The sequence below is a fragment of the Lepisma saccharinum genome, chromosome 18, assembly GCF_977018435.1.
Source record: "Lepisma saccharinum chromosome 18, izLepSacc3.1, whole genome shotgun sequence".
NCBI classification, from domain to species: domain Eukaryota; kingdom Metazoa; phylum Arthropoda; class Insecta; order Zygentoma; family Lepismatidae; genus Lepisma; species Lepisma saccharinum.
Genome location: NC_139246.1, coordinates 55214963 through 55330484, shown reverse-complemented (window position 1 = coordinate 55330484; position 115522 = coordinate 55214963). Strand labels below are relative to the sequence as shown.

The 115522-nt window shown below is 37.4% G+C and overlaps 8 protein-coding genes and 1 long non-coding RNA gene across 9 annotated transcripts; 2 read left to right on the top strand and 7 right to left on the bottom strand.

Annotated features, from left to right (window-relative positions):
* Nucleotides 1-2525: 2525 nt before the first annotated feature.
* On the bottom strand, nt 2526-4019 carry LOC146002111 (chymotrypsin B-like). Its single transcript, XM_083139829.1, has one exon. It carries the CDS (start codon nt 3887-3889, stop codon nt 2879-2881), a length of 1011 nt encoding a protein of 336 aa, XP_082995955.1. The 5' UTR covers nt 3890-4019; the 3' UTR covers nt 2526-2878.
* Nucleotides 4020-15150: 11131 nt separating this feature from the next.
* On the bottom strand, nt 15151-16188 carry LOC146002581 (trypsin-1-like). The gene has a single exon (XM_083140520.1). It carries the CDS (start codon nt 16046-16048, stop codon nt 15170-15172), a length of 879 nt encoding a protein of 292 aa, XP_082996646.1. The 5' UTR covers nt 16049-16188; the 3' UTR covers nt 15151-15169.
* A 3768-nt stretch (nt 16189-19956) lies between these two features.
* LOC146002285 (uncharacterized) lies at nt 19957-20436 on the bottom strand. The gene has a single exon (XM_083139993.1). The coding sequence runs from the start codon at nt 20434-20436 to the stop codon at nt 19957-19959; it is 480 nt and encodes a 159-aa protein (XP_082996119.1).
* An 86-nt stretch (nt 20437-20522) lies between these two features.
* LOC146002283 (protein CFDP2-like) lies at nt 20523-21176 on the bottom strand. The gene has a single exon (XM_083139992.1). The coding sequence runs from the start codon at nt 21174-21176 to the stop codon at nt 20523-20525; it is 654 nt and encodes a 217-aa protein (XP_082996118.1).
* Nucleotides 21177-23099: 1923 nt separating this feature from the next.
* LOC146002110 (uncharacterized) lies at nt 23100-27836 on the top strand. The gene is made up of 2 exons (XM_083139828.1): nt 23100-23183; nt 27072-27836. Exons 1-2 carry the CDS (start codon nt 23172-23174, stop codon nt 27687-27689), a joined length of 630 nt encoding a protein of 209 aa, XP_082995954.1. The 5' UTR covers nt 23100-23171; the 3' UTR covers nt 27690-27836.
* Nucleotides 27837-50558: 22722 nt separating this feature from the next.
* Nucleotides 50559-55182, bottom strand: LOC146002109 (uncharacterized). Its single transcript, XR_014443674.1, has 2 exons — nt 55110-55182; nt 50559-50811 (listed from the first exon to the last, which is right to left on the bottom strand). It is a non-coding gene; the product is annotated as an uncharacterized LOC146002109 (long non-coding RNA).
* Nucleotides 55183-62990: 7808 nt separating this feature from the next.
* LOC146002107 (cuticle protein 19-like) lies at nt 62991-67247 on the bottom strand. The gene is made up of 3 exons (XM_083139826.1): nt 67151-67247; nt 66062-66133; nt 62991-63374 (listed from the first exon to the last, which is right to left on the bottom strand). Exons 1-3 carry the CDS (start codon nt 67163-67165, stop codon nt 63102-63104), a joined length of 360 nt encoding a protein of 119 aa, XP_082995952.1. The 5' UTR covers nt 67166-67247; the 3' UTR covers nt 62991-63101.
* Nucleotides 67248-75720: 8473 nt separating this feature from the next.
* Nucleotides 75721-78272, top strand: LOC146002106 (uncharacterized). The gene is made up of 2 exons (XM_083139825.1): nt 75721-75816; nt 77530-78272. The coding sequence occupies exons 1-2, from the start codon at nt 75805-75807 to the stop codon at nt 78061-78063; spliced, it is 546 nt and encodes a 181-aa protein (XP_082995951.1). The 5' UTR covers nt 75721-75804; the 3' UTR covers nt 78064-78272.
* Nucleotides 78273-101062: 22790 nt separating this feature from the next.
* LOC146002108 (cuticle protein 19-like) lies at nt 101063-102461 on the bottom strand. Its single transcript, XM_083139827.1, has 3 exons — nt 102426-102461; nt 101929-102000; nt 101063-101382 (listed from the first exon to the last, which is right to left on the bottom strand). Exons 1-3 carry the CDS (start codon nt 102438-102440, stop codon nt 101125-101127), a joined length of 345 nt encoding a protein of 114 aa, XP_082995953.1. The 5' UTR covers nt 102441-102461; the 3' UTR covers nt 101063-101124.
* Nucleotides 102462-115522: the final 13061 nt, after the last annotated feature.

Genomic DNA, 115522 nt, shown 5'->3' with positions numbered 1-115522 from the left:
AAGTATTCTTACCTTGGTTAAAAGCTGATGCTGTAAAGAGGCACTCAGCACATATAAAGACGAAACACAGAACAACACACACACAGTCCTACGAAGATTATACTGGACGAAGGTCGAGAACTCTCGTTAGTCTGCAAAATGTAGTTGAGGTTGTACTACGTGGAAGTGAGGTTGACAATTGGGTGTACTAGTTGGTACAATCACCCCTTACAACCCTGTTTTTGTATTAGTTTGTCAACTACTGAACTACAACTATAAGAAACAAAGATAAAATTTAATGGACAATAAATAAATATCAAACAGAAGTAAAAAATAATCTCTATTGATTACTCTGTCCACGATAGATCTAAATGTGCCTTCATGGCACGGTGCTACATGCAAGGGGAACTTTACCAACCTTTTCTTACATTACGATAGATCTGCCGTAACAAAGATGAATTTTGTTGAGCTTAAGACCTTCTAGGCTAATATAAATTATATTATATGATGCATTTGATCCGGTATGTTCTAACCATTTACGTAGCTCGACCTTACAATATCTCAAGAATTTAAATTTGCCTTAGAGATGAACAATATCACTTGTGTGACACACTAACCATCAAATTCTAGTTGAGGGAACCTGGAAACAATTCATACATTTTGCTGCCGATTCAAAATACGTTAATGAGAAACACTAAATATGCTGACCAAGGTAGTAATTTATTTTATTAAAAACGTAAACTAAAACGTAACGTTTCAACCTTCTAGTAAGGTCTTCATCAGACTCTGTATCAAGTACGAAAGTAACAAGATACACAAAAAGGGCATTATATATACACAAACATTACTCCCTCCAGACTATTAGAAAGTTGTTAGGAACTTTCTAGCAGGTGGCTTTCACTTTCCAACTGTACTTTTACCTAAAAGGCTAAACATAATTACTTTCATATAGAATGTGAAGAGATATTCATATAGAAAGTACAGTTGGAAAGTGAAAGCCACCTGCTAGAAAGTTCCTAACAACTTTCTAATAGTCTGGAGGGAGTAATGTTTGTGTGTATATATAATGCCCTTTTTGTGTATCTTGTTACTTTTGTACTTGATACAGAGTCTGATGAAGACCTTGCTAGAAGGTTGAAACGTTACGTTTTAGTTTCTGTTTTTAATAAAATAAATTACTGCCTTGGTCAGCATATTTAGTTTTTCATAATCATGGAAACAAGGCTTAATGGTGTTATAACGTTAATGAGAATTTAGAGAATATTATATTAATTATTATAACTTTTAAATATACTGCAATTTCTAATTTCAATTTTAGTCATGGTCAAAGAGTAGCCAAATGGTAATTTGAAGCACAATAAAAGACAAAATATTAAGTATTAAATTAAATGGATGGAACAGAAAAATAAAGGGATTTGATGATGTTGTAGTTGATAAAAATGTCTCATTATAATGCAGAATTCCTAAGTGTGATTTCCGTTGGGAACAGTTTAGTGTATAGAACTTATAATGTCTCAATCTTTACTAATATTAAGCAGAAAAAAAAAACATTCGTTGTACAGATTGTAAATATTAAAACTTGCCAACAAATTAAAAACAAATTATACACTGTAGCTATCACCGAGTTTAGTATAAAGGATTCCCACATTTTACGTTAAAATATCTCTACAATTTACTTACATAGGCAGTTCTATTAGACATATTGTTAATTTTAATGTATCGTTCATATTTAGAACTTCCAAAGCTAAGGTTGAAAAGCCTATTTGTGGGCACGTCAAAGATTTTTACTCTACGTTTCTGTTTCTCAAGTATAATCTATATTTTGTTACCATATATTATGTTAAAAACAAGTATCAGAAGTTAATAAATACAATTGTTCATAATATTTCAACGTTATTAACCTAACCAGACATAACAACATGACGAATGACCTTCAAATCCGTCTCTAATAAATAATAAGTAAGTAAAATAAAATGAACCCTGAATTTGCTGGAAATTTAGATAAATATACAATATAGCAACTAACAGGAATAACAAATACTACTTAATGAAACGTTATGTAAAATATACTTCCAATTATGTAATAATTATGACATATAAAAAAAAATTCTTGGACTCATTACACAATTATCTATTAAACCAATATCTGAGAACTTTGTAAATGTATTCCTTAGTATTTTCTAAGTATAAAATGAGAATTATTATCAGCAATTATTGACGACAAATATGCCATAATCAGTTTCATTAAATTTCTACTGGCATAGCATGGCTTTGGTTAAAGGCATTTGAAAATATACTTGGTACAAGGGGAGAATTGTTGGTAGCTCTTGAGACGAAAACACTGGTTGTTTTGTCAAACTTACTTCCGTGTCACCAACCTATGATGCTTGGCTATGAACTGTGTCTTTACTATATAGTTAATATAATAAATTATTTCTATTTCTTGTACAAGGGCTAAAAATTCCGAAGTTGTCCTTTACATAGATATAAGTATCAACAAGAAAATAATACTCTTATATTTGTATAACTTTTATTTTGTAATTTCGATCTTTTTTTGCTTTAAGGTATTTTTCATGATATTTGTATAAGTATCTTGAAAGATTAATAATTACTTTGATACAGTTTCTACTCACTTGAAGAAATTAATCTAAATTTCACTTTCATTATGAACAAGGTAATAAATTAATGCATTGTTAAAGAGGAATACGCATTAGAAAATAAACAACGCGTTTTTCATTCATATAATTTGTGATCAAATTTTTTACAACAGAAAACGAAAAAAACACACAGCCACATTTCCTATAAGAATTTTAATTCCCGAAATGAGTCCATGCATAAATATGCACATTTGCGAAAACAATAACAACAACATTTTTCCCTTTCGGTTTTGTAGCAAATGCTAATCACTGAATAATTTTCCAAGGTTTAGAGATATGATTGCTAGAATCAATCCAGTAGATGGAGATATTATAGCTGGTGACAAGGAATTTGCGCTAACAATCTGTATCATCCATGGTCTGTAATCTCCTATGAACGATCCTACGCCCATTGATACCTTCTCTAAGCAGTCACCATACCCAGCAAGAATTCCCACCACCACATGGGAGCACATTATAGGAGTTCCAATAATCCCTGAGCAGGATAGTGGATTCGTGTTCCCTGGATAAAGTACGCATACAACGTCTCCCTCCGATAAATCGCTGTTTATCGTTTTGCTACATTCAGACGTATTGATGATGGCGTAAGGAAATTCTTCAAGCGTTTCAGGATATCCAGTGAGTACTTTGAGATTCCATCCAAACATGTAGCATTTCTCATCGACATTAAAGATGTGAAAGAAATTCTTCGTTGACAGGAGGCCTACTTGAACATCTGGTGTACTGAATGGTTTGCTCAGTTTTAGAAGAGCAAGGTCATTCAGATTATATCGACATCTTCCTCGTGTATAATTTGGATGAACGAACGCTGCTTCTACAGTTCTTATTTGTTTCCTTCTGTCTGAAAGTTTTGGGTTCCTTCCTGCAAATACCCTGTAGAAGATGACATCTTGCTCTTTGCCAGTCTTTGACACGGTGCAATGAGCAGCAGTCAGCGCCCATCTATCGTCTACAAGTATTCCTGCACACATGACTTTCTCCCAAGTTATGAGAACAACAAATGTTGATCTCATATAATCTGCAGGAGTACCTCCTTGGTTATTTGGATCATGAGGGTCCAATGTAGTTGTATTTGTCATTGAGGGTTTCTTGGTAGTGGCACCAAGTTCATCCATACCGTTAGTGGCACCAAGTTCATCCATACCGATAGTGGAACCAAGTTCTTCCATACCGATAGTTTCATCACCATTTTCAGTAACTTGCCCATACACAATTATCAAGCAGGAAAATAGAGTAACTAGACGGATCAACATTTTGCACTTCCGTTAAAGTATCTGTACAGATAACTACAGACTAACAAAATACTTCAAATTTGAAGTATTCCCGAACACAAAATTATTACCTTATATTGCTGCAGGCAAATTGTTACCAAACGAGCACGAAATAACAACACAGAATAGTTCAGAGCCACAGAATATCATGTTGTCACAACTTTACAAAACTATGAAGTAACACGTAATAGTGAATCACTACACAAAGCAAAAATAATTCATGTTTTGTAACAGGCAATCATTAGAAAAGAATGAAAATTATAATGCCTGTAAATATTCATTCAAATATGTATCAAATATAGAATCAGAAGTTGAAAAATACTTGTAGATGTCTCTTCTGTTGTTATTGCTACATTCAATTGTTCTGAACAGTTAAAATAAGAAATAAAAATGAAACTTATGTTATTTCTGCCAAGAATCCAACTTAAGATTTGCGGACATTTCATGATTTTATGTACCTTTATGAAAAGGTAGGCTAGGCTACTTCCTTCGTGTTCGTGATTCTTCAACGGAATGATACCAATATCTTATTGAGAAAAACAGGGTAAGTCCTTTCTAATTACAACTACAACAGAACAAGTTGTAAATGATAACTGCAGCAAACTGAAATTAATGAATTTGAGAATGAAAATTAAACAAGATGATAATATGAAACCTGTTTTGAATGTCAAACTTTGTGTTTTTGAAGTCACTTGGCCAGGCGAATGTAGAGGATCCTCAATTAAAAGGCTAGCATATCTCATAGTCTGGAACATAGGCGTGCGCATACCCTCTAATTGAAACAAATAATGCAAGCGAAATACGAAATGTATTTTTATTTGAATAATACTTGACGTCGATAAGACAAATGCCCCTCTGTACCCCCCCCCCCTGCAGCTGCTTCTGGCCTTCTGAAAGAAATAATGCAAGATAGGTGTGAAAACAAATTCCATCTTGAGTATCTTTTTGTCCTGCTCCTCTTAGATTGTGATAGTCTTGCATTCTTTTACTTCAATGTTTGCCCCCCCTGGAATTGATTTGCATCCAAGGGTGGGAAATTTTGCAATGCCCTACTGCCCCATTGTGGTTGCGCCACTGCACCACCTTCCGCCGTAGTTGCTCTGAACTTTCATCGGCTTGAAAATAATCGATTTTCTTTAAGAGTATAATATCGTTTAATAGCAGCGATAACATTCCTCTGCACTAAATTTCTAGGTGAAAGTATAATAATATAGGGCATGGAACGTCTGGAAAGGGGGACAAGGATGGCCACACCTTCCCCTTCGAAAACGAATGTCAACCTAAATGTATATATTCCACACACAAATCTGATTTCAGTCATAGTAATTTACATTAATTATTACACTGGGGAACAAAAAAAAGATTTTATTTTGCGGCATAAAGTTTAATAACAGTTTCAGCACATAAAACAGCTGTGATTGCCAATTGTATGATTGGTTCAGTTGAATTGACTCCAGTTATAAAAAAAACACACCATGGAAAATATAGGAGGTAAAATTACTCCACGCTTTTCTCGGTAATATCAAAATTTGATAATGGGCTGAAATTCCCATAATAAACTTATTTATTTATTTGTAAATTGTTGCTAGGCAACTTATGAAGCATTGCTAGGCAATATATCGGACACTCAACAAACCTTAAGGAAGAATACCAAAACATAAAAATGGTTTTAGAAAAAAATTGAATATGCTGAACATAAGTGGCTAGTGTGTGTGGATTTGAAGATGGTGATTTTTTTACTAGGACAGCAAAGTGGGTACACAAAGTATCCCTGTTTCCTATGTTTGTGGGATAGTCGTGCTAGAGAAAAGCATTGGACGATAAAAGTTTGGCCCCCAAGGGAAAATATTAGTGGGAAAAGCTAATGTCATTCATGAACCGTTGATAGATAGGGACAAAATCATCCTTCCGCCACTGCATATTAAACTTGGGTTGATAAAACAGTTTGTCAAGGCCTTAGATACAAGTGGTGATTGTTTCAAATATATATGCCACACTTTTCCAGGACTAAGTATTGAAAAAATTGAAGGCAGGAATCTTTGACGGATCACCACAAATTCGTACACTCATAAATTATGCCAATTTTACAACTTACATGTCTTACATCGAATCTGAGGCCTGGCTAAGCTTTGTGTCCGTCGTCAAAAACTTTTTGGGGAATCACAGAGCAGAAAACTACCGCGATATAGTTGGAAATATGTTGAAAAATTTTGAGAAATTTGGAGCTAATATGAGTGTGAAGATACATTTTCTACATAGCCACATTGACAGATTCCCTGAGAACCTTGGTGATTTTAGTGAAGAACAGGGAGAAAGGTTCCATCAGGGTATAAGGATAATGGAAGAAAGGTACCAGGGACGGTGGGATCGCCACATGATGGCCGACTACTGTTGGAGTTTACAAAGGGATTGTCCTAAAAAGCAATACAGCAGGAAATCGTATAGAAAACGTTTCACATAGTTTGTTACTTCATTGTGTACATATTTTTTTAATTATTATAATCATAGGCCTATATAAATTTAATTTTATAATAATGATTGTAATCACAAAAAGAAATATTAAATTGTTGTTGGAAGTTCATTTATATATATGTCTTATGTTTCCGCCATTTTGGTTTAGTTGCATTTATTTCATAAATTAGAGCCAATTCAGGAAATATATTATTATATCATTATTCAGAAGCATGAAATTGACCTAAATTAGCTCTCAAACACTGTGCCGCAATTTCACTGTTCCCCAGTGTTATGTAATGGTGTTTTTTGAGGGTGCAGCACTATTATCGGGGTAATATGCTTGATGGAAAAATATCTAGCCTGTCCTTTCGCGATTATCATCCAATTATAATCATGTATAGAGGGGTGCCACAGGACTGGGAGACTATGGCGCAGAGTGCGCCATCGAATTTTTTGGGAGGATTTTTCCCCTTCTAATAATATAAATTTGAACATTATATATTTTTCTAAAATAAATATAGAAACGTTTACACCTTAGGTGTACCAAATTTAATACTTTAGATGAATGAAATGAAATATTTAGAGACAATGGTGCCGCCAGGTGGGTTTGAAGACGCATCCATCCATTTTTCTTTTCACGGGGGGGGGGGACTTTTTATGATGGAAATTTGACGTGGACAGTACAGCATTGGACAAAAGTTGAATTAGTTATCAACTAAACATTTTTGTTATGTAAATAGCAAATTTCCAGGCTTCCAAGGGAACTGTAATGGGTAATATGTATTGTCATGGTGAATGTCTGACTCTTACACATTTGGTCTTAAACCTACACGTGAATTCTGGTGAGGAATTGAGGATTAAACGTTTCGGGGGCGGAAATATCCAACTCTTGAATATCATTCTGAAGTCTTAGATTAGGCATGTCGGGGATTTTAGTTAAAGAAACAGATGGTTAATTTCGGGGAGGGGGTGGTATATTCAACTATTGTGTGTTACTATTACGTGTGAGACTTGTGAAAAATATGCTGTGGGAACTGAGAATTATTATTATTATTATTATTATTATTATTTAGGACGAGGTAATATCCATCTACTTTACTTTTCAGTATCAACTGTAAGTCTAAGGTTTTGGTGGGAGGATTTAATATTACATTTGAGGCGGGAGGGGGGGGGGTCCACCATAAATGTCTTGATAAAGTGTAAAATCTTAGATGGTAAAGGGATTTCTGTGGTGAGAGTTCGAACATAATATTTTAGGACTATATTTAGTGATATGGTATCCACACGTTTTCGGCACCGAACGTGCAAAAAGAGAAGCTGGAAATGAGTAAATATCATAGGATCCCATGAAAGTATCAAATTTATATTCTTGCAAGCCTGAAAAGAAATATAAGTAAAAATTTTCTTGCTCCGTTATAAAGATGCGTGTTCGGCGTTTTGATGAGATGATTACGAAGAATTTACTAGAGGTGAATTACATGACAAACAATATTCTCGATATTGGTTAATATCGAGTAGAGGTAGTACAGAATTCTTGAAATATAGCGTTTAGTGTTGATATACTCCTTAATGTAAAGCAGATGCATCATTTTGAAGATGCACTTTTAATAGCAATATTACTGTATTATTGATTCCCTGTATGCTGCGAAAGTTGTACTAAGTGTATTTCATGGCAATTCCTTGCATATTTGCGACCAAAGAAAAAAGTAAATAATGTAAAATTTCCATTTTTAACTTATTGTGGCAGGGTAAATTTACTTTGCAAGTGAAATTTGCATTTAAGATAAAATCAATGTAATTACACAGGGCCGCAAATTAAATTGAATTTAATGTTGTTTTTTGTTTAATAGGTGAACTTTATTATTTGTGCCATGCTGATCACGAATATGAAATTCGATTTTCTCTATCACGCAAAGTTTTCTTACAAATCAAATTTCAAAATTTGGGCTTTGTCCAATTTTGCATATTGTTTTATTATAATTTTTCTTTTCTTCAATCAGAATAAGTAGCTTATCACACTAAACGCATCAACATGTTTATTTTAAAATGAATATAAACAGACACAAAAGACCCATATAATATAGAAAACGTCATATAGCAGTATATAATATACAGACAAGAAAATTATTACACAATACTAATTTTTCAGTTCTGTTTAGCACGCTTTCTTCTGTAAGCTTTCCTAACTTTCTTGTGACTTTCTTCTGGCGTTTCTCTGTACAATGCCCAACAGTAGTCAGCCGCCATACTAACTAACACTCCAATGTCCTTGATACCTTCTCCATATCCCTCATGTCCTGATGGAACTGTTCGCCTTGTTCCTCACTTAATTCACTGAGATTTTGTGGAAAGTTATCAAGGTGTGAATTCAAAAAATATAATTTGAGATTCATGTTACAACCCAGCTCTTGAAATTTAAGTAACATATTCTCAACAACTTCTCTGTAATCAGGACTTTTGTGGTTCCCCAAGAAGTTCAACACTACACTTTTAAATTCTATCCAAGCATCTCTTTCAGCTACAGTCATTGTTTCCTCAAAGTCTTTATCATTCATTAATTTCCTAATGTCTGGTCCAACAAAAACACCTTCTTTCACTTTGCCGTACGACAGGGATGGAAATTTGTTGCATATGAACTGAAAACGTTGTCCTTCCTTGTTAAGTGCCTTCACAAATTGTTTAATCAGCCCTAATTTGATATGAAGAGGGGGAAGTACAACTTTCTCAGGACTGACTAAATGTTTTTGTACGATGTTCTTTGAACCTGGGTTCAACGTTTTCCGTATTGGCCATTATTTTCTTTCCCAGTCGTAATTTCGTGCCCTACTATCCCACTTACAGATGTAACATGGCATTTTCGTATATCCACATTGTAGTCCAAGTAAAATGCTCAAAACTTTAAGATCACCACACACCAACCAACCATGGTTCTCATATTTAACTTTATTAAGAGCAAGTTGCATATTGCTGTAGGTTTCTTTTAGTGACACAGAATGAGCAATAGGAACTGAGGGGAACTTATTTCCATTACGTAACAAAACAAATTTTAAACTTGTTTCCTTCGAGTCAATGAATAGCCTCCAATCAGTTGAAAGACAAGGAAAATTTCACTTAGTCAGCAAACCGGACACATCACAACAAAACACGAGAGAATCTTGGACTTTTGACAGTTACATATAAAATTAATTTCAAATGATATATCAATGTTTTACATAGTATTATTTTCAGCATTTAGGCAAGAAACATATTAATTAATTTCAATAAAACAAAACTTCTCTGTATTTAAAGCTTATTCGTCTTCATTACATGTTGAATAATTTTGAAACGTACCAGTGACATCTAGAGACAATCACTTCAATTGCACTGAAACGTGCATACCACAGCCCACATATATAAATCGTGAATTGTAAAAAATTCTTGCGTGATGTGAGAAAACTAATGCCAGTTTCAGCATCAGCAAGTTCAAATACATGTAAAACACCCAAAATTATAAAAACAACAGAACCTATGCGGCCCTGTGTTATTACTGTGAATTTCTAAAATAACTATACTTGCTCAACGCAAAGGGCTGAGTTCCTTGATGGAGGCACTTATTACATTCTCGTCCCAGCCTTAAGAATTTATAGCTAGGGTTCTGTGCCTCTCGTGAAACACAGGCACAAGCCAATTTTGGATAACAGACAACTGCAGCAGGTTATTTGGTTTGCACAGATTGAATTTTCTATCTTAAGTTGTGCAATAATTTGTGTTAAATACGAAAATTCTGAGTTTTTAAGATATTATTCTGAACACAAAAACACTGCTTAAATACATATTTGCATTTTTAATTCATTGCATTTGAGATTGCTAGCTTTCCGTTATTTCGAAAATCTGAACAATTAAAAAAATATGGACAGTATAGGCTATTGTATATGATTAAAAATCAATTATTACATATTCATCCAAACAATTTTGGGGGATAATGTATTCACGGTCTTGGTGGGGATAGAAACTCCTGTTTAAGGGAGAGGGACACTTCAAGTATAGTGTTCAGTCTAGATTAGAAAAACCTTACTTTCAGTAGACACATTGTCGTAATTAAATTATTTAATGAATTATGACGTGATTTTGGTGGGAGGCGCATGATGTGATTTGTTAGGGAAAGATCATTAGCCTAGGGGAGGGGATGTATAAAAAAGAGCAAAAAACCAGCTTGATTATACCTAATTCATGTAATGTCTCAAAGTTTTTTCACGAATCTAATCGTAAGTGATTCTCAGTTTTAGAAGAGTGAATCTCTTCTCTTTTCTTACGTGCTGCAAACAGCGGCAAACGAGCACAGAGCGACTTGTGTTCCGACCGAACATATCTCATCGGCTGGCGCTGGTAATGCAAACCCGATGGGGCGATTGGGCTTCGGAACGTTTGATGTTTTGAAGGAGATAGTGTCCAGTGAATAAGTATAAAAAAATTAATGGCATTTCATATTTATTTGGGTGTGCATGTGAGAATGTGCGAATAGGCAGAAGCCGCTACTGGATCAATCCAATCTTTCCCATCCTTACCGATTTCCTTTAGGTCCATCTCAACGTTATCCCTCCATCTTCGTCTTGGCCTTCCTACTGGTCTTTTACAATCAGGTTTCCCAACAAGAATCCTCTAAACCCTTCTTTCCTCCCCATTCGTGCCACATGGCCTGCCCACCTAAGTCTTTCAACTAAATTATGTTTTTACCCTTGACATAACTAGAGTTTAGTAATGCAAATATTCTCCTGATCAATGAGTATTGTTCTGTATGTGCTCGAGATGAGACACAAATATCAGCAGTCATTTATTTAACCCTTAGTCGACATACCTGGGTTCTGGGGACCCTGCGGAAATTTATTTTGTCTTTCATTACGAAGCGTTTGGCAACAATGACGTGACTGGCTCAGTAGTCTCCTAGCCCTTTGTTCTATTCGAGCCAGTGGAGTGGTTAACGTTGTGAGGGTACTAAATATGCCAAAAGCAACTAACATTGGGTCCCCAGGACCTTCAATGATCCCCTAACAGATATTGACGGATATCAGTGGCGCGGATAGTGAATATGAGGTTAGTGAACATGAATGAAATACAGGGGAAAGCGTAGAGGAAGATGGTAATATAGGTGAATATGCCAAGGTATAAGAAGATGTAGAACAAGCTGAATATGGCAGTAAGACTGACAAATTTTATTTATCTAGTGTATTTAAGGAAAAAAAGTGGTATACGTTGCCTAAATTGTTTTGAAAAGTGAAATAAAAATCATTTCGAGAAAGGTACCATACACGCGCTCTATCCGTGGATTTGGTAGAACTTTAGTTGCGAAATTTTTCTTATTTTTATGTTTTATAATTAATATAATTAGTATTTAATTACAATCACATTAGGGCATCTCACATATGAAGATTGGAGAGAATGAGGCAGATAATTCTTCATATGCAGTCATTTCTATATATGCATATTTTGTCATAATATACATATATTTATCAAAATATATCTATTTGTTACAGTGTTAATATATTTTGTATTATATGAACATACTGTTGTTTCAACTATAAATAAACACATTTTAAGACAGCATGTCTTGTACATGTACATATTGTGCATTCCAAATTTTATGTACATAAAATATAAAATAAAAAGCTGGGTCACAGGTCCCAGGTGTGTCTTTAAGTGTAATTATTTTTAGGTGTGTCGATTAAGGGTTAGGAACCTCTCAAATTTTGTACATTCTTAGGGTTGAATATTTCTCCCTATACAATAGAATACTTTTCCAGTGAAGTGTCCAGAAATGTATGTTTTAGGCCTAGGTGGTGGCTGTAGATAAGACGGCGAGAAGGGTTATTACATATTCCTTTTTAAGTGCCCAGTGCTCTCTCTGACCATGTCTTCTGTCTATTAGCGTCATAGACTCCAAGCTTAATTGATTGGTAGGAGATAATTATAATTTGTTGTTCTTAAAAATTTCTCCTTCATCTCAGTATGCTTGCAATATGGATTGCGTTAAAATATACACTATACCACACAAGAAATTACTTGAACTGACTCAGAAATCCACGAGAAAAAGTCAATCAGGATGTCCAGTGACGAACACGCACCTCTTACCGCGTGTTTGCCTCACTGTGGTCTATAACTGTACTATTATTGTGCCATTTTCTTCAAATCAACGGAGTTCTTTAATTTCAGCTGGATATTTCGTTTTCTTCACATTTCAGTGATATTTGATCTGATTTATTTTGCAGGTTATGGCTTTGGCCTTGTAGATTGGCGCTAAGATACTTGATTGAGAGGTGGACTTTCCCCGGTGTTCGAAAACAAGAGAAAACTGTAGGATCAATCCCGAAAAGTATGTGTGCATAATAGTGAACAAATGTGACTAAATATTTCAATATATTCGAATTTTTGATTGATTAATTGAATTGGTGTTTTAAGTCTACTTTATGTACAGTAAGGCTAATTTGGACTAGACCTACAGTTTAAAGTGGGATCCGAACCACTATGTGCCTCTACCAGGTACCGAACCCGGCACCCCACCATATTCGAAAGTTATAGGTTCAAACTCCGCAGTCAGATGTCTCGTGACTGAAACTTCTTCGTAAATTACTTTTGCTACTTCTTGTGATTACAGGGGTGGTAAATTGAGTGAAGAGTATTGTCTCTTATCTTTACATTTTTTTAACCCTCATCTTGCCCGTAGACGACAACAACAACAACATAAGTTTGTCGGCAGATAACATAATAAGTTCTTAAAGCTCACTTTGTGCATATTAGTATTGGAATCGTGATGTATAATGTACTTTGGCAGCTCTTAAATCTAAGGCTAAACTTAGGCTAAGTTGTACATGTTGACTTTCTTTTTCATTTAGAATCATCCTCATTGATTTGATCCAATCATGAATGCCCATGTATGTTTGAAAATACCCCATCTTAAATTTTTCCTCCCTTAGGTTGAAATTCTGTTTTGCTTTTCACACCAAATGTTTAAACACATACTTTCAAGACATCTAGGAAGAGGTGCATGTGAAAAACTGAATGAGACAGAGCTACTCAGAAAAACTCACAAGAATCCATTAAGCTACTTAGCAACAACATACATTGCACTTACGAAAGAGCAGTAGCTGGATCAGGTTATGTGCATTCCCAAACCATTAACACATTTACAATAAACTCCAAATCACACAGTGATTAACCTTGTGCTGTTCCTTAGTTGTAAGAGCTTCATTTTGGTTCTGTCAAGTAACTTGGCTTGTAAGTTAGGTTAAGTGACATTGTATTTGGCATTATTGGTTTAGATGTGTATGTTTACAGATTCAAAATAAGGTAGTATCCAAGATCAGTCGTGAATATTAAAAATGTGGATCTTGTTAATCCTTTTCTACCGATTGAATTTGCAATCTATGTTCGAAGTTGATTGCAGTTGGTTCTCCGGCGGAAGTTTGTAAGGTACCAGCGACCTTTCGTCCCTCTTCAAACTGAAAAAAAGAGGCCCTCACAGATGGTAGAGACTTTGACACAGTTGAGGGGCTTTAAAACTAACATCTACAGGTACGTACCACAATGAGATTAAACTTTATTTTCAGTAGAAATCTCTTCACGTTATTGAGCCATTCTGGAATATGAGTGTCCATTTGGATGTATCCTACTCTTTCTGCCATTGTGTGCTTCCTCCGTAGCCTTTGCTGCATTTTTCCTCTGTACCAAATGCTTGTGTGCTATACCTTCAAGACAATGCAGGTCATTACAAGTGTCATGACGTAATTTTATATGTATGCGTTGTATGTGTGCGTATGCAAAACTGGGGGAAAACCATAACATCATTATTGTGACTAAAGTACAGGCTGCAATTTCAGTAATGCGTAAGAAATGCCAGCTTCGTCTTTAATGCTCAAATTTCAGCATATTTTCAAAACTAAATTTTCAAACTTTTTTCAGGGACGGTGGGAGTAATAATGCTGTAATATAATTTTCGACCTACATGAATATATATAAAAGTTAGTGACTTGGTAACGGATCTGGAAAGTAAATGCGTTGGTCTGTACATGGTGCTTAGCTATCCATTTTCTTTTCTTTCGAGGCCCAACATATTTAATTGAGTGATTGATTTTGATATTATGCGCACTTCAGCACATAGGCTATATTTGTCTGTCACACAAATTGGGGATATGGCCCTTAACTACAAAAAATAGGACAGACAACTAATAACCAAATAAAATATCTGTGTTAAAGTATGCCTTTCTCAATTTTTAAAACTAAGTCATTCATTCATTTCATGAGTTAAAAATATACTATCTCTGAGGAATAAAATATTCTTCCTATTAAAAGCCAAGGTTCGCAGATGAACAAACATAGGATAACACAGCCACACGGAGGATTATATTGACGGTAAGCCCAGACGCCAGAGCCTCGTTTGCCTACCAGCTACCGGCATGTACTAAGTGAGGTGGACTATTGGGTGCCTTACCAGAAGCTTGCCACTTACTTCCACCTAGATATTTGTTGGGACACCTAATAAAATGATGCACTTTATCAAGTTGTTAGTATTGCATTATGTGTAATATGTGGTAAATGAGTTGTATACTGAAATAGGGAATGAGGGATAGTAGAAATTTGGGAAAATTTATTACCAGACATTTAAAGTTTGTTGGACATGGTTGAGGAACCATTTACTCTTTCTCTGGGAACAACCCTTACGTAGTTTGGACAAATCACAATATCTGGACACAGTTAGAATAAGGAAACGTATAAAAACCGAGGCTTCAAAAAATTACATTCATATTTGAGTGGTATATTTTAACTATTATTCTCCAGTCACACACATCTGAATAAGTTAAGAACAGCCGAACTGATCAACATTAGCGTGCACCTAGGGTACTCCGAAGATTTTGATTGCATCGAGGCGAACCTATCCATTATTGTTACATAATTAATCCAGTTCTGATAGTACGGTATATTTGTATACACGCCAGGTTTATAAGGCAAGGCACATCCATACCCCCACGATACAATTCCAGCCACATATCCTCCACAAACCAGAGGTCCTCCTGAATCGCCCTGACAAGCATCTATTCCGCCTTCCGTGTAGCCTGCACATAGATAGGCTTCATCCGGTCCCTCAAGCACCTTATGCACTCTTTGAAGAAACCGTCTGCATTCGCTAATTTCTACAAGCGGAACATCAGCTTGTAACAAAATGCTTGACAATGGCCCATCTTCCCACACTCTTCCCCAACCGACAACTTGACACTTCTTAACATAACCAAAATGAGTTATAAAACTCGTAGTGGCTAGGCTTGCGACAACAACATCAGGAACATAGAAACTCTGGTTAACTTTCAAAAGAGCTATATCGTGAGACATGGTGTCTTGGTTGAAGTCCTGGTGAACATACACAGCACTAACACTTCGCCGTTGATATTCAGTAGGATAATAGTCAGCTGATCCTGCTATTATTACATACGCAGATGGTGTCATAGTCTGACGACTATTCACATTCACGCCACAATGCCCGGCGGTAGCAACCCATTGCAGACCCACAATGAATCCACCACAATTATACTCCTGGAACCGAACCGATACAACGAATTTAAATTCTTTGAAATTAGCTTCTTTTCCTCCAACGATTCTAGTGTCGGAATATATCCTTACAAACATACTACCAAATAAGGCAGCCAACGCACAAAAAAGCATTTTTCATAATACACATTCGCAGTCCACATTACATCATAATGTTTATGAACATTACTTACTGAACTTACATTCTGCCCAAGAAAGAAATACATTGATAATGCACATTTATTATTTTTAAAAAATAGACACTTAAAATTGAATAAATGTCACAATTAGAATCATAGACTTCTAATTAGCAGATTGGAAACTCTATGCTTTTGTTTGAGGGCGCGCATTTATCGCTTACCCATAACCCGAGGTGATAAAAATATGGCGGAAATGCACAGTTTAAATGAACCATTGTGGATTTCATCATGTGAAACTTGTCTCGTTATTGCTTTAAATTTGTTGCTCTTGCATTAACTGGTTATTAAATTGCAATCAGAACTCCATAGCATATATATACGATATGCAAAAGATAAGATATGCTCGAATCTGTAGTACTGAAATCATACAAATAATTTATTGAAAAATCAGTTTCAACTGTGTGATAATTTTTACAAATTTCTCATGAGGTTATGAAAGGGCTTTTATAAAACAAGAAATGAATGTAGGAGTATGTCTGAGGTTTGGAGGAAGTAATATGCACCTTTTAAGATAGAAAAGAATAGCGATGTGTTTAAAGTTCAAATGAGAGAAATTGTCTCGCTGTATCCTATATATATGTATAGTTGGCACATGTGTTTCTTCACTAGTATCATTTCATGAATTTTATTTATTTATTTAATTTCTCATCGTAGTGATTAGCAGGATACAAGAAAATTCAAACAGAAATACAAGTGACTACCCTCGTATAAGTAGATATTGTTTGAATCTCGTCTCACATTGTATTCCCGCACAAGAGATGGAAGAAAAGTATAGAAATACTAAACATATGCCAGTGGTCCATCTATCCTATATCACTCTGGGCTAGATTGGCCATGCTATATGGGCGAGATGGACCTTAGGAAAATGAGAGCATGAATGGAACAATACATTAGTATTAAACACTATTTTATCAGTATAGTATATTTGAGGTAATTCTTTCGTATAAAATAGACCTTTGTGACAAAATAAAATATCTGATCACAATTTTCTTGAAATTTTAATTATTTTGGTTTGTAAGTTTTAGATTCCTTTTTTCCACACAAGTTGCATTTCTGATTTTATTATTTTGCGGTTTTCATGTAGCCAATAAGAACAAACTTCTTTTAGTTTAAAGTTTTATGTCTTCCTTCCAACACAAGTCACATTAATTTTCAAACTTAGTGCAGTTATCATGCAGCCAACTAAGACACATAGTACATCAAATCCTGTCTTCATCGCTAATATTGTATAAATACACACACACAAGCACACCCCGATATACACAAGCACAGACACATACAAACACACACATTATACACACAGACAGATAAATATCCACGCGTATGTTCCAGGCAATGTTACATATACATATTACTCAGGCACGTATCTAGAAATATGTTTCGGGGCGGGGGGTCTGAACCAAGTGTCTCAGGAATAATAATAATAATAATAATAATAATAATAATAATAATAATAATAATAATAATGTTCAAATTAAAATAATTATATTAAATCAAATTAATACTAATTACAATACATGAATTAATATTATATTATTATTACGCGAATAGGTAAAAATACTGTATTAAAATATAGCTAGATATAACAGCGCATATTCATTACGTAGCTTAGCCTACCTGTACTTAAGATCGGAATAAAAAACAAGTGCGCTGGCAATGAAATTAATGTCAAATAGATGAATAATTGAATATTTATGGGATAACAAAAATGGTGTTACATGTAGTTGGAGAAAAGTAAGTTTCTGATTAATATCTTATGCATATTATTTTGGTAGTAGTGTACATACTCGTAAATCTTCTTTGTAATGTCATTCAGAGCTGTATGATCCTAATATAATCCTTGCCTTCTAAAAAGTTCAGAGGAAATTAATAACCATCGATTATGCAACACATGCTAATATTTTAATTACTTAATGTTAGTACTTGGTAAGTCTTTCGGGGGGTCCGGACCCCTGAACCCTCTAAATACGTCCTTCCTTTACTTCAAAGCCGTATGATCCCAATATAATCCTTGTCTTCCATTAAGTTCAGAGGAAATTATACAACAAAAGCTAAACGAGTATATTTTCATTATTTAATTTTCATATTTAATAACTCTTTCGGGTGAGGTGGGTGTCCGAACCCCCTAAATACGTCCTTCCTTTACTTCAAAGCCGTATTATCACAATATAATCCTTGTCTTACAATAAGTTCAGAGGACATTATATACTTACTTACTTACTTAGTCGATCCTCTTCTACCTTGCGGTGTTTAGGTTTCCCAGAGGGTCTTCCATCGGATTCTGTCTCGGGCCAGCTCCTTTGCTCTCCTCCACTCTCCTCCTCTAGCCTCTACAGCTGCCTTCACATCTTCTTCCCATGTTCTTCTGGGTTTCCCGCGTGGTCTTGCTCCTTGCATCTTTGCATTCAAGGCTTGTTTAGCTATTCTGGAGTCTTCCATTCTTTGTATGTGCCCATACCATCGTAACTGATTCTGTTCGATTCTCTCAAGCACTGGTGATACGCCCAGGCTAGCTCTAATGGTCTGATTCCTAATTTCGTCTCTTCTTGTTTTCCCTTCTATTTTACGTAGAAATCTCATTTCTGAAGCCTGTATTTTACTCCTATGTTTATTTGTCAATGTCCAGGTTTCACTACCATAAAGTAATGTAGGTAAATATATCACTTTATACACACGGATTTTCGTAGTTTTGGTCACTAATGTATTATTTAGGAAATTTCTCTTTAGCGCATTAAAGAGTCTCCCTGAGGCTTGGGATCGAGCTGTAATTTCACCATCTATTCTGCCATCTTGTTGCACTATAACCCCGAGGTATTTAAAATTTGTAGTCTGTTCTAATGTCGCTCCATTATTCAAAGCAATCTGATGTATATTTGGCTGTCGTGCCATCATCATGGTCCGAGTCTTTTTATCATTTATCTTCATGCCCCTCTTTTTTAACTCTTTTTTCCAAATTCTCACGTTCTTTTGTAAATTTCTTTCGGAATCTCCCAATATTAGTATGTCATCGGCGAAGGCACAATGGTTTATATATATTGGTTTTAAAAACTTATACCCCAGCTTGAATTTCTGTACCTTCCCATTGCATGATATAATAACATCATCCATTAAGGTAATAAAGAGGAGTGGGCTAAGGATACATCCTTCTTTAAGTCCTACTATAGTCTCAAACTCTTGAGACTCTGCATTGCATATGCGGGCATAATTTCTACATTTCTTATACAGACTCTGCGTTGCTGTAATTAATTGATTGCTAACATTTCTTTGTTTTAGTATTTTCCATATTTCATTCCTCGGAATGTTGTCGAAGGCTTTCTCTAGATCTATGAAAGCCATATGTGCCTCTTTTCCATACCTCATCAGTTTTTCACTGATCTGTCTGATGGTAAATATGAGGTCTTTTGTGCTTCTTCCTGGTCGGAATCCGCACTGTGCCTCATCTAACTGTGGCTCTACCACTTGCCTTATTCTATATTCTAGTATCCTCGCATATACTTTCCCCGGCACACTCAATAACGATATTCCACGATGGTTTTTGCAGTCTCTATTGTCTCCTTTTTTGAATATTGGCACAATGACACTACACTCCCATTCAGCTGGTATCTTCTTTGCTTTCCAAATGAGATTAATAATCTTAAGTAGTATGTCTTGACTACTTTTGCCCATGAATTTAAGCATCTCGGGTGCTATCTGGTCATGTCCTGTAGCTTTGCCTAGTTTTATTTATTTTCTTTAGTTTCATTTTCATTCACTTTCTCTTTTTAGCTCCTCCATAGTTATTTCTTCTTCAGTTTCTCCCTCCTCTTGGTGTTGCTGTTTTTCTTCCTCAGTCTGATCTTTCTCCTATTCTCCAATTTCAATATTTCCTCCAAGCAATTCTTGGAAATATTCTTTCCACCTATCCATAATGTCATTTTCACTTCGGAGGAGGTTAACCCTTTTGTCTTTTATGAACTTAAGAGGACATTGCTTCTCTGTTCGCATCGATTTTAATACTTTGTAGAACAGCTTTTGGTTATTTTGTAGGTTTCCTTCCATTGCTTCTCCAAATTTTTCCCATGACTGTTGTTTTGCATCTTTCACTATATTCTTCACTACTAATCTTTGATGTTTATAAGCTTCATAGTGACTTAAATGTTTTGTGAGTAGGTATTTTTTCCACCGTTGTTTCTTTTCCTTTACCATTTCTTTTATTTCTTCCGTCCACCATGCTGTTCTTCTCTGTTGTTGCTTTCCGATGGACTTTCCGCAGATTTCGGCCGCCGCTCCTAAGATTGCCTCTTTATATAAATTCCATATTTCTTCCAGTTTATCTTCTCTCATAGTGGGCCATTCCAATGTTTCCACCATTTGTTTCACAGCCTCTTGATAATCTTTTTGTCTTGTTTCTTCTCTCAATTTATATACCTTTATTCTTTCTTTAGGTTTCCATTTGTTATCACCAAGGTCATTGGTCTTGATATTAACATGTACTGTAATTGCATAATTACTAAGTAGTGGTCACTTCCAATCTCGTAACCTCTATATGCTCTTGCATCCAAGATAAATCTCCACTGTTTCCTCTGTGTCAATATGTAGTCAATAATAGATTTTTCCTTTCGGCTGGGGACTTCTCTTGTATATCTATGTGTTTCTTTATGTGGGAACATTCTGTTCGTAATTACAAAATCATTTCCTGCACACATATCTAGTAATCTTCTCCCATTATTATTCTGGTGCGTATCGCCCCATTTCCCTAGCAGCCCTTCCATTCCTTCTATGTTATTTCCAACTCTACCATTAAAGTCACCTAATACAAAGACAGCTCCCATGGTGTAATCCACTGTCCTCTGCAGCTCTTCGTAAAATCTATCTTTCTCTTCTGCTATATCATCTTCATTTGGTGCATATATAGCAATAAAAGTAGTGTCTTCATTTATGCTACTGTTAAAGGTTAAAGTTACCAAGATTATTCTTTCATTGATGAATTTCCAGCATTTAACATAATGTCTGTAGGCCTCGGAGATTACTATAGCCACTCCCCCTTTTGCTCTCTGTTCTTTGCCTACTCCTGAATGAAACATTAGAAACCTTTCACCACTATTTGGTTCTATTATTTGTTCATATCCATTTCCTTTCTTCTTGTTCTCTGTCACTCCTTTCCAGCAAGTCCACGTACATTCCAGGTTGCCACTCTCATTATCCTTTTCCCTCTCTTGGTCGTCAACAGTTTAATCAGTCCGGTTTCTCCTCTGTAGTTTCTTTTAATAATTTCATCTCGGACACTCGGGTTATCAGCCCTAGTTCCAAAGCCTTGTGGGAGGGGCTGCCTCCTTATAGCCCTCGGCCTGCTAGATTTTCTTTTAGGGTTTCTTCCCTTAGCCTTTGAGGTTTCTCCCTCTCACTGCAAGGCAGCAGTTTGCCTCGGTCCGGGACTGCTTATTCGGGTTTCCCCTTATTCGCAGCTAACCCCCATATCTGAGGGCCATTCGCTATCCGCCACCTGCGACCCGCCCAGTAGCTGAGGCTCGCCCTGGGGAAATTATATAACAACGGCTAAACGAATAAATTTTTCATTATTTAATTTTAATACTTGATAAATCTTTCGGTGGGTCCGGACCCCCTGGACCCCCCTAAATACGTCCTTAATATTACTGTCTCTTATTAAAACAAAACACTTTAGATAGATTGGATTACCAAAGTACCATTCATAAAAATACCCAGTTATCAATAATTTACCAGAAACTGACTTCTTACACATATACCAAATGGTCAATCTCTCCCGTGGCGTCGTGGTCCAACTCTCCCAAATGTCCGGGAGAGATGGACCAGGCAGCCATGATGGCACCGTTGGTGGCAGCAACGCTACGACACAGAACAACGATTAACTGTTATCATTTTCACTTTGTATGATACGCTGGTTCACAAATATTATTAGATAACGTGCATAATACCATTCCATGTAAACAGTGAAAACACTTTGACCAACCTGATTTCAATTTAGGCAGTATATTGGTTAAAATAATTGCTCAATGAACACCAAGACAATACAGTGTGTCAAGAATTTTCTCCATTACGAGGCAACATCGCCACCGGTGTATCCTAGCAGTTAGTTTCAGAAATAACGAACTGGTCAATCACACCCTCTGGTCCATATCTCCCGGAATTACCCTATATATCAGAGCAGTAGTTCTTGTGCGGTGGTACAGCGAAATGCATAAATATTACTAAGTAAATTTGATTGCATGATTGATTGAATTCATGATTTAAGTCCACTTTATTGCACAGTAAGGCTAATAGGGATCCGAACCACTATGTGTCTCCACCGGGTATAGAACTCAGGACCCCTTGATTACAAGGCGTCCCACAACGCCGTCGGAGAAGCCCACGCCAATTGTCCACCACCATTTTTCATTAACTTTTCTCTTACATTCTAGTGCCTTTAAGGAATAGAATTGCACTGATGCTTGTGCAGGGGGGGGGGGGGGTGTCAATTGCTTTGTTAGTGATTTGTTCCAATTCTTGAACCTCGAATTACGAAAAATGTAGAGAATGAATACTATGTGATGGACCGTTTACCTGACAATATTTATTTGCCCCACTGTACACGTCACACACACCTAACGGCGTCCCTGAAAAAAATTTCACCTCACAAAATCCATTGTTCAATTGTGCACTCATAGAAGCTCTAGAACTATCAAGAGTACTGCACCAGTTCCTTGCACTTCAAGGCCTGCGGGGTGCGTGACTAAGCACCTTCGAGGACCCTGAGAATGGTTTTCCCAGCAGAAATGGTTCCTCACCATACGTGACACCCTATTCGCTTCAGCATATACAAAAATCATAAACCTGCTTACCCTGATTCATAAACATTAAAAGTGAATTTCGTGTGAAAATAGCAAGTCGTAGAGTCTCAATTAGTGCCGGATCGTGGGAATTTCTAACGACCTGTGTGCCGTATTGGAACTGGGAGGCTTTAGAAAGCTTCAGAGGGAATATATAGGTGTCTGCTATCGTCACTCACTGTGACATTCAATTTACTTCTGTTTCTAGCTTGTTATAACTTACCACTGGCAAACATGACTGCATTGGTAAGTATTATTAATTGAGTACACACTGTTAGTTAAAAGCTGAAATTCATTTTGTTTTCACTACTTCCATAGGAGTAACTTGGCGGGGAAAGGGGGGGAGTTTGCCCCCTCAAAAGTTTCGGGATTATTAAAATTTACAAGTTAGGGTACCTGAGGAGCAAAGTTTGGATTGATTTGGTGTTTTAAGTCCACTTTATGCACAGTAAGGCTAATCGGTACTGGACCTACAGTTTAAAGTGGGATCCGAACCACTATCTGCCTCGAACCCGGGACTCCTTGAGAAGCAAAGTAACAGAGAGTAATATTTGTAATTTCGCAAACATCACAGTTAATTAGCAAATAATACTCGACTCCGTTTTTATGGGATGGAAAACTTTTTGAGTCTTCCCCCAAAGTTAAGCCCCAGGTTTGATTCTGGTCTCTCAAAATTAGGCCCAGTTTGATTCTCCCCCTCTCAAAATTAGGCCCAGTTTCATTCTCCCCCTCTCAAAATTAGGCCCAGTTTGATTCTGTCCCCTCAAAATTAGGCCCAGATTGATTCTCCCCCTCTCAAAATTAGGCCCAGTTTGATTCTCCCCCTCTCAAAATTAGGCCCAGTTTCATTCTCCCCCTCTCAAAATTAGGCCCAGTTTGATTCTGTCCCCTCAAAATTAGGCCCAGATTGATTCTCCCCCTCTCAAAATTAGGCCAAGTTTCATTCTCCCCCTCTCAAAATTAGGCCCAGTTTGATTCTCCCCCTCTCAAAATTAGGCCCAGTTTGATTCTGGCCTCTCAAAATTAGGCCCAGTTTCATTCTCCCCCTCTCAACATTAGGCCCAGTTTGATTCTCCCCCTCTCAAAATTAGGCCCAGTTTGATTCTGGCCTCTCAAAATTAGGCCCAGACACCCGGGTTCGAGTCTTGGTCGAGCCTGCATTTTTCCCTGGAAGTTCTCCGTAATATGATAAATAAACAAACAAAAAAATCTAATAGTATTGTACCAATGAAGCACTTATACTCTTACATAATTAACATAATCAGTGCGAATGTGTCAATTCTATAGTGAAGTTGTCGGTTTTGTCTGTATTTATACGAGGTTAAATATTCATTATGTTAAAAATATTATTATTTACTAGTACTTCGAAGCCTCTAGCCCTACTATTATCTGCCACAATACTGAGAAAGTTTTAGCATTGTGACGTCAGGTAACATGATTTGTTGTCAGAATGTACTCGGTTTTTTAGTTTCTGCAAAGTCATATGGCACTTGCTTTCAGAGGAAACCATCTACTTCTTTATCTTTATTTTTCATGAAATTGAAAATATATAGTTAAAATATGGTCGCGTAATTGGAGGCATTGAAACACATGTCATGTAATCCAAACCCCGAGGGTTCAATTCCCAGTAAAAGTTAAGGTTGTGACGATATTATAAACTGAACGTTCAATTGGGCTATTATAGGTTGTAACGATAAAAATCTACACGTTTATGCCTCTTGTGGTCTTCCTATTGGTATCTGTATTCTAATATAAAATCTCCTGTGTGTAAAATTTATTTTACATGGCCTTTATTCTATGTTTACTTTCGTACATGCTATCCGCTATTAGTTCAATATATTTAATTACAAACTAATACTTTAACTATAAAAGTGGCAACAGTTAACCATATCAGACAACATAATTGTTTGTTTCAAAGTTGTCATTGGATTTTTACACTGTAGTGAATTTTCATGGTTTCACATAAAATAATATTTCACATTATGATTTACTTCTATAAGTAAACGAACAATACATATTAACTCTCTTACATAAATATTTGAACACAATTTTCATGTGATAGACAGATTTGTTTAGAATATGATGTACGTAACTTTGGATAATTTTATGTTAGTCAAGATGATCCACGAATACACCATATCAGATTAGTTACTTAATTGGTAGCACCAGCGTCCTGTAAACTCGTAAAAATCCTTACACAATTATTTGTATCTAGCGCGGCCCCCTTGAAGCGAGTGGCATCTGACCTAAAATTTACACAGGGGAAAGTTGCTTAAATCGCACCTGTTACTAATTTGCACCACTGCCTAAAAACCAATGTACTGAACATTGATCAAATCTATCGGTTGTATATGGAACCTCAGGCATCCCCAAGAACAACGCATGGCAGTCGTAGCTGTTGGTGAAGTGATAGGCTTTGAATGATCATTTGAAGGAAACACCTGTCCTTCATGCTATATTATGCACCTTTTCATAAGGATATAGGAGACGAGAGAGTTATATGTTTAAACTTTAGTTATTTGTCACATTTGTCAATTCTGTTTGATTAATTTTAACCGCATTCGCATTGTGATATGCTTAGGCAGTGTGGTAGGGACTTGAAATGGGTACACGATTCGTGTTTTGGCCTCTCAAACGAGGAACTGCATTTCTCCTTCGTGATGTTTGCAAATAAACTTCAGTCAAATGTTACTTATGTTTACTTTTTCCACCTCCAAAATTAATGTCGAGAATACGTTTACTTGTTTATCATTTGCCAATTTTAATTTCTTACACTGAAGATCTGATATATTACATATGTATGGAATAAGTGTGGCTCTAAATGAATACTCGTACTGTTAGTAGTAAACCTGTCACTATATTTTACAGTCTTTGAGCCTTTGAAACATGCTATTTCTAAACGTTTTAAGCAGCGGTGCAATTTGGGCTCCCTATTGTGCGATTTAGGAGACCAGTTGCCTAAATCGCACCGCTTTCAAGAGTTTGGAATTTCATAGTTTTCTGGTACTTTCAATTGGAATAAAATTTTCCTAAGACACGTGAAGAAAGGTTAAAGTTCCCTTAACGAGCTAGTATATCGAAAACGTCACTTGTTTTGCAGCTATGCTCATATATTTGAAAACTGGTGCAATTTGGGCAACTTTCGCCTATAAATTGTAGTATTACAGATTGCTCACGATGTTGTTAGTCTAAAGCCACCATGTATAAAAATCTGGACTTCCCCTCAGTGATACACCAAAATTGTATTTCTACTTATCTTAAAGATACGAATTCATTCCAAACATTAACTTCTTGTTTTACTCTATGCTAAGGTAGAGTATATGTAACGGTTAAATTTCATTTGGCGGGAAAAGTACAATGAAGTCCTTGGGTACAAGGTGATAATGTTAGGTACCACTGAGCGTGTCTAAGTGTTTCCACGTAAGGACGGTAACGCTACTAATGATGTCATTCTTGTAACACTGGTATAAACCCTGAAATGTTTTTTAAAAGTGGCAGAGGTCAACATTTTATTTCTTGTAAATGATTTGTCCGAGATTCATGTGATTGCTGAAACAGTTGAAGCGTTTCATAAATACATGTTAAACAACCATACCTATAATGATGTTGCCCTTTGAAAGGTAATTAGTTTTGAAGTGATTATGTTGTGACTCCATGTCTCTTCATTCACACTATAGATTTGAATTATTAGTTTTCCCTAATGGCCTATTATTAACTTCGTTTTACTATGTAGATCACTTCTTGGTATCTAGTAGTAGTAGTATTAATTTCATTTTGTAAGGCTGATATGTTATACTACACTAAAAAAATGTGCAACTCGGTTACCTCCAAAGTGGTGCAACACGCTAATTAATGTAACACAGTATTTAATGGAGTGTTAAAAGCCTCCATGGTTGGTGTAGTTTGACAGTATATGGTATAATTATACGCCAAAGGTGGTGCAAAGCCCATTCTTCATTAACTCCAAAATGAGTGTATTGCTGTAACTACGTTTGGTTGCAACTCAGCTACATACTTTTAATGATGTAGAGTTTCAAAAATTGAAAGTCTACACCATTTTATTAATAATATATTTTTAAAATTCTAACCTTTTCTATTTTCAATATTTTGATGCTATAATCTCTCAATCCACAGATACAAAGCTTGGCGGTAGTCCTTATAATTACAACAATCATAGGGAATACAATGGCCCAGATTGGAGGAGGTGGAATTGGATTAGGGAAAGGGATAGGTGGAATCGGTCTAGGAAAAGGAATCGGCGGAATTGGAGGAGGATACGGTGGACTTGGCGGAGGATATGGTGGAATTGGCGGAGGATATGGTGGAATTGGAGGAGGGCTTGGTGGCATTGGAGGCGGCCTAGGTGGCATTGGAGGCGGTTTAGGAGGACTTGGAGGAGGAGCAGGAGGCATCGGCAAAGGAGGTTTTGGAGGATTTGGAGGACCTGGACTATTTGGTGGTTTTGGAGGCATCGGTTCAGGACTTGGTGGACTTGGAGGAGGAGCAGGTGGTTTCGGAGGTGGACTGGGAGGCCTAGGAGGATTCGGCGGCATCGGTGGAGGCAGTCTGGGAGGTTTTGGTGGATCTGGAATAGGGAAGTTTGGTCTAGGAGGACTGGGTGGACTTGGAGGAGCAGGCCTTAACAGCATTGGAGGAGGATTTGGAGGACTTGGTGGAGGAGGCATTGGAGGTCTGGGAGGAGCTGGTGGCATCGGAGGAGGAGGAGGAGGAGCTGGTGGTTTCGGTCGTTAAGAGGTGCCATGGTGCATAATATTTATATAAATAAATATTTTCAAATACTAAAAGCATTATATTCGTTATATCAAATATGTTGATACATTTTGTTGTACAAATATTTAAGAAAGTTATGATTACATAAAAAAATATTAAAATAGTGAATGTTTTGTTTTAATTATGTTGCCTTTGTACGAACAATGACGTGCAGTTCCGTTTTTTAAAAATAGATGTGCAAAAAATATTAATCTGTCTTAGTTGAATATTTTAGTCATTAATTAAACCAGAATACAAATACATTCTAATACAAAAAACAAGAAAAATTAATAAAGTCTCTTAATCTATCTTGAAAACAATATTTAAATGGAGTTAATAATAATAATTGGCAATGAATCTCTACAACGGAATTTGGAGTTTCTTCTTCCAAGATAAGCAAATTAAATTATATTACTGTAAATTACATGATGGCGGAAGGACAGGAAATATTTATTTTCCCATTAATGAACACCTATCAAAAAGGAACATCAATATTTGATCAAATTAAAAATATACTTAATAATATAATTTTTCTGTATCTGGCTCTTTCAGAATTACTTTTTTCACCACCCTTCAATTAAAGACCATGCAGCCTCGGTGACAGAATGAGTTAAAATGTGTACTTATGGTCTCGAAACTAAAGGGTCCGGGTTCGACTCCTGGTCTAAACTTGGGTTTGCTTCCTTAGCGTCCCTTCATCAATTTCATTTATCATTATTTATGTTAATTGTTACAGTGAATCAAAAGTGTTAGAAACTGACAATCAACAATATGTCTCAAGAACAAAAGAACAAGAATCCTCTCTGACACTGATTGAATCTAGCATGAAACACTTTCTTCACGGATATCGTATTTTTCTTAGTTCTTGTGGCTTTTCCGCCTTACCAATTAAAAGTCACGACAAGATTGGTGAAAATATTAGATACATGAGGGAGCTAACCCAGTGGAAGTTCCTTCTTCTACCCAAGATTCCATCATAAAACTTTTAACTTCGAGCCATGCAACCACTCTTTCACTGATATACGCTTTAAAATTGAACTTGAAACTCCTCTAATATCGAAATACAAGAATAGAAGAAACAATTTATTAGGGTATTCACTCAAAAGTTGTAGTCGGAGCTCCCAAGTGGTGTAGTGGTAACGTCGTCTCCTTGTAATCGAGGATCGATACCAAGTGGAGGCACATTGCCCACTGGGTTAAATACCACTGAAAATGTAGGTCCAGTCCCGATTAGCCTATACAGCGTGTAACAAAAGTCCGGGAACACTTTGATATGCACCCACTTATTGTATCATTTTAGGTGTTTGATATGTTTAAAATGTTAATTGTCTGTGATGACGTAATTTGTTTTGTTCAATTGGGTAGTCTTTTATGGTTATGGACTAACCTTAAAACATTTGATTGTGGGTTGTGAGGTAAGATATATTATTATGAATGTTGGGGGGATAATGGAAGTGATTTAAAAAATGTGAATGTGGTAATTTATGTAGTGAAGAACAATTATGAACTTACTACAATTTTGTTTCTAATAAGGAGTGTAATTGCGAATGCAAGTTGGTAAGGTTTACGTAAGCATATCCTTATCTGATTTCACACAACCTGAGGGCTTCATAGTAGGCTGATAAGTCTCTGGCTCGCCATTGAGGAATAAACGTAAGTTGTTCCATTGAGAATAATCCGGGGAACGTAGCAACTTTAAAGAGATTATTGTAGCCAAACGAGTAGCATTACAAAGTAACATAGTACATCATTTCAAAGAGTAAAGTTGTAAGTTTTTTCAACAACACTCACTTTACAAACACTCTATGTGGGAACCATGTGTGACCCGACAAATGTCGACGCGATAATCAAACTATTCCCACACACGGCCCAACATGTCTTCCGAGACTGTGGCTGTTGCTTGTTCAATTCTTCTTTTGAGTTCCACAACATCACGTGCAAGAGGAGGGACATATACATGGTCTTTTACATAATCTCATAAAAAAAAATCATCCGTTGCACTCTTTGTTTTGTCAAATTCTAGCACGCAGAAAGCCTTCTTAGCTCCAGAAAGCGCCATCTTGATTATAACACCACCTAGCGACGGTATATGGAACTACACGTAACACCTGCAATGAGAAAAAAACGTCCAACTTTACTCTTTGAAATGATGTACTTTGTCACTTTGCAATGCTACTCGTTTGGCTACAATAATTTTTAAAGTGTTCCCGGACTTTTGTTACACGCTGTATATTTAAAAAGTGGACTTAATCAATCAAAAGTCGTAGTCAATGCCGATTATTTACTGAACGAAAGTATTACACATATTTTTAAATTATATGGAATGTTGTAGAGTTCTTCCCATTACAGAAAACGCGAAGCTATTTCCCCAATTAGAAAAAAAAAATCACCCGGGCAAATCTCCTTGATTTCTTGGTCAGAAAGCAGTGCCGTGCATCCGGCGCGCTTGGCACAGTTAGGGGTTTTTATGGCACGCCGTATCAAAATAATATGTTCCCCACGAATGGGTATGTTTTCACTTCTCCTTTCAATGAGGAGCAATTTATAGATTACCCAATACTTAACGCTCCGTTAGCACGCGGCAGCCATTTTCTGACAGGAAAAGAAACCACGTTAACGAAATTGCTTCGCATTATGTCTGATTCGTGGATGATAATCCTTCAACGTAACACGATATACTTTCAGCATTTTATGCAATAGTTGGTGTTAGGTAGAAATGAACAGCCCAGAAATGTAGCTCATAATTTCTTATGTGTTCTGTTACATCAGTGGTGTATTTTAGGACAGCTGCAGGAGAAAATATATTGTTCTTGTCAAACAAATATGTGCAAGCTTCTCTGAACGCTGGTGACAATGGTTCTACATTTGCATGCAATTAGTGTTGTCCACGGGACGAGACGGGACAGGCTTTTAAAAATTCGAGACGAGACGAGATTGACCATGTGTCATGAGACAAACGAATATTTTCGAGACGAGACAGCATTTCCACGAGACTTCCACGAGACGAGACAGGCCAAAGTCTCGTCTCGTGGGCAACACTACATGCAATGCCTAGTGTTTTAAACTATACTCATTGTAACACTAAGTTTCAGGAGAATACCTCTTCTCTCTTCTTCAGGTGACATTTATTTTGCCGGTGGTGAGAATCGAGCTTATGACAAACCTGTGATTTTACTACAAACCCGGGGTTTTAACAAACTACACCACGCCCATTTATGCTACTATTTTTAATTGTTGATATTCGGCACCCGTGGCGGAGTGGTAAGCACATCGCGCTACGACGTCAGGGGTCCCGGCTTCGAATCCCGGCCTGGGTGTTGGTGTTTGTGAGTGTCCAGTCATCAATTAAATCATATCATGACTCATCCCCATCTTCGCAATTAGCCAAAAGTGGCAGAAAAGCGAAATTACATAAACAAGAACAATAAACAATAATTGTTGAGTACTAGAATGGTAATGTCTAAACTTCACCAAGAAAATATTCCGCTAATGACTAACGGCTATCGATATCGCAATTATAACGAGCGGTTCCGCCTTCAGTTCCTGTGGGAGTCTCAAAGTATTGGTGCTGACCCAGTATCGTGAGGACAATTGGGGAGCCACTTGCAAAGAAGAAGTAGTCCCTCCGGTACAGAAAGCCAAGAAGAAAAAAGTCGGTGATACTACTCGATGTGTTGACTACCTGTCACCCAACAAAAATACGCTTGGCAAGCCTTGGCTCAGAGAGCTGTTGAGAGTATTTAAGAAACTCAATTATACAACACGACTGTTGCTTTTAGGTTATCTACGCATTGTTTTCTTAGGAATGTTTTACACAGTACATAGAAACAACTAAGTTATAAAAAGCTCAGGAGATCAAGGATGGTGATATTTTTTCTATACCCTTTAAATTTTATTTGAATTTAGATTTTTGTCTCAAATGCAAACGTACAGGGAGGTTATTTCAGTCGTTCACCGCCAGAGTGACGGCCGTTCCGCGGACTCTTCATGCAACAGGTCCCGACAAATTGCGTTCAGGAAGTCCGTAACAGAAACCGCTTGTTTTGTAATGTTTCCACTTTTCACAATTACAGTTACAATTACAATTGAAATAAGCACGTACCTTGTCGCACGGATGCAGGAAAAGGTGTCCTCCCAAATACAAATATTTCCGGCACCTTATTTCTGACATCTAATCTTAGATTAGACATCGCTACTTTATCCTCAGTTGACAGAAAGGGAAGACAGCATCCCGGCGCATAAAGCAAACCGAAAGCGTAAAATGATATTTAAAAGTAATAATAATGATGATCACTAACCTCCTGTGTTACAAGAGATGTTGAAAATGACTTCCTTCAACAGCAATACAACACGTTTCTTAGGTTCAAGAGATCCTGTCTATCGTAATCCCTGACCACTTTTCTGCAAGAATTCGTTTTCACGTAATTATCGTACATAAAAACTCTATGTTCAAGACTATATTTGTTTAACGACATAAGTAATGAATGAATAACAATTAACACACAATAAAGCACTGGCCACGAGTAAGCACATTACAATAACACAGTATAAGCAACACGCGTACTGATAAATGAACAGAAGTGAACATGAACGTACACTGACGTCTGGTAGCCGACAGTGTTGCTAACCATTTTTCGGCAATGTCCCTACAGACGTAGTCAAAATGTCCCTACAACTGACCAAATGTCCCTACGCCAAGTAAAGTGACTAAAAAAAAACACCTCATGAGCATGCAAACAGAAGATAAAATATACACATTTACTTACCAAATCTTTCTGCTCGGTGCTTCCACAATTAATGAAGGAGCGAATTTACAATACAGGACCTCTCCCCGATTTTTTGTAATATTTCGCATACTCACTAATTGAGGCCTCCTAATCACGAATTTGAAGTTAAAATTTGGGGGGTCACGTGTAGAAATTGCAAAATAAGTGACATTGAGTGGTCCGCGATCGGCACGATTGCTTATTATTTGCCGGAAGATTTTGTGTTTCCAATACTTAAAAAACGAAATATACATTCCTGATATTACTACGACCCCAAATTTTAACTATGTTTGCCTATCCTAACCTAACCTAACCGTACCTGAATGGTTCGTGGGGCTATCCGTCCATGGTTTGTTGGGCTACCCGTGCATGTTTTTTTCGAGCCCAAATTTTAACTATGTTTGCCTAACCTAACTTAACCTAAACTTACCGAGAATGGTCAGTGGGGCTATTCCTGAATGGTTTTGCGGTAATTGTGATTACGAACCGATAAAAAATATTATTTTCGTAGCACTTTAACGGCAAACGTTCATCATCGAAGACGCCATTTTCGTATCCTGCAATTTTATGATTGATGTACTGTTGCCAAATTTACCTGTAATCAAATCAGTTCTTCTACACCGTGATTGTCGCTGTCACATGTAAGCACGTTCTTTGGGCAATATACTGAAATCCATAAGTTTATTAATTAGCCCACAGCCATCCTCCTGCACACTCCACCTAACAATCTGTACAACATTAACAACTTTTTTACTGTTCTCTTCCGCCATTCTTACACGATCCATGCTCTCCAAGTATGAAATCAACAGTGTGGCAACGCTGTAGACAGCGTAACTAATTTTAATTTGTTCATATCAACAAATATGGCTACCATACTTGTATACGGAGAATCATTGCGAGAATTGAAATGCTTATTTTACAACTTCTACACGTTAATGAACATTTTTCCCCCTCACCCCAACATGTTAACTTGAGATAAATAATCACGAATAATTATTTCGTGAGTATAAGACGTAGCATAGAAATTACAGAAGGGTCCGGTATTGTAAATTCTTGCCTTAATGAATAATAGGGGTGTGCTGGACAGAATTTTTTGGGTCGGGACGGGATCGGGACGGTAATTTTTTTAAATCCCGACATTCGGGACTGAAAAATTTGCAATTTCCCGACCAAGTCGGAAAATTTTCTGGACGGGAAATGTTCGAAATTTCCCGAAGCACTGGAAATCTCGAATTTTACAAGTCATTTTCACTTTAAGTGATTGTTTTTGCATTTCTAGAATAAAAACTTACAACTTTCGATAAGTTCCAGAAACTTACAAGGCAGAAAACGTCGAGAATTAACGACTTTTTAAAGTAAAGAATCCAGCACACCCCTAATGAATAACGTTGAGTCGTTTACTGTTGATTATGTTATTTGAAGTCATACATGCTGCTGCTGTGAAGAGATAGATGTTGGTTGGTGATGCTGTATTTCCTGCATTCTTTAACAATTTTGGTCCCATTTTATTTCCCTTTTTTGTTTTTGTATCACTTAACATTGAAAATATTCTTTCCGTTTCCGCGTTAGAATGCGGCAATGTTAGCACTATTTTCGCGAGAGTGGAAATGTTTTCAAAAAGGAACTTGCCTTGAAAGTTTTTGGTAACCGATAACATGTTCCAAAATTCTGATGGAGATCTGTTAGTTAGTTCTTTTTTCTCCTCCTCGCTAAAGTATCCAGATAAACTAATTCATAAAATGTAATTTACCAAGATTGAAAAAAGTACCTACGTTTTCCCTCATTTGGCAAAATCTGTCCCTACGTTCCTACGCGGGCGAAATTTAGTGAAAAGTCCCTATGCGTAGGGACATGTCCCTACGGTTGGCATCACTGCCGACACGTGCAGTATGAAGCGCCCTCTCGCGGCTGACAACTCACCCAACCCCCGATAAGCTGCAGGCGCTGTCGCGACAACTGAGAATAAAGTAGCGATGACTAATCTAAGATTAGATGTCAGAAATAAGGTGCCAGAAATATTTGTATTTGGGAGGACACCTTTTCCTGCATCCGTGCGACAAGGTACGTGCTTATTTCAATTGTAATTGTAACTGTAATTGTGAAAAGTGGAAACATTACAAAACAAGCGGTTTCTGTTACGGACTTCCTGAACGCAATTTGCCGGGACCTGTTGCATGAAGAGTCCGCGGAACGGCCGTCACTCTGGCGGTGAACGACTGAAATAACCTCCCTGTATATATGTATATTTAGCAATTAGCATGCTTTTTTGTGATTTAAGCTTACATGAAAAACTTAGGACTTGGTCGCAACTTGCATCGCAATGGAGTACGTTGCATGCAGTGGGCCAATTCTGATACGTAGTAAGAAACACCTTGATTGAATTGTGTTTCAGTCCACCTTATGTGGCCACAACTAAAGTTCCCAACTCAGAGCCCTCTGTAACCTGTTTGAGGCATCGTAGACCTCTGAAATTTGCTGAATCCACTATGCAGACCATGGGGATGAGGATGGCGATAAAATAAAAAGTAGTTAAATTTTCCGCCACCAGGTTGAAATGTGGCGCTGTACTTCCATGATTGGTTGTACAAATAATCACGTTAAGTGATTTAGCTGGGTTATTAATTAGAAATACATTTGTTAGTGGTTGGAAGTTGTGAGAAAATAATCTCTCGTTTATTGCAAGATTGCAAGGTAAAGGTAAGTCCATAACCAATTGGAGCAGTTTACGTCATTATTACAACCCATCATGGAAGGAAGTACAGCGCCACATTTCAACCTCGTGGCGGAGAATTGAACTATTTTTATCGCCATCCTCTTCCCCACGGTCTGCATAGTGGATTCATCAAATTTCAGAGGTCTACGATGCCTCAAACAGGCTACAGAATGCTTTGAGTTGGGTAACTTTAATTCTGGCCACCCGGTACAGTTTAAAGTGGGATCCGAACCACTGTGCAATGTGAGCCTCGACCGGGATTGCTGCAGTCATTGTATAAATCAGGACTGTGCAGTGAAATTACATTTTCATGCTGAGTTACATCATTAGTTTCATCCTTTAGATGAAAGAGTTCCATTATTATATGAATTCCTATTATTAATCATTAACTCGAGCAACATGTAGGACGGCATACGAAGAAAATTTAATGTAGGTATTGGCTAACATAATGTCGTTAACAACACACATAGCCTTGAGAAGTAATTAATAAACTCATGCAAATACCGCGTGCCATCAATGACAGACATCAACTTCCTTTCCTTCTGTAGGGACCCCGGGTTCCATACCAGGTGGAAGCACTTGTTCGGATCTCGCTTTAAACTGTAGGTGCAGTTCCGATTAGATAAAGTGTACTTAAAACACCAACTCAATCAATCAAAGAACATTTCCTTCTGTACATGTACCATGTACACGAAGGAATCGTTTGTCACTGTTTATTTAAAATTCACAAAGTCATTTGCTAAATGTGCTAGCGAGGTTAATAGGGACTGTATCTACAGTTTAAAGTGTGATCCGAACTACTATGTGCCTCTACAGGGGATCGAACCCAATACTCTTGATTGTAAGTCGACACCGTTACCACTACGCCATCTGGAGGCCCAACCCATGCACAACAAAGAGGTTGAGCCAATATTGGCAAATGGTTGTTGATTCTTTTGTAGCAACGTTTGGTAAATTGAGCGGCTTGGGAGTAAAACTTAATAGCCCTTACTCAATTCAAACTTGAGTTAGCATTAGGTATACATACTTGCTTCACAGCCTCCTGTTGCTCACACATTAGTCAACAAAGTCCACTCGGTAGTGGCAATAGGGAAATACACACACGGACATCTTGGTAATACATAAGCCACAATGCACTTGTGTTTTTCTGGGTTTCATAATTTTGTGGATTATCAAGTTCTTCTCTCGAACCGATCAAGTGTTGCCGTTTTCCGTCTTATCCTCGCTCACCAACCGCGGGCCAATATAAGTGGAAAAACGTTCTCAAATATTTCCCAACCAAAATTATCAACTTTGGGCCAACAGTAGTGGGAAAGTTTTCCCAATCAAAAACTTCCAAGTGCAAATAACAAGCCAATCATTTACAATTGATCTTAATTCCAACAAATTAAACTTTAGAAGAATAACAGTGAAATAACATCTGAAATGAGAAGGAGTTGTTGGACGGTTGGTAATTGCCTTATAGTTATTGCTGTAAAAATAAAAAAAATATGTGTGATTTTTTTAAAACAAAGGATTTTCAGAAAAAAACATTCAAGAAATGGTATTTACATACTTAATCCAATATACATGTGGTTATTATTTTTGCAAGTAGATTAAGAAAGATTGTAGATCCGTACACACAAGGCAAATACAATCAATCATCAGGACCATCACCAAAATCGGAGTACAAGTATTTCCCCCTGTTTTTAATAAATATGTAATGAACTAAGTTTCTAGCATTCTTAAATCCGAAAGTGTATGGCTGCAGCAATACAAACGTTCAATCTGTCCTTATCCTGGGCAAGTTGAATCCAATCTTTTCCATCCTTTGCCGATTTCCATTAGGTCCATCTCAACGTTATTCCTCAATCTTCGTCTTGGCCTTCCTATAGGTCTCTTACCATCAGGTTTCCCAACAAGAATTATGTAGTCTTTTCTTTTCCCAAGGTGGCAAGCACCTTGTCTGCCTATCTATGTCTACCTGATTTAATTATTCTAATAATATCAGTACATGAATATCAGTACATCAATACAAATTATGCAGTTTTACATCATGCAACTTTCTCCACTTACCTGTCTCCCCATCACTTTTAGGTCCAAATATTTATCTAAGAATTTTATTTTCAAATACTCTTAATTTATGTTTCTCTTTTAATGTAATGGACCATAAAATACTACAGGCAAAATGTAGGAATTAATAAATGTATTGTAATTTATTTACACAGTTTTTGCAAGTTTTGGCTACTTCGAGCTTGTTCAATCAATTTCAACTAAATATTGGCGTTATTTCCTTGCCTAACTTATGCAAGTGTAAAAACTATCTGAAATTCATTAGAATGTTTTCAGAAATAGATAATATCCATTACCAAAGGCTAATTATGCCATATATGGTATGTCCTGTAGCACACAGATATGATACAGAAAATACTCGTAACTAGTTACAGGCTAACCTTATTCCTAAAAGCAGAATTATTTTGTTAATCACCTAAAAAATTTCTTAAAAATACGTTTCTCAAATACATTTTTAACAACACCACTATATTTGAGTATTCTCAACCACATATTGTTTTTTGTAAAAAGTGATATAACGACTCCAAAGCGAATATTACTTATTTACTTTCCGATCTTACGTAATTCGCTACATGTTTTATTATATTTTACATATATATAAGGCTGTTATAAATTCGATGAAGAGTGGACGAATCTGCTGTATTTTTTTCCCAATTGTAGAGGCACCGTTTAATTTTTATATGTTAATAAAATTACTATTACAAAATCATGATTGAAAAGATAACTGGTGTTAAAAATATATTTGTATAATTAAATAATAACCCGTGGCACAACAGCCCTTGAGGGCCAGGGCCAACATACTGATATCCGGCCTCAATCCCACATGTCTCAGAGGAGGTGAAAGACAATCCAACAAGTTACGGGGTTACGTGTGGTCAACACGACGGAGCGTCAGCTGTTGAAAATTTAAATGACTGGTCTAAGCTACTCATGAGTAGCTTTCAAATTTTCACACGATACCGGCTACCGGTGCCATACACAGGCCGAAATCTCAGAAGGAAAGTTGTTACCTTTCCCCCAGGAGACTTGATCCAGCGCGTGTCCAGTAGCCCGAGCCCAAAGCCTGACGCCTTAGTAAATAATTTATCGGTTAGTCTTCAATATTGAATTATGTAACATAATGAAGAGATTGTAGTTGTAGTAACTTGAACCTTTACACTTCCTTATGTGTTTTTCGAAGTACAAAAACATTGTTGAAAATTAGTATTTTGTAAATGATTTCGGACTAGAAATAGACTGCTTGAATTTGAAATGGAACATGACTGATATTTGGATTTTGTAATTTTATTAAAACTACATTTTTTTTTAAAATCTCAAAGACAGCCCATTTATTTATTTTTGAAAAAAATGTAGGAATATCAATTTACTATTTGCGTAAAATAGTGGCCGCGGTGGCTCAGTTGTCGACCTCCGTGGCGAAGTGGTTAGCAGAGCGCGCTACAACGCCAGGGGTTCCGGGTTCGAGTCCCGGGTAAGTCATGGGTATTTGTGTTTGTCCAGATGATAAGAAACTGAGAAACTGTAAAAATTGAAAAGTGTAAAAAGTTGTGAAAAGTGTGAATGACGGGGGATACCACCGCTTAGGGGTATTCCTTATAAAAGAAATGTAGGTAACTCGTCTGACTACCATGCTAAAGGTCCCGGGTTCGATCCCCGACCGGTTCAAATCCGGGAACTTTTCTAACGATGGAAGCGGCCCCGGCGCCCACCCAGCGTCGAATAACATGGGTACCTGGGGGAAACCCTGGGGGGTAAAGGCGGTCAGGGGCGTGATGCTGATCACATCACCCCCACTCACGACCGGATCAAGAAAGTGTGGGGCGTTACCCCCACACCCCCTATACGCCTTAATGGCGTGGTGCTATGCACAGGGGAACACTTTACCTTTACCTTTTATGTGTGCAAAATTTGCTAAATTTCTTGACTTCCATGTTAAAATCATAACAATATGTTGAGTGGTTGATGTTGAAGTCAAATTTGAAATATCAAATTTTCGGATTTTTGCTTTTTCGAAATTCAATAACTCAGAAACTAAGAGCCTAAAAAATCTGAAATTTGGCAGTTTTTGTCCTCCTGATAGGCACAATGAATGAACATAAAAATCTTAACAATTTGAATCCTAAAGGTTAAGAAATGTTTCTTTTATTGGTTGATTTAACACGGAACGATCCATGAGTAAATTCTCACATGTGAATTTGCTACGTGAATTACGGCAGGAAAATGAGGATTAGCATAATTATTTACATATGCAAATTACAGCAAATTGTTAAAGCTGGTAACCCCAGAAATTGAAAGACAAGACAGTACTCGTCCTCGTTAAACATCAACATGGTACAAAATTAAGCGAAGTTTGACCAATTAAACGGATGTGCGTGTACATGAAACGATTGGTCTTCCGTTTTGCTCCAGGTCATCCGTCTCGTCATCGTCAAACCTCAGTCAGTCCATGAAAGACGTCAAACTTGCCGTCCACACGTAATGTTTTATTGGATTCGTGGCATGATCATGCAAGACTTACGACAAAACATTACTTGTGGACATGGATTTACGGTGAAAGTTTTTTTTTTTTTTTTTTTTTGAGTTTGCAAAGCGTGATAATGAGTGTACGCTGATAAATGAGAGAGTAATACTAAATTAGTTGACCATGTACTGCCAGTGTACATTTAGAGACCAAACAGGAACGAATGGAAAATAATGACGTCTTGTTGTATCCAATCCACAAGCCGACCTTGAAGCATTTGACGTCCTTGACTTGTTCCCTCCGGCTACACATACAACAGTTATTCACTCCGGCAGATCCAGATCGTAGTAAGCTTGTTAAACAGAGCGTATCGCACTTGCGTCGAATGACTTTCATGGGAAGGCGTTTTCCGACCGCTTCTCCCGTTTAGCGAAAGTTTACGTAACGCGGAACGTGTTCCCGCCGAGCGATTGCACAGAAAAACATTACACAATGATACTACGAATGCAAATTTTCGGCGTGTTCTTCAAATTAGCTTCCTCATGTACGACTTGCTGACAAATTGTATCTTGCTCTCCCACACACATGTACAGTACGGACATTAAAAACCATTATTCATCTCGTTGGCCTACTTTCGATGAGAAATGCACGCAAATCATATTTCAACTTTGTGGATGAACTTATTTTCTACAAAATCACAAAGGGATGAGTGGACTCTGTCCCAGAAATATCTCGAGCAAGCGAACGAAAACAAGTATCTGCGCAAGTAGTGACGCGGGACGGCTCCACCAATGAACACGTGACAGGGAATGGGGTTGCGTGGGGAGGTGGGGGAGAAACGACTGCAGTCACCAGCCTATGCAGCAGCGTGTTCTGTTTCGCTCTTCCTACTCCATTTCTCCCTTCTCTTCGGCTATGCGTGACCTTACTCCGCAGATGCCCGCAACAGATTATAGGGTGGTAAATCATAGTAAAAATGAAAAAAAAAAGTTAGCAAGTGTTCAGACAAGTAGAGTAGAAAAATGCAGATAACGGCTAACTTTGAGTGCTTGTGGTGTATAATTATTCTGTGCTGGGGTGGAGATTTTCATTACTCGCTTTATCATGTTATTTCGGCGAGTGTCGTATTTGTTCCATATTCCCTTCGTAATAATGCTGTACCGCATTTACTACGAATAGAAATAGATCAATTGCTGTTGTTTTGCGAGTACATTTTAATTGGATATAACATCTGTTACCGGAGTGCTGATAATTTCTACATGGTTCATTTATATTATTTAATTTTTATTTACCGTTGCTGTTCTGCCACTTCTGGCAAGTTGTTACAATGAGGATGGATGATGATATGATGAAGAATACCCTTGCCTGGGCAGGGATTCGAACCCGGGACCTCTGACGTCGTAGCGCAATGCCAATTGCTTCTCCACGGATGTCGCCTTCATTTCTATTACACATATATATATATATATATATATATATGTGTGTGTGTGTGTGTGCGCACACACACATGTACATACACACAACCCCATGCACACTGTAATAAACTGAGTAAAGGAAATAAAAAATTGTAATGTATCAGACTAGCAATATTACCAAGAATAAAAATAATAAAAAAATATTTGCTGTCAAACGATGCCTTGATGCATGACAAAAGTAACTATAATGCCATAATGCCATTGGATGCAACAATGCTAAGAGAGACGCCCAAATGAGAAACCAAGCTAATGTTCATTTCAAACAATCCTTCAGCAATGTGCCATGAAAGACTTAAAAGACTGCTGTGCAGTGCCGCTGAAGGGCAAGCATTCAAAGAAGGTAATACGTATGACGCACATGTGCGTCTAAGACATACAGCTACAACCCCACATGACGCATATATGCGTCACCGGCAACGAACGTGTTAATACTGTTATCTTTATCTTTCACGAATGTGAGAACTACTGAAAGTAAAGTAACGTAGGGAATTCTGACTCTTTAGAGCGTATCCATTGTTCAGTATTACATACTTATGTAATTAAGAGACGTTCCACGCATAAGACTTCGGTACTGGTGCCGTTATGTAACAAGATGTCAAAGGAATTCGTCAGTGTGCCATATAACCTCATTATCTCTGAAGTGAAGCGACGCATAAAGGAATGTTGAGGCGGGAACCTACCGGGTGAGGATGTTCACTAATACCATAATAAGTTGAAGATACAAATTGTTACACAGCATATCCTTACGTTAACTACAGAATTAATGTCAATTCGCTTTATTTCACCTTTTGGAGATTTTTGTTTGCTTGCCATTACTTGTTAATTTCCTTGCTTAGAAATGACTTAATTTACGTTTCTTAATTTGAACTTAGATCTGGTGTGACTACTGCATAAATGAATAACACAATTTGCATTAAAACTTTCTGCAAGCAAACTGCAAATCGAGAATAAATGAGTAGCATTAAAACCAGTTGGAACATAGGTGGGCCTGTCCGAGATATTCGAACACTTTAGCCCCGTCTAGTTCGCTGCACCTTTTGAATCTCTCTGCGCGTCTAGTTGGTTACACGGTTCAACACCGACTCGTCTACTTCGTTCATTTGGTGTCAAGTAGTGCATTTGGTGTCTGCACCGTTCGCACTATGTTCCGGAGCGGTTTAGTATGTGGTGTACGGTCACGTGATGCGTGCTATCTAATGAAATGAACAATGAGCAGACAGGCTTTTGTTGAATCTTCTGAACTTAAACACCACAATTCATCTGCTTGGTTGAACGTCATTTCCATTCACCAGCCTGACACCGAGATCCACCTTCACTACACCTACTGTCAAAAAGTGCAGCGAACTAGACGGGGCTATTTATAGCGTCAGGTGAAGGTTTCTCATAAGTAAAATGAATAAATGTATTTTAACAATTTCATGCGCTACATAACACATGTATACAAAGACACTCTGCATAAAGCTTGTACATAAGAAGGCGTTGGAGAAAATTGAAGACTAGTGTTGAACTAGACGTTTCGTGTGGATAGAGAATCTACTAGTGTTTCTTGTGCTTTGTGATTTAAGTTAGGATTATATTCGTATAAACTGAGAGTAATATATAATATAATAATTGTGTGAACGAAGTAAATTGATAGATTAAATGAAGATAAAGTGATTAATATGATATAAGTGTTTAATATGGCTCGACGCCATTAAACAAAATGAATACCCAAGTAAGTGACACAGACACTTCGGAATGTATGGAAGTTTGGGTTCCTGCTAGCGTAGCTAGTCAAGACAAAGGTGATGTCTCTCAGGAAAACCTGTCACAGGATACAGTAAATACGCATCAAGTTAAAATATCTAAAGATCATGAAACAATTACATACAAAAATACCCAATTGGGGCCTTATGATGTATTTGTAAGAAGTGCAAATGAAATTAATGGAACAAATAGAAGAAATATTGGTCAGCTACATATACTAAAATTAGGGAAAAAACTTCATGAAACCAAAATCGAAGGTCTAAAGACAATTGAGACCATGGGGAAAAATCTGGCGAAATTGGAATTTAGATCTGCGAAAAATGCTAACAACTTTCTCTCTCATCCAGTTCTAATGAACAATAACTGGTTTGCTTATGTGCCAGCACATAAAGTGAGGAGAATGGGTGTAATTAGGGGAATAGATACCTCATTTACAGATGATGAATTATTAGAAAACATAAAACCTAATGTTTTCAACGTACTCAAAGTGAGACGAATAATGAAATACAAAATTGACGAAAATGGAAGTCGAATTGCTGAGCCAACGAGATCAATAATATTGACATTTGATGCCCAAACCTTACCAGCATATGTAACTTTATATTATTCAAAGATTGATGTAGAGTATTACATTCCCATGGTAAAGCAATGCACAAACTGCTACTATTATGGGCATTTCAAATCTAACTGTAAGAGTAAATTGAAGTGTAAACGTTGTGGGCAAAATCATGAATTCTCAAGCTGTAATAATAATGTCATATGCATTCACTGTTCACAAGAACACTGGGCAACAGACAAGGACTGTCCAGAAAAACAGCGACAAAAGGATATAGTGAAGACTATGGCGCTTGAGGGCCTATCTTATCATGAAGCTGTGAAAAAATACCCAAAAGCTACTTTAACTACTGCATCAGTAGTACCGAGTGAGAACAGAATATACAACATGTCCTACGCATCAACATGCAAGGAAACAACACAGACCCAATATAATAATAATGCAAATACTTATAAACAAGAAATCCAATACCAAACGCTTCATCACCAACTGCCTAACAAAAGAGCTTTTAATTACGCTCAACAAGTGGATCGTAACCAGGAAACAACAAAGTTATCTCAGGGAAAACGTCCAAAATCATCAGAAACATCTCAAAATCGAGAACAAAAAAAAAGACAGAAACCAGCGACAATTGACAAAACAAAACCACATTGGAAAGAAAAGCAGCAGAGTGGTTCAATGAACTCGGCTTTAGATCAAAAAGACAAATTACTTCCACTATCGCAGAAAATGCAAGCGAGTTCAGATTGTGGATCATCAATGAATGACCCTTTTTTAACAAATTTTTCTAAGTATCTAGCAGGAATATGCAACTTCGCCAATACCTCGTCATCACATAACATGAAACAGGATTGGTCTGTTGTAGCATCAAGTATAATAAATTATCTAATTCATCACTCAGAATGCCAGGCAGGATAAAGAGAATTATACAATGGAATATTAGAAGCATAATTCCAAATATACACAGTCTAGAAAACATTATTCACTTTTACCCAGCAGACATTATATTAATTCAAGAAACGTGGTTGAAACCCGAATCAAAAATTAAAGCCTATGGATACCACTGGATAAGACACCACAGAGATGACGGATATGGTGGAGTGGCCATAGGGATTAAAAATAATTATAGGTATGAAGTAATACATTTAAGGAATATGCCTGATAATATTCAAATAGTTGGAGTAACAATAGATAGTACTACATTTGTTACAATATATAATCCACCTTCGTCTAAATTACTGTATTCGTTCTGGTGTAATCTCTTCCAACAACTTCCGGCAAATACTTCTATTATAATCGGAGGGGATATTAACGCACATCATCCATTGTGGGGTTGTTATGGTTCAGATATGTCAGGGAAATCTCTGTGCAGATATATTCAAGAGTCAAATGTAACAATACTAAACGATGGCACTCCCACATATATCTCGAGACCAAATGAAAATCCTAGTGCCCCTGACATAACACTCGTGACAGAGAATATAGTTGCAGATATTAACTGGAGAGTTCTGCAAAATCCATATAATAGTAATCATCTTCCAATTTTGATATCATTTGATTCAAATATAGATACAACACTTATATCTAGTAATCTTCTGGAAAGACCAACACGTCCATACTATTCTAAAAATATTAACTGGAACGAATTTTCAAGGCAAATCAATCTCTCTACTGAAAATTACCAACAACAAAATTTAGGGAAAGATTACGAAAACTATACATCACTAATTAAAGAGAATTTGAACAGATCTACAATTCCCCGTCAACGTGACTCGAAAAGAAAGATTGCTCCGTGGTGGACGACAAACTGCCAGAAATTGATAAACGCTAGACAAAGTGCATTCATCAAATATAAAGAAAACCCAACAATGAACCACTTCTTGAAGTACAAAGAAACAGCAGCCAAAACTCAAAGGTACTTAAGACAAATTAAGGCAGAGTTTTGGAAAAAGTTTTGTTCCTCATTAACAAATGAATCATCCTTAACCACAACGTGGAAAGTTATTAACAGAATGTCTAATGCCAATAATATTAGTAGATATCATGGAGGCGACATAAGCAGTCAATGGATAACAGAATTTCATCAAACCCTAACACCAGACTCCAGCGACTGTGATTTTAATGCCATATTAAATTCAATGAATGAATTCACACCATCAACATTGGAATGTCCATATACCAGTGCAGAACTAATAAAAGTTATAAGTGAAAGGAAACCTTCGTCGTCACCAGGAATGGATGGCATATCATATGAATGTATACAAAACTTACCGCAACTGGGGATAGATAAATTACACTGTACAACACGAAATTTGTCCTTTGCTTAAAAATATGTTTTTCTAATGTATTTTTGCATGCAAAACACGAATCTGCAATTAATTTCTTCGTATCACGTACACTTTTCTGAAAAACGCCAGCTTTATACATTATGTGTATTAATTACGTTTAAACAATTATAAATTCCTTTAACTGTTTTTAACTGGGTTTTTTTCCAGTGCTTGATAAAAATCATATCGCATTGTCACATAAAGAAACGTTTTGCTATTCTAGTGATAAATTTGTTACATAAAAATAACCGTGCTGGCACCACTGACGAACAAGGGCTGCCATCTGTTTTGTCCTATCCAACGTGAAGGTTGTGCTTTGCAATTGCAGGTGTTTGTGTAAAGTTTTAACGTTTGTGGCGGGTTTCTGTTAGTGAGGTGTGTATGAAAAGGAGGCTTCGTTCAGTGGATCATAATGTCCCGTCAGTGTAAGAATAACCTTGATTCATTTTGTTATATATGTGGTGAACTGACGTTGAAAAGTCAAAGTAGCAGCCTAACCCCTGTTGTCAAAAAAGCATATTTTGGATGCCGAGTAGTCGATCAAAATAAGCGATGGGCACCACATAGCTGCTGCAATTCTTGTTCCAGAAACTTGCGAAACTGGATGCAAGGAAAGCGAAGTGGGCTAAAATTTGCCGTACCAACGGTTTGGAGAGAGCTCAAAGACCACGTAAATGACTGTTACTATTGTTTGACAGATGTAATGGTCTTCTCTTCAAAATCAAAACATCACATCCGATATCCTAATTTGGAATCAGCAAGGCGCCCAGTGGCTCATAGTGAAGAGCTACCTGTGCCGAAAGCTCCCGAAAATTTTACATTTGATACATCAATTGAAGAAGGAAGTTCAGGCAACGAGGACGTCGACTTCGCGCCACCAACCCTCTCAAGTGCACCACATCTCATTACACAAGAGTTAAACGATCTGGTACAGGACTTAAATCTATCGAAAATAAAAGCAGAAATCTTTATCTATTGGATAAAAATGTCAAAATCTTCACGTTCCGAACGCGACAGAGTAACTTTTCATCTTGCTTTTCGGAGACTGGATGAATTGTGTTTTGTAACAATAGTATAGTAATGCTTTATTTCAGGAGTTGGGCCATGAACACAATCCAGCAGAATGGCGATTGTTCATTGATTCGTGTAAGATAAGTCTGAAGGCAGTATTGCTCCATACTTGTAATGCTTATCTATTAGTGCCAGTGGCGTATACTGTTCACAAAAAGGAGACATATGAGGTAATGCGTGACATATCGCAGTACATTGAATATAATACATTCAAGTGGCGAATCTGTGGAGACCTGAAAGTAATTGGAATTCTTACTGGCATGCAACAAGGGTATACCAAATTTTGTTGCTTTCTGTGTGAATGGGACAGCCGGGACCGAGTTAACCATTACATGCGGAAAATATGGCCACCACGACAGGAATATGTACCAGGAATCAAGAACGTTTCACATCAACAACTCGTGAACCCTAAAGATGTTTTCTTCCCCCATTACACGTCAAACTAGGTGCACTGCTTCCAAATCATGGGATGCCACATGTCCCTGAAATTACATTTTTTGGATTCTCATTTTTACTTTTTTCCACAAAATTTAGGGGCTGTTAGTGATGAACATTGGGAACGGTTCCACCAAGACATTGCAACATTTGAAAAGCGGTTCAGTGGACGATGGAACAACAATATACTTGCTGAATATTGCTTGTCTATCATCAGAGAGACTCCTTCAGATAGATACAAGAGAAGAAGATCACAATTATCATTTCCGTAGAAGTTTGTACTGTCTTTAGTTTGTATACGTAAAATGCCTATCTAATGTCTGTGCAACAAAATGTCATGTGGCTGTACAATACAAATGGTGTGTCTTGGGAGAAAGCTGACTTCACATATCGATTTAGTACCTTTAACTTATTTAAACTCGCATGTTTTCAACCAAAGGACATTTTCGTAGAATTTTTTATAGTCTTTTGTTTGTATACGTTGATTTACCTGTCTAATGTCTGTGTAACAAAATGTCATGTGACTGTACAATAAAAATGGTACGTATTAGGAGAAAACGGATTTTACATATCGATTCAGCATCTTCAATTTAGTAAAAATCACCTGTTTTCAACTAAAGGACAGAACATGACCTAAAATTTGTTGTACAGTGTTATTAGAACTTTATAACGTGATATGGAAGAGTGGACAAGTTCCCCTTCAATGGAAGGAAATTGTTATAATTCCAATCCTTAAACCAGGAAAAACACCAGGATGTTCTAAAAATTATCGGCCAATAGCACTAGCATCATGCTTATCAAAAATTTATGAACATCTTATACTTAATAGAATTACTTGGTGGATTGAATATAACAATATATTACCAAAATATCAAATGGGATTCAGAAGAGGAATGGGGACAATAGATGTTTTGACTACACTTATTTTAGACATATGGTTGTCAATTATTCGTCGCGAATTTTGTATAGTTGTTTTTCTGGATCTTTCTAGTGCATATGATGCAGTGCTTATAGATTTGCTTGTTAAAAAACTAAAAAATCTCAATCTTCCTAAGCAATTTATTAAAAGTATAGTTGGATTATTACTACAGAGAAAAATTTATGTTCGTTACGGTCATCAACTTTCAAATGCTCGAACAACTAGTCAAGGACTTCCGCAAGGTGCTGTGTTAAGTCCAACATTATTTAATTTGTATAATTATGATCTTGGTAAACAAGTATTGAAGTATGCTAGATTATTGCAATATGCAGATGATATTGTTATATACAAAAGCAGCAAGAATCTATCTGATGGTATAGAGAAAACACAACTGGCTTTAAACGAATTATGCACATGGTGTGGTAACAATGGCATAAACATTAACGTAGAAAAATCATCTGTAATTGTGTTCCATAGAAGAAGATTACAAACTCCAGTTGTGTTAGACATTAATGGATCACACATAAAACACACTAGGACACACAAATTTCTTGGCATTATGTTGGATGATAAATTGAAATGGAAAGCCCAAGTAGAACACATGGAAGAAAAGGCGCTTAAGGTGTTTAACATTATAAAATGTCTCACAGTCAAGAAAAAGTGGGGAGCAGATCCTAGACTACTCCACATTGTTCACAAGCAAATGCTAAACTCAAGATTAGAATATGGCTCTTTCTTGATGAACAATAATCTAAATTGGGCATTTGGGAAAATATCTTCAATACAATATCATAGTTTATGTAGAATCTTTGGTCTATGGAAAGGAACACCGAAACAGGCTACGTTTGTTGAAATAGGAGAACCACCATTTCATCTACGGGCGCAATATCTTGCGAGAACATTCTTAATGAAAAAGATGTCTTCCATATCCAGTCCGATAATACCAAAGTTATCACTTTTACAAGCCTTAATGTCATCAAACCGTACAGCTAAATATAAATTAAATCTTCCAATCTTATTCACAGCATACAAGTCGATTAAGGATTTCATACCGAAAGTTATTAGATTTTCAACGTCTCCGTGCTTTACGACAGACTATTTTAAATTAGCAACAATACTTCCCGTTCACTTTCCTCCATATCCAGATAAAGATACACGAACGTCAATGCCAAGTATGGTGAATAACATATTCATGGAATATGTACACTCTGTAGTGCATGAAGATTTTTACATAGTATATACAGACGCATCAAAGTTCGCAACTGGTAACACTGGAGCTGCAATATATTGCAATAATCTAATGGAATACAAAATCTACCCATTACCAGCAGAATTTTCAATATTCACGGCGGAAGCATTTGCTATTCGTCAAGCATTGTTATATATACAGGAGAAAAACCTCAAGAGGGTAGTGATAGCCACTGATTCAGCGTCAGTCTTACACTCCCTGGGATCGATAACAGCTGATTACTATGTAGACTGGTACATTGTTAACATAAAAATTTTGTATCACAAACTAACCAACTCAGGATACAGTATTTCTTTTGTCTGGACTCCTGGGCATACATCCATAGAAGGGAACCACATAGCAGACACATTAGCCAAGTACGCAGCTGAAGAATCAAGTCACCGATCGCTTCGGATCAAATTTTCTGCAAAAGCGCTAGAGTCGCATGCTAAAACAGAATTGTTGAAAAGTTGGCAGAAACAATGGACAATTACAGGGAAGACTAATGGGAAAAATTATTATTCAATTCAACCACTTATACCTAAAGAACCTTGGTATCAAGATATTAACCTCTCAAGAAACTCTTTAACAAGCCTTCTTAGATGTCGGCTTAATTACACCCTAGCCCCTAAAGACCTGTATACTAGGAACATCGTTCAATCCCCAATCTGTCAGTGTGGTGCAACTGAAGGAACACCTGATCACATTATATTTGAATGTCGCCTTAATGTAACTACGCGTGATTATTTCTTAAGAGATCTAAAAGAAGCAGGATATAATGGCGCATACGCCTTGTCAACACTTTTGAGGAACCCAACGAAGAAAATAATATATGTACTTAAAAACTATATTGTGAGAGAAAATATTATATTATAAAATTATGAAATGTTAAAATTATGTAATTGTAAAATTATGAAATTGTAAAATTATGAAATTGTAAAATTATAAAATGTAAAACAAATGTAACTGGTGCATAGCAGCAAAGCTACAACCAAATATACATTTATATATCTAAAAAAAAAAAAGAAGGCGTTGGCCTATGTTGCACAAAAGTCTCGTACTCCACCTTGGTAATTATGATAATGAATTAAACACAGGTAAGTAATAATGCATACTATTTACTTCAAGGTAACACGAAACATTCAATTACATAACAGAATCTAGCCCCAGAATGGAGTGCGGATAACGCTTCCTCCGCCAATGGCGTAGCCACCAACGGGTCCAACGTGGGGGCCAAGTCCGGTGAATTCGGCGATACCGATGGGTCCTATGCGACCGTAGCCCAATCCATAGCCTCCGATGCCTTGAGCTTCGGTCATAGCGAAGGCACACGCAACGAGAAGAACAATGGCTGCCTGGAAGAAAACGGTGAAACAAACATCAATGCAAAAGTATGAGTCAAACGTCTGATAATCCACCAAATATTCCTCAGGCGTGTAAACGAAGTTTATATTCGTCATGCCTTAACTGTCTGATGTTCGTTGCAGTATTTTTATTATGCAAAGTATATGAAGTAAGTAAGAACGTACTGTAAGAAAATAAAGTGTCCAAGAATCATAATGTAAAATAATTTTTGAAGCTTTTCCAGTTACGATTTTCTCGAGATATCAGCCACGTCATTTCCGGATATGCATCCTAACTTGCGAGAGCTAACGTCACTCTACTCTTCAAGAACTGAAGTTTTTTGCTGTCTTTGAAGATGAGAGTGGCGTTTGCTCTCGAGATCTTAGGAAGGTCATCCGGAAATGACCTGGCTGATAATCCGAGAGAATCTCTACATTAAGATTAATATAATTTTGTATTTACGTGAAATGGACTTAGAACTTTGTAAATTTAAGTTTCGGAATTGGTATTTTCATATAATATTTTTTTAACAAAATTTCATAAGTAGAGGAAAAGTCTTGTTTGATATACAGTATGTAACATTGTTATTCGTACACATAGAATTTCCGAGAAAAAATGTCATATCTACTAGTAAATATAATCATTTTCATATGTACCTGGAAATTAATGTTAATGAAGGTTTTACCAACAAATGTCAATAAAAATGTATGTTCAAAGTGTATAAACAGAGCATATAATTTGTGTGAAAAGAGAAAAACACACTGTTTCAAGCAACATTGTTATTCGTACAGGCACGAGTTTCAATCTTCCTCGCATACAGCGCCACCGCTATTCGGGCGATTTCGTGCACTTTGCAACTTCGTAACAAGTTTGAACATGCAGGCGCGCTCCCCGTCAAGCGGAATGCTTGCGTAGGTGTTGTTGAAGGCCTATCGTATCTATCAGCGTGTTCGAAATGGGCAAGGGGAAGGAACTTAGTTCCGATCTGAAGGATGTTATTATAAATTTGGTCCTTAGAGGTTATTCGTTAAGAAAAATTGGACAAACAGTCAATAAATCAAACTCCACAGTTCAATACATAGTAAACAAATTTAGAGAGGAAGGTTCAACACGGAATGTGCCAATAAAACCAAAAGAGAGACGGTTGAATAAACGTGATGAACGCTTTATTTTAAAAAGAGTGCGAGAAAACCCCCGACTAAGTGTTCCTCAGTTACGACCGTTAGTAGAAAATGTTGCTGGCACGATGATGTCCGATCAAACTGTCCGACGTGCCTTGTGGAAGCATGGATATCATGGCAGAATACCACGAAAGAGACCGTATGCAAATAAGGTGAATCGCAGGAATAGACTTTCATTCGCGAAAGAGCACATCCACAAGGACCAGGAATTTTGGGATAGTGTCATATGGTCAGACGAGTCCAAGATTAATATATACGGGTCAGATGGGATAAATAGGATCTGGAGAAAATAAAATAAAGACAATGATCACATTAACATAGTTCCAACAGTTAAACACGGTGGTGGGTCATTAATGATTTGGGGCTGTATGTCGTCCAAAGGTGTTGGCACCATCCAGTTTATTGATGGTATCATGGATGCATATATCTATTTGGACATATTGAAGAACAATGTAAAGCAGAGTGCCCAAAAAATGGACATGCCGCCTATCTACAGATTCCAACAAGATAATGACAGTAAGCATAAGGCGCAAGTTAACATGAACTGGCTAATATCGAATGTGCCCAAACTACTACAAACACCAGCTCAAAGTCCAGACTTAAATCCCATTTAGCATTTACGGGCAATTTTGAAGAGATGAGTTCATAAAGCAGGTGTCAAGTCCAAACAAGAGTTGAAAACTGTTGTGCAAGCCGAGTGGAATAAAATAAGCTCTGAAGCATGTCGGAAACTGGTTAATTCTATGAAGAACAGGTGTCAACCAGTAATTAAAGCCAAAGGATACGCATCAAAGTATTAGAACTGTCAGTCAATTTGCTCTGAATATATTTTTTTCTTTTATATTATTAAGTGTACGAATAGAAAAGTTGTATAAAAATGGCATGTTTCTCTTTCAGTTTAATTTAATTTTTTATTGTCATTGGTTATACAGAATTTGGGTAAGATTTTATGTTCCTAATGATATTAGTTATTGAATTGTAAAGTTACAATTTCAAAAGAGTGTATTTCCTTTCAGATATTGAAGCATTTTCTTTGAAAATCCGTGTTTACGAATAAGAATGTTACATACTGTACATGTGTACAAAATCTATCTTCAATTCTCCTTACGATATTGTGTTAGGTAACTAATGTCTCTATCGGAATTCCCGTGTTGAAAGTTGGAAGTATTTGTTATTTCGTTGATGGTGAAACATTTATTTCACAAATGATTGATTGATTTATTATTTATTGTAGAATATGTTCTATATGTATCCCAATATACACGTACATATGTGTGTGTGTATGTATAATGTAAATATATGTACCTATGTGGATGAGCTTATGGATATGCATCATTAACATGTGTATGAATTTATTTCATTATTGTTTCTATCGTATTATGGATATGTTTATTCTGAACAAATCTAATCTACATAGTCGTATGCATTCATGAGAAATGTGTTTTTATACTATATAATCTAATGAAAATATTTAATATTGGTTAAAGATTTATGAATAATTAATATATGTATGAGCTGTATGAGTATGTGTGTGTGTATGTGTATATATATATATATATATATATATATATATATATATATATATATATATATATATATATTTGTGCGAGCGCATCATTACTCTACGTTATATAAGTTTACTTTTGTTATAGTTATATCTATGTAATATGTATGCATGCTATATAATCTCACTTATATTCATATTTACTTTATTTTTCTTTTATTAATCCCTCTGTAATTGGAGATATTCTTTCTCTGTAGATGGTAAATAAATAAATTACGTACATGCATCACACACATATTTTCATAATTCTACTACATTTATTTTTAGATACTATATGTTATCTTTATACCCGTTGGGCTAATCGCGACGGTGAGAATTAATGACGAAATAGTGATATAACGAACACAGTGACATGCCTGACCAGATTCAGACCCTGGGACATTTTCCCGTGTAGCGCTGATCACTCCGCAGTGGTTCAACTATGCAAACGAAATAAATAATAATATGTCTAATCACTTCCCTGTGTATATTTTGCTCCTGCCAGGGTTATTGCTAGCGAGCAGTATTTACATGTACTAGTAATTTATATTTAACCATTGATGATTTTTAACTCAAGACCAGATCACCCGAACAACCTTATCAAATGTGCTAAAGAACATATTGCAAACATATTTCAGACGTTAGTTATGTTTGAATGTTTTTGTTTGTTCTTCCATCTATTATTAATTAAATAGTAATATATATATATATCTGAACGTATTGCGAACATCTTGAGTGTAAGTGAATAATAACAGAATATTTAGATGACAGCATTTATTGGATTTTCAAAAATGTTCTTCTATTTTCATCACGAAACATGTCTGTGAATTTCTTCCATGTACAAAAATGATTTATATCCGGAAGACCAATTAATGAACCAATTATAAGCTATGCACTGGCAAAGGTAACTTAGTATATAATAGCTGAATTTTCATATCTGGGCATTTGAAAGTAGTTACAAAGATGTGTAAATAAATTAAATAATTAAATAAACGAAGCACATTTGTATACTGTGAAATGTCATGATTCTAGGAAGAACATAAAGTAACTTGTGGTAATAGGGAAAATAATCATGGCAATTGCCAGGATTTGAATCTCAAATTCACTTTGAAATAGTATTACATTCCTACATGGTAGGAAAATATACATTTTTATAGGGATACTCAGAGCCAACGTGTTTTCCCCCCATTCATAACTAATAGCAAATGAAATGCTATGTGCTAACATACACGGACACACACACATATGTGTGTGTATACATATATATATATATATATATATATATATATATATATATATATATATATATAGTGATATATATATATATATATATATATATATATATATATATATAGTGTGTATTAAATTATTAAATATGATGTTCGTTTATGTACTTCGTGATTAGTTGTGTCATAACAAGTAACATACATTTTTAAATGCTCAAAGACGAATGCTAATTTTATCATAAGGGAATTCATTCATTTGAATACCGGCTTTCTACTTGGCTGAATTTGAAAATACAACTCTCATAAATACATAAACGTAAGATACATAATTCATTTAGTAATTACTATTGAACACTTACCAAAACCTTCATTGTTGTAAATGTAGTATTTGCAAGAATCGACGAAAGGAATTCTATGTTGCATATATTTAGCAGCGCCTTTATATATGTGCGTAAATTGCAAGGAAGTACAGCTTTCTATAGGCCTATACAGAGCACGTATTTCACAAATTGGTTTCTAATTTCATGGTCATGTGGAGGTCACTGTTTCAAAAGGAAACCATAAGTAATTTCGAAAGGGGGAAACAAATTGCGAAGCAATTCAATCGGATTGTAAAATATACGTTCTCCTATCACTTGTTGACACTGTTATGGTCAATTGCTTGGAGTAGTACTAGCTCAAACTTTGTTTTACGACGTTAATGGGATAAAATTGACTCAAAGGCAATTTAACGGAAATGTTTTTCGTCTGTCTTTGTCCGTTATCATCAGTGACGTATTTGTGAGGCGATTATTTTGTAGTTTCATTTCAATGAAAATACACTGCATAAATTAAGGGGTTGGCAGTGTGAAAAATAAGGGGCTGACGCCAAGATTCACCCTCCCCTCCACAAAAACTTTCATCCAAGGACTTTTTTTAAAAATAATCTCTACCAGGGATGTTTATAACCCCCTCATTGATAATGGAACTGAAAGTATATATCATTTTTTAACTGTGGAGCAAACACTACTGAAATATCACTCTGGAAAATTGCAATGTTTTACTAATAAGGTTCAATCGAAAATATAACTTGATATGTCTTTGTATTGAGCACAACAATTATAACAATTATAAATCGTGTCTAAACTCCTCTTCCAAATAGCGAATTTGCAACACTTACCCTACTATAAGCCTTAATATGAAACTAATGTAAAAGACGATGTTGTCACCCTCATTGGCCTGATACTAACCCACCATTATGTAAAATATACAATCCATGTTATATATTCCCACCAATAAGGCTGCACGCTATGTATATGGTGCTTGTGTGTGTGAGGGGATATCATGCTTGTAATATCAATAATATTTACTATGAATTGACAGTAGACTACTGTAAGAACTAGAAGAATCCCACGTCATAGCACGTCCAGAAAGTAAGTTCCGTTTGGTAATAAAATTAAATTGTGTACAGATACAGAAAAGTTATTTATTGCACAAAATTCTACAACTCTTAAACTACTTTTCCACATAACTGCCGAAATTTTGCAGGCATTTGTCATAGCGTGACACAAGTTTTTGTATACCTTCTTCATAGAAATTTGCCGCCTGTGTCTTCAACCAGTTGGAAACAGTTTCTTTCAGCTCGTCGTCATTGTTGAAGTGTTGACCGCCAAGGAAAGACTTGAGATGTAAGAACAGATGAAAGTCGCTAGGAGCGAGGTCAGGGCTGTACGGAGGATGGTCAAACACGTCCCAGCCAAATCCCTGTAGGAGGTTTTTTGTCACATTTGCAGTGTGTGGTCGTGCGTTGTCGTGAAGAAAAACAACACCTTTTGACAGCAATCCTCGGCGCTTATTCTGTATTGCGCGGCGCAATTTCCGAAGTGTCTCGCAATAAGCATCTGCTGTGATTGTTTGACCACGCGGTAAGAAATCAATGAGTAAGATGCCTTTCCAGTCCCAGAACACTGTGTACATCATTTTTCGAGGTGTCAAGATTTGCTTCGGCTTAACCTTTGCTGGGGATGAAGTGTGCCTCCATTCCATTGATTGCCGCTTACTTTCAGGGGTGTCGTTAGAAACCCAAGTTTCATCTCCTGTGACTATCTGTGTCAGAAATTCTTCGCCGCTTTCAGCATAACTGGTCAAAAACTGAAGTGCACTACCCATCCGTTTTGTTTTGTGTTGCTCAGTAAGAATCTTTGGTACCCAACGTGAGCAAAGTTTACGAAATTTCAGTTTTTCGGTAACAATTTCATGCATTAGTGATCGTGAAATTTGGGGAAATTCCATAACGAGAGCACTAATTGTAAACCTTCGGTTTTCCTGGATCTTGTCATCAATCGCGTGAACCAGTTCTTCTGTAACCAAAGATGGACGCCCACTTCGTTCTTCATCGTGCACATCACTACGTCCGTCATTGAACTGTCGGACCCATCTTCTCACCATTGAATCACTCATCGCATTTGGTCCGTAAACATCGCAAATTTGCCGATAAATTTCACTTGGTTTCACTTTCCTCGCATTCAGAAAACGAATCACAGATCTGATTTCACAAGCGGCGGGATTTTCAATCAATGCATTGTAAAGAAGCACAACAAAGCGTACGTGACTGACAGCGATCTCCAAATGGCTCACGTTTCTTCTCCTTGATACAGAGCGTGTACCGCGCATGTGCGGAACTGCGATCGCAGCGCTGCAGCGGAGATAAATTGAAACGGATCTTACTTTCTGGACGTGCGTGTATTTCTGTAATACCATTTTTCTACACTCTGAAACTGCACCCATTGCACCAATTTAAGTCTTACTATCTTAAAAACATACGTACATTTGACCTGTAAAATTTAATATGAAGCATGTAGGGCTTGAAGAAACTCTATTTATTTAGATAACTCATTTTTCTAGTTCTAGGGATAAATTGACCTCTTTTTACGTTATGGAGATAAATTGAAGGGCATGGTAAGTGGAATTTTGGTCATTTTTGAGTTACAAAGTAAAATGTGCCATCCATAAATTTTCATGTGAAATTGCCATGCCATACAATTTGCATTGGATCCAGTGAAGGCTTGTGAAATTGGTAAATACAGCGCGATAAACAATTTATGTACAGTGTAGCATATAAGCTTTTATCTTAATGAACTCAGAAATTACCAAAAAACCATTTACCACTTACACCCGAGCCCTTCAATTTATATTTCCACTTATCCAATTTTCACTAATTTTTGTACAATCCAAGGCTGTTATCACACACCTCTAAATTGCAGACCCTCCCCTCTCTGTTATTTTCTTTGGACACTTCCATCTACTACTTTTCTCCAAAGATGGGAACAGAGCTTGGTTTTCATCGATTGATTGACTTGCTTTATTTTACTTCGTTTCTTGTGCCACTTTTGGCTAATTTGCGAAGATGGCGATCATTGATGATATGATGAAATTGATGAATGGACACTCACAAATATCCATGCCCAAGCCAGGATTCGAACCCGGTGCCCCTGGCGTTCGAACAGAGCTTGGTGTTCTCCATCTTGACAGAATGAAATATTTCTTGATGTTATCTAGTACTTTCTGGCGTTGTTCTGTATAGTATTTACATCTGTCCATTTTCCTATATAATAAAAATGAGTTGGCAAGCTTAGCAGTAGGGATTAGTTTGTCCTTCGAGAACGAGTTTATATTATATTTAGAGCAGTGCGCTGTTACAGTCCTCGGTGTGAGGCTTACAATCACAGGTTGTCAACAATACCTCTTGAGCACATAGCCCACTGAGACGTGGAATAACGCGGAGAAATGCGGCAACAAAACTTCTGTAGTGTTGTCCGCTTCTGCTGAAATAAAATGGTGTTGTCCGCTACAGGGAAACACGCGGAATCGAAGCACGGAATTTCCGTGCCAGAAGTCTGCTGGTTATCTTAAAGGTTATCGCCCACTGAGACGCCGGAAATGCGTCAGTTGCCACGTTACTACGTCTCAGTGGGCGTTAATCTTTACGCGAATCGCTATGTTGGAAGCATATTTTGAGTATGAAAGATGTGTGGAGAAATGGAGAAGTCTATTTCCCGATGATCCGGCACCAGCTAAAACCGCAATGGATGATTGTTTCAAATTTAGTTTCAATATTCTTTCTGTGTATTTCAACGCGCTGAAAGCCGGCCCCCATGGCCGAGTGGTTAGCACATCGCGCTACGAAGCTAGTTGTTCCGGGTTCCAATCCCGGCCTGGGCATGGATGTTTGTGAGTGTCCATTCGTCAATTTCATCATATCATCACTCATCACCATCTTCGCAAATTAGCCAAAAGTGGCAGAAAGAGTAAAATAAAGCAAATCAAATGAAATGAACGGCCGGAAAGTGGTTTGCCGTCTTGTCAGTGTGTTACCGACCTCAGAGATTGCAGCATTACTCACACTTAGTTTACGAATTATTTTTTTGTGTATTTCAAATATATGTATTTATTACTTTAACAAGTTCAATAAATTATGAGCAAGGAATTCTCAAACTTTGAATACTGGGATTTTTCGAACACACTGTATTTGGTACAGTGGTCATGAAGATACTGAAGGAAATTTTAGACAGTCGACAACGTCCTGTTATCGTGACTTTCATTAATAATACCGGAGAAAATATAATTTATTATATTTGAAGAAATATTCACTGAAACATTTGTGTTTCGGATATCTTCTGTCGCTTTCTTCCGTTAAAAAGTGATCGTGGCGATGATGATAACTGGTTATTGTATGAAATTTGATAAATCAAAACCCAGAAAACTGCTTTAGTGCCATCGTCAAGATTGCAAAGAAACTTTCATACCAATGCGACAAACGACACTGACATGGCTAGCGACACGGACACTTCCAGTCTAAAAAACATTCATTGAGTGGAATGAGGGACTAGCAGACTGAAACGTTCCTATGCACGCTATCGAGAAAATGAATCAGTCCGATTGGCACACGCGCCACAAGCGACCTGTTCAGCCTGTCGCGTCACTTCCATACGAGAGACTGCATTTATTTCTGAAGGTTTGTTTCCAAGCGGCATATTTTGTCTTCGAGAGCTTCTTGTCACTTCGGTTGGCAGACCGATGCAACCCGCGGCAGGGGGAGTTCACAACCAAGTGCATGCTACACGGTCCCTTCAGTCGATAATGAACTACCATAATGAAGCGTTGATGCTAATTTTGTGCGAACAACAGAACTAGGCGACACGACACGATTCACGCCGTTGAGGAGGCTTTCAAAATGAAGCGATATGAAATAGGTGACAAGCGACTAGCGTCTCGCAACACTTGTCTTGGAAAGTAACCTTTAGAAATGAATGCAACGACTTTTCGAACCAAAGCGACACGATAAGTTGCACCTGTCGCTTGCGTGTCGCTCAAACTGGGCTATTTCCTTAAAAACCGTGTAACATGTTGCCTCGGTTTGTTCGCACATGCGCGATGATGTTTTGCTTTAGGGAGATTTCACACCGAAGCAACAAGCCACACACTTGTCGCTTGAGGATATCATCAACCGAACACAGGCCTGTTCGGCCAGTCATGTCGCTACGGTGTGAAACGTTGCTCTTGATTGGCTCGTTCCAAAGCGACATGTGTCGCGTGTCTCTTCGGTCTGAAAGCTTCCTTGGACTGAAGGGGCTCTTGTGACTTGGGTTTGATATCCCCGTGTCGTTTGTTGTGTGCCAGTTTGGTGTCCAAAATCTTCCTGAGGAAGCTGCCCAGTCCGTGCTTGTACCGCTTTGATTAGAAAGGCTGCATTGATTACCGAGTGCTCTCTTCCAAACGACACGTATGCTTTATCGCTTCGGTATGAAATCTCTCTGAGGGAACAATTTATTTTCTATTAACATAGAGAAATAAACTTTAGTACACAACCAAACACATGATGTCCAGCACTGCATTGCGATTTTACTGCTTGTGTTACTTACGCATGATATTTACGTATTTATTTTACTTTTCTTTCGTCTTTCCAAATTAATACCATTTTGTGACTGCAAGTCACTCCACAAATATAACTGTATCCATAAAGTCCCTTACCGTCTTTAAAGACAAACAAATCTACACAATGTATTCTAAAAAACTATGCTGTATTACTTTCATAATAACATCACTAATGAAACAGATCGCACTGCCATCTATGTTGTCATCCACCTCGGGAACCAGTTTTTTTGGGTCGTTTCCAACACTACCTATTCAAGGCGATGTACCCAAACCTTACTGCGACATAAGCAATCTTGATCGGCACTTCGTTCTGTCTAAGGGCCAGTTTTTCAATGTCCTGTTAATCTTTCTGTTAACTAACTGCCAGTTGGAGGTAACATCCAGTCTTAACCAGCACCGGGTTTTTCAATGTGAAAGTAACTGCCAGTTAACTAAACCATGGTTCGTTCTCCGAAACAGTGTGTTGGCAATTCTGAAGCACGGAAATTACAGGAAATCGATCTGCGCGCCATCTGTTAGTATAGTTTCAAACCGCGTCGATTGTCATACAGCCTGGCGTTTAAATAGAGAACTACAAGCACGCCGCGCTCGAAAGCACGTTATTGCATTGTGAAACGATAGGAACAATGGCTGCGCATCCATCTTGTATGCTTACGAAATAAATTAACGAAAGACAGCACAGCAAATTTGGTTTTCTTCTAATAAAGGCCAATTCTACGTGGGGGAAATGATGTTATGAGGCGCAAGCGCAGATACTTTCTTGTAGAAGAAGCGTGAAGAACTCGAAGGTCGATACTTTAATAATAACGGTTTGTTGATATAAACACTATTATTATTATTAATATGTAAATATTGTACATTTGACTGCATGCGTTGTACCTCTCTATGCATGTTGTTGAGCGAAAAAACATGATGTTAATAGTAAGCATGCTTTCTAAACTTCTAAAAATATGAAGGTTCGAGTAAAAATAATTTAAAAATTTACTCTAATATTTATCCGAGAAGATCATTCAACAATAAAGCGTGAATTAAATGCAACACACGTAATAAATAATTGACAAGAAAAAAAAATACCCTTGACCAGGACTCGAACTCGTATTACAAAACACAACACGCTCTGAAAGGTGGTGCCTCTAACCACTACACCAAATTACCGATTGGAGATTGTCCCACCTAGTAAACTCGATATCTTGGCCACAAATTATCTAACACAACCTTGCCAAGCGAATTCTAGCAACTACGCTGCTTAATTTCCATATTTGCATGGACGTTGGTAAGCTCTGCCAAACAAAATAAGTATTTTTCTGTACCAATTTAAAAGTTTTATGAATCATATCTTGTTTAATCTGACAGTGAAGTTGCGAGTGTGGAACTCCGATAGCTGCATGAAGGAGCCATGTTGCTTCGCAACTTCCAGTTAGGCTGGTAACTGCAAGAAGAAGTACCAGTAAAGATAATCGCCACCAGAGTTCCAGTTACGAGCTAACTGTACATTGAAAAACCGAAATTTTCACTAACTTCCAGTTACGTGCTAACATGAACCTTAACTGGACATTGAAAAATCGGCCCTAAGTGAATAAATAATCTAAAATCGTCAATCTTGAACTCATCCTATTCATTTCGATAGTATGCTGACTAAGGTCGGTTGATCGAATATCGTAAATAAGATGAAGCAAGATTTAAACGGAATTGGTTAACTTTCAGTTAGGGTTAAGATGTGAGGTTAAACTTGGGTTCACGAAGTTACCAAGTAAATCTTTTTGCAGCAATAACCTAATTCTTATACATATTGATGACGCAATCTTGACTTTTAGTTTATAAAAGTTTCAGTTATCTCTGTCAGTGAATACTAAACATCTGGAAATCTTAACAGTACTCACATATCGGTAAGATGAACGTGTAAAAAGTTGATTTATGCTGTTTTGAATTCTGTGAAATTTATTGACAAACAAAGAATTCCTGAATACTTTCTTCAAAACGTGTGAATCAAGTGGTGTGCCCAAGAGGGAAATTGAATCAGAATTTCTAAAGAAAAGAATGTCAATTGTAGGAAAACATATCAAAATACAGGACTGACAATTTAAAACAAACAAACAAAAAAAAATCCTCAATTACGTTTATACCTCTCCCTTTAAGGTCACTCATTCAATGCACAGTGCGATAATACTTAAAGTCCAATTATGTTGACCATGAGTTTGTAACTGTTGAAATTCTAGGAACGTCTCCTCTTTGTTGTTAAATTTAATTTCTACCACAATTACATTGCCAAGAGGGTTGTTTCAACACTTTCCCATTGATTCCTTCCATACACAATAAACGAAGATAACGTTTTCGTAAATATTTATTGTACATTATGGCTTTGGCCACAAAGTCTTCAGAAGAGAATAATTTATTAATAAATACACATGAAGGAAGAAGAAAGGCGACACACATTTGACTCATCCATAGAAACCCCCTGCGCCTGCTCCGTATCCGCCAAAGCCGATCCCGTAGTGAGGCTTCACGTGGAGGTTGGGCCCAATCCTGTTGACGATGGCGTTGAACCCGTTGTGGTCGTCTGCCACGTAATTGACGATCCTCAGGCTGCCATCTGGCTCCACCAGGCTGTAGGAGCCCTTCACGATGTTCCCATCACGGACCTCAGACTGACTTTTGTGGTCACCCGTCAGGTGGTCGCTCACTGCATACTTGAACTGGTACTTCGGATAAGCCTGAAACAAAAACATGGTGTTAGCGTTTATTTTTTATTTTGAATTGTTCACCTTAAATATAGACATGGGGCATTCCATATGAAAGTGGCCCTGAATCAAATTTTATTTAATTAAACGAAATGCTGTAACATTATCCTATCTTGTTAGAGAGCAGTCGAAAATTGTAATTTGCATAAAAATTAAAGTATTATACATAACGCACCCGTTACATCAAAAAACAATTAATTTCTCCTTTAACTGTTACACTTGCTCTTCAACTCCACTAGAATATTAAAACTTCAATTACCTCTTTGTGTTAAATAATTTATTTTTCATCATTTGACAATTCACACAAATTAAAATAAATTTATTGTTAAGTGAAGAGTCAGTGTTTCGTCTGTTCCACCTGTGACACAAAATTGTTCACTTACAGCTACAAATCTTTGAAAGTATTTTAAGGGTAGTTATGTTTAATCAAAAGTGTTCAGTTTCATATTTCAGTGCACGGACAATGTAACAAAAATGTTGCTTAACTATTAGTAGAATAGTTACTTTAATATAACAAATGTAGCCCGCGTGTCCCACCTGTGACAATGGAATGCTCCATATATTAAATTAAGAAAACACTACATATGCTAACCAAAGCAGTATAGAAACATACTTATCAATGTGACATTTTAACCCTCTATCAGGGTATTCCTCAGACTTGAAACCAACCAATTCAAACATTTTACCGGAAATGAAGAAAAATTATCATTTTACACACGCAAAGTATTGTTTCAAAAGTCACCATATTTTTATTCCTAGTCCAGTGGTTTTGTGGAGAAGTGGCTTTCATGTGTCAACTAAATTGCACTCAAGGATGTTAGGTATTATATCGATAAATATTCATTGCTGTTCACAGTGTTTAAAGAGTCATCAAACATTATAACTTAATAAGCACTACTTCTTATCTATATCTTAGCTTCTCAATTATAATTGCAAAGTAAGACAAATGAAAATCGAGGAAGCTTTTTTCATTGTTAAGCGTGCATATGTAATTAAAGAGGATTGGAAACGAAACGTGAAAGTACTGCTCTCGTGTTGTACTTGAAAATTGTTTGTTTAAGTAAAGAGGTTGAGTAATTACCAAAAATTGTTTGACTTTCTAATTCTCGAATCGCTCACTAGATGGTTCTTGCATAGCCATTAAAGAAACACAGTCTGTTATAACTTCGCTGAATTATGCTATGCTTTTTCATATACACAGTCTCAACATAATTGCTGTAAATAGAACAATAAAACTATCTGTTCTTTATTAATTCCATTAGTTCCAAAGCACAAATAGAAGTAAATTTAGTAAGCTTTTTTAAGTGATGTAAATGTAAACACATTAAGTCGAAGAAAAAAACATATGACTATCAGTATTGTTCAGCACTGGATGAACAGAATAAAATGTTTGTTCGTATGTGATTACATTTAACGGTCCAAATATTTTTACGGGTGTTTACATGAAATGGAGATAATCAACTATTGCTTCCAAGTATTGACGCACCCTAGAATGTCCAAAGGATGTGGTAATATGGCCACATGGAACCTACAACAGAGCTGTGATATTGCTACAAACCTGACTGGAAGGAACAGAGACAAGGGACATATGTGGAATCATTAAAAAAGTATTAGGTGTATGTTTCGGTCTAATAAATTTAATTTTCAACAGCTTGGGTAGCTAGCCAGCGAGCACTCTGAGGACTGGGACTGCAAAGTGAATCTCAAGGCCAGAAGCAGAGCAGGAGAGGGTTATATTTTGTCTTTGGAATCTGCGGAGCAAGGTCAAAGAGAGGGGAAGCAAAGCAGTGCGCGCTGTTGCAACTTCAACTGCACTCAACTTCCTCTCTAACGCGTTCATTGGTCGAGCCCTTTCGAGTCACAGTTACTCACGATTACGATAGCGAGAACATTACTGTAGAAGCGCGGTGGCCTTTGCCTCCCTTCACTCCTTTCGCACCTCTGACAACCCTCCAACGCCGCTGGTCACTCTGCAGTCCACATGTGCCTACAAGAGCGCTCTTCCACAATTTTAGAGGGCTGACCAGAGGTCTGTGTCCAGGCACGTCCATCTGCGAACAGTCACGAGAATTCATTGCTAAGAGCTCTCGACTTGGCCCTCCTAACCTACCCACATATGAATTCATTGCAATTGCAGTTTTGTCTAGTGGTGCATATGTAATTTGGTTAGGAGGATCAGGTTTAGAGCTCGTGACTGTTGGCAGATGGATGTGCCTGAAGACAGATCCGTTTAACAAGCCTGGCGTAAGATGTAGTCAATTGCTGAAAATTGAATCATTGATTTGCATAAAGGGATGGAACAATCGGCATAATTTCTGTCAAACTGAACTAGTATTTACAAGGAATTCAGCTCAAGTAAATACGCTCGTGTTAGATGAGCTGGTTACTTAATGAGTTATCAAGAGACGAAATCACACCAATTGTGTCCTGCGATGGGAATGCTAGATTATAGTGCATTGGGCACTATTCGACAAAACCGATCAGCGCACGGAATTTCATATCTGTAAGTTTCATATCCTAGATGTCGATAGTTGACACAATTGGACTTGCTGATTAGTGACGTAAACTAAACATGGCCAATAACTATTGGTAAAGTACGGAATTTTAATATTATAATATTTTATAATTTAGCTTAAGGTATAATTCAATGCAGTACTTACGTAGTAATCTATGTGTCCATAAGGCACAACAGCCCTGGCAAGTGTCAGAACGGCGCATGCGCCGAAGAGAGCCTGAAATATATTACGTCATTTACAATGAGATTGGAAAGAAAGTTGCAAAACGAGAATAATACAAGATATTCTGTTTCAAAGAAATATCTGCCCACTTTGTTATTAGAATTATACATGTACAATATTATGTATGAAATAAGATAAATATGTTATTTTTCCTTCGAAATCAAGTTTTTCATTCATAAATAAATTGCATTTTTATGAATATGTGGCAATAATAATTGTAAAATGTAAATACCTCTTTGAAGAATGGAAATTTTACAGAATAAAAGTAAACTAAATATAGTTTACTGTGTCTGTTGTAATTATTTCACGAAAACCATTTTCTTCAAAAAAATAGTCTATAATTTTTCACTAACATTCCTCTCCCATAAACTAAAATTGAAATGCGGAAAGAATTTTGTGATAAAGCCTAAATTTCAAATTAAATTAATATTGAAGACTTAAAGTTTAAATTAACCTTCATAATACTAATTTATGTGTGCTGCTTTATGATTTCGTGGAGTGAATATTTAATTTTCGCCATTATGTATGTGTTAAAACGTTATTTGAAATAAACAATTTGTTGTTGTTATTCTGACATTTAATACGTCACACCATGATAACTTGTAAATCATTATCCACAATCAGAAAGAGTAAATCTTACATTAATGAACGAAATTTAATAATTATGAAAATATAATTCTGAGCTAAGTTTTATTTATTGAAATATTTTGCAAAACTAATGTTAACATTTGGAATGATTTTATTGCACATTTTAATGGCTTTGGTGCATAATAGTACTATCTTTAATTTAGGAATAATACTAAAGAGTTAAGCATTTTCTTAGGAAGGATTTTATGATTAATAGTGAAATAAGCGAATTAACATAAGTATGAGCACAAATTCCTTTGCTAGAAGAGGCTATAGGCAATAAAACAAATGAAGCCTGTAAACAGTGCGATATAAAACATTTCGATCTAGGCTCACACAATGATCTATCCCTGTGTAATTGTAATGGAAAAAGAACATACTCACCAAATAAACTCGCATGGTTATCCTATGTGTGTCGAAAATGAGTGCTTTGGAAAGAATGTTTCATCTGAGGTCTGACACAAAGTTTATATACGAAGAAATGTTGTCGCTGGTGGAAGTAAAAGTGAAAAAAACTTCACATACGGAAAACAGCCGGTGAGAAAGATGTATAACAGAAAAAACGAATAGCGTTGGTTAAATTCATGTGAGATAACACTCGTTCTTGTGTGACATAATTGCTATCGTAAGGGGCTGTAAAAAAGCCCTTCCATCTGCTAATAATTATCCATATGCAATGGAAAATATACGATACGTATCTTAGGAAGTCCGTAGGTTCTGTGTTCGAATTGCTTATTAGCATACGCGTGGGAGGAAATTTAGGGAAAGTGTGAGAAGTATAAAATAACAAATTGCGATACGTATTTTGCTCGTATAGTTTTATTGTCCTGGAGGGTCGCATAGTGAATATATCGGTTTTCTGGTTGGCAGATAGCACAATAAGAATCCCGGTTGGAATGTTTTACCCGGCCATTATTTATCATATGTGGAGTATCGTTCTTGTATGGAAAATGACATGTAATTGCATTACCAATGTAGGTCATAAAAATATGATATGGACGTATATCATGTGTTCTATTGATTTCTTAACTCATTCACTCTTTCTATATTTTTTTTACAGATACATCTTTTGAAGTAATGTACAGTAGTGGTGTTTACTGTATGCATTCCATAGTACTGTATGTATTTTTAAAGATGTAGCCTACAATTGTTTAGTTTGAAAATACATACTGTACAGTGATACAGTAGTTTTCGATGCTGTTTCTCCTGCTCATCATGTGAAGTGATGTTCACCGTATTCCATTCCATAATTCGGTTTAATCGGCCATTTCGTTAACCGGAAACGTATTGCTACACTCAAAGGGGAGAAGTACCAACGAAAGGGAAATTGAGGACTAAAAGTGGTAAACGTTGTAAGTGCCAAAAGCGAAAGTGTTGGGAAATCGCATCGTTCCGCACATCAGCCCGTAAGAACGTGCACACTAGTGACCTCTTTACACGCCCTTTGAACTACTTAGAGGGCTACCAACCACATTTCACGTTTACCACATTATAAAGCTTGGCACATTTCACAGTTTAACGTGTTAAACGGTGTTTGAATTATTGTGGCACTTACAGCGTTTACCAATTTTAGTCTTCAATTATAATAAGTAAGTAAGCATTTCGTAGACCAGTTTAAAATAATTACAATCGTGATCTTTAGGATTATCTCATCATTTCTGCAATTAGTTTCCAAGTACACGGATAGAAAAGCAGGTTGATTTAATTAATCAAAAACTTTTGGTCGAGCTTTTTGATAATCATAAAAAAATGCATGTTAGCTTTCATCAAATTCATTTGTTTTGTTGAAATTATTTGCTAACTCTAACCAAGTGACCCGATTTGTACATAATTAGTTCCAAAATTATGTTGGCGAAAAGGGATGATATCGAAACGAGACAGGACAAGTCGAGACTTGGCAGAGTTGTAAATGCCTGTTTCGTTCTTCGCCTCGTCACGACTTACATATACATGCTGGTGTATCTTACTAAACAAATATTTGGTCACAGGCACCTATTCTTTAGGTTATTCCGAATAAACATTTATCTCTATGTGCTTTAATTTGTGGTGATGATGGACTACTTTTCATTGGTTCTGCTTCGTCTTGACATTATAGTTGGGTCATTCCATTGTCACAATTGGGACACGCGGACTGCATTTGTGATGTTAAAGTAACTACTGACAAACAACATATTTCTTACAATTTCTTCGTTGCCTTGTAATCAAGGGGTCCCGATTTCGATACCCGGTGGAGCCACATAGTGGTTTGGATCCCATTTTAAACTGTAGGTCCAGTCCTTATTAGCCTTACTGTGCATAAAGTGGACTTAGAACACCAACTCAATTAATCAATCAGTCTTACAATTTCTGTGCAATGAAGTATGAAATTTATCACTGTTGATTAAACATAACTACCCTTAAAATACTTTTCCAGATTTATAGCCAATAAGGGAACAATTTTGTGTCACGCTGGAACAGGCGAAACACTGCTTCTTCTTTTAATATGATTTTTTTTTAATACCTGTGAGTTGTCAAATGATGAAACATAAATTATTTAAGACAAGGAGAGAAGGTAATTGACCTTTGAATATTCTAGTATAGTTGAGGTGGGGGGGGGGGATGTAACATTTAAAGGAGAAATTAATTATTTTTGGTGTCACGGGTGGGACACAATACGAGACGAAAGTAAATCAAAAAGTTAAAATAAACGAGAGAAATGTAAAATACCTTCTACCTTCTAACTTAATTATGTATACTACTTGCATTTTTATGCAATGACAAGTCTAGATTGTTCACTCGCAAGATAGTAAAAAGTTACAGCACTGCATTTCATTTTAAATATTGAGGTTCGGGGGCACTTTCGAATGGAATGGCCCAGTTATATTCCCAAACGAGACACTCCATTTATGAAGAAATCTTATTAAAAATATTTACTAAAATTTCAGTTTGAACTTGGGTATCATTCTGCTTCTAAGAACCCGAAAGAGTCTCTCTGCTGCCTTGATCAGTTTTTGGTTCAATATACTTCGCCCATAAGAAATCCGAACTTTTTTTTAGGAAGGAAAACAAGGAATTACCTTCAAATGACTTTATCACTTTCAAAATAATCACCAGAGGAGGCAATACACTTTGACCAGCGTTTGTACTGGTCTTGGAAACACTGTTGATAGTCATTGATAGTAAGTGTTCCCAAAATACACGTGTCATTTAATTTAATGTCTTCGACGTTGTCAAATATTTGCCCTTTCATAGCCATCTTAAGTTTTGGAAAAAGAAAAAAAAATCAGCAGGCGATAAGTCCGGAGAATATGGAAGGTGATTGATAACTGTCACTGAATGCTTAGCAAGGTATTGTTGAGGCCGAGCATTATCGTGTAACAGAAACCACTGGCCAGAATCACAGAGGTCCTACTTGACCCGCTTCATCCTGTTTCTGAGTCGACCAAGCACTTCCTTGTAATACCACTGATTGATTGTTTGGTTTTCAGGGACAAATTCATGAGAGATCAGTACTTGCGAACTTTCTCCACATTATCGTCATTCCTTGACGTTGAAGGGCGTCCTGATCTTGGTTCGTCCTCGACACTTTCACGTCCACCTCATACAACTGGGTTCTTGATAATGCTGCATCACTATACAATTCCCGTAGCATCTGTAACGTTTCGGTAAACGATTTACCCAATTTGTAACAAAACTTTGTAGTAACGTTGTTCCATCTTGGTGCGAACCAGAGTTCGATATTCCAGGGACACTTTCTTTCTCTCAAGGAGGTTTTCAGGGGCAACTATTCGAAAAAGCTCTGGTCGAACCTTCTTCAATAAGTACGAGAGTTCTCAACCTTTTACGCGTTTTATCTCATACTTCTTTGGGTGCTGATAGGACGGTATTGCTTCGCCTATACCGTGCACTCATCAGGTCGAAGCTAGATTATGGATGTGTTGTGTTTTCTTCTGCTCGCCCATCTAGACTTCGAATCCTAGACACTGTCCACCATGCTGGTATACGTGTGTGCACTGGTGCCTTTCGGACCAGTCCAGTCGCCAGTTTGTATGTAGAGGCATCTGAGCCGTCGCTGTCTCTGCGAAGACAGCGGCTGGTAGTGAACTACTTCCTTCATCTTCGCTCGATGCCTTCACATCCTTCATTTGACACCATCTCCGATGAGAGTAGGCTGGCAAGGTATCGGCTCCACCCTAGTGTCACTAGACCATTTGGTGTTCGTGCAGACGAGATCCTGTCAGCACTTGGTGTTGACAGTGATCTTCCTGGCGTCTCTCCACTCATTCCGCCTCTCCCTACCTGGGAGTTTCCTGCACCTTCTATCGATTTTTCCCTGACTGCCCTTCCAAAGGCAGAAACACCAATGGTTGTATACCAGCAACGGTTTTTAGAACTTCGTGCGAAGCACCCCAATTTTAATGTGTTTTACACGGATGGGTCCAAGACAGTCGAATCAGTTGGTTGCGCCTTCGTCCTACACTCTCAAAGTTCCAGTTACTCACTACATCCTGCCTGTTCCATCTTTACGGCAGAGTTGTACGCCATTCTAAAGGCACTGGACTTTGCAGACGTGAATGGGCTGAAGAAAGTCCTTGTGTGCTGCTATTCGACCAGCGTGTTGCAGTCTCTGGATTCGCCGTATTCCCGGCATCCGGTAGCCCAACGCATATTCAGACGGCTTGTGTCCTTATCTGCCAGCACAGATGTACACTTCTGTTGGGTCCCTAGCCACGTGGGCATCCAGGGGAACGAAGCAGCTGATGCTGCCGCCAAGTCTGCTGATGCAGATGGCGACGTTCTCGTCCACCTTTTGCCAGCTAGCGACCTGCAGAATGTGTTCCGTTGTCGCCTTCTTGACACTTGGCAGACCGAGTGGGATGTGGAAACGGGGAACAAGCTTCACGCTGTTAAGCCCACCATAGGTGCTTGGCGTTCCTCGTCCCGTCCCTCTCGGCGAGAAGAAGTTATTCTTACCCGCATGCGTATAGGACACAGCCGTCTTACGCATGGTCACCTGCTCCAAGGGCTGGACCCTGTTTGCAATGTTTTATTAAGCATTCGACACATTCTCGTTGAATGTGTCGATCTTGCTTACCTCCGGCAGACTTTTAACCTTTCTGGCTGTTTGTCATCGCTCTTGGGTGATGACAGTAGTATTTTAACAAATGTTTTTAGTTTTTTGCGAAGAGCTGGACTCTTCCATCGTCTGTAAGGAGGTTTTTTAGTTTGTTTCTTCTGACTTTTTAATGTGTCGTGCTTGTACCGTGCAGGTCTCTTTACAACCTTGCACTTTTAGTTTTTCCCAAGTGGCTATCTACACCCCTTTTTTAAATCTGTCAGAATTTTAGATAAGGGGACATTTCCCCGTATACACAGAAGGGTGCGAAATGGCCTTAAGTGCCGACGCACCCATAAATTTTAACTCAATCAATCAATCAATCAATCAATCAAGTACGAGAGCGAGAAATGTTCTATTTAATATCCAATATATCTTTTACCACGTTGCGATGAACAAGAGAAGTTATCTTTAGTCCCTCAACACCTTTCAGTCCATTTGACAGTGTACTGATAATCTCCTAGCAGAACTAAACTGTTGGTGAATCTATAATATGAATTCGCCAACCAATCAGGTAGCCCAAATCACACAATACGTTGGTGTCTTGTGCACCATGTATGCCCTATGTAGTACGTACCATTCTACACATGTGCCCAGGCAGGTATCTCTGTTCTATTGAAAAAAAAATGACAAATAACTCTGAAGGTCACCTGTAAGGATTCCTTGAAAATCTTGTCATAGACATATATTCCTCAAGTGTTATTCCCAATATAATCAGAATTATTGAACCTTTTTGGAGTTTCAGTCATACGGCACAATATTTACAAAATATAAATATAAATAGATCCACAAAGGAGAAATAGGAAATAGTTCTAGTTCCACCATAAGACAGTAGAATACAAAAACTCAATATGCTGACGAAGGCAGAAATTTATGTTATTATAAAACATAAACTAAACGTAACGTTTCAAAATTCTAGCAAGGTCTTCAGACTCTGCACCAAGTACGTTGAAACGTTACGTTTAGTTTATGTTTAATAATAAAATAAATTTCTGCCTTCGTCAGCATATTGAGTTTTTCATATCATGGAAACAAGGCTTAATGGTGTTATAACTAGAATACAATCTCAACCTATCCTTGATGAACTGCTATTGCAATAACCAGGAAATTGTTACACAGCAAAACCACACAACCATACTTTAGTGCATTCATTATTAAATTCGTAACTCCCTTAAATACTTTTTTGTAATTGATTGATTGATTTGCTTTATTTTACTTCGCTTCTTGTGCCACTTTTGGCTAATTTGCTAAGACGGGGATGAGTGATGATATGATGAAATTTATGAATGGACACACAGAAACATCCATGCCCAGGCCGGGATTTAAACCGGGGACGGGGCCCCTGGCGTCGTAGATGTGCTAAACACTCCGCCACATGAACCGCTTTTTTTCGCTTTTCTTTTAATCACCTTTCGCAGGTATAACACACATATCAAATGGAAGTAAAGAGGAAAGAATTTGTATGCATTCTCTCATTGCTTGTTTAAGTTCTATAGTTATTTATATCGAAAAAAAATACAGAAATTGACCAAGTTTTCTAATATTTATTAATTTAGCAGAATGATATTTCGAACCGCCGACCTCCGTGCAAGAATCGTTATAACAGTGTGCTACGACCCCAAGGGTCTCGGGTTGGAACCCAAGACTGGGCATGGATGTTTTTTGTGAGTGTATCCATAAATTTCATCATGTCATCATTTTTATCACGATTACCCAAAAGTAGCAAAAATGCGAATTAAAATAAATCAAATCAATAGATTAATCAATCAATATTTTGAACCATGCTTTCACGTTCTGCAATGGTAAAGTTTACCAACAGTATCAAGGAAATAGTAAAATTGCAGTAATAGGAAACAAATAGAAAAACAATATAGTAATTTTATAGAAACATGTTTAGATGAAAATAATGAATCCTTATATAAGAATAATTATTTAGATCGTGCTATTATCCACAACAGCACAATTAAAACTGAACATATCCAAATGTTCTTAATTGATAAATACACGAATATACAGCATGTGTTAAGATAAATTACCTAACATTAAGATGTGCAAGTTTAGTTTAGGTTTTACAACAAATTACCAATCTGATAGTTGGTTTGTGGATATTTTTTGTACGTGTTGGAAGCCAGCCCATGTGCCTTTGTGGTTTGCATAATGTGCTATGAGGCAAGGGGTGCTAGATTAAATTCGTGGGGAATTGCCATGGATGGAATTATGTTTGTAATTGCATACCATAATCTATATCAGCAATTCTGAGTTTTTGTTTTGTTTTAAGTCCACTTTATGCACAAATGAGATAATCAGGACTGAACCTTCAGTTTAATGTGGGATCCTAATCATTATGTGCCTCCGCCGGGTATCGAACCCGAACCTATTTATTACAAGACGATAACGTTACCACTGTATTGATAACCCGTGGCTCTACAGCCCGTAAGGGCCTTTGCCTATCGCCCGACTGCCAGCCTTCCTCCCACAATCCTACTTAGAGGTGTGGAGTTCTTCAACCGGTAATGAGGTGACGTGGGGTCAGCACGGCGAACCCTCAGCGGTTGTAGCAGATTTTTATGACTGGGTTACGCTACTCACTCGTAGCTTCCCAGTTTCCTCACGATGGTGGGTTGCCACCAGTCCTATACACAGGCCGAGAACCCAGAGACTGAACCCAGGCGGACTCGAATCCATGCCGTTCCGCAGTCGGAGCACAAAGCACAGCGCCTAAAACCGCACAGACACGAGGGAGGACTTCCACTGTGTCATTGGGTAGGCCTATTTCAATAATTCATCATTCATCCTCCTCGTCATCTTCATTGCGGTAACAACTAGCCAAATTTACCTACATGCACTAAAACCTTTAGAATATTTGGTAATATATACAAAATAGAAAGATCATCAAACGTAATTACAATAATTAATATATGTAGTGTTTGGAGATAGGGTAGATAGAGCAGACGCATAATAACATGCTAATAAAGATTTCGTTAAAAAAATATTGGTTGATTTTGAATATATTAACGTTGCTTTTTGCCATATTTTACTAATTGCAACGGTGGGAATGAATGTTGAAGATGATAGGGATTGACTGATTGATTTGGTGTTTTAAGTCCAATTTATGCACAGTATGGCTAATCGGGACCGGACTCACAGTTTAAAGTGGGATCCGAACCATTATGTGCCACCACCGGGTATCAAACCCGGAACCCCTATTTTAGAAGGCGACGATGATAGGAATGAAAAGACAATCTCAAACACTTATGCACTACACACAAACCCACAGCGGAATTTTCAGACTGCGTTTAGTCACCAGAGCCTCGTTAGTCTGCAAGAATGCAGTCCAGGCTGTACTACGTGGAAGAGGTACAATCACGTCATTCGTTACACCTCGTAAGTAAAGTTTTCTACAACAGAGATTAGAGTAATACCCAGTAAGAGGGCGGAAGGTCAAGTATATACAGAATCCTTATTCCAAAGTATCACATTATTACAGTGCCATTCTGTTACATAAATTGGTTAATATGATATACCTAACTTTTCAAACCATTACAGCAGTATCAACTTGCAATGAACACACTTTCAATTAACATGATTGAACATTTCCGAATGAATTAACCTACATGTGAGGCGCCGCCCTCTTTAGAAAACACTGACCTATCCTTCTGGAACCACTAATTTCTCTGTTAATATTTCCCTTGACCGGAATTTCTTTTTCTTCAAAAAATCACATTCGGTGGAAATCATGATTTCATTTACGGTATAATGACCACTTAATTTTCTATAAGGTGAAAAGAAATCCAATCTAAGGGCAGTCTTGTATATGCGGTTCCGCGTTGAAACTCGTGGAAAGTTTCCGTTTATGAATCAAATATAAAGACCAGACACCAACTGGAAACCATCAGATCCTTTCCGAAGCTCCGTCTTAGGTATACAACAAGAACATCCAACAATGAACTTTCTTGTGAGTACACAATATACTTGGAATCAATTAGTAATATGTCGTGTGTTAAGATTTTACTTCACGATTTAGAACCAATATGTATCTTAATTTCTGGACTGACCCCGTGGGGGAGTGGTTAGCACATCGCGCTAAGACGTCAGGGGTCACGGGTTCGAATCCCGGCATGGGAAAGGATGTTTCTTAAATTTTATCATATCATCACTCATCCCCATCTTCGCAAATTAGCCAAAAGTGGCACAAGAAGCGAAGTAAAATAAAGCATCAATCAATGAATCAATCTTAATTTTCTGCTGAGAGTAGAAGTAATTTCTGCAGTGTTACATGATACAATCGAACATATTTGCTTATAAAATTCATTGTAACTAGGAAAATAACCAATTGTAACCGTGGATAGTAGAGATTGTTAAAACTGAAATATGACCCAAACGCGAGATAAGATTATTAAAACTTCCGATTTCCAATTTAGTTTTTTTGGTTATTTTATGTAACTTGTTTTAACACAATGTATTAATCATGCGATGAAGATGAATGGTGAACGGATGAAGTAGGCCATGAAGTAAATTGAATGAACTATTCACGCCTTTGAAATGTTCAGCAGTCTAGGTCTCGGGAGGTAAAATAGAGAATTCAGTTTCTGTTAAACCCTAGAACGCCTCATATCACTGCAAACTATGTTCCTCTTTCTTGGATGTACTGTTAAATCTACATACCAACTTGAGTTTGAGTTTTTAAGATCGCTTAATGTACAGATAGGTTAATCGAGAGTGGACCTACAGTTTAATATAGAATCCGAATTACTATGTGCTTCCCCTGCCTTATAAGGGGGTAACGCTGCCACTACGCGACAGTGAAGGCCTGAATGGGTTTTAAATGATAACTTGGATAACTTTTTAAGAAAGTTAAATGAAGATTTAAGTATAAAATGTACAGGATAAACTTCATAAATTAAGGAACTAGGATTTATCTCTATTAATTTCAAACATGTACTCTCTTATATTCATTATTATTTGTGATTCAGATCTACATGAAAATTATAATAATGATAACTCTGATGGTTTGCTGAATAGAAATGCATTTTTTTTTAAAAGAAAATCTAATCGAAAATGTTCTGATGCAATGAACTGTAGTGTTTGTTGTACTTACAAGTACAACGTTGCACGGGTTATATTCGAAAATACTGCTACTATTTCCCAAATTGAATGATAAAGCCGAATAGGTTTTCATTTTAAGTGTGAATTACAGATTTGTATCTTGCTTTGCAGTTCTTTAGTACTCAACTGTAACTACACAGCTTCGCTCAGAAATTTCAACATTTAGGATTTACGTTGATTTAGTATTGATAAATTTGTTACAAATTGCTTAATGATAGCTGTATATATGTATAGATGTATCTAGAATATGTTTACGTTGTCATGAAAGATTCATGGTGTAGATTTTATTCACATTTTATGAAAAAAATCACATTCATTAGTTCCGGTATGTCTATGATAATAGAATTATAATTCAAACATTATGTATGGACACAATAAATTGAGATGTTCAATTAATATTTAATTTGAATTCCAAACACTGAACACTTTCTCATAGTGCTTTGTTAGTAACAGTATTCATATATACATATATTAATAATACTGTTCATTTGGTATAGATTTTTGTTTTGATTCACCTATCTCATGTCCAAAGCAAACTGAAATGTTCTTAATTTTGTTTCAGACGCTTGTTGCTGTAATAGCAATCGTTGCAACCAGTTCCGCCGTGGAGGTACCCGTTAAGAGAGCAGGATATGGAATTGGCCTGGGTGGGTTAGGGGCAGGAGGGCTCGGCGGCGGCATCGGGCTTGGTGGATTTGGAGGCGGAATTGGAAGAGGAATTGGTGGATTTGGAGGGGGACTTGGTGGAATCGGAGGAGGACTCGGAGGAATTGGCGGAGGTCTTGGTGGAATCGGCGGAGGACTCGGAGGAATTGGCGGATTCAGAGGTGGACTTGGAGGAATTGGTGGCGGACTTGGTGGAATCGGAGGAGGACTCGGAGGAATTGGTGGCGGACTTGGTGGATTCAGAGGAGGATTTGGAGGAATTGGTGGAGGACTCGGAGGAATTGGTGGAGGACTCGGAGGAATTGGTGGCGGGCTAGGAGGAATTGGTGGCGGACTTGGTGGATTCAGAGGAGGACTCGGAGGAATTGGCGGAGGACTTGGTGGAATCGGAGGAGGCTTCGGAGGTGGAGTAGGAGGATTTGGTCGTTAAGTAATATTAACAACCTTATCCAAAAATATTTCGCTTAGTATCATTGGCATACATCTATAAATCTTAGAACAGTATGTTATTACATGATACAGCATAATATTTCAAAATCACTAAGAAGTGTACATGTTCATTAGCATATCTGTTGTGATATTTTTCACTTTGCATATGACCTGTATTTGAGACAACAATAAAAGAAAGTACTATTATAAGCACTGCTTCTTATTGGTAAATTTTATAACGAAAGGTTTAATATAAAATACAGTAATGGTATTCCATTGTTACAGGCCCATATTACATTTTGGACATTAAAGTAACTATTCTACTGATAGTTAAGCAACATTTTTCTTGTAGTTTCTGTGCAATGAAATATGAAACTAAACGCTGTTGATTAAACATAACTATCCTTAAAATACTGTCCCAGATTTGTAGCTATAAGTGAACAATTTTATGTCAAGGGTGGAACGTGGAACAGATATATTACTGCCTCGTTAATTAATAATACATTTATTTAAATTTCTGTTAATTTTCAAACTATGAAAAAAGATATATACATAGAGAGAAGGTAAGTGACCTTTTAATATTCTAGTGGAATTAAAGGGAAAATATAAAAGTTAAACGAGAAATTATTGTTTTTTGTGTCATTGGTGGGACACAATACAAAGAAAACGTAACTAAAAAAATTAAACTAAAATAACAATATGTAAAATGCCATATAACTATATTATGTGTAATACTCATACTTGAATTTGTATCCAAATTACAAGTCTATATTGTTGACTCATAACGTTACATAAAAATGTAAATGCAGAGGCACTTTGCTATGGAATGTGACAGTACAATGATGAAGAAGATTCCTAATATTTGTATTTTTAAAAGTAACTAATGTCGAAACAAATTGGACAGGCAAAGCTGTGAATTTTATCTGAAGTATGATTATTGCCAACGACAAATAAATATTACTCCAACTTGATAATTCGGTGTTAGATATGGTAAGCATACTAAAATAGTACTTTTTGTCATGTTTCAGAGAGATACAATAGATACACAAATTTTGAGGAATATTTTTCTTAAAATTGTTTGTTGGTAATGCAAATTTGTGAGGGAATTTTTTACAAAATGATCGACTATAAATAGCTAGAACTTCCAGCATACTCAACGCTTCAGTGTTGCCAAAACTCCTTTAACTAATTCCAGAAAGTGTGTAAAACGTATTCTGCATGTCCGCCAGAAGTCTCAACCACACTTCCTCAAATGTTTCAACATGTCGTCTTGAATTTTCTTCAAGATATGAGATTTTTTAGTAAAGTTCCAACTACACTATTGCTTATTGACCTCACAAGACCTCTCGTTCACAAGGAATAATTATCTACATTCCTTCGTGTTTCTTTAGTGCCAGCTACTCTTGGAACTACTACATATAAACTTCCCATGTCGCACATAAAAACATATCTGGAATCAGTATACAATAATATAATCTGGTCTCAAGAATATCACCAAAGTCCGAAAATTAAGATCATCACAAAGGAAGGCAGTACTGTGAATGACAGGTGCATTCAGAACTAACATCAACACTCGCCTTACTTCTAGTTACCGGTTTTGGCCAATCGACAAGGTCGTCAAGAAGAGAGCAGCAAATTACTATTTCCTGAAAGGTGATGAAGATAAATTAATAAACATACTTGGAGAAGAGAGACTTAAACACAAAATTAAGGGACGAACAGTAGGAGGCATAGAGCACTGCCAGACAAGTAAGAAGACTCTTCAACTTCCTCCAAAATATTGAAGAGAGGCTGGATCTGATCAATTTCCAACCAACGAGATGCCTTATATATTTCTTAACGGACCCGTATGTAACACATCTTTTAAAAACTTAACAGAGATCACTGCTTGAAATGCATATAGACATAATTTCAAGGTTGGAGGAAGAATTAGGATTTTCATGGTGGTATCGTTTGGATTCTGTGTGAATAGCGTGTTGAATTGTTTGTTTTTCTAGTTTGAGATCTAATTAATTGAAGTTTGATTTGAGAATAATAGTTCTAGAGTTACAAGATTAAATCTCTCTATAAATTTTACATTTGATATGTGAAAGAGAAAAGCGAAATAAAAACGCTTGTGATTTCCCAAGATGGCTCAGGATGTGAAGATTAATGAGGAAAATTTAATGCAAGCAATCCAGAGTGATATGAATGTGATTGTACCTGAACAGATAGCGGAATGGAAGTTAGTGATAAGACTTCTTTCAAAAGAGGTCGATCTAATGAAGAATGCACGGAACCTGAAGTGGAGAAAAACCCAAAAAATCCGAAAGTAAGTGCAAGTACAAAGGTTGGTGTTGCTAAATATAGAAATGAGGCATATGATATGTCTTTATATTATGAGGGACATCAAGGCCCATATATCGTGTTGGTGGACAGTATATTACCTGGATCACAGAGCTTGAATACGGTAAAATTAGGTTATAATTTGTGTAAGGAGAAGGTTGATGTTGAATTCGTTAAACAAAGTGGTTTGAAGCAGGCAAAATTGACATTTCGCACAGCATATGATGCAAATAAATTTGCTAAAAATGAATTCATCAAGGAAAAATACCATTTAGAAGCCAGAATTCCTAAAAGTCTTTTAGTGAGAGAAGGATTAATATATGGTGTACCTACCGACATCCCAGTAGACGAGATAATCGAAGACATTAGAGCTGAAGTTCCAATAATAGATGTAATAAAGATGAAGAAAACTTTTTTCAATGAAGAGGGGGAAGTAAGGCAAGAACCTACTAAACTGATTAGTGTAACATTTCAATCTCAACAGTTACCAAAAGAAGTGAAGTTGTGGAGACAAATATTTGAAGTGAAGCCAAAAGTAAGATCTGTGATTTTATGCAAGAAATGTTTCCGTTTCTCACACACACAAACACAGTGTAAATCCTCTCCCGTGTGTTATAGATGCGGTCAAGCGGAACATGGAATCTGCAATGCCAGTCCTAAATGTATTAATTGCAAAGGAAACCACTTATCTACCGATAAGTCATGTGTAAGATGGGAGCAAGAGAGAGAAATACAAAGGCTGATTGCTTATAACAACATCTCCTATCAAGATGCAAGGAAACAAGTACTTTTTGGAATTGATCCACGAAATGAACAGCGAACATATGCGACCTCTGCTAAAGACTTTCCTAAATTGCTAGAGATAAGAAAGGAATCAATAAACAAGGAAAGCCCTTGCACATCAGAAAGTCCTACTACGATCAGATTAAATTCTGTTACAGATTGGGAAAATAGAAGAAATGACACATATCTGAGTAACCTCTGTTGGAAGAAAGTGCCACCAGAATCTGACCGGTCTTATGAAAGTTTTAAAAAACAACACGGGGAAAATTTTAGACTGCATTCTGCTTCACAATTGAGGAAAACAATTAAACCTGTTTTGATAAAGGACAAAAATAAACACAAGGATCCACAAATTGCGTCAACATCATCAGAAGTGGCTAATACAAGTGAACCTGTGAGCACAACGTGTTCCTCTAAGGAACAGGATAGAAAATCAGATTCGATTGGACGCCGGACAACAGCGGAGAGTCCTTCTCAGAAAGAATCGCTAGTAAATCTGCTACATTTAATAGCTGAACTTACCACAACAATTTCAGTGAGTGATGATTTATTATATATTAGGAAAATAATCTTAAAATGTAACGAAATTTCTGTACAAATTTTGAAACTAATTCAAGACTTACAAGATTTCGGGGACACCCCTTAATTTAAAACAACAATGTGTTACCAGCAAAGAAAATACTTGCCATTAATAATACAATGGAATTTAAGATCCTTCTCTGCAAGGAAACTTCAATTAATTAAATTAATAGATGAGTGTCACCCGTTAATTATTTGCGTTAGTGAGGTATGGGGTTTAAAATCAGAAAATATTCATATTGCTCACTATCATAGTATATTAAATGATTATAATGTGGGAAATAAGGGTGTGGGAATTTTTGTTCATGAAAGTGTACCATTTCAACAAATTCAGTTTAATTCAACACGTGATTTATTTTCCAAATATAATGTAGAAGTGGTCGGTATAAAAATTCAGTTAAACAACTTACTTTATAATATTATTAGCTTGTATATTCCATCTCATTATACTTCGCAACAAATACAGAGCTCTCATCTAAATTCTCTTATATCTGGCTTTCAACATCCCTTTATCATAACAGGAGATTTTAATTGTCATAATACATTGTGGGGTGATCATAGAATTGATACTTTGGGAAAGACAGTTGAAGATTGGATGGATTATAATAACTTGACAGTTATAAATGATGGATCTCCAACACATGTTCCAACAAATGGAAATAATATGTCCTCTATTGATCTAACTTTAATATCTGATAATCAGTGTTTTGATTTTGTGTGGGAAATAGACTTTGATTTACGAACTAGTGATCATTTTCCATGTTTCATCACGCTAACATCATCTCAAAAATTTCCAAAATTAATAAAACAAAAAACAATTCGTAAGTGGAGCGTAAAGAGGGCAGATTGGATGAAATATAATTCAGTTTTAGACTTAAAATTTTCAGCTAAAGAATATCAAAACCAATATACTGTACAATATGAAAAATTTGTGGATATAATAACTCAAGTTATGGATTATGCCTGTCCCCGACTAAAACCGCAATATGATCGAAATTTTCCTAAAATAGATTGGTGGAATGAATAATGTTTTCAAGCAAAAAGGAAGCGAATACAAGCATTGAAACAATTTGTAAGTGCTCCTTCACCTGCAACTTTGATAAATTTGAAACGAACTACTGCAAAATCTAGAAAAGTATATATAAAGGCTAAGAGATTTTCATGGCAAAAATATTGCGAAGAAATAAACCCTAACACAAAATTAGACGTCATATGGCGCAAGTTCAGATCACTTAGAAAAGCACATGTAAGTCGGACTTTACCTTTGTCCACTGAATGGAAAACCGATTTTATTAATAAAGTCATTCCTATACCCTTTACATCAGCCTGTGAACCTCCTAATATATTCTACACGTTCTCATCTACATCAAAATACTCAAAGGGGTTCACATCCTCTATCACTGTAAATGAAATTCATGAAATTCTTCAAGGGTCTAAAGATTCTGCTCCTGGCATTGATGGAATTACGTATTCTATGGTACGAAATCTTCCACAGAATGCACTAAGCATGTTATGTAAAATTTTCAATCAAATATTCCTATCGGGTAAAATTCCCGTTGCATGGACCTCTCAAATTATTATACCAATTCTAAAACCAGGGAAAAACCCTTCGTTGGGTCAGTCATATCGCCCAATAGCTCTAAGTTCCGTACTGGCAAAAATTTTCGAGAAGCTTTTATTAAGAAGATTAGAGTGGTTTATGGAAGGTCAAAAGGTATTTTCTCCCAGACAAATGGGATTTCGTAAAGGTTATGGAACCCAGGATGCATTAGTAACATTATCTTCTCATATTTATAGCGTTATTAAAAGAAACCAATCAGTACTTTCAGCCTTTATTGATATTCAAAGTGCATATGACAACGTAGATATTACTGTTCTATTGAGACAACTACAATTACTAAAAGTGCCACATTGTATACTCATAATGACATGGAAATTGTTATCTAAAAGACAACTTTATTTTCATTTTGGTTCAGAAATGGTAGGTCCAATATATATTGGACAAGGACTACCACAGGGAAGTCCTCTTAGCCCATTATTATTTAATGTTTATTTATCAGATATTAAAACAATAATAGATTCCCCATTTCAGTTTCTACAATATGCTGATGATGTATGTATATATTTAGACTCAAACAATCACTTAAAAGATTTTTCAATGTTTGAATATAAATTAATAGAATTTAACGAATGGTTAAAGCAGAAAAAATTATCAATATCTTTAGAAAAGTCCAAAATAGTAGTATTTAAGCATAAGGGTCTTCAAAATATTTTCAACATTATTCCTAGGAGATTACAAATTCCAATTGTTTCACAAGTAAAATATCTAGGGGTATACTTTGATGCTTCATTATCATGGCAGTATCAAATAAATATGATGAAAAATAGATCCGATAAAATATTTCATTTATTTAAAGCTATGGCGAATACCAAATGGGGAGCACATCCTACCAGCATGCTTATGTTTTATAAGAATTATTATCGAGCAGTATTAGATTATGGATTAATGGTCTTGTGTAATCTTCCAGTAACAAAACTTTCTCCACTAGAAGTCCAGCAACGAAAAATTCTAAAAAGATGTTTGGGATTAATGAACAGTACTCCTAATGTAGTGGTATATATGGAGTCAGTAGAATGTTCGATTTCTGTGAGGATAAAGTTAATTGCTATAAAAATGTTATTTAAAATTCAACATTCACCATGGCATCCTTTCAATGATGTTTTATTAAATCTTTTAGAGCTGCATGATTCAGGAATAACCAATGATAAATCAGCTACGCTTTGGGTACAACTATTTAGTAAATATCATCATGAATGTAGTCAAGTACTCATAGCAAGAACATTGCCAGTATACTCGTTAGAATTTCCCACACAACCAATTCAAAATATATATTTCCCTAAATATAATCATTCAGCTGAGTTTAGAGAATCTTGGGAAGACTTTTATCATATATATACAGATGGTCTAAAACTGAAAGTGGAGTTGGAGCAGCTCTTTATGATACTGAAAGAAATATATCAAAAATGTTTAGGTTACCAGTGGAGGCATCCATATTTACAGCAGAAATATATGCGGTATATCAAGCTTTGATTTATATTGGTACAGTTCCTGAACAGAAATTTCTAATACTGGTTGATTCGCAAAGTGTTTTACAAGCAATACAATCTAATTATAAAAATTTATTTAAAATATCACCATATGTCATCAATTGTATTCGTGCAACTAATAGCTTAATTAGCAATGGAAAGGTAGTTCATTATGTGTGGGTAAAATCACACATTAATATTTACGGAAATGAACAAGCAGACAGATATGCAAAACAAGCTGCTCAGATGAATGAAACAATCCAGTTACCATTGCATTACACAGATCTTCTGCCGAGGGTTAAGAAGAAATTTTTTGAAGAATGGAACTTATGGTGTAATAATGCATTAGAAAGCGTTGGTGAAAGTTATCGTCCTTATGTTGATTACACTAGGAAAAAACCTTGGTTTTATAATTGTAAAGGTTCAAGAAATGCAATTGTTTTAATAAATAGACTAAGAAGTGGTCACGCGAGAACATATCATCATTTATTTAAAATACACATTTTAAAATCTCCGAATTGTGACTGTGGTGATTTAAGGGGTGATGCTCATCATATTATTTTGGAATGTCCAATTCACTCAGAGAGAAGAAAGACTTTATACAAAACATTGTCAAAAATTAATGTTCCTTTCCCTATTAATATGACTTCAATGTTGTATGCTCCAGATATTAGAATTGGATATGTTATACTTGCTTTTTTGAGAAAAGCTGATATAAAATTATAATATATTTTTTGTTATTGAATGAGTTAATGTAGTTATATAAAATTGTATTTAAGAGCGTTTATGAACTTTGTGTGTAAAATTTATATTAAAAATGTATCTTATGTACTTATAATGTATGCTGGGCATAAACAGTCACATGTAAGCTGTAAGTCCAATAAATATTAGTTGAGTTGAGTTGAAATGCATAAATGTAATAGATACCCCGGAACACAAAGTATTAGAGTGCCCAAGTGAAAATCCTGACATACTGAACAACAGAAACAAACTACCAAACAATAACTTCCATAAGATCATAAGATCCCACCATCTAGAAACTATAAAGAAACTGGCGGATCTACAGTAGTCTCGCAAGAAGAATTGAAGAATTATCGAAAGAATTCACACACCAATTCAACTTTGAGATATCAAAGAACCTCAAATCACGCAAGTTTTAAGAAGATCAGAAAGAAGGAGAGCACAACCCCAACAAGAACAAATCCAAAACAATAGTGATTGCAGGGGATTCTTATCACCTGGAAGGAGCATCTAGGGGAAAAGTCATATCGTGTCCAATGGTAGGAAGCAGCACAACGAAGAAGACTTAGTGCTCTATTCTCTCTCTCCCCTTTTTCTTTCCTGAAGAATCCCAGGAATTTGATCTTCCCAGACTCCCATCCTGAAGCTTCCCAGAGAAACAGGACGGCCTACCGAAGTCAACGCCGGTGGAGTTGTTCTGGTTCACTGGTAATCAGTATACCAACCTCACTCCTACTTCTATTTAACTCCCATAAGATACCTTAGCATTTTTTTAAATCATTTAGTACCCCAACTTTTAAACTTCACCTAAATATCCTACCGATGTTGATGATAATTGGTAAACAACTTTGCTTTGCTCCAAAATCGACACCTGTGAAAGGATCTTGCTGAAATATGTTTATTACGTATTATATGAGGGGTGTTCAAATAGTCATTTTTCCAAAACAGAAAATTTTCAATTACGTATATCTAGGGAAGTAATGAAGATACAGAAGCGTTCTTGAGCTCGTTGTAAAGAGAAAAGACAGTAGCATACTAAGAGATGATTAAATGTTGAAAGTTAGTAAAATTTCAACACTCTGTTCAAATGTTCAAATTTCAAGTTTGAACAGCACAAAACAGCCCCCCCATTGATTTTTCTCATTCTCGGATATTTTTAACTACCATCTTTCCTCTATCTACTGAGAAAGTCTTATCGTGGTGTTTTTTTTATATAACGTAGAAAATTGAAGTTGAAATTTGTCCTGCACCAGCAATGAACTGAGCTGCAGCGTCCCTATGATGAGACTTTTCATTTGTTTCGCGCTAAAGAATTTAAATGCTTATTGTTCAGGGACAGATGATATTCCACTTGATAATTGGTTTGCTAATGTGTTGTTATTACTCATGTATACGTTACTGTTTCCATATTTTTAGCCGCGTTCGTGTGGGACGAGGTGTTGGCGTATTGTGAAAACATCTGTATTAGCCAAGATAATGAAAGGGGGGACGACGAATGTCGGGAATGTTGAATGTTGGTTAAAACATGCATTACTAATAATATTTTATGAGAATAACTGTGAGTTGGAAGCAATGCTGACGATTAGGGGGACTTGGGGCAGTTCCCCCAAACTTTTTGCCCCTTTTTGCCTTGCTATGCTCTCTTAATGCAAAGTATAGTCTAACAAGATAAAATTAACTGCCCTTGCCTTTCAATGCTCGGCACCCAATTGCCGCTACTAGGTAAGATTCTTAAAAATATTCCCGAATCAAACGATAATATTAGCTATATGTATTGTAATATTGGGTAATGTTTGTTAGGCGTTTTAATTAAAATTTTAGATGAACTGAATACTTAAAAACTATTATTACATTTATAAAGTTACTCAACAAATGCCATTTGTAATATTTCTAAACTCAATTCGACAAAATTTTATTGCTGGGAGACCACATTTCGAAATGTTGGAATAAGCTTATTAAGGAAAAGCTCTAATTTATGTGACAGAAGATGTAAAAAAATAACCATCAACATAACTTCGAACTCGCAGTTATTCTCACAAGATGCTTTAAATATGAGTTTTTCACAAAATAATAGTTTATATTTACTTAATAGATTTATTGATTTAATGTGAAAGTTTGGAGCATTTCTGAGAAAACCAGACATTGAGCGGTGTCACTGTTCCCGAGATTTATCAAATCAAAAATATCCAATATGGAGGAGTCTTTTCAACAAGCACATAGCGATTGGCTCCTTAAATGTATAACAATTATGCTACAAAGTCTCTTGCTTTTATCACAAAGTGTAACAATTCTTCAATCATTAGGGAATTAGCCGCTGGACAGTGATCAAGATGGTGGGTACGAAGTCCTCTATTTGGAGACACCTTATGGCAATTCTTTGATTAAATACATTAAAATTTATATGAGTCTAACGCTTATAAATTAGGCTATAACTTTTATTCAAGACAATTTTCTGTCGCGTAATTTATTCGAAAGTTACAATTGAGAAACTTCAAAAATTACCAGAAGAATTGTGTTTTTTTAAAAAAATATGTTTTCTTAAATAACGTGAAAACCACTGACATTAATTAATAATCAAACATAACAATTTCTTCAGTCCATCTAATGAGGATCAAAAGTTTAAAGAAAATAACTTCTTAGATTTGGGCCAGTAACTAAGAGTCTGTGAATCTGATGCTCGAGGTGGGTGCTTGAGAGGAAGCATAGGGGACAAGGGTGGGAGCTTTTGAGATTTTGCACTTATAGTATGGTCTAACAACTTACAAAAATCCACTTTTCTTCAGAATTATTCCCGACAATACTCGTCCCCCCTCCTTCATTCTATTGGTTAATACAGAAGTTTTCACTACACCTCTTCCACACGAACGCGACTAAAAATTTGGGAACAGTAACGTATGCATGAGTATTAACAACACATTAGCAAACCAATTATCAAGTGGAATATCATCTGTCCCTGAAAAATAAGCATTTAAATTCTTTAGCGCGAGACAAATGAAGAGTCTCATTATAGGGACTCATCAGTTCATTGCTGGTGCAGGACAAATTTCAACTTCAATTTTCTCCGTTATATATAAAAAACACCACGATAAGACTTTCTCAGTGTAAAAAGGAAGGGTGGTAGTTAAAATATCCAAAAATGAGAAAAATCGATTCGGGGATGTTTTGAGCTGTTCAAACTTGAAATTTGAACATTTGAACCAAGTGTTAAAATTTTACTAAGTTTCAACATTTGATCATCTCATAATATGCTACCGTTTTTCCTCTTTACAGCGAAGAACACTTCTGCATCTTCATTCGTTCCTGAGATATAGGCTACGTAATTGAAAATTGCCTGTTTCGGAAAAATACGTAATAATCATATTTCAGCAAAATATATTCACAGTTGTCGGTTTTGGAGCAAAGCAAAGCTGTGTACCAAATATCATCAAAATCGGTAACTATGAGAGTAAACTCCTGTCTGATTTGACATGGAATGAGCCATCAGTTGAAGTAGAATCCTGTAATGAAATTATAATAATAAAACTGTACTTAATTGTAATAACTTCATTATCATTTTTTGTATGTAGTATGTTGTTTTGTGCTGTTATAACTTTATCTCTCATGATCATAACCTATATGCTAACCTCATCTTCATTTGCATATCATATTTCATAGATTTTTTTCAATATAATCACACTTACTCTTGATTAAACCTTGAATTTCGTTTTTCGAAAATTTTATTATTTCAGTTACTCTTACTTACACCCCAATCTATTTAACAAACATACGTACCACGTACACACATGAAGAAAACACAAACCACAATTATTAAAGTAATATTTAGTTATAAATATGTAAGAAAATTGCAACTTTTTTTTTTGTACTTTAAGGGATACTGGAATTGTATAGGCAGATATTACATAGCTGCGTTCTGGTTCTAGGAGAAGACAGGGTGAAGTATAACATATCTCCTAAATATAATTTCTTACCTTCGTTTTAAAAGTTGTTTAAGACGAAAATGGAAATCGGTTGGAATGATTTAATTTGAAAAATTTGATTTTCGCAAAATTTCAGATAGAGTTGCAACAATATCAGCTCCCCCCACCCCCACCCTGCGTACGCCAGTGGTTCGCACCAAATATTCGTGCCGCAGTTGTGTTAACCAAAACTAGTTTGTTCGTATGACTGATTCAATTATTGTTTCATACACAGAACCGTAGACAGTGAAAATGGAATTTGATACCTTATGCAACAAATTCTCCTATGTTTATAAGAACATAGAGTATTTCAAAGTGCAAAATTCACTTCCTGTGACAAGTTAGAAATGCACATTTGACATTCTTTATTATTCTGTTGTATCAACAACAGAAACAGAAAAACATAGCTAAAATGATGCACCTGCAGGAAGAAATATCACGGACCAAGCCTGTGAATAGCTAGTTGGAGAATAATTTCGAAGCAAAATTCCTGCAATTTTGCCATTTCGACACTCGATTTTTGGGACAGCGCGGTGCGTTTTCTTATTGAAACACTTTTTTGGCTGTTGGGAAAGTGATCTATTCACCTAATGAACTGCGGCATCATCTCCTAAAAAATTACTAAAATATGGTGCATGGGTGTTCTTTGTGAGTGTCTCTTCATCAATTTCATCATATCGTCACTCATCATGAAGGGGATCTCGCATACCACTAGTGATTGGTATAAACTTGAAATGTGTGATGAGATTTCCCCTGCCACTTGCATTGCAAAATCAAATTAGCTTACATGAGCTATGCACTTTTCGAGTGGTTTGAAATTTTTAAGATTTTTTTTTTAATTACAACATAATGCAGTCGGTTGGTAACGTATGCAACTCTATTCTATCTGTGGGTAATAAAATGAGAATGTTACGATTTGTAAATATTGTGAATGTAAGAGAAAGCTAGATCTATATGCTTCACTTTTAGTATTACTGCCTAGGTATTTCGCATGTACTTCGTGGGAGGATAGTTGAACTCCCAAAAACCGCTCTTGACATGATCTTTGTTTTAAATACAGATATCGATGTGATAATGAAAACGGTATCTCCGGTATCGACAATATTATGATCATTCACTGTACTTTTTGATTTGGGGAGATGCCCACCCAGTGACGTATTTCTGATTTCATTTCAGGAGCTGGGCTTTTTTGGGTATGCAAATTTGTAAAGTAAGTACCATAGAATATTTGTTCTAATCTAGGCCATTAAATCGTATGAAAACATTTACAGGTAATTAGTAACACTTAGTTTATTTATTTACGTTCTAAGAAATCCCCAAACTCATACTTAAAAAGAGCTGTCGAATTCGTAGCACTGAAAACATAATGTCCGTCTAACCCACCTACAAGTTTCTTGTGAACTTTAATACCTATAAAATATCAGCATTATGCCATGAAAACTTAAGTTGAAATCAGCCTGACGTTGTCTTGACTCGGTGAGATTGATCAGCTTCAAAATGGCCTCTTTTATTCCACAAGACTGCATATATTTCGACAGGGAAATCTTTAATGACTGAACTATTAAGCTTAACACCCACCGAGACGAGGAGAAACGCGGCAACGAAAAGTAACAAAACTTCTCCTGTCTGCTTCTATTCAAATCAAATGGTATAACGCCCATTACAGGAAAACGTGCAGAAACGAATCGGGAATTTCCGTGCCTGAGGACTGCAATTTATCTTAAAGGTTATCGCCCACTGAGACGCCCGGAAATGCGTCTGTTGGTGTGTTTCTCCGCTTCTTAGTGGGCGTCAAGCTTTAACGGACACGGAATGATTTTTCAATTGTGTTTGTACCATACCTAAGAAATGGTATGCTACGAGTACATATATGCCTCCAATTACAATTTCTTCGAAGGGTATAAAACCATTCCTTGCAGGGATAAAAATAATTTTCGTTACTTTATATACTTTATATACTGACTTTCTGTTTTCTGAGGTTAGGTTAGGTTATTGAACGCCTCTTTCGTTTCTTTACCTAACCTAACCTAACCTCAGGAAACAGACGGTCGGAAATGACGTGGTCCGTTTAATGTTAAAGTACCTAATTTTCGTTTACAGGGGATTACATTTTTTGTGGAGGGGTGGGATCCCGGCACCCCCCGTTAACTCGCACAATGCTATGATACCTTGGGATCCCAGTGAAGTGAATGATATACTGGGATAGCATTCCTTCAGCATCTCGTTAAGAACATGTGAATATCATACTAATTATTAGAAAATAATAGACATGTAATACTCATAGTACAAAATTGGTCACTTTGGGTGTTGAAAACTACAAATATACCGACACTGAAATAATATAAGTTTGCTTTACCTGTAATTTTACAGTAAATTGACGAAACAAAACATTGATTGATTGAAGTTTTAAGTCCACTTTATGCACAATAAGGCTAATCGGGACTGGACCTACAGTTTAAAGTGGGATCCGAACCACTATATGCCTCCACCGGTGTATCGAACCTGGGACCCCGAGATTACAAGGCGACGACGCTGCCACTGCACCATAGGGGAGACCCTCGAAACAAAACGTCAATGAGAATCTGGGCTAAATACTTTTTCCTACTGACATGTTAATTTCCTTACACGTTTCTCTTGTAAGTTGCACAGGAACATTCAAATGAAGTGAGAAATGGGAAATGTAATGTTGAGATATTTTCACACATAAGGAAGTGTGTTCAGAATTAGCTGTAAAACATGCTGCCACTTTATGCGTCATTGAAGAGGAAAAATGGAATGAAAACACAATTAACACTGTAATATTATATAACATGCTCTTCCTTCCTCGCAGATGTTTCCGGTGCCTTATTAGGGGATTTTTCTCACGCAGTCAACTGAGCAAATATTGCGTGACTTTCTTTTACTCTTACGAGAAATGCATTCGTACAGCGAGTGAGCAGGAAGATCAAACAATGAAAACTCGGTGTTTCTAATAGCTTCTAGCATACTACAACAAGTAGCAAATTCAATTTCAATTTTGTATATTGTACATCTTCACCATGTTAATCGTGATGATAATGATAATTCATAACAGATGATGAGGAAAGTACTCTAAAGCAGGGCGGATTAAAATCATGATTTTTATTACAAAAAATCATTCTTGATGATATTTTTTTATTTAAATCTGATTTTAAAATACAAATCGATTTTTTGATTTCTTTTAAAAAAAACGCGCTTAAAAATACAGGTATGGTTTTCGGCACCATACATATAGATATGTTTGTTTTATAGAAAGGCTTTTTCTAGTAAACGACTCTGTAAAATATTTTAAGAGTTTGATTAAAGCATAAAAAAATGTAAATATACATTTTTCTGTTTCTGATATTTCATATATGAACCTTCAATGGAAATGTTTGTTCAGTGTGCTAATGGAATGATAATAATTTCAGTAACTTTTATTCCAGTGAAAATTATACATTCTGGATGTACTCTATAATTGTAACAAAATATTTTTTTGTCTTTGTAGCTGAATTTTGGCAATTTCATCAATGATAGTTTCCATGTTTATTTACAGTTTATTGATAATGACACTACTTACGGATTAACATGATTAGTATTTTGCACATTTTTCTACACAAAATTTTTTGCTATTTTTGCTTATAAAAATATATTGAATTTTAGATGAAGAGAAAGTGTGTTTGCATTTTACATATTACATTTCATTTCGTATGAGCTTCACCTCATCGGTACATATATTCTTGTTTCCTTTATTTTCCTTTCTTAGGGGCTAATAAACACTATTAAATGATTATGAGGTTATTGTACTTTCACCAAAAAATGATTCTGGTATAAGAAGATTCTTAAGTACATTATTATATTATTTAATTAAAGTGATTTAAATCAACCTGATTTGAATCAATCCACTTTGCTCTGAGGGGTGTGAGGGGTGACCCTTCAATGTGGTACACTCAAATGTCAACCTGACTTCCTCGAAGTACATCCTGGACTGCAATTTGTAGACTAACGAAGATCTGGCGTCTGGGCTTACAGCCAGTATCATCCTCTGTAGGGCTGTATGTGTGGTGTCCTTTTTTTTGTCCTTACGTGGGCTGTGTGTCCGTTTATAGCTTCAACCTTTAAACAAAGTAAGAATATTTTAGTCCTCCTATATTATAGTTATGTTCTATTAATATATTTTCGTTATGGTCAGGGGCTGGACCCCGTATAATGTTACGGGTACAAAATAGCCTAAGTGCTGACGCACCCACAATTTCATATTCAATCAATCAATCAACGTACTCTGACACATCTCTACCTCAGGTACCTCGCTTACAATTCGAATATCGGGACAATGCATTCATTCACAGCACTTCACAATGAATACTCAGCCAGAGAGGCCAGTATTTTCCGAATTTTAACATTTAATTTAACTGACATTTCTATGCTTTGGTTGCATATTATGTTTAATTTTAAACTTGGTGGTCGGAAAAGATTCTTACAAAAGTTTTCCAAAGAATGACACAAGCAAATTTGCATAAAAAATCAAATATTTGTGCGCGCATATGCTAGTCACAACAGAACATGTTTTTTTTTTTTTTTTTTTTAACCAAAGAACGGAAAACGTAAAGTTTTCTCACCTTCTTCTCGTATTTAAGTTTGTAAAATATCTTAATGTTCTTAATGATGCCGTTGAATACAATTCTTACGAGGAGAGTCTACGACTTGCGAAATTGAGTTAGGTTATATTATTGAACAAGATTCAGAACGGAAATTATCGTAAAAGCACGGGAAATGAAATATTTCTCCAGACTTCGCTCAGCAAATAAAATAAGAATTTTCGCAATAAATAGTTGCTCGAATCAATGAAATAAAGTAGAGGCAATCGAACGGAAATCGAACCCAGAACCTCCGGTACGTAGAACTGATACGTTATCACAGCACCAACGGGCCACTTCATATTCGGACAATATCTTCGCCCCATACGGAGCTATTGGGATGCTTTAAAACTTTGAAGCTCTTTTTTCGGAAATGACTGACTAGTATGCGCTAGTGCACTACCTTGGTGTTTCAATACCTGTGGGGTACCGGGTACTCTACCACTACGCGAAGTCTCGTCCCACACTCAATTTCCCAAGGCGTAGCCTCTCCTCGTTAGACATATTTACAAAATAGGCTACAAGAAGTGTTAAATAAATACAATACATTTTTGCCTACCGTAAAAGTAAAGAAGTTTATTCACAGGAATATTTTGAGGGTTCCTACATAGAGCATCTTCAAATACATGCAGTTCACCCTTGCATTTATGCTTGCGTTATACTTGCGTTTAGGCAGAATGGTTACAGTAACGCACGATTAAGGTAGGAGAATTGAATTCGAATCCTCACAGCAAAGTTTAACCAACAATATGTAATAACCGAATTGCGAGAACAATGCATTCGCATGTAAATTTACAGTGTAATGTCATGTAATGTACTAGTAACTTGAAGAGCAAATGGAGCAAAATCTAGATGATATCCTACCAATGAGGTAGTACAACGGAATATAAAATTATTTCATGTAGGGGAAGGTTGCCGAAATTGGACCGTTGCCTAAGGTGGACCGCCTTTATTTTTGCCAATAGACGAGTATTTGAAACAGGTGAGTTGTCACTACTGGCTGGCGACAGTGCCATGTACAAATGACTCAACGGTCAGTTAACTAGAGACTCTCAACGAAGTAGGAGTGCTGTTATTGTGTTTCCATTGTTCGTGTTGCAATTATTTTGCTTCGGGTCCTAAGCTGTTGTGTAGAGTAGGTTGTAAGTAATCAAATGCTCTATAGTATATTATAAAAGTGTCATTCATTAACCACTAACTGCATGTCGTAAATCTAGGGTCTAGTTGCGTATGTTCGTGTAGTGTCATATTTTCATTTACGGGGAATAGTTGCTTAAGTTGGACACCACGTGTTTCCCAAATTGGACCGGTCCATTTTCGGAGACGTTAGGTAAGGAAATATAATTTTTGTTAAATTTCGACAGGAGATAATTGGAGGACTGCCCTTCATTAGGTTCCAAAGATGTCAAAAAGAGGCACCTACTTCAAAAATTAATGAAAGTTGATATGAATAGAGGAACATTAAGATCTGAATTAAGAGTCCACACAAGTATTCTCAGATTGCTTTTGCTATAGGTATTTTCTACTCTTACAGCGGGCGACCTTTAAGCTGGCAAGGGAAGTGGGGAACGGGGAATTCGCAGCAGACCAACCAGACAATAGCGGTAGCGCCGAGAGTTACAAGGTCGAGGAGGAGATGTGCAGCACGCAGCAGCACTCCCCCAACCCTGAGATATCTAGAAAAAGTTCATATGATTCAAATTTTTAAATTGTAGCGTGAAAACATAGACGAGTGGTGCCTTGACAGAGAGCAGATTAAGTGCGTATGGAAATTATCCTAGTGCTGGGCATACATTATGAGAACTACATTGACTGGGGAATAACATAACCTCACGTTTCGCTTACATTAACCCTCTCTCTCCCTGAATAGAAATCTTGCGGACGGTCTTGACTGGGACAATGCACGTTGATGACAATGGTTTTGTGAACTAACTTATTTCTTTTCGGAATGCGTGCGAGGGTTGAACGATTGGTGAAGGCATGTAACAGTGTAGGTTGTTCCAGAAGGTCCAGAAGAATTAAGAACTAGCGACGAGGACAATTTATCATAACTTATATAAAATACTCCACTAGATTCCTTCATGTCCTACATTCTTCCCGCTAGAACCGTTTCAAAATTTTGGAGCATTTTAGTAGAAACAGGCACGTATCCAGGAATTCCTTTCGGTGGGGGGGTTCAACACCATTTTTTAAGGGGTATAGTAAGAACCTCACAATTGTATATATAAGACCAGTGGTGGCAATTGGGTTTCAAAATGGAGGGGGGGGGGGCGGAGGGCGGTGCAAGGAAAGTTTACTTGCTCTTAGACAAGGCTTAACATTAAGAGGCCATAATGTTGAGGGGAAAAAATGGGGAGCAACTATCCCTTAAATCGTCGCCACTGTAAGGCTGTCATTTTAATCAGAACGTGAAATCGGAACATTTTTTACCACTTGACTCCTCTGTTTCCATGCATTAACATTGTGTGCCGGAACCATCTCAGTATGTGTGTTTGTCCATTTCATCTCATCAGACATAAAAACATCTATGGTGTCTTTGAGTGTTTACACATGCACGGGATGGACAATCCACTCGACAACGCGAGATTCAAATTGTGGGCTGCGAACTGGATGCAGACAGTTCTCGAATATTTCTCTCTCATTCGAGCCTGAACACCACTAAAGTGTCTTGTCCTCCCATGTTTGCAGCTCTTATAAAAGCCGAAACCCACCAAATTGTTCAGATTCAGGCCTTAGCACTCACAAGTGTTCAAAAATGCCTGCTACAGCTTCCGCTGTCTTGTCATATATCGGCACGAAACAAAGAAAGTCTTCTCGAATACGGCTGGATCACGAAACAATTAATGCACAGTGAAAACCCTTCCGTTCTCAACACATCTAATGTTTCGTCTCCCAGTAAGATCAAATGCTTACTCATTTATCTTCAGTGAAAAGAACGTCAAAGACAGGAAAAAAATGACAAAATCAGGACTGACCACCATAAATAGTATGCATAACCCCTCTCCATTCCGAAAATCCTGGGCACGCCACTCTTTATCTCTGACACATTTTGTAAAATCAACTCACCAGAAGTTTTCATCATTCCGTATTGGAGATTGAAGTAAGATGCGTTCTTCCTGCAGGTTTGGATATGATCCTTTAGGGTGCTGTCGTCTGCCTGCCTTCACACCTAACCTTAACAAGGCCCTAATTTTACATCCTTGTGACTTGGATTTTCAAGGCTTAGGAAGGTTTCAGACCGAAGGACACCTGATACATGTCGATTGGAATAGGCCAACCAACAGCAACGTTTCACACCGTAGCGACACAAAAGGCCGCACAAACCTAATTTCGATTTGTGAAATCCTCAGGCGACAGGGTGTGAAATCTCTCTTATTAGGCCACTTTCATTGTCACCTCGAAGTAGTAGCTCTTGTTGACAACAGAAGAAAAAATTCTCCTCAACCGGTGGGAATGCTCCTCAGTTTTCTTCTCTCTCCTATATTTTCTGTGCTTGTTCACTATACAGGCAACACCTTACGATTTGATATACACAGGACATGTACTATGTAGACATTTTAACGAAAAATCGGTTGAAGTCAAGGATGGCTAGGTGGCTCAGTTGGTAGAGCCCTGATTCGGGTTCTGGTAGAGCCTGCAATTTCCGCCTAAAATGTCTACATATGCAACATCTTCTTGCTTTCTCTTCTCGACATTCATAAAATTTTGGGCTGTCTCTTTATGGTAGTTAAGTGTTTGAATGTGTTTCAAACCCAGTAGGCTTAAACAAAAGTATTTTTTTATACCATGAAATTCTCGGACTGCATATACGAAATTTAGTTCTGCCAAACTAAATCATCACTCAAAACTTTGATTTTCAGTTGATCTATGCAGCTTATTTCTATTTTAATAAACCATTCAAATATCCGGTACTGCTGAAATATTCACGAAAGAGAGAAAGAGAGAGAGAGAGAGAGAGAGAGAGAGAGAGAGAGAGAGAGAGAGAGAGAGAGAGAGAGAGAGAGAGAGAGAGAGAGTGAGAGAGAGAGAGAGATAGGCCTTGATCTCTTCGGCCCTCGACCCGAACTAGCACTACACTGAGGTCCCAGAAGTTCTACTGTCGTCAATGTCTTCATTTTCGAATCACTATATCTTATGAAGCAACCAGAGGACGCTGACTGATCACTAATCGACTGTATGAATTGTCACACTTACCTCTGAAATCTCATTAACCGATTCTTTGTACAGATCAACCGAAAAATTGAATCCGCGTATTTATATCCTCATTATATTCTAGAACTTTCCGCAGATAAAACGATTCGTTAATATTGCCAGTAGTTGACTCCTTCTCTCATTCAAGAACGTACCCTCTCCCGCCTTCCAGAGATTAGAAATTACAACGAATCGCCCTACGTGTGGCGCTACCTTTGTTGTGCAGCTTCCAAATGCTGACAAGTCTCTCCATAGTGCTCAAATCCGCTGCGACAACACCGAAAGCGCAAGAAAAGTTTACGTGCAATATTATCAACAACAGGGTTATAGAACATTCTCCGTCTTGTCTCGATAATTGTATATCTCCTTAAATCATCGTCACATTATTAAAAAAGCCCAAAACCTAATTTTATCTAGTGTAAAATAAAAATAAAATCCTGGGGGGGGGGGCTCGAGCCACCTCAACCCCACCTTGGATACGTGCTATTAACAATAACAGGGTTATAGAACATTCTCCGTCTTGTCTCGATAATTATTTCTCCCAAATTATCATCACGTTATTCAAGAAGCCAACATTCTAATTTTATCTAGTGTAAACAGAAAAATTTCCTGAAGGGGGGCTCGAGTCTCCTGATTCCCACCTTGGATACGTGCTATTGATAATAATAGGGTTATAGAACACTCTCCGTCTTGTCTCGATAATTATTTCTCTCAGATTTATAAATTTATTATCTTCACATTATTCAAGACGCCAAAATCTAATTTTATCTAGTGTAAATTTAAAAATGTCCTTAGTGGGGGCGGCTCGAGCCACCGTATCCCCACCTTGGATACGTGCTATTAACAATAACAGGGTTTATAAAACATTCTCCGTCTTGCCTCGATAATTATTTCTCTCCTTAAATTATTTTCACATTATTCAAGAAGCCAGAAATCTAATTTTATCTAACGTTAACTGAAAAATTTCCTGGGGAGGGGGTCGAGCCCCCTGTGCCCCATCTTGGATACGTGCTATTATCAATAAAAGGGTTACGGAACATTCTTCGTCTTGTCTCGATAATCATTTCTCTCCTTAAAATATTGTCACATTATTTTATTTCACACCACAAGAAACAAAAAAACTCATTTTATCTAGTGTAAACCTAAAACTTTCGGGGGGGGCTCGAGCCCCATAAGCCCCCCTCTGGATACGTGCCTGAGTAGAAAGCAAATGGTCAGGAGGTGTCACTCCAATGAATGCATAGTAGTAGAAATAAACATCTTCATATTGATGTGCCATCTTGGCATATACATGAAAGGCTCTATAGTTTTCAGGAAATTGAATTACTGTTTTCGATAACTTCTCACACGAAGAAATTCACCTATCGAGGAAAAAAAAGACTACTGAGCCCAAGCTAGATGAGTATCCATCGAAGTTGCTACCATTCAAAATAATGGTAGCACTTGATCAATGTATTGTGTTATATACTCTCAATCTCTTATTGGGATCGAAATTTAGCAATGTACTCAACATTGGAGCATGTATTTGCGAGGAGGTAATTTTTCTTTCTGCGATCAGGTTTTAATTCGCTTCTATGTAGAATCAAATACAAAATCCAAGGTTCTGAAAAATAGATGCGGTTTCCTTCACGAGCTCAAAGAACTAAATGTGAACTTCTATAAGACGTTGGGTCGGACGGGAGCTAGAACTATATATATATATATATATATATATATATATATATATATATATATATATATATATATATATATATATATATACACATACAAGGTTTAAAGGTTCTAAAGTTATTTCTTTCTCACTTACTCTGAGAACATGTTACTTGATAGGACTGGCCAAGGCACGTGAACGGAAAGGAGAAAGATCGAAAAGAACAACGTAAAACCAGGAAAGCCAATGTGTAGCTTTTGAGAGTAAGTAATCAGACCACCTATCAATAATAAAAAAAACTCGTAAATGCAGAGTTTTTTGTTCTGTGAAAAACAACCGGGACACATTACTTGATGAAGACCTTCTTACATTTGCACAGGTAGAGATAAACTCAACTCTGGAACACATTGGAGTTCTTTCAAAATACAAGAACATTCGGCAGAAATAAAATAAATGTGGTACGTGCTTGTTTATCTTTTAATTTCACTTTATGCATAGATAGGATAATCGAGACTGAGCCTACAGTTTAAAGTGGGATCCGAATCACTATGTGCCTTCTCCAGATATAGAGCATGCGACATTTTGATTACGAAGCGCCACAACGTTACCACTAAGCCATCGGGGAGGCCTAAATATGCTCTATGCGAAACTGTACATTATATTAAGTTTTATTTGTACCACCCATTGTGCATTCACAAAATGTAGTAGGCCACTATGCAACATAGGATGTTTGTTATTTACCCATCACGAAATGTTAATACTAGGAAGATCATGAAACCATATTCAAAGTTGTTTTGCAACCTGTGTTATCCAGAGGGAAACGTATCTGTCCTCCATTAACAGTTCCATGCAGAACAGTGAAATTTAACAAATGAACATACTAGAATTAATCACTATGTGCCATGGTGAACAATAACGCAAATATGTACAATATTTGAAAAATGATAAAAATTGTACAACAATTCTAAGTTAAGATGTCATTAACACGAGATTAATTTTGATATTAATAAGGATAATACAACTAATTTGAAAGTGAATAATGAAATTCAAATGTACTGATTCAGTATTCTTTATTTAATAAATAATATAAATTATTAAATGGACCTTCCTTGGGTTCATCCCAATAAGCCAACACCGGCGTGACCAAGGCCAATATGGGGCTGTACGTGGAGGTTGTGTCCGTGTTTCTTGACCACTGCATTGAATCCATTGTGATCGTCAGCCACGTAGTCCACAGTTCTAACACTTCCGTCTGGTTCCACAAGACTGTACTGTCCCTTCACTAGAGGCCCATCACGTACTTCATACTGGCTTTTCTGGTCGCCTGTGTGGTGGTCGCTCACTGCATACTTGAATTCATATTTAGGATAAGCCTAAAATTGAAAAGAAAAATCCTTGAACGTGGAGGGAACAGAGGGTTTCAGAACTTTCTTCAATAATTTATTACAAGAGTCAATTGAAAACTTTAAAAGTCCAATAAAAATTGTACGTCGGACTGTATGTAGCTCAGAATTACATGAGGCATTAACTGTTTTTTCCAAACGACCTCAAGCCTGCAATACTAATCTGGTTAGCTTCGGAACGACATTTTTGTTACTTTAAAGGCAACGCCTCCTATGCACACTTGCACCAGTGAAGAAGACTGGTTTTTGCAGTGGTTCATACGTGACTGCACATGGACCCAAAAGACTTATTCTTAAGGTATACAGGCACTAACTCAAAGTTGAAAATATAAGTAGATCAGCAATAGGTCTGTGCTAAAATGCAACAAACGTGTGTAACCCTACATACAGAAATCTGCTAGATAATAAACAGAAACAATTGAAGGTTCTCATTCGACTCTCCTATGTATGTTCTTGAATTTTCAGTCTTATATAACATTTATGTAAAGATTGCAACAATGTTGATGATATACTTACATAATAATCCAAATGTTGAATTGGTGGTATTGCTGTTGATAAGGCAGCAATTGCGAGAATACCAAAAGCAATCTGTAAAAGAAAATATATTAACATTAAATATTATAATATATTTAAATTCCATGAGATATTTTTAATATTTAACACATCCAATGAAAGTAAGTTTAAGTTCAAATATTATGTTCTAAATTACTCACAATCAAACTTCCATGAAGATGTTATCTTACAAGTAGAATGGAAATATAAGAGAGGCTCTGAGGCCTACCCAGTATTGTATTTATGGGTACTTGGTGGAAACCTTAGGGGTAAAGGCGGCCGGGCGTGATGCTGATTACATCATCCCAACTATGGTCGAGATTATGATCTGTACCTCCACATGCCTTCATGGCATGTATGCACACGTCCGGGGGTACCTTCATCTATTACCTTTACCAAAGTATTCTTGTAACAAACCCCGTGTTGACCAGAATACTGTACAATGTATCAGAATTACTCACCACAACAGAGTTCATCTTAGAATTGTAGCTGATAGCTGTGGAAGATGTTATGATGTCTTGTGTAAAATCTGAACGTCTTTTATATGATGAAAAAGTGAAACTATTGTAGAGTGTCACATCCGTTGCATGAAACGTTAATCACCAATTTCCTCTTCGTGTGTATGAAGCGCGAATTACGTAAAGGCATGCTTTGAGAGTGAAAGGGGTTAAATAATTGTGAGCCGTAAATTTAATGGATTGTGATTTTGAGGAAAAAGTATCACAGGTAAAATGAATGTAGTAATGGGTTTGTTTTACACAATTATTTATATGTAGAAGTCTTTTACAATCCTTATTTGGGGGGGGGGGTCTTCTTGTACTTCTTTTATTTACAAGTAAAGTGGATTAAACACAATGGAGGAGATGTTGTCTAATGGGTTTGTAAATACTTTTGCTTAAAATAACTTACTCTGCTTTGTCTGGTGCTCCCACGCTAGTAATTTTCTTTGCCTAAATAGTTCTAGTCAAGTCAACGACAAACACTACTGAAATTGCTTTGATTTTGGTTGTTTTTTCTCGCGACTCGAACTTGTAATTTTAATCTTCAGCGACGATATTGTGAGTCAACAATCGAAGTAAAGAAAAGTCTTCCCCTGTACTTAGCACCGCGCCATGAAGGCGTATAGGGGGTGCGGGGGTAACGCCCCACACTTTCTTGATCCGGTCGTGAGTAGGGGTGATGTGATCAGCATGGTAGTCAGACGCGTTACCGACTGAGCCACCGCGGCCACAAGAATCGATTTACAAGACTTTTAAAATTCACAACTAACATTATAGGCACGGTTAACTACACATGGCTACATTACGAAAAGAAACTGCAAAAATAATTGAGAGAGATAGAAATATTCTATTCAATTTGATGTCATAAGTGACTCAAAATTATTCAAATAAATTAGAATTTTACATTATATTGTATAATCTAAAGGTAATTAATGCTTCTTCTTCACAGTATAAAAATTATATCTATCTATATATATATACTACAGTACAACTGTATATACGATTTATAAGTGGATCCATATTAAAGAGGCTTTTCTTTCTTGATTCAAGGATCCATTCAAAGACACTAGTTAGAATTATTAACTAAAGTGCATCATATTTCAAGTCCAGTGAATGAATTTAAAACATGTCCCAAAGATACTGATATTCTGAATGTAATCCATAATTTCTTTTCCGTGCATAATTAAAAAAAATTATCGATTTCACTCCGAAAGACAACAGTTTTCTCTACATAAACCAAAACATTGTTTGATCATGATACCATACTGGTATTATTTTGTCTTGGAATTTAAAACATTACTACTAATTATATAAACAACATGATAAATCAAATGAAAAATCAAGCCTAGTTTGAAATCTATAAATTTACATAACGAATTGTTCACAATATCATTGAGTTTCCAAATGTAACACATGAAATTGTGTATTGATACATGTTGAGGAGAGGATATAAGAAGAGTGGGATGGAAACAAGAGGCGAAAAATTGATGGAAGGCGATATGAGATAAAAGCAGAGGAGAAAGAGGGGAGAGAAGAAGGAGGGGAGAGAAGAAGTTGAAGTGAAGAACAGAAGAGACTGGAGACGAAAGGAGAGAAGAGGTTGTTGCAGATTATATCGCCTCGGCTTCAAGAATTGATGTATTGATCAAATTATCGACATGAAATATTCAATAACTTTTTAAAATGTATTGGAGAATGTATTAGATCGATGCGAAATGCTTGTTGGTTGAGTTCAGAGCAAGCTAAAATATTCCACGTAAGATCTTTGATATTTCCTGCGACTATACCACTAAAAACATGAATGTAATTTTAATATTTAAAAGAATTATCAACTTTTTTTCAACTTCTCTGTTAGTTGAAATGGAGATTTTTTAATTTAATATTTCCCCTCCCCCTCGTTAATTCCAAACTGAATCATTGCGTTAGTAGTAGGATCAACCCGGTTGACAAACCGAAAATGGGGCTCGGTGGGGCTCGCCTTAATGGATTTCTCTCGTAAGGCATGAGCCCCATTTTCTCGCAGTGTTGCCAACTCCTCACTTGCCTTAATGGTTTACTCTCGTAAGGCATGAGCCCCATTTTCTTGCAGTGTTGCCAACTCCTCACTCGAAAAAATCACCAAGGTTTTTGTTTTTGGGTCTAAACCTAACCTAAAGCAAGAAGCTGGCAACACTGCTTGAGGCTCGCCTTAATGGTTTGCTCTCGTAAGGCATGAGCCTTATTTTCTCGCAGTGTTGCCAACTCCTCACTCGAAAAAATCACCAAGGTTTTTTTTTTTTGGTTCGACCTAACCTAAAGCAAGGAGCTGGCAACATTGCTTGAGGCTTGCCCTGCAGTGTTGCCAACATCTTACTCGAAAAAATCACCAAGGTTTTTATTTGGTCTAACCTAACCTAAAGCAAGGAGCTGGCAATACTGCTTGAGGCTTGTCTTGCAGTATTGCCAACATCTTACTCGAAAAGTCACCAAGGTTTTTATTTTGGTCTAACCTAACCTAAAGCAAGGAGCTGGCAATACTGCTTGAGGCTTTACAGTGCATAAAGCAATTTGCCAACCTACTGGTATTTTTGCCATAGCTTTTTACAAAAAAAAAGAGAGAGGAAAAAGAGGGAAGAGTTAAACAACCGACAGTGTTGCCAACACCTACCTACAGCCCTTTTTTTACTTGGCAAGGGCTTAGCCAATTTATATACTGGCGTAACATACACACACTGGGCAAGGAGAGCCGGCAACAAATATATACTGCCGTAAAAAAGAGAGATGGATGGATGGATGGCAACACAGTATGTGTGTGCGTGCGTGTGTATAATATGTAGCATTATTAACTAGAGTGTGTTGGCAACCCACCTACAACTAAAAAAAATAGAGATACCAATATTGCCGTAAGATAAAGAGAGAGACCTAGAGCTGGCAACAGTGGTGAGCGAATATGCATTATTTCCAAGTCCCGGGCACCAATGTATATCGCGACCTTTGTAAATCTTTCTTGCAGGAACGATGTGCTGCACACGTACACACACGTACGTACTTCTCTTTATTTCTGTATTGTGACGCAAACAAACAAATAAATAATTGTTGTTTTTTTTTTTTTAGGATTGCTGGCTTCTATAACCTCGCCAGGGTGCGTGGTGCCCAACCAAAAAAAAGTAAAAGGTTCTAACGGCTGCGGTTGTAGATAACTGCACCTCTGTAGGGTTTCACGTGTTTTTTTTTTCCCCCCAAACTTCCATGAAACCCTACAGAGGACCTCCGTAATGCATGCAACGTGTACTAACGACTCTAGTGTTATTTGATGTTGTAATATTTTGGATATAGAGTTTTATTGTGTGATAGATAAAAATAATTATGTTTATTATAATATTTTTTTGATGAAGATGGAGAATGTATGTGTGTGTTACAAATAAAGTTGCATGCTTATTTTTTTTAGTGTGTTTGTATGTGTATGTGTTTTTGATGTTCGACTGCATCTGAAACGATAAAAGAAAGAATTTTATTGTTAATTTTCTCATGTAAAAACAACAACAACAAAATTTTTGTGCAAAAATTTCTGATTGTCTCGTGCTATAGTGCAAAAACTGATGAGAAAAAAGTTATTGTAACTGATAACTGATGAAATTGATATTGTAACTGATCTTGAACTAGTGAAATTTTCGTATTGTGCTATTGAAACTGATTGTGCTAGTACAAAAATTTCTTATTGTGCAAGAAAAAATGTTAAAAACTTGTTAAAACTGCTCTGTGACCCTCTTGTTCTTCACGTCGTGGACGAAGGACTTCTCGGCGACCAGGATCACACTGCATACGGTGTTCTCGGGCAGTGTTGCCAACATTTTACTCGAAAAAGTCACCAAGGTTTTTATCTTGGTCTAACCTAACCTAAAGCAAGGAACTGGCAACCTTGCTTGAGGTTTTTCTTGCAGTGTTGCCAACATCTTACTCGAAAAAAATTACCAAGGTTTTTTTTGGTCTAACCCAACCTAAAGCAAGGAGCTGGCAACCTTGCTTGAGGCTTTTCTTGCAGTGTTGCCAATACCTTACTCGAAAAAGTTACCAAGGTTTTTATCTTGGTCTAACCTAACCTAAAGCAAGGAGCTGGCAACCTTGTTTGAGGCTTGCCTTACAGTGCATAAAGCAATTTTTGCCAACCTACTGGTATTTTTGCCATAGCTTTTTACAAAAAAGAGAGAGGAGAGAGAGAGAGAGAGGGGGAAGAGTTAAACAACCGACAATGCTGCTAACACCTACCTATAGCTTTTTTTTTTCTACTTAGCAAAAGCTATTTTGCTTGAGGCTTAGCCAATTTATATACTAGCGTAACATACACACACTGGGCAAGGAGAGCCGGCAACAAAGATATACTGCTGTAAAAGAGAGAGAGATGGATGGATAGATAGCAACACAGTATGTGTGTGTGTGTGTGTGTGTGTGTGTGTGTGTGTGTGTGTTGGCAACCCACCTACAACAAAAAAAAAAGATATGCTAATGTTGCTTTAAGATGAAGAGAGAGAGAGACCTATAGCTGGCAACAGTGGTGAGCGAATGCACCTTATTGTAAATTTTTTCCAAGTTCTGGGGGCCAATGTTTATATATATCGTGACTTTTGTAAACTTTTCTTGCGGGAAAAGGGAGGCTGGCTGCAACTATGTGATGCTTGGGTAGAGTAACGTAAAATCTAGTACCAAAATAATCTCGTCCTCTGTTCTGTTTTTGAGTGCTATGTTCATGTGTGGGTTACGGTATACGTAACCCCCAATTAGCTTGTGATGATACTCGAGATGTTGCTGTGGGAAACACAAATATTGCTTGTTCTGCAACGCTTCGCTGAAATAGTAATGCGAGAGATGCTAGTTGAGTTTGTGCCCTCGAACCTGGTTTGCGAGCAGCATGCTCTGGCAACATGTTGAGACGATTGTTTGTACGAGTTTTTTTTTTTCAGAAACACGTCCCTCACAAGCATCGAATCCTGTACGTTGTACTGCAACAGATCGTCTATCATGTTTTTTCTCGTAGAGCGTCTGTACGGTTTTGCTCTTGGGCATCATCTTCTCTCTCAGGTTGAAGTACAACAAAACGTACTTCAGCGTGTACGAGGAGAGGTTCCCGAAAAGGTAACGCACCACTTCGATGCCAGTAGAGCAGTGTCCCCGGTTCACAGCCCGAAAATGGGGCTCGGTGTGGCTCACAGTGTTGCCAACTCCTCACTCGAAAAAATCAGCAAGGTTTGTTTTTGGGTATAACCTAACCTCAAGCAAGCTGGCAACACTGCGAGAAAGTCTCAAGCAGTGTTGCCAACTCCTCACTCGAAAAAATCACCAAGGTTTTTGTTTTTGGATATAACCTAACCTCAAGCAAGCTGGCAACACTGCTTGAGGCTTGTTCTGCAGTGTTACCAACTGCTCACTCGAAAAAATCACCAAGGTTTTTGTTTTTGGGTCTAACCTAACCTCAAGCAAGCTGGCAACACTGCTTGAGGCTTTTTTTAATGGTTTGCTCTCGTAAGGCGAGCCTTATTTTCTTGCAGTGTTGCCAACTCCTCACTCGAAAAAATCACCAAGGTTTTTGTTTTTGGGTATAACCTAACCTCAAGCAAGAAGCTGGCAACACTGCGAGAAAGCCTCAAGCAGTGTTGCCAACTCCTCACTCGAAAAAATCACCAAGGTTTTTGTTTTTGGATATAACCTAACCTCAAGCAAGAAGCTGGCAACACTGCTTGAGACTTGTTCTGCAGTGTTGCCAACTCCTCACTCGAAAAAATCACCAAGGTTTTTGTTTTTAAGTCTAACCTAACCTCAAGCAAGAAGCTGGCAACACTGCTTGAGACTTGTTCTGCAGTGTTGGCAACTCCTCACTCGAAAAAATCACCAAGGTTTTTGTTTTTGGGTCTAACCTAACCCCAAGAAAACTGGCAACACTGCTTGAGACTTGTTCTGCAGTGTTGCCAACTCCTCACTCGAAAAAATCACCAAGGTTTTTGTTTTTGGGTCTAACCTAACCTAAAGCAAAGAACTGGTAACACTACTTGAGGCTTGCCTTAATGGTTTGTTTGCTCTTGTAAGGCCGCGTCCGAATCGGCAGCAGATGTCGCCTAGAGCACCGTTCCATCTGGGGACTCAGCCAACCTCTGTTGTCCGAATTTGCGGCAGACGTGGAGTGGGAGGGGAGAGCAGAAAGGCGCGACAGATGCACGCTTGAACTCGCTGTGACGCTGCGCTTGGCAGCCATATTCTAACTTTCACTTTGTACAGACAACATTTACTGATTAGAGGATGTAAAACTCAGTTATATTTTAACATTTTATCGATAATACTCAATGTACAAAAATTATAAATGATGAAATAGCGTGTTATATTTTTAATATGAGTAGTAAATAGGTGGAAATCATTGTGATGTTTGTTTGGCGTCTTCTACTTCCGTGCGATGCGCCTGCGTTCCAGAGCGCGGTGGGTGAAGTTCGGGCTGACACCTGGCGAGAAAAGTGGCAACCGTACTACAAGGGGGCATGTAGATTCGGACGACTTGGATGTGACTTCGATGGTACGCGAGAGCAACGGGAGAGAACGGGACGGAGTGCTTGCCAATCCGGACACGGCCTAAGGCATAAGCTCTATTTTCTCGCAGTGTGGCCAATATTTTACTTGAAAAAATCACCAAGGTTTTTTTTGGTCTAACCTAACCTAAAGCAAGGAGCTGGCAACACTGCTTGAGGCTTATCTTGCAGCGTTGCCAACATCTTACTCGATAAAATCACCAAGGTTTTTATTTTGGTCTAACCTAGCCTAAAGCAAGGAGCTGGCAATACTGCTTGAGGTTTGTCTTGCAGTATTGCCAACATCTTACTCGAAAAGTCACCAAGGTTTTTATTTTGGTCTAACCTAACCTAAAGCAAGGAGCTGGTAATACTGCTTGAGGCTTTACAGTACATAAAGCAATTTGCCAACCTACTGATATTTTCGCCATAGCTTTTTACAAAAAAGAGAGAGAGGAGAAAAAAGGGAAGAGTTAAACAACCGACAATGCTGCCAACACCTACCTACAGCTTTTTTTCTTACTTGGCAAGGGCTTAGCTAATTTATATACTGGCGTAACATACATACACTGGGCAATAGAGCCGGCAACAAATATATACTGCCGTAAAAGAGAGAGATGGATGGATGGCAACACAGTATGTGTGTGCGTGTGTGTGTATAATATGTAGCATTATTAACTAGAGTGTGTTGGCAACCCACCTACAAATAAAAAAAAAGATAGAGATACCAACATTGCCGTAAGATAAAGAAAGAGAGACCTATCGCGACATTTGTAAACCTCTCTTGGGGGAAACACGATGTGCTATACACACGTGCGCGCTGGTGCTTCTTATTATTTTCGTATTGTGTAATTTTTTATGATGTAGGTTTGCATGTAAAAATAAGTATACCTGAAAGTTTTAGAATTTCAAAATAGCTATATATATGTATTTGCTATTATATCAGCCAAAATAATAGAATATATATAAACAAGAATATTTTCATAGTTTCATACCTCTACTAGATTGGTGGAAAAATATACTAATGGGCAATAAAATCTGAAGAAAATTTGTGTCTAAGAAAAATAAACTAAATAGAATTACACATGCATACAATATTTATTGTGTTTTTTTCTATCTACAATTATATTTTTCTTATATATATTTTTTATTTTTTTATAGAGTTGATTAAAGCACATATTTGAGGAAGGCAACACCACCCATATATAAATAAACATACCCCGAAAAAAATGTGCTCCATGAAAAGTTGCCCTGTGTGCAAAAAAACTATATCGAGCAAACATTTTGCAAGGCATTGTCGCACCTGCGTGCCAGGCAAGCATTTGGCTGCCACCGAACTGTGTTCCGGATGCAATAAACACATTACAATTGCGTATGCCAAGAAGCATAAGCTTACTTGTCTAAGCAAAAATACATCTGGGGCCCAGCCTTCGACCAGCTCAACCAAGAGGAAAACGGAAGCCGACTCGCCACCATCCGTCAAGCGCATCAAGACTGTGGCGAAAGCAGACCGGTCTGCTTTCCAGCGTTTGTTAGAGGACTTTCCTCTTACTTGGGAGGGCTCATGCGATGTGCGTAGCTTTTTGGAGAACGTGCAAGCCCAAATTATTTCCATCCTCAGCGATGCGCTTGCAACGCACTCCACCAAATTCTACGCATCGCTTTGTTGATGGTACAAGAAGCCGTCTGATGAAATTTACAGCTTCTGCCACAACACCAAGGCGAAGACGCTGCATCTGGCGGATGTCGAAAACCTAGAGGTCATCTACAACAAGTTTGCCGAGGAGCTGGTGGCAAAGCAGGAGGAACATCAAGCCAAGGGCTCGGGGGGTTCGCTGTGTGGTGAGCCTCACGAACTGCGCGTCAAACTTTGCAAGTTTGTGCCTCTCTCCGCCTCCAGCTACGTCCCCTTACCAGAAGCGATTGTGGAAAAAAAGGCTGTCCTGAACATTCAGAACAGTGACGCCAAGTGCTTCATATGGTGTGTGCTTGCAGCATTGCACCCTGTCCACTGGAAAAACCATCCATACCGAGTTAACCACTACCTACCCTACGAACCAGAGCTGGAAGATGCGATGGCTGGGATTGACTACCCGGTGGAGGTCTCGGACATTCGCAAGTTCGAGGCCCGTACACACAACCCTCGGTTGGCCATCAACGTTTATGGCCTCACCGACGAAAATGTGGTGTACCCTATCCGGGTGAGCGACGTAGACGACGGCGGTGCGCAGGAAATTTATCTTCTGCTCATCAAGGACGAGACCCATCACCATTACACTCTCATCCATTCCCTCTCTCGGCTTGTTTCGAGCCAGCTGAGCAGTGATAGTCACCACATAGAAGTTTGTCCCAGGTGCTTGTCTATATTTCGTAATCGAAAACGGCAGGATTACCAGCGCATCAGAGGTCGCAACATCGCTGCCGAGAAGCTCGCTAACCACAAGCTCTACTGCAAAGCCAACGAGCCTGGGGTGGCAGACTTGCCCGAACCTGGTACCGTGGAGCTTTTCCACATGCACGGTGCCATGGTGGAGCACCCCGCTATCATCATCGCGGATTTCGAAGCGTTCCTCAAACCCCTGTCCACTTGCGATCCCGATCCCGAAGTTTCCTCCACCACCCCTTACCAACTCCACGAGGCATCCAGTTTCGCATACGTTGTGGTGCGACGGGACCAGCACATTGCCCCCGAGCCCTACGTGTATCGCGGTCCCGATGCAGCCAAACACTTCCTCGAGAGGATGGTTGTGGAAGCCAACGAGATAGGGAAGGTATTGTTGACCCCCAAGCCTATGCTCCCACTGTCCCCCGACGATCAACGCAGACACGACGAGGCCATCGCTTGCCCTGTCTGCGCCGAGGAGTACACCGCCAAAAACTGTAAAGTCCGACACCACGATCACTTTAACGGTAGGTATGTTGGTCCTTGGTGCAACGATTGCAACCGTAGGGCCTGGGACCCGCGCTTCATCCCTGTGTTTTTTCACAATGGCTCGGGATACGACTTTCACCACCTGATCAAGCATCTTGGGTACGACAATGCAAGAATCAATGTCCTGGCACAAAACGAGGAGCGTTATATTAGCGTCAGCAAGTGGGTGCCGATCCCCAACTCAAAAAGCAGGAGCATCGAGCTTCGCTTCCTCGACTCCCTGAGGTTCCTCCCGGCCAGCCTCGATGCTCTCGCAGGGAAGCTGAGCAACGAGCAAATGCTTATTACCTCTGCAAATTTTCCAAACTTGGACGCCGGTCTCTTCAGGCGTAAGGGGGTCTACCCCTACGAATATGTCACAGACCCTACCAAGTTTGCGGAGACGTCGCTACCTCCCCAGGCGAAGTTCTACAGTCAGCTACGAGGCTCGAACATCACCGACGAAGAATATCATCACGCCCAGTCCATGTGGCGCGAGCTAGGTTGTCGAACTCTCGGAGACTACCACGACGCCTACCTCAGACTTGATGTGACGCTCCTTGCCGACGTGTTCCAGACGTTCCGGGCGACCGCAATGAACATCAACCACCTGGATCCCGCCTACTTCTATAGTCTCCCCGGACTGGCGTGGTCAGCCATGTTTCTGGTGACGAAAATCAAGCTGGAGCTTCTTTCGGACGTAGACATGGTGCTGTTTGTGGAACGCGCCGTGCGAGGTGGAATGGTCCAGGTGTCGCAACGGCACGCGCGCGCCAACAATCACCACATGGCTACTGGCTACGACTCCACCCAACCGTCGAGCTACATCATGCACACGGACGTAAATAACTTGTATGGGCACTCCATGATGCAATCACTCCCTTTTAGAGGGTTCGAGTGGGCTGACCCTACCAAATTTGACGTTGAAGGTTTCGACGATTCGGAATATGGATTTTTCGCCGAGGTGGACCTTGAGTTCTCCGAGAAGCTGCAGGATTTGTTCTGCGATCTTCCCCCTGCACCCGAGTTCAAGTGTCCACCCGATTCCAACCAAACGAAGCTCGTCATGGATTTCGAACCCAAGAAGAATTACGTCCTGCACTACAAGAATCTCCGGTGGTTGATGCAGCAAGGGGTCACAGTCCACGCAGTTCACCACATCCTCAAGTTCGAGCATTCTCCGTGGTTGCGTCCATATATTGAAGTCAACACCGAACACCGCACCGCAGCCACGTCCGAGCTTGATAAGGATTTCTTCAAGCTTATGAATAATGCAGTGTTTGGCAAAACCATGGAGAATGTACGGAATCGTGTGGACATAAAATTGGTGACGAGGAAAGAGCGATGTCGTCAGCTTGTCGCGAGTCCATTGTTCAAGTCTCGAACAATCTATAACGAGCAGCTGGCTCTGATTCACATGAAGCAAGGTGTGGTGAAACTAACCAAGCCCATCTATGTGGGAGCCACGGTTCTGGATCTGAGCAAGCTCCACATGTTCGAGACGTACTACGACATATTACGCCCACACTACGGCCACAACATCTCGCTTCTCTACACGGACACGGACAGCTTGGTGTACCACGTCCGCTCACCCGATGCATACGGGGATATAGCCACAGTTCCATCTTTGGTTAAACTCTTCGACACCTCGGGCTATCCCCAGCCGAACCAGTACGGTATCCTGACCAGCAACAAGAAGGTGCCTGGCAAACTCAAAGATGAGAAGGACGGAGACGTGATTCTTGAGTTTGCAGGTCTTCGCGCCAAGGCCTATACCATCAAAGCCGAGGGCAGCGTTACCAAGAAGGCCAAGGGTGTTGGCAGACAGGTGGTTCGGGAGCATCTCACATTCGAGGACTTCGTGGATTGCCTCAAGACCAGGTCGTCTGTTCTAAGAGCTGAACAGCGCATCCAGAGCGTTGACCATGTGTTGACCACCAACAAAGTGAGGAAGATTGCCCTGGATCCCAACGATGACAAGAGGTACGTTCTCCAATGTGGAATCCACACACTGCCGTGGGGGCACTATCGCTTAGCAGAAAGCAAAACCTGCAACATATGCCCATCTTCAACAGAAGATTCATAAAACAAAACAAAAAAAAACAAAAAAAATTATTTTGTTAGTCATTACAAAAAAAACACTGACTGTTATTACAAAAAAAACTTTGACCGTATTTTAAATAACCAGCATACCTATGAATCTTTTTGGTTTCCGAAAACAAACCAACATGGAGACTGTACACCGCGCGACGACAGATCATGAATTTCTTCCTTCCATGTTAACTAAACTCAACGGTCTACTGATTGTTCACCTTAACAGCATTTGGACGAAATTGGATGACGATGTAGGCAAGATGTTTTACGTCTTCAACAACAATTTACATTTTTACAAAATTCCAATCGATGGAAAACTTCAAATCACCGTGAATCCGGAAAACGTAGGCGAAATCAAAATATCTACCGGCAAGAACATTTTTCGAATCAAGCACGACAAGATGCTTTCTAACATTACATACGATGTTTCTGCAGGAGATTGTTTATACGTGGAACTCCTAGGAGATTACGACAAACTCATTCCTCTCTTCGTAGAATTACGAATCATCTATCCTATTATAAATAACCGTTAACCAAAATGCCTAACGATATTTTCGGCAACACTAAGCGTGTAGACCACGCAGAAGAGATTCTCATGTTGGACGTCCGAATTAAAAAGTTGAGGAGCGATTTGATCGCTTTGCAGGAGACCTTAAACAAAAGTTTAGAGTCGGAGATCGCTACGCTCCAAACGCAATGTCTCGACCCCATTCTGAAAATCGATTCCGAACTGAAAACGCTCATAAAAAATTATGTCGACGTACCTTCTTACGACAACGTTCAAAATATACAGTTGAGCGTGGATAAGCTTCAAAATGATTTGGCCAAATTGCAGCAATTTCAATCGAAAAATGAAGATTTGGAAAAATTGAAACTCGAAATCGAAGAACGAACTTCGGCAATCGAAAAGAATTTCTCTGAACTTCAAACCGTCGTGAAGGATATTGATGTAGAACGCTTGCATGTTGTTGTTTCCAAATTACAAGAAGAATTCGCAGGCACGTTGGAAGAAATTAAATCCAAGTTACAGACTTTGGAAGATACCATGACGAACCTACCATCGTCAGACGAACTGCAGGTCATCAGCAAAAGCGTCGCGAACATAAAAATTCAATTGGAGGCTTATGAAGATTTCGAACACATTCAAACCACCATCGCTACGCTTCAGGCGTCTCTGGAGTTGATCAACGAAGAAATTAAAAATATTCACGCTGAAGCCAGTGCGTTGACGAGCATACAAGACACGTTAAGCATGGTTCAGCAGAAGATCGAATATTTAGAAAATTTGAACGTCGAAACGAACCTTGCTCATTTTCATCACGTACTGGACAACATACAGGGTGACTTGGAATCGTTACGGACGAGCGTACCTTCGGGCGAAGATTTGGAAGAATTGAAATCGGCGGTGACGGCACTATCCGATTCGAGCGACATCAAAAGTTCATTGAACGATCTCGAGAGTAGGGTGGCCAATCTCCCCACCTCAAAAGAATTACACGCTTTGAAAAGGAGCATATCACGTATGC

Bases quoted from the DNA above. Each gene is read 5' to 3' on its own strand.
- LOC146002285 (XM_083139993.1), bottom strand. From the start codon at position 20,436: ATGAGAGAAGATAAACTGGAAGAAATATGGAATTTATATAAAGAGGCA.
- LOC146002111 (XM_083139829.1), bottom strand. From the start codon at position 3,889: ATGTTGATCCGTCTAGTTACTCTATTTTCCTGCTTGATAATTGTGTAT.
- LOC146002107 (XM_083139826.1), bottom strand. The intron at 63,375-66,061 runs GTAAGTACTGCA...TTTTTGTTTCAG, and splicing joins ATGGACACATAGATTACTAC to GCTTATCCGAAGTACCAGTT.
- LOC146002581 (XM_083140520.1), bottom strand. From the start codon at position 16,048: ATGCTTTTTTGTGCGTTGGCTGCCTTATTTGGTAGTATGTTTGTAAGG.
- LOC146002283 (XM_083139992.1), bottom strand. From the start codon at position 21,176: ATGTTTCATTCAGGAGTAGGCAAAGAACAGAGAGCAAAAGGGGGAGTG.
- LOC146002108 (XM_083139827.1), bottom strand. The intron at 101,383-101,928 runs GTAAGTATATCA...TTTCAATTTTAG, and splicing joins TTCAACATTTGGATTATTAT to GCTTATCCTAAATATGAATT.